Source organism: Lutra lutra, chromosome 16 (genome assembly GCF_902655055.1).
Source record: "Lutra lutra chromosome 16, mLutLut1.2, whole genome shotgun sequence".
Classification (NCBI taxonomy): domain Eukaryota; kingdom Metazoa; phylum Chordata; class Mammalia; order Carnivora; family Mustelidae; genus Lutra; species Lutra lutra.
Window position 1 is genome coordinate 11,391,294 of NC_062293.1, and position 121,896 is coordinate 11,513,189.

General features: G+C 44.7%; 2 protein-coding genes across 3 annotated transcripts; one reads left to right on the forward strand and one right to left on the reverse strand.

Annotated features, from left to right (window-relative positions):
• The first annotated feature begins 41,388 nt into the window (after positions 1 to 41,388).
• FAM20A (FAM20A golgi associated secretory pathway pseudokinase) lies at positions 41,389 to 94,881 on the forward strand. The gene is made up of 11 exons (XM_047706838.1): positions 41,389 to 42,501; positions 85,044 to 85,228; positions 85,952 to 86,002; positions 87,482 to 87,560; positions 89,509 to 89,601; positions 90,371 to 90,486; positions 91,027 to 91,207; positions 91,713 to 91,822; positions 92,210 to 92,291; positions 92,707 to 92,766; positions 94,174 to 94,881. The coding sequence occupies exons 1-11, from the start codon at positions 42,110 to 42,112 to the stop codon at positions 94,436 to 94,438; spliced, it is 1,614 nt and encodes a 537-aa protein (XP_047562794.1). The 5' UTR covers positions 41,389 to 42,109; the 3' UTR covers positions 94,439 to 94,881.
• A 4,218-nt stretch (positions 94,882 to 99,099) lies between these two features.
• Positions 99,100 to 121,228, reverse strand: PRKAR1A (protein kinase cAMP-dependent type I regulatory subunit alpha). 2 transcript variants are annotated; one of them, XM_047706841.1, is made up of 11 exons: positions 121,090 to 121,228; positions 117,657 to 117,839; positions 111,974 to 112,144; positions 111,071 to 111,162; positions 110,807 to 110,868; positions 107,082 to 107,128; positions 106,009 to 106,167; positions 104,698 to 104,758; positions 103,426 to 103,547; positions 101,951 to 102,032; positions 99,100 to 101,613 (listed from the first exon to the last, which is right to left on the reverse strand). In XM_047706841.1, the coding sequence occupies exons 2-11, from the start codon at positions 117,831 to 117,833 to the stop codon at positions 101,441 to 101,443; spliced, it is 1,146 nt and encodes a 381-aa protein (XP_047562797.1). In that variant the 5' UTR covers positions 117,834 to 117,839; positions 121,090 to 121,228; the 3' UTR covers positions 99,100 to 101,440. The 2 variants fall into 2 exon arrangements, with proteins under 2 accessions (XP_047562797.1, XP_047562796.1); XM_047706840.1 differs by lacking the exon at positions 121,090 to 121,228 and adding an exon at positions 120,725 to 120,873.
• Between the last annotated feature and the right edge of the window lie 668 nt (positions 121,229 to 121,896).

The following is a 121,896-nucleotide window of genomic DNA, read 5'->3' on the forward strand; positions in this document are numbered from 1 at the left end:
TTTGCCAATTCTTTGTTTCCGTGCATCACCCTGATCTCAGCCTTCATCTTCACGTGGCCTTCTCCGTGTGTGTGGGCCCCACTTCAGTCTAACCTCATCCTAAGTAACAATATCTGCAATGACCCTACTTCTAAATAAGGTCACGTTCTGAAGTTCTGGAGGTTAGGACTTCAACATTTGAATTTTGTGGATGGGGAGGACACAATTCAACCTACAGCAGGCACCTCTCTTTAAAAGAGCCAAAGGGAAAAACTTGAGATCACTTTTGGTATCACTTATCACTAGCCCGGGACAAGATCAAAATTCAAAATTTGAAGTACAGTTTCTACTGAATGTATTCCTCTTTTACACTATTGTAAAGTCCCAAAAAATGGTCATTAAGTTGAACGATCGTTAAGTAGGGGACTGTCTATACATTGGCACTGAGAAATGGAATCCTTTATAAATGAACTAATTTGTGGAGTCTGGACTTGAATTATCAGAAGTAAAAGATCTAGACGTCTCCTCTCCTCTTGAAAAACAGAGCACTCATTTGTCTTTTTTTTTTTTTTTTTTTTAGGCAAGACCCAATTAAGCCTTGATGCAGAGATGACAGGATAAAATATTATCATTCCATCCATCGTGTTCGTAATTCCTTTTGCACATTTGCATCTCTAAAGAACCAGATCGAGCAAACTACTGGCATTTTCTCAAATTCTTGTCTCTGGCATCTATCTCTTAATAATTTCCAGAAGAGATGGTGGTGAAAAAGGAAGCAGTGGTTCATTCTGGGTCAGCTTCCACGGCAATGGACTGATGTTAGCGTTGGAATCTTTCTTCTGATGGTTGCTTTCAGAGGAGACTCTTGAAGGTGTCATGCCTAATCCTCCTTTATTCTGAAAGGATACAAGACACTCAACAGAGAAGTTTCACAATCTAGTGCTTTGAGATTTTTCTTTTCTTTCTTTTCTTGGCTTTGCTGGTTCTGTTTTGTTAGGAGATCTCCAGTTTATTGCATTAAAGTAAATGTCCAAGGAGTCTTTGGAATAGTAAGACCCAAGAGTTTATTTGTAGCGTATCTTGTTAGAAACTAGAAACAGTGGCACTGGAGAATCATTTGCCACACCAGAGGTTTTGTTCTCACAGCTCTGGTTGTCCAATTATCATCTTATTTACAAATGAGAGACTAGCTAACAGGAAGAGCAAAGGCCTAGTGTTTAAAAAATTCAGATTCTAGGAGCACCTGGGTGGCTCGATGGGTTAAAGCCTCTGCCTTCAGCTCGGGTCATGATCCCAGGGTCCTGGGATCGAGCCCCAGATGGGGCTCTCTGCTCAGCAGGGAGCCTGCTTCCTCCTCTCTCTCGCTCTGCCTGCCTCTCTGCCAACTTGTGATCTCTATCTGTCAAATAAATAAATAAAATCTTTAAAAAAAAATTTTCAAATTCTAGGGCTAACCCTCAAACCAAAAAGTCAGAAGTGTTAGGAGTGGGAAGTTTTATGTGCTTCCGAGGACTTAAGACTCCTTCCCACTTCTAAGAACACCGGATATTGTGATTTCTCCTGGAAGCAAACAAAAACGAGGCCTAAAGAATAATCCAAAGGCAAAGTCTGTTGAAACTGGCTACGTTCAGGGCTCCACATAAAACCGAAGTGTCATGGGGAATATGTAAGAGGTAAAGCTACCAGACATGCCACCGCCTATTGGAGAAATCAGGCCTATTCATGCGATAAGATGTTTCAGGAGTAACACAGAACAGCATGCAACAGAACAAAGAAAATCAGCCATAAATGCTGAAGATCTGAGTGGCAAATGCATTAGCAGAGTTGAGATAGGACTATTCCTTTCAAGAAAAGTAGTTTGGTTTTGATATTCGGAAACTGCAAATCTGCCTAATGCTGCCTGGGTGACAGTTACATATTAGAATCCATTATTTTCGGCCCAGAAACAGAAGCACAAATATGTGAGCATAGTGTAGATGATGCAGCATTTTTTAAAGTGAGGAGAAAAAGAAATAGTATTTAATAATTGTGTCGAGATTTTCTGTTTTGAAAAAACCAGTTAGATCCCTCCCTCATGCCGTACACAAAAACAAATTCCAGATAGATTACATACCGAAACATAAACCACAAAACTACAAAAGCATTAGGGAAAAAAAAAAAACCTGAAAGATATTTTTATTGATTTGTGGCTAAGAAAGCCTGCCTAAGCAAGATATAAGACTGAGAAGGTGTAAATGAACAGATCTGATAGACTTGACAACACAACAATAGAAAATCTATACTACAAACGACACCAAAAACAAGGTTAAAAACAAACAGACCGATAGTGGCTGGAAGAAAATATTTTCGGCTGTTACAATGGATGAAGAAATAATATCAAATATAGAGTTACTGCAAATCAGTAAGAAATGGGCGAACATCTCAACAGGAAACAAACAAAACTAGGTGAAGGGTAAAAACAGACTATAGGAAAAGAAACACAAATTATGAACAAACATGAAAATACGCTACACCTCATTTAAACTCTAAAGAGATCAAAATTATTATAGCAAATATTTAACAGATGTTGATAATACGCACTGTTAGTAAGAAAGCAAGACCAAACACACTCTCATACTGCTGCTATGGTTGTAAACCCTTAAATAGTAATTAATTGGTGAATCAATTAATTAATTAGTGGTTAATTAATTAGTTAGTTAATTAATTATCCCATATACCTGGAATCCAAAATTCCATTTCTTTTTTTTTTTTAAGATTTTATTTATTTATTTGACAGAGATCACAAGTAGGCAGAGAGGCAGACAGAGAGAGAGAGGAGGAAGCAGGCTCCCTGCTGAGCAGAGAGCCGGATTCGGGGCTTGATCCCAGGACCCTGAGATCATGACTTGAGCTGAAGGCAGAGGCTTAACCCTCTCAGCCACCCAGGTGCCCCCAAATTCCATTTCTAAGAATCTATCCTCAGAAAATACCAGAAACAGTACTACAAAGATGTGTGTAGGAAGAAGAAGGGGAAAAAAAGGTTCACTGCGAAGTTGTTTATACTGGTGAAAAAATTAGAAACATCTTCAAATAAAATGCTTGGTCAAAGGGTAGGAAAGTTTTCGAGTTTCCCTTCTCTCTGATCTAATTCAAAATACTCTATACATTTTCTAAGTAGGATTTAGGATAAAATAAATTAAACAGCCCTAGAACTATTTGTTCAACAATATTATAATCCTGAAGCTGCCCCCTAAGCTTAACTCAGGGCAGGACCCATACGCCTAGCCCACACCCAACAGTCATTATGGACTGAACAAACCTTGCCAAGCTTGAACAGACACCAAGTTCTGCTGAAATAAATGTCTGGAGCTATTGATGAGTGTGAAACTCCTAAAAGGACCCTCTCTTGTCTAGCGAACATGACATTAGGCTAGGAATGCCATGACCTGAGTGAAATTGCACCCCTAATTCACGTCACCTTGGACAAGTTTCCAAGGTGACCTCCCCTGAGTGCCACTGAACATGTTTGCAATGTGGGGATTATGATGTCCCCCCTTTCCAAAGGACTACCGTGAGGATTCTCAAAATAACCTGGGCAGGTCGAGCTTCAGCTCTGTGTAAACCTGCAATAGTACCAGGAGTGAGTGTTTCTTGAATAAAATGAAAATTAAAAGATACCCCTGACAGCTAATTGCTTACTTCAACAGTTTCTTTGGGTTTTTAGAAACACGTACCATTTTACTCCCACCCCAGCACAGAGACATCAGCAGAACCAAGAGTTGGTTCCGTCATTCTGAGCTCTCAGGAAACGGGGCCATTCTTCAGGAAAGGAAACAAATGCTCATTTTGTTTCATGTCAAATATGGCACTGGGGTTTTAACGCAAATCCAATCTTCACCTCCTGAGGATGTGGGGCAGATGCTTCACAAAGGGGAGGTCCAGCCTCCCATGCCCCTGTCGCTGTGCCCCTCATCCAGAGTGGTGAACCCTTGGAAGCCATCATGCATGATGTGGCTCCAGGTGATGGGTCTAGAAAGGGGCAGCTTGCCCAAGCTGATCCAGTCAGTGTCTCTTCTTGGAACTTGGAAAAGGCCAGCCACTCTGCGGATCAAGGCTGTCGATTTTAACTATGAAACAGTAGAATGACCTTCTTTATAGTCATTAAAAGTGAGAATTTTATATTTCACGAATGCATGTCCTGACTCACGGGGTAGAATTTTTCCATAGAGGTAAAATGAAAATCAATCGGTTAGTATTTCTGGCTTTAGTCTCCCTCCCTCTCCACTCTGGCAATTTCTTTGCAATCATGCCTATGAAGAATGGGGTATATTAATTCACAAAACATTAGTCCTTGTCATGAACAATTTCCTCCACTGTTGTGCAAGTTAAAAAAAAAAAAGTGGAGGGGGCTTTCTCATCCACTCCCCTCACTCTTTACCAGCTATTGAAATTTTACAACCCAGCAAAACCAGGTTGTGGAGGACAAAATAGTGTGCGGAAGAAGGACACGGACACATCACATCCTAGGCCAACAGCCCACTTTGATGCAGTGGAAAACATGGCATGGCTGTTTCTAGGCCCTTCAGGCAGCCTTTTGTAGCAGCCAAGACAAGAAGCAGAAACTGTAGCACTTTAGTCAATACAAGAGACAATTCTGAGGACCTGTGTCACTAACACGGAAAGTCCCCAAGCAAGTATTTTTAAAATAACCACTTTCACAGCCAAGTTTATACAGCAATCCTCCCACCCAACCACCCCCATAATTAGCTCAGAAGCCGGCCTGGAGGGTGGGGTGGAAGCATGAAGACAGGAGAAAGAGAAAAGTAAGAAAGGAAAGGAGACATCATCATTTTCTGGTTTGCTGGTGGCTTTCTACTCCTCCTTCTTTCTCTTCTTCAGTTAAAGAAACTCCAGCAGCCATCAAATAAATTCTCCATTGTTGTGATGAAGTTGGCCTGAGTGAGATTCTGATGTTTAAAATATCAGGGGGAAAAAAAAAAGTCTGGATAATATTGATAGCTTTTACTACCCATCTTTTTCAAGGAGTATGCTGAGGGTCAGTGAAGGTAAGTAACTTGTCCAAGGTCAAATGGTTCTCCTCCCACGTTTATCTAAGTCTGAAGTCCAAGCTTCCTTTGGGCTGTTGTGGACAGGATGTGTCCAAGCCCATGGCAGACTGAGTTATCAGGGTGTATGGTCTTGCTGATTTCCTTCTTGGTTCTGGGCAAGAAGTTATCTCATGAGACAATCCCACTCATTCCCTGCTCCTCTGCTCCCTTAGGGTTTATGTGACTTCCCGTTTTTTCTGCTCCAGACCAGAACCCTGTTCCCGGCCACAGCCCTGAAATCTCTAGGTCATGGCGTGTCAGTGAGAGAGGGAATTTGGGAAGGAGAGCTTTTGGTACCTCTCTTCTGAGACTCAAGGCTGGAAAGGATGCCTGCTGTTTACCTTTGTATAACTTGATTATGTACTTAAAGATTGAAAAGCAAATGGTGAATTTCAGTCCTTCCTGTCTGTCAAAAGTCAACACACTCAATCTTCCCTCCCACCTTGCCTCGCAAACAGGCATTTCTGAAAGGGAGGAAGTGGGCCCTGCCATTGAACAGAATTGATGCATTCGAATTTCCTTTGTTTTGGTAAAAAAATCAAAGAACGAAAATATATTTCACCCTGAATCCTACCATCCCAGCTCTACCAGGGTTAGGAATTTGCTACATTTTTCCCATCTTTTTTTTATCCATCTGCTTTATATACAGTTGTTATGAAGGTGTCTATCAAATTTCGTAATATGCTTTTTTTTTTTTAACTTAACATTCTTTCACAGGCATTTTCTCTGTTGTTGCGTGTTTTTTAGAAACATGAATTTAAGGAGAGGCAGATTTTACGGACGTAGCATCATTAGGGCAAACCTTTGCAGGGGTTTCTTTGATACCTTGAATGTAGCTTTCTTCTCTCCAAAGGTCAGTATTGCCCGTCATTTGGAGTTGAGTCAAATATTCCCTCTCCCCACTTCCTGGAAGCCAGGGAATGGGAACAGCACACAACGTTGTACACCCCGTGAGCAAAATGCAAAGCATTATGGAGGACCTATAACGTGCCTGTTCTGATAGAGCTATAATCTCAGTGAGAGGCGTCTATAGCTTAAAACTAGGAGAGGTGATATGGGCTCTCCAGCCCAGACTACGGTTGATGCGTGGTTCAACCATTTAGAACTCTATCAGCACCTCTCTCCAATTATTTACATCACTGTAAATTTTGTCCCCCTTAACAACAACAGTGATAATTTGGAAACAATCTTATTTCCCACTAAATTTACACTAATTTACCCTAGAACTCCATGAAAAATTAGGTTCCATATGAACAGTGATTTTTTTTTTTTTAATGATTCCTACTACTCTATTTCTGTAGCTTCTTCTTCCCATGGTTTACTTAGAAGCACATTTCTGAATTTTTTTTATTGATTTTTTTTTCTTTTTAAATCAATTTTATTTAGGTATAGTTGCCTCCCATATAACGGACACATTTAATATACAGTTTAGTGAGTTTTGAAAAATGTAAACACTTACATAACCTCTACCACAATTAAGATAGAGACCATTTTCTTCACTCAAAAATATTCTCTGTCTCTACCCTCAGCCCCAGACAACTGCTAAACTGCTTTCAGTCACTACAAGACTAGTGTCATCCGCCAGAGGATTTCACATGGATAAAGTCATAAACCCTTTGACCTTCTGTCATGCATCAAAATGTTCTCAAGACACAGGCATGTTGTTACATGGATCGGTAGCTTGTTTCTTTTTATCGCTGAAAGAGTATTTTATTGAATGGACATGTCACAATCTGCCCATTCACCAATGAACATCTGGGTTGCGTCCATGTTTTTGTTCTTATAAATAAAATTACAATAAACATCTCTCCGTACAGAGGGTCCCAGACTTATGATGGCTCAACTTACGGTTTTTAGACTTTACCATGGTACAGAAGTGATATGTATTCAATAAAAACTATACTTTGGATTTTGAATGTGGGTCTTTTCCTAAGTTAGCAATATGAGGTCTGATCTACTCTATGATACTGAGCGGGGACAGTGCACTACAGCAACCTATCAACCCAGCAATCAGAAAGGCAAACAACTGATACATGGACAACCATTCTATCCCCCATGCTCATTCTGTTTTTCATTCTCGATACAGTATTCAGTAAGTTACATGAGCTAAAATAGCTTTTATGTTAGATGACTTTGCCCAGCAAGTGTTGTGAGCATGTTTAGGTAGGCTAGGCTAAGCTATGATATTCAGTAAGTTAGGTATCCTTCTCGACTTAATGATATTTTCAACTTACAATGACTTTATTGGGATAGAACTCCATCATAAGTCAGGGAAGATCTCCAGTCCAGTCTTGTTTGTGGATGTATGTTTTCATTTATTTTATGAACATACCTAGGAATGAAACTTCTGATTCATATGAAAAATGTATAAACTTTATAAGAAACTTAATATCTAAAATATATAAAGAACTTATACAACTCAACACCAAAAAAAAAAATCTGATTAAAAAATGGGCAGAGATCCTACATAGACATTTTTCCAAAGAAGACATAGAGATGGCCAACAGATACCTGTAAAGATATCAACATCACTAGTCATCAGGGAAACGCAAATCAAAACCACAATGAGATGTCACTTTATACCTGTCAGAATGGCTAACATCAAAAACACAAGAAATAAGGATTAGCAAGGATGCGGAGAAAAAGGAATCCTGTGGACTCTTTGGTAGGGACCTGAGTTAGTGTAGCCACTATGGAAGACAATATGGAGGCTCCTCGAAAAATTAAAAATAGAATTACTGTATGATCCAGTAATTCTACTACTGGATATTTATATCCAAAAAATAATAACACCAATTCAGAAAGATATATGCACCCTATGTTTATTGTAACATTGTTTATAATAGCCAAGATATGAAAGTACCCCAAGTATCCACCATAGAAGAATGAATATAGAAGATGTGATATATATAAAGAGGGTTATTACTCAACTATAAAAAAAGAATGAGATCTTGCCATTTGCAACAACATGGGTAGGCGTAGAGGGTATAATGCTAAGTAAAATCAGAGAAGGGCAAGTACCACATGATTTCACTCATATGTGGAATTTAAGGCACAAAACAAATGAACAAAGAAAAAAGAAACAATCAAACAGACCCTTTAATACAGAGAACAAATTGTTGGTTGCCGGAAGGGAGGAGGGTGGGGGGAGGAGTGAAAAAGACAAAGGGAAAAAAATTCAATTAAAAAAAGAAAAGAAAAAGAGAGAAAGGAAACTGTCCAACTTTTTTTTTTTGAAAGAGTTTCTACAAGTTTACATTCCCAGCAGTGATAAATTAGGTTCTAAATTTTCCACATCCCCACCAACATTTGCTGGTGTTAACCTTTTTAATTTTAGCCATCCTAGTGGTCTTAATTTGCATTTATCTATGACTAAGTATGTTTAACATCATTTCATTGCTTTTTTACCATTACAGTATCTTTTATAAAGTATCCATTCAAATCTTTTGCCCAATTTCATTGGGTTATTGCCCTTTTATCATTGAGCTATATAGAGTCCTTTATTTTTGACATAAATCATTTGTCATATGTAAGCATCGTCAATATCTTCTCTGAGTCTATGGTCTGTTCTTCATTTTCTTAACATTGTCTTTTGAATTAAAATTTTTAATTTTGATGAAGTCTAATATATTCGTTTATTTTATGATTAGCACACTTTTTTTATCCTAAGAAATCTTTGCTTACCCTAAGACCATGAAGATTTTCTTCCATGGATTCTTCTAGAATTTTATAGCTTTAGCTCTTACCGATAGGTCTAAGATTTACTTTGAATTAATTTTTATATATGATGTGATGTGCAGGGCGGGGTTCACTTCTTGGATATGCCTGTCTACTTATTTCAGCATCATTGGTTGTTCTTGATTTTTAACTTTTCTGCATTTTGTTTAGAAGTCAAACATTGATTTGCACTCTTAAATTTGATGAGACTTCCTCTCTGTTTCCACATATAATTTTTATCGTGCACTTGAAATAAATCTGTATTCTTTAGTTGTTGACTACATGCTATGTCCTTAGATCTATACATACATACGTTTATTAACTGTGTTTTTCAAATTTTGTGTATGGATGCTGGTTTTCTTTATTCACTTATTTTATCAGCCACTGAGACAGATATGCTAAACTCTTTTAATACAGTTGTAGTGCTGTCCATATTTGCCTTATACATATAGTTTTCAACGGCATTATATTTTATTTTTTATCATGAAAATTGTACTGCCTTATATATTTTGATGACATATTACTGACTGCATACAAACTTAGAATTCTTTTTTATTTATTTATTTATTTATTTATTTGACCACAAGTAGGCAGAGAGGCAGGCAGAGGGAGAGAGGGAAGCAGGCTCCCCACTGAACAGAGAGCCTGATGCGGGACTCAATCCCAGGACCCTGAGACCATGACCTGAACCAAAGACAGAGGCTTAACCCACTGAACCACCCAGGTGCCCCCAAACTTAGAATTCTTATATCGCCTGCTTCTCCCTCTCCCTCTGTCTCACCACCTGCTGTGCTCTCTCTCTCTTTCAAATGGATGAGTAAAATCTTAAAAAAAAATCAAGAAGTTTGGAAAGAGGTAAATTTTATTATACTACTACACAAAGATATATCTTCTGCCATACCAGATGATATTGGTCAATATCTATGATGTTTATTTTGTTTTTTTCTGAGAGTAGGCTAGAAAGAAAAAAGCAAAGGTAGAACATATAAAAAGTGGAGGAGAGTCTATACATAGGAAGAGGGCCTCCATGGACACATTGCAGGAGATTAGCTGGGTGACATAATCTGTTGGAACTTAGAGGCTGGTAAATGTTTGTCATTGTCAAGCTTAGGTTCCTGGATAAAAGGAGTCCAGAAATTCGGAGCAGAGGCCCCAAAACCATGCTAGTAACAACAGACTGAGACTCGTCCATATATAGGAACTTTGTAATGATAAGACTCAGTTTAGAGCACTAGAAATTTTACCAGTCCCTGTTCATGGACTTTTGGAAAACTGTCTATAACTTTGCAGCTTGTAAATATCCAGCCTCAATTCATGTAAATGAGCTGCATATTTCGAGTGAAAAATATCCTTTCCTTTGCCAACTACAAACCATGTGTCTTACTTTTTGGTTATGATTCCACAAGTATGGCCTAACCTAGTCTTCCCACAACAAGCATTTGGGAATTTCACAAGTTACATCAAGTCTTGTGTATTAAAACCAGGGTCTTGGGTTTTCTAAACCGTGTTCAAAATAAAGTGTGTTAGCACCACAATTTCTATGGTAGAGGGAACGATGGCAAATCTACATCAGTGGCTATGCCTACTTAAAGATCTTAAGCATAGTGTGATAGAGATCTTTGTCCCTATTAGGTTTTTTTCCCATCTTCATAAATAAGGACCACACAAAGGAGCTCCTAGAAGACAACTAAATAGAGGAAATTTTCAGAAAACCAACCCAATGTGTGTGATTCTATTATGTTACCATTAATTCTGTGCTTGCAAAAGGCCAGGCACTCATTATACCAAGCTCCAAGCATGCATTACGGTATCTCATTCAAACATTCAAACAGTCCTACCACATACTCCTATTATCCGCATTTTAAAAAGCAGCAAGGTAGAGTACCTTGTTCGAAGTCAACTTTATAAGAAGTGCCAGGGCAAGAAATCAAATGTAGGTTTTTTTCACTCCAGAGTCATTATCCTTAACCACCACCCTATAATACACAGAGAGGCAAATTTGCTACTGGTATTATCTCAATCACTGGTTAATGACCACTACTTCATCACCCTTGCTGCAAACTCCCATAGCTGGGCCAATCAGGATCAACTGCATTTTCCAAGCCATGACCCTACAAAGTTCTCAGGTGTGCTCTGCTACCTTCCTTCCTTCTCCAGCTCCGGATCTCCCTCCACTTGGGACTCCACACTTCTTTGGGCAGACACTGTGTGAACCAGAATAAAGAAGAACAATATGAAGATTCGCTTTTAGGGGAATGATGGCATCATTAAAACATGTCCAGGGTGGAAAAAGAGTCAAAAAAAAACACCTTCATCCACAGCATTCATCTAGGGCATAAGATTTTGTAGCAAGTTCATCTGTTTCAAATTGAACCCATGTTTTCTCTTTGGTGGCCCTTCTTCCATTTTTTTCTTTTTTTCCCACAGCATGCTTATTGGTTCAGGGGATGATGTAAATGAAGAAATAGGAATAAGAAATAGGAAGAAAAATGCAATTAAATGTTTTCCACTCTGGGGGCACCTGGGTGGCTCAGTGGGTTAAACCCTCTGCCTTTAGCTCAGGTCATGATCCCAGGGTCCTGGGATCGGGCCCCACATTGGGCTCTCTGCTCAGTGGGGAGCCTGCTTCCTCCTCTCTCTCTCTCTCTCTGTCTGCCTCTCTGCTTACTTGTGATCTGTCTGCCAAATATATAAATAAAATCTTTTTAAAAAATTAAAAAAAAATATTTTCCTCCTAATGACATGGGGGCTTGAAAGGGAAATGAGACTGAATTTCAAAACTAGGGGAAAAATATTTTCCTGGCTCTAATGTTTTAAAAGTCTAGCCTAGAAAGGACTCTCAGCTTAGATAAAATATTTGTTGGAAATCTTGAACGCAAGTAAAGCCACGTAGGAAGCATACGATTGGGAACAAGGAAGTCTCTATGGTGACATGCTCGGGCCAATGAGGGTGGACCAGAATGGGTGGCAGATGTCTCATCTAACACCCTTATAAAAAGAGTACACTGGTGTGTCTCGGTGGCTCAGCCGGTTAAGCGTCTGCCTTCAGCTCAGATCATGGTCCTGGGATCCTGGGACTGAGCCCCACGTCCTGGTCCCTGCTCCGAGAGGAGTCTGCTTGTCCCTCTCCTTTTGCTCCTCTCCCCCACTGTGTTCTCTCTCTCTCTCTCTCAAGTAAATAAATAAAAATCTTTAAAATATATATATATATATATATATATATATATATATATATAAAGAGTACATTAAAGAGTAGCTAAGATCATCAGACATCTAGCTCCCCCACATTTAAATCCAATCCCAGAATAGGAAGAAATAGGAAGAAAACTGCAATTAAATGTTTTCCACTCTAGTGACATGGGGGCTTGAAATGGAAATGAGACTGAATTTCAAAAATGTAAGTTGTTCTTCTCATACACTGAGGATCCTGGGCTGACAGTTACACCTACGACAATTTCCTACAGTTGAATGCAAACCAAGGGAGCATTACCGGCAGACTCCGGTCTCCAAGTGGACCCTGGGAAAAGATCAAAAAGGAAGAGGTTACAGGCCACAGGTTTAGGCGATTTCTGGACAGCAAAAGGGACAGGCCACGTTCTCCTGCCAAGTCAGCTCATATGAAAGGACAATTTGTCTCTTTATAGACATCCCAGAGCAGGGACGTCAAACAATTTCGAAACACTTCCACTTAGGAAAAGGGCCAAAGTGTTACATAAAGTTAAAAACCCAGTTTGCAGCCCGAGACCAATGCTGAACCCTCTCCAAGTGCCTTAGGAACCCTCTTTCCCTAAAAAGAGAGGGCTACGCCTTTGTGCCCTGTGCATCTGAGGCCGTTGTTGGCTCTTCTCTTGGAGATACACTAAAAATGATCCCTTTTTAGCCAACGAACGAAGGAAGGGAGAAATCCATAGACGCATATGTGCTGAATCTGGATCCCCACCGATTGCCAAATATCATTTTTCCCTGCCATGAATTTGTATCCAGCTTCGTGCACAGGCTGAGCTCAGCTGATACCACGGAGACAGTGTAAGTGAAGAAAGGACAGGAACCATGCCTCCTGCAAAAACAGAAGGTTCTTTCTATTCCAAGTGCGGTCCAAGGACAGCCAGAACAATGTCACCCAGAGCTTGTTAGAGATGCTGGATCTTGGGCCCCAACTCAAGGCAGGGCCAAAATGCCGGAGACGATCTCGAGGACCTGAGACTAGTGTGTGTGATATTATCATGAGGACTGTGTGTCATTAGACATTTGGCCAAACCCATGAACGCACACCACCAAGAATGAACCCGAAGGTAAATTATGGATTCTGGGTGACAATGATGCGTCACTATGGATATTTCAGGTGTAACGAACGGACCCCTCTAGGGAGGTGATGAGAGGGCAGGCTTTGGGGAAGTGGCGGGGTCAGGGGGAGGGGAGTTATGAGGGTTATGAGAAATCTCTGGGCCTTCCTCTCAGATTGCTTTAAACCCAAAATTTCTCTAAAAATATAAAGTCTTTAAAAAAAAAAAATGAGGTCCCAACTGCTCCAGCAGGAGGGATGTCTCATGGTGGGAGTTGTGTAGAATCATATAATGAGCATGGAGAACACGGGGTTCGTCTGCCTGAGTTCACATCCTGCCCTCTTTCCTTATTAGCTCCAGACCCTTAAGCAAAGAGCTCTCTGGGCCTCAACTTCCTCATCTGTAAAATGGGGACAATGATAATCAAAATGGAATTTAGTTCCCAAGGTGGTTTTAAGGATTCGATGAAACCACATACATAAAACATTTAGAATAGCGTTCATCCTGGTGCACCCTCAGATGGTAGCTTTTACTATTTTTAAGAAGTGTTTTTGCGTTTTGGGTTTCTAACAAGGGCGCTGAAATTCATCTTGGAAAATCCTTCCATGTTCTTTCTTTTCACCTACAGAAGACACAGTGAATGATTTTAACCGCTTCTGACAGGTGCACACTGAAGGGTGGCTAGTATAGCCAGTGGCAGAGAGAAACGGCATAAATCACTCCTCCCAAACTTTATTCATTCCAGAAGCATCTACACTCTTCAAAAAAAAAAAAAAATCACATACAACCCTTACATATTATTTTTACTTAAATCAATTTACAACAAATTTGTTTTTTAAAAGCTACATCCTAAGCAATAAATACTGTCTGTGAAATCAGTAGTTTGATGTGCTTGTATTTTTTTCCTAATCCACATTAAAGTGAAACCATAACTATGGAAATAAAAACATTCACAGATGCATAAAAACGTTCCTTACAACTCCAGGAAGCCTCCTCATTCCGACATTAGCATTTTATTAGCTCTCAGCTGCAGTTCTAAATGTTTTGACATTAAATCTCTCCACCCAAGTGATTTGAGCAAAACCTTTTGGCTCCCAGCTCCTCCAGCTCAGCTGGGGACCAGAGTCCCCAAGCATTTGCCCAAGATAACACAGCCGGTGTAGGGCAGAGAGATGAGAATACAGCTTTTCTGAAACACAGAGGCATAAGCCTCCTTTCCCTCCCTTCCCACCACCACCCCACCTACACACACACACACACACACACACACACACACACACACAGATAGCAGCTGTGTCTGTGCCCCTATTCCAAGCCTCCCTGCTAATGACTTCAGTCTTCTTCCTGTGATGGTATAAAGCCCCCCTTCCTTTCACATCGGTATGATTGTTAGGTTCACACTACAGAGCTAGGAGTAATTATTTCTAAATGTCATGGCTCTCGTGTTGCAGCTTCCCAATGTTGAAGGGCCCCGATTTCTTTCAAAGCCATCAAGGTTTTTCTCACATAACCAAAGTGAGGGCTTGGCTTTCCTGCCATCCTACTTGTGGCAAAGCGTATTTCAAAGGAGGAGCCTCCTGGGCCAGATTCCATTCTCCTTAAACATGCAAAGCTACTACAAAAGGAATGCGTGAGCAAGCTCCCAGGAGTGACAGCCTGGAGCCCAATTATTTCTTTTCCGTGTGTTTTCCCTCTATATTCTAGTGATTCTTGACAATATCAATTAGGAGAAACAAATTAAGAAGAAGGAGAAGAAGAAGGAGAACAAATTAAGTAGCGTCTCTCTGCTGTGCTTTATGGTAAAGACGATGAGATCTTAGATGTTGTGTTGTCAACATTTGGCTCAATTCGGTAAATATTTTTTAAGAGTTCCAGCAAGCCACAAGTGCTAACTGCTGCAAGAGTTTAAGACCTAAATGTGGCATCTTACAGCCCCCTCAAAAAAGAGATGTCTTCTCGATAGGTTCACCAAACCAAAAAGTTGTCCGCTTGTGTTTATCCAAATCGTGCATTCTCAGTGGGGGCAATATTGCCCTTAAGAGGGCAAAAGTGGTTCTTGGAGGCAAAAAATATCTTAGATGCTACAATGCTCAACTCTACCCCTACAAAATCTTATTCTTTGGCTCTTGATTTGTCTCATCAGGAAGAAGTTTAATTTATTTTTATTTTAATTCATCTAAGTCATTAATTTATTAATTTAGGGGTTTTTTTGGAAGATTTATTTATTTATTTGGCAGAAAGAGAGAGAGCACAAGCATGGGGAGCTGCAGAGGAAAAGGGAGAAGCAGGCTTCCCACTGAGCAAGGAACCGGATGTGGGACTGGATCCCAGAACCATGGGATCATGACCTGAGCTGAAGGCAGATGCTTAACCAACTGAACCACCCAAGCATCCTAAATTTACTAATTTTGTTTAAATTAATTTCTTCTTAGCAGAAGGTAATAATGAAAAAATGGTGGAGAAATACTGATATAAATGCAATTATATTTCAAGTATGCTTCTCCTTTGATGTAATAATTCCACTTCTATTGTCTCTCCTAGGGAAAGAGTCCCCATAAGAGACATGTATACAAAGTTGCTGACTGCGTTATCTTTTTTACTAGTGGAACAACCTAACTGTCCATCAGCTGGAAATGGTTCAATAAGATATGGTACACCCATGTTACAAGATACTCCATATCCGTTAAGAGGGATGAGGTTAAGTCTGGAAGAAGAAAGAAACTGTCAGAGGCCACCATGTCATAGTACTGGGTGGAAAAAGTACTCTGCAAAATATATATGAGGACCACATTTCTATTAAAGCCAACACACAACAGAACCATGTGTCTGTCTATGCACATGCCATATAGGTAAATACAAAAGAAAATGAACGGAAGGGTACACACCAAAGTCATAAATCCAAACACTCCTGGGGTGGAACTGATGGTAGAGAAACCATTGAAGAACATGAGTTGTTTGTTTGTTTGTTTTTTAATTTATCTCTTTCTATGTGCTTGTTTTTGCATTTATTCCAAGAATGAGTCGTGAATAACTTGTAGGAATAAGAGTAGTAAATACAGGTTTATCCAAAATAAGCCCTACCTCAACCACCTGACCCCTGAAGAAAAGATGTCACTTTATTCCTAATAAAGAAGGAAATAAAAAACCTGTGTGTTCCAGTTAAAGTTTTATCTTTTTAGTCAAATTATAGAAAAAATGACACAAAGCAATGCCAAGTCTTTGAAACAAATGGCTACTAGGTTTTAAGGTAACAGGACTCGAAAAGCAAAGAGATCGGTTTTGTTACACAAAAATAAAACAGTGATGGGCAAGACCTCTGGAAGGTGCCTTGCCAACACGTATCAAAATGTGGATGAGCATACCTTTCCATCAGCAGTCACAAGTCTAACAATTATGCGAGACTGTTTATTGCTGCCTCCTTTACAGGAGAGAAAGATTAGAAGTCACTTAAAAGTCCATTAGTAGGAGATTAGATAAGCAAAAATGGCAGGTACACACAAAGGAGTACTTTGCATTCATTCTCAATGATGGTCTCTATTTATTCACATGAAAAGTGATCCACAAGCTTATTGTATCAAAAAGTGGGTTATAGAAACACACACAAAGAGAATGATACTATTTACATAAATATTTATAACCGCTGTGGCTGTTGGCAAAAGGGCTCATTTCCTCCTCATTATACCCCCTGTTTAGGACTGCCTAATGACACCATAGCTGGTTTCTCCCAGAGTGAGTGATCTAAGCCAATGAGACAGACTCGACAATGTTTGAATGACCTAGCCTACGAAGCCATGCTCTATCATTGCTGAGACGTCCTATTAGCCACACAAGCGAGCCCTATTCTCGTGTGGAAGGGAATCACATAAGAGCATGAAAGCCAGGAGGCAGGAATCACTAGGAAACCTCTTGAATACTGGCTACCACTGATATGTATTTTTTCTGAGTTTTTGTAAATCCTATTGGGGTAAAATGGGACAAAAATACAGTAACTATGGCATGGTGCAGAGAATTCTCCATGTTTGACTATTCTTCATCAAATCTAAAATGCCATCAACCAAAGGGCATACCATTATTTTCTACACCTGTTAAAATAAATAAGACATTGGCAAATTTAGGAGATGAATTTTTACTGTCTACCTACCGAAAGAGCTGCTTTAGACTTACAATTTAGCGACTGTTTACTATATATTGCGTGTCTTAATGAGAAAAAAATATGAGAGAAATCAAACATTCGGAGTCTGAATGTTTTAAATTGGTTTTCAAATTAGAGTCATCAATGTCCACGTTTTTCCCACACAAAAATCACCCTTCACGCTATCAATGATTCTCCCTCTGGGCGATTCTTTTAACACTGACACCTGTTCTGCAAGTTTTGATGTTGATGCTGCCTTGATCTTGCTACAATCAATCACAACAGCTTCTCACGGCTTTGACATGTCTTTCATACACGTCTGTGGAATTTCACAATTTTTCCTGCTTTCAATTGCATTGCTTGGCATGGGATAAGAAAGCCTCCTGCACGTAGTTGAGGAAAACATAAATAAATAACATGCCTTTATCTACTCCTGAATATCTTTCTTAGATCTCATGAACCAGTCATTGTTTTGCAAGAAAAAATATGGCGCTGTGGTCATTTCTCCATTGATGAATAGTTGCTGAATAAAATATCAAACTTATGCTCACCTATCTGGCAGGAACGGCAAGGTGCATCCCTGGTTGCAGAAACATATGCATCCCGGAATTAATGATATATAGTGTCCCACCCAAACTTCCCAATGGCCGCATGGACTAGTTGTTATTTTTATGAATGAGGATGCTAAAATTTGGGAGAAGGTAACATGTCCAAGGTCAACCAATCAGGAAGACAGATGGATATTCAACCCCTCTGCCTTCTAGTATTTCCCAAAACAGGATAAGCATCCTCATCACTGGCATCATGGTCAACATGGTCATTGACATCATTATCAGAGTCATCACCATCACCATCATCATTGTCATCATCATCGCCACCTTCTCTGTCATCATCATCACTAGCATTTATGAGCATGTACTTACTACATGATAGGAGCTTGCTATGTGCACAGGGCTTTATGGGGTTTGCCTCACGCCTACCCTCATTCTCCAAACATTGGTAGTGAGGCTTAAGTAACTCACTCAAAATTATTCACCTGAGTCCTGAATTCAAACCCAGGCCATTGGACTCTAGAAACCGCACTCATCCCTACTATGGGATTAAGTACAGGAAACACCAAACTCTAGACACTCAATAAATGATGTGTCTACATGTGCCCAGCCCCATGATGGCACGTAGAAAAGAAACAATTAGAATAACAACAATAACAGTGGCCCATATTTATTGAGTGATGACTGTGTGTTAGGCATCATGCTAAGTGCTTCACACAATATATTTCTTTTTGTCCTCATATTAGCTGTAGGAGGTCCGCACTATTTTTATCCTCATGTTACAGGTGAAGAGATTAAGAATGGGACGAATTAAGAATGTGTCCAAGATTATACAACAAGTGAATGACTCAGCAATAATTCAGGCTCAACAAGGCTGATTCAAAATCTCTTGTTCTTATGTCCTGCACAATATTGCCTACTACAAGAGCATTATGAGTGAATCTGTTTTCAGTAATTTGCTCACAAATATTGTCTGAACACAGTACTCCATGCTCTGTGGTGTGCCCAGTGCAATGATACAATAAAGGATAAGAGAAACATGGATCCCTGCCTTCACAGAAATGATAATCTGGACAAAACACCAATAAAAGTGAGAATTATGAAGACCACCTACAAAGATGGCGAGGGAACACTCACATTTACACCCTCCCCTTCCCAAAGCTCCGCTAAGAAGGAAATGAGGTTATGATGATGAAACCATTGGTTATCACTGTGTCAGTCATGCATCTGAGCATTTTACACATATTATAATGGTCAGACCTTCTAACAAGTGTCCAAAGTCATATAGTTAGTTTGTGGCACAGTGAGAATAACAATCCAGAGCTTTTGCTTTTGTGCACCTCTTTACAAAGAAAAGGAATAAAAGTGTAACTTCTCCAGGAGAAGGAATGCCCATGAGCAACGAAGTTGTACAGAATGGAAAGCAAGCAGGAGTAACTTCTTTAACAGGGCACGGCGGCCATGAACAAGAACAAAAACAGAAGACTGGGGAGAGAACCTCAAAGAAACTCAGAAACTGGGGGTACCTGATATCACAGAGGGTGGGAGGGGGACACATGAAGTAATCCTGGAGATGAGATGGAAGGCAATATTCAAACAGTCAACACCTTCACCTGCTCTACCTTCTCCTAGGTACAGAAAGACAGAAGCCAGGCAATGATCCTCTGCTCCAAGGAGACATTAGCAGGGAAACTTACCAAGCTCTGGTGTCTCCTTCCAATTGGAAATGTGACACACGCTTGGTCTTTCCCAGTCTCTCACTTCATCCTCCTACAGAGCAGGAAGGGTAAATGGAGGAAGAAGAACTGGCCAGGCTTTGTTCAGCATCACTTCCATTTTGAAGGAGAGTCTGTCCAACAGAGACAGTGTTCTCTCCTGCTCTTCCCTGATGTAAGTCTTACCATGAGAGAAGGCCTGTCTCAGTCCAGCATTGCCCATGACTGCGTATGGAATTCTACAATTCTGGGGTTTAGTCAGGTCCACTTGGCTCTCATTTAAGCCATATCCCTACCTAAGCATCCAATAGTTTAACAAAAGTGGTATTTTGATCTCACGTCTACCTTACTTTTTTGCCTTATTTCTCAATGTGCCAAGAAGTTGGGCTAATTATGGAAAAAAAAAAACAGAGAAGGAGGACAGAGATAGAGACAAAGAGACAGAGACAGAGGGAATGGAGAAGGGATGGGAAAAGGAGAGAGAGAGGAAAGGAGGGAGGGAGGGAGGGAGGAAGGAAGAAAGGAAAACAGAGAATTCAGGATTTTTTAAATGTTAAATAACATCCTTGGAGAGCTATGAGAAGATGATGTACCCATAAAACAAGAATTTATTTATCAGAGAACAAAAAAGTAAATATAAAGTACCTCAAATAAAAATTTCCATGAATGAACTTGAAGATAAAGTTCATCATAATTTCTTTTCCAGAAAAAATAAAAACAGAAATAAGGAGTTGAAAAATATTGGGTGGAGAGGGAAGAGATGTGAAAGAAAAGATCAGTCCAGAAGGTCCAACAGCCAAGTAATGCAAACATGAGTTCTAGTTCCAAACGGAAAACAGCAAGTAGAAAAATATATATTTTCAAGAGCAAAAAGAGCCTCTCATGTGAAAGACCATACTAGGGCACGGCATCAGAAGCAAAAAGAGACCTACATCCAGGTACGTCATCACAGGATTTTACAAATCAGGGATAAAGAGCCACAGAGGGCCTCCCTGCCAACAATATCTTCCCCAAAGCATTGTGGAAATCAGGTTTTGAGGTTAAGACAGTGAGCGCTCTAAATCTTCCCAGCCTCAGACCCCTTGACTCTCTGCCACATCTCTTTTGCCAATTCCTCGCACTGAATAAAGCCAACCATTTATTTTTTCTATTCCTGTCCCCAGACTGCCAAATACAGCTGGAGGAAATTCTAAAACTACGCCAATCAGTTCTGCTACAAATCCAAGATTCACAGCCTCCACTGAACACCCTTTATGGCTCATGCCCAGTGAGCAACCTTACTTGTCCCCCACAGCAGGGAGAAAACAACTGGATATGAGTATATATTTATATGTATACTGTATTTCTATATGTGTATCTATATATTACACTACATATATTACATAATATATAAAACAAATAATGTCTATACTATTACAATATAATTATAATATATATTACAAAGAATGTGTATTTTTGTATGAAATCAGATAGGATGGGGCACCTGGGAGGCTCAGTCTTTAAGTGTCTCCCTTTGGCTCAGGTCATGATTCCAGGGTTCTGGGATTGAGTCCTGCATTAGGCTCCCTGCTCGGCAGAGAGCTTGATTCTCCCTCTCCCACTCTCACTGCTTGTGTTCCCTCTCTCATTATCAAATAAATAAATAAAATCTTTTTAAAAAATCAGATAGGATAAGTACTCTAAAATGCAGATAAGTTGCTCAAGGTCATCAGATTCTTTCATGAATGAGACTTTGTCACAAAACATCGCCCTCCTTGAGAGGTTGTCACCAGCACCACTTTGCCTGGACTATTCCTTCTCATGGTTAGTGTCTTGGTTCAAGCCTCCTTTGGTCCCAAGAGGCTTTCCTTGATCCCCCCTACACTAATGGGTCAAGGTGCCCCAGGACTCTGTAATGAACTCCCAGGGAGAACTCTGAGGTATCTTTACATTTCAAGGGAAATCCAATGATGGTTGACATGTATTGGACACCTTGAGAATTCCTGGTTAAAGATACTTTGCAGTTTCAACATTAGGTCACTACATTCCTTTCGGTGACATCATTTGAGAGAAGTTAGATTTGGGGAAGTTGATGTGATGTAAAAAGGCAAGTACCACCACAGAGAAATCAATGTGGAGAGGGCTCATGAGAATGGCGGTGTCCAATCCAATTCCAAGGTTCTAGAAGCTGTGCAGCTCAACAGGCACACATGTGTCATGAGCAAAAACAACTGACCCTTGAACAAAATGGGGGTCAGGGACACTTACCCCTGTGCAGTCAAAAATCTCCCTCTAACTTCTGATTCTCCAAAAACTTAACTAACTACCAGTAACCTACTGTTGACTAGAAGCCTTACTGAGAACATAAATGATTAGCATGTATTTTATATGTTATACATGTTATATACTGTCTTATTACAGTAAAGTAAGCTAGAGAAAAGAAAATTTAAGAAAATTGTAAGAAAGAAAACATTTACAGTCTTAAACTTATTGGGGAAAAAACTACATATAAATGGACCCATGCAGTTCAAACCCATGTTGCTCAAGGATCAATTATAATAGTTTTTAAGAATAAAGTAAAAATGTTTTCTAGGTATGTGTATTTTAAAAAAAAAAAGCTACCAAATCATTAGGACCTGAATTCTTAATGTTTTGGACCTATTAAATAAACAGAACTCCTAGGTATTTTGTTTTGTCCCATGTTGCTAGGAAAGAGTTACTAAGACACTGAGAACTTTGTGAACCCTCAAAGCTTGGGAATCTCTGTTCTAGAATCTGGTAGTGCCCCTTTCCTCCGTCTCCACAGCTCCCCTACCTCCCTGCAAACCATACTCATGCTACTTTGTTGCAATTACTTGAGTAGCCAAGTATTTTGATCTGCCTGCTGCGAGGATAGACATGAACACAGGCACACACACACATACACACACACACACACACACACACACGCGCACATATACACACATACAGATATTCACGTGCACACGCATATACATACATACATATGTATGCATATACACACTTGCACACACATAAGTGTGGACACACACATGCACATATACACACATGCACAGACACACATACATACACACCTGCACGCATGCACGTATATACACACATATGCACATACACATGTGCACACGACATACATACAAACATAGCCCATTATTGTCTTCCTTCATAGGCATGGCAACGTTCTCTATTTGTAGTAGGCATTTGAAAGAGGAAATTTTGCAAATGAACCAAAAAGAAGTGCTAAAGGAAGCCTCAAGGAGACTGGAACAAGGTCTGTGACTGCCTGCCTCCCCTGCACTGGGTTCCTTGGAACTCCATGGGGGTGTGGGTGGGGGGAAACCATGAGTTGTGAAAATCCAGGTGGAAAACGTGGAACTCAGCAAGCCCGGGAGACACAGCATACAGACAAAACCGGGGCAGAGTCTTACCCTTGCCTGTGACATGGATGCCCTCAGGAGCGCAGGGTTTGGGGCCACGGGGATAGCATGAACAAGTGGTCTGGTGCAGGGGACTGTGAGCGGGAAAGGGCATCGTGACAGTTGCAGGGCATAGGCTGGTTTCTGGGCCCCTCTGCTTAGAGAGTCCCCGATATCCTGCAAACAGTCCAGAGGAGGTTGGAGGGGTGACCACTCACAGAGGGAAATGGTGTGGACCAACCATAAGCCTAAGAGGATGAGGACAAGATGTTTACTGTTGTTTACTGCTGTGTCTCCGGTAATCAGGACAGGGCTCAACACATAGTAAACACTCACTTATTTATTGTTGTCCATGTGTGTTTCTTTATTTCTAACTCCCTTCTAAAAAAGTGCAGACCTTTCCAACCTATCCAACTCAACGTATACAAAACCAAACTCTCTGTCTTCTCCCCATTTCCCTGCGTTGCCTTGGAAGACACTTTAACTGCCCCATGTTTATAGATAACCTATATCCAACCCTCCACTATGGTTTCTATCTCCAACATTTCTCTTGATTTACACCTCATTCAAGTTCTCATTGCCTCTCACCCTGAGCCTGTCCTCCCTTCTCAACCACCGTACACTCACCTCCCACTTCTTCACTCCTCTGCTCAGAAGCTTCCCCTGCCTTCTTAGGGCCTGTCTCATAAAGACCAAACTCCTTAGTGAAATTTGTGAGGGGTTTTACCTTCTGGGTCCTTTCAACTCCCGTTTTCCCTTCTTCCCTTCCCCTACACCAAATGCCACCTCCACCTGCCCTAAGCTCCCAAGTCTCTGTGTTTCTGTCTGTCCACCAGATTATTTCTTCTCTCTCAGGCTAGATCGTAAGTTCTTGAATCCTGGGACATGTCTTACTTCTATCCCCTTGTACCCCTGTGCCAGACACAGTGCCTTGTTTGGGCAGGGATACTTAATACGCGTTCTGTGGGAAAGACATTAATTAGACTCAGGGCTCTCTCTTTCCCCCTCAATGTCTCCCCCTTCCAGGGAAGCAGAAGATGACTTCCTTGATTCATGAGTTTGGCAAAAGGATCTGAGTTGGCTCATTTTCGGTTTGAGGAAACAGCCACCTACTGTTTACCTGTATTCCTCACTGAATTCTCACGTCTTCTTGGTCATCCAGGAGGTTTACTGAGGCAGGACCACTCCAGAGAAGAAGGCCTCCAGCTTGGGAGAGGGATGCAAGTTTGATCCAGGGAAGTGTAGACAAGCCTACAGACCAGATTAACCCCTACCCTTGGTTTATGAGGAAAAAAGGTGATATTTTCATCTCTGTCCATCTGATTCTTATGTTTATTTTTTAACTCTTTCCAATTAAGGCGGGTTAAAGGGTATTATATTTTAGGTCATCTCAAAGCCTCATGTCTGGTACAGACGATGTGTACCTTAGATGTGTCCTTGATTTAGCTGACTTGAATTCTGTCCCAGAGACTTATTTTCAGCTTTGTCATCCTGAGTAAGATTGAACAAACAAAGCTTCATTTTATAAATAGTATCATGGTAACATGGCATCTTTCAGCTGAGGAAATTGAAACATTTGGGTTTTGAGAAACGTTATTTGTTGTTTCATAAACAGCAGGAGGCTGGGAAAAGCCAAAAATGGATTTTTCACATCAAATTTTTCTTCATCTATAAATCCTTCCCTTCTCAGGGAAATTTATAGGTTTCTGGCTTCCTTTTCCCTTTGGTCATCAAATTTAATTTCCCAGGAGTTTTTTTTTTCTTCCTATTTTAATTTCTGTTCTAGACTTGTAAACTGTTCCCAGTTCTTGATGTTCCAGATCTCCTCCTCTTCTCTCCTCAATCCATCACTTTTAACCCATTTCTTCCTTCTATCTACCCTCCACATTTAGTCCTCAGTAAGTTCCAGAGATGACCAAACCTCCTGCTTCTCTAAGATCCATTTTAAGCTTTTGGGTTTCTTTCATCAGCATCTCAAAATATTGACATCCTTCCCTCCACCCTCTGATTATGTCCTTCTCTTGCTCTATAAAGTGAATTTGTCACCTCTATCCTCCATAGCATCTGGGACATCACTTGCTTTCCATTTCTTCCATGCTTTCTATTTTCTTTTCCCCACTGACACCCTCCCACCCACCTACCTACGAACCCAGATCTTCCTGTTGTGAAATACCTCTCACTCTTCACTGTGTTTGCTGCCCATCGCTGGCTGCCTTGCCTTCTCACCTGCCTTCCATTCACCATCAAAAACCTGGCATCATTGTACACGTTCTACCCGTATGTTCACATCACTGGTTTCCTCCATTTACTCCATGACTTTCTGCTTCCAACCCAAGCATCCAACAGAAAGTGTTGCTCCTAAAGTTCACCAACAATTTCTGTATGTCACATTCTTCATTCTCTGTTCACTCATTCTTCTTGACATCATCACTACATTTGACACCATTGACCATTTTCTGTCCCCTCTTTTTATGTTAAGAGGGCTACCTGACCAACACCACCAGCCTATTGACCTGTCTTTTTCCAGTCTTAGGCCCATGTTCGTCCTTTCAAAACTGTGATCAAGTCCTGGGTCTTGATAGACTCTGTGGCAAGCACTTGTGGTTGCCATTCTCACTTGCTATCCCACTAACAGGGAGCTCAGTCCAATCATGGCAAACTGTTCCCATTTAACAGTGATTGGTGGAGGGTTGGGCACGTGGCCTGTTTCTCATCAGTGACAATGGAAAGACCTCTGAGGTGTTCTGGGAAATCTCATATTTCCTATAAAAGAGTCATGTAAGGAGAAAACCATTTCTTCCTGGCCATCCCTTCTTTCTTGGGATATTGCCACATAAGACCAAGAACCATTGAGCAACGTCACCTTGCCTCCATGATGGCAGGTCAAGAGAAGAGTATAGAAGCCAAAACTGTACCCTGATACCAAGGGACTGCCAAGCCAATCCAGCAAATACCCGGATGCCTGAATAACAATAGATCTAGGTGTATGTGAACAACTATTGGCTATATTTGTGTTTTTTGCAGCCAGATACATCATTTGGATGTTTGAAGAATTTGAAACATTCCTTCAGAACTCTACCTCAGCCACACTCACAGAACAAATTGTGAAGCCTTTCCTGACCTCGTCAAAATCCTTATCTCCAGATGTCTGTCCCAGTCCCAGAATCTCCTAACTCTAGATGTTTCCATTTGGGTTTCAGATAAGCAGCTTAATGCAACATGTTGAAATCCAAACTCATCATCTTTCCCCCCAAATCAGCCAGCCTTTTGTAATCTTTCTAGAGATTAAAAACCCCTTTGAACACATCATCAGAAGACTATGAGTTTTAACTTAGCGCTCCCAGGGAAGAGTGGGGCATTAGGAAAAGGAAAGACAGAACTTAAGATTTAGCTCTTAAGGGGGCTTATGGCTGTCTAGCTATCCTAGCTACTTTGCAATGGCGTATAGGTATTAAAACAACATGGATGAAACACAGGACATATAACAGGAAGTGGCCAGAGATAAAGCCAAAGTGAGAGCAGTCATCAGACATGAGATCTGCCTTCCTAAAGTGTTTGGCCTTTGTGTGTAGACAGCGTAAGGTTTTAAGCTGTAGAACAATGAGGTCAGATTTACATTTTACAAAAACAACTTCTGCAATAGCATGAAGAATGGATCAGAAAATTCAAGATGGAGATGAATAAAGCAATACAGAAGTCCTCTAGCCAAAAATTAATGAGGTCCTAAACCAAGATCCTGGCAATGGCACTGGGGAAGAAAAGACATATTTGAAAAATAACCGGGAAAGCTTTCACAAGACTGATTGAGACAGATTGAATATGGAAAGTGAGGAGAAAAGAAGAGTGTGAAATGAGAGATTTTGGATGACCAGATCGTCAGTGACATAATTATATAGGGGGGAACATAATCATTATTGTGGGTCAATATAATGGAGTTCAGTTTAACGCATGTTCAGATTGAGTTGCTTTGGGGACATCCTAGTGGAAATGTCTAGGAGACAGAAAAATACATGTTTTCAACTCAGAAGAAACTTATGATCAGGAAACACCTATTTGGGAGTGTGAAAGACTCAATGGATTTAGATCCTCAAAATCCATTTCTGTCCTCTTCTTGCATGCTTTTCTCTCCTACAGAGGCTAGAATTTTAAAAAAAACAACAAACAAACAAAAACCCTACATTTCTACCTTCCCTGGTAGCTAGATTAGACATGTGACTATGGTGTAACCAAAGATTAAATAGTAATGTTGTAAGGGACTTCCAGAAAAACCACTTAAATTTGGATGACTCAGACCGGAGGTAGGCTCTCTCTGCTCTTCCACTCTCCCATCAAGGATGTGATAGATAACTGGAGCCTCAACGGCCATTGTGACAATGACGTGATCTTGAATATGGAAGCCATACACTAGGATTTCAGGGTAGAATGATAGAAGGATCCTGGGTTTCTGGACAGGGAGCCACCATTCCACCACTGGACTGAGAATATCCAAACTCAGTTTACATTTAAACCATTGTTATTTCACTTTTCTGTTATATGCCCCCAACTGTAACTTATTATAAATATATAGGTAATCCCTGGCATGGGTGAGAATAACAAGCTTTATCAGAAGAAATCTTCTAGAAAGGGTCTATAGCATAGAGAGAGAGGAGGAACAAGCAGAGATTTCTGGGAACCTCACTGCAAAGGGCAGAGAAAGACAAATCAGCTAATGAGACTTGAAGGGAAGAGAAAGTTAAAAGTTAAAAGAATGTGTCAAACCTAGAGATGTGCCCCCTCAGACCCCCCCTTCAAGAAAGGACTCACTGCCTAGCTATATGGCTAGTTGACAGCCTCCAGCTGTTGGCTCCATCTCAGCTTCTAAAGCCATTAACTGAGTGAGGCAACAGTAGCCAAGACCACTTCCTGCCAGTGACTGAGCAATGCATGGCCCAAAATCCCCACCAACACAGAACTCCCTTAACAAGCACTTTTTGCTACAGAACTCCTCACCCAACTAGTAGAGACTGTCAGATCTGCATTGCAGTCAGATGGCTCCCTCTGGGCAGTAAATCTTTTGCACACCTATCTCTGCATTTCTGCATCAAAGAGAACCCAATGGTACAAAGGATATTAAGAGGCTACATGAGTTAATGTGCATTATTTGATTTGGTTGTATGAGCACTAAATCATCCAATTTCAAAGTGAAGATGGAGGAAGTTAGGGATTTCTCAACTAACTAATGCCACCAAATACAAGTATTTGTACTCAGAGCAATTCACTTTCCAAATAATGTGCTCAGTCTTCCCTGGGTTTTGTTTTGTTTTGTTTTTTTCTTTTTTTTTAATCACTTTTAATCCAGAATATAACCATATTCCATCAACAATCCCTCCAAAATATCACTCATTTCTATTGTCTTACTCTCCTCTTCAATTTTATCTTGCAATCAAATATTACATAGGAAACAATGAACAAGAATGAATAAATCATAGGTAAAGTGATTCCTTTTAAATCCCTTGTGTACATGATTACTGATTATTTTCCCAACTCAGCTATATTATGACATAAACCACAATCATTCAACACATAACTCTGTATGGCAAAAGCTTTATTTAATAAGATGAACTTATGGGGCACCTGGATGGCTCAATTGGTTGAGCATCCAACTCAATCTCAGCTCAGGTCTCGACCTCAGGGTTGTGAGTTCAAGCCCCACATTGGGTTCCATGCTGGGTGTGGAGCCTACTTGGAAAAAAAATTTTTTTTTATGAACTTATAAGGCAAATATTAAACGTGTTTCCAGAGTTTAATGGCCATAAGTATTGCCAATAGGATTAACTGAAAAGATTCTTGTTTCTGAGAATCAAACCATTTATTTCACAAATACAGAGGCTCATTTTCCTATTCTTCCTTTTGTGTCAATCACCACTTAACCCAAATTAATCTTCCCAAAAAGCACATAGATCTGCCAATATACTGGCCTTTCCTTCTTACAAGGAAACAACAGACCAGTTAAAAATCTGCTTTCTCCAGTTCTGGGAAAGCAACTATTATTGGTATATTACTGCAACTCTCTGAGGTCCTCTTTCAGAGGTCAGCAAGCTACTACCCATGAAGTAAATCTGGCCCACATCTTGGTTTTGTAAATAAAGTTTTATTGGAATGTTCCAATGAATGCAGCATGTGCCTTCGTTTATGTATTATCAGTGGCTGCTTCCCTACTACCATGATAGAGTTGCATCATAGCATCAGAGACCATTTGGCTTACAAAGCCTAAAATATTTACTAACTGGCCTTTAACAGAAAAACTATTCTAGTTTTTCTTTTTTTTTTTTAATTTTTTTTTTTAATTTCTTTTCAGTGTAACAGTATTCATTGTTTTTGCACCACACCCAGTGCTCCATGCAATCCGTGCCAATTCTAGTTTTTCTTAGAATCTAGTATCCTACCATCTTTTTGTCTCATCACTCCCAAGAAAGCAAGATGGGTCACCAGCAGCTCTACTGGAGTCAAGAAAATTCAGCCGAGTTTCTCATTCTTGTTGCATCTGCTCAAACCAGCACGGTCTGACCCGGAAATATGGTCCCAATGTGAGCTGCTAGTGTTTTCGCTGGTAGGCGAAGGACACAGGTTCTTAAGTAGGATTAAGTGAACTTCCTTGAGTGGGTCATCCAAGATCTATGCCTTACTGCGAATCTCCAAAATACCTACCTTCATGTTAACTCTTTGTACATAAAACAAAAATATTTCAACAATGAAAAAAAAAAAAAAAAACGATCCATTCTTACATTTTGGATATTCACGCATTCATTATTATTCACTCATAATACGTTACCTGACATCTCAACATGTTAATGTCACTACTGTTAATCTGAGCTAGACAATGACTTTAAGGGTTACAGTAAAGGCTCTCCTTTTCTTTACAGTAATAGGTGACTATTATTTTTCATTAACCTGAATTTTAAAAAGTAATCTCCTACCCAGGAGACACTTCGAATCCTGAGTTCAGCCCTTGATTTTCACCCATTTTTTAGGCTAGCTTTAAACTTTTAAGCTTAAGATTAAAAAAAAATGAGTTTTTCAAGAGAGGCTGGAAATAAAACATCTACAACTTTAAGAGAAATAAAAAGGTAATTATGCCCAAACTCGCTTGTTTTCCTTGCTTCCCTTTTGGAAAGATTGCCTCTGTCAGTAAAAGAAGATGAGAGCTTTTTTTAAAATGCCTTTTGACGTCACAGACCTTCCTATTTTAAAGGAGCAACATCTTCCTAGGAATTCGTCAATGAATCAGAGCATGAGAACAAGGAGGAAAAGGAGGAGGGGAGGTCTGCACTGAAATAGAACAATGCATGGAGACTCCAGACTTGGTCTGTGGCTAGAGAGGGTGAGTGCTGCACAGACCACAGGTTTGCTCAACTCAAATGCCCAGAAGGCGAGGTGAGGATTTCAGCTAGGAACTCTTTAGCTTTGCCTGGAGCATCAATGAACAAAGGTCTCCTGTGATGAATTTGCTCCTTCTCTAGAATTTGCTCCTCCTCCTCCTCTCCTACTGTTTCCTTCACTAAGTGGGTACAGCTGTTTGGGAGTTTGTGAACTATGGGTTCAAACATATATTTAAGATGATGAAATCAGGACTTCTCAGTTTATTTCTTCACTTTTCATATGCCAAGTGCTTTTTCACTTTCCTTTTATTTCAAAAGTAATATAAAGATCTTTGCATCAAAGTCATAAAAGTACTGATAAGCAAAAAGAAAGAGAAGGAGGGGAAGAAGAAGAAGAAGAGGAAGAAGGAGGAGGAGGAGGAGGAGAAGGAGGAGAAGAAGAAGGAAGAGAAGGAGGAGGAGAAGAAGAAGGAAGAGAAGGAGGAGGAGAAGAATAAGGAAGAAAAGGAGGAGGAGAAGGAGAAGAAGGAAGAGAAGGAGAAGAAGGAGGAGGAGGAAGGGGAAGAGGAGGAGGAGGGGGAGGAGGAGGAGAAGGAGAAGAAGGAGGAGAAGAAGAAGGAGGAGGAAGGGGAAGAGGAGGAGGAGGAGGAGAGGGAAGAGGAGAAGTAGAAAAGAAAATTCAGATTATTCATAAACCCTACCACCCAAGGAAACCACTATAAAATGCTATATATTCATTCATACATGTAATGGCTTGAATGCTGCTGGTTCACCAACCGTCCAAAAGATAAATCTGCCAAAGCATGTGAAAGTGACCTTCTGTGGAAAGGGGGGGGCGGTTCTTCACCAATGTAATTACATTAAGGATCTCAAAATGAAATCATCCCAGATTATCTGGTAGGCTCTTCCAAAGACGATTGTTCCTATAAGAGAGAAAAACCATAGACAAAGGAGAAGACCATGTGAAGGCAGAGGCAAAGAGCAGTGAGATACCACCACAGACCAAGGAGTCCTGTGAGCCTCCAGAAGCTGGAAGAGACAAGAAAGCCTTTTCTAGAGCCTTGGAAGGAGTATAGCCTTTTAATTTCAGCTATCTGGTATCCAGAATTGTGGGAATAAACTTCTGATATTTTAAGCTACCAAGCATGTGGCAATTTGTTATAGCTGTCCCAGGAAACTAAAACAATACATCTGTTCAGTAAATATTTACTAAACAACTATGAGCCAGATATCATACCAAAGAGTTGACGAAGAAGATACCAAACCTTTCCAAGATTTTTTATGAATACATGGAAATATATGTATAAATATTTTAATGGGCCACAATATAAAAGTCATTATTAATGCACTTTTTAACCTGACAATATAAACATCTTTCATGATTATGAATGAATATGTCTTCATCTTATAGATGAACCACTATTTTACTCAAGCTATTCTCAGTATTTGAAGACTGAGCTGCTTTCCCTTTTTTTTCCTATACTGCAATAATCATTCTTTAACTAAATACTTGGGCACATTTTTAATTATCCCCCTTAAATTTTAAAAAATGGAATTCAGAGGTCAAAATCTACCAGTTCTTGTCTCTCGGTTCCAAACTGACCCTTCTTTCCTCTTCTTTGTGACCCTGGAGCTGGATCCTGCAAAACTTTCTCTGCTGTGGATTGGCACATGATGGGCTTTGTCAGTGGAAGGCACTGGGCAAGACAGTAGTGGCAGGAAGACACTCCCTTTTTGGGTGCTAGTCCTCAATTTTTTAATGCAGCAAGGGAGACCCAGCTCCGACCACAACCTCAGGACACACACACACACACACACACCACCACCACCACCAGTGGTTTCTAAGCGCTTCTGGCACAGTCTTGGCACTTTCTCTTCATCCCATGGGCATGTCTCTGCATCAATATGACCTGCGATATGAAAGTTTCTTCACCACCCATGGTCAAGTTTTCCAGTGGTAGACACATGGTCTTTGAAGAGATTTTTTTTTAAAGATTTTACTTATTTATTTGAGAGAAAGAAAGAGAGAGAGCACACAAGCAGGGCGAAGGGGGAGAGGCAGAGGGAGAAGCAGACTCCCCACTGAGCCAGGAGCCCGATGCAGGGCTGGGATCATGACCTAAGCCGAAGGCAGATGGTTAATGGGCTGAGCCATCCAGGCACCCCCTTCAAAGAGATTTAAATCTCAACCTCAAGTTGTAGATGGGAGCAGCCTCCTACTCCTTCCTTAGCCTAGATGTCATGGCTCCTGCACAGGCTACTTCTGGAACCTTTAGAGGCATCTCGCCACTTTTGCTAGTTAACAACTTCTTTGGATTAAATCTTTCTGCTTAAATAACCTGCGATTTACAATCCCTTCCCCAAGCCCTAACCGACTCTAATATTTCCATTCACTTTCAGCAAAGAAAATACAATAGGAAAGAAAGTATCCTCATCAATTGTTTCCATTTGCATTTCTTTGATTACTAGTAAGGTAGAGGAAACACCATGTGAGTATATGTTGTGTTGGAAGGAGTCATATCGGAGCAACAATGGTTACCTTCCTGGGAAGGGAATAAGAGGAGAAGAGGGAGAAGGAAGGGGGACTTTCCCTTATTGCTCTAAAATCTTGCACATTGTCCACATATTTTACAAAGGGAAAGCATTCATGCATTATTTATGTGATTAAATATATATACATCATGAAACTAAGGTGCTTTTGAGCCCTCCCTCTGACTACACATGACTGCTGCTAGTCAGATTTGATGCCTTCTTTAACACAGCTGAACAACCAACTTTGGAGAGGGCTTATCTATCTGTAAGCACAGGTCCCAGTCCTGGCCACAGACTCATCTCATTAAGGTGGCACCTAGAACACCTAAAAGAAATGAGTGCTCAGCACATGTGCCCAGCCATGACCACTGTAGTTCCTGTATCTTCAAGGATAGGAGAACTGTGTCTTTCTACGCCCTGTCTCATTGTGAGAGCATGTGTAAAACCATGAGCTGGACCCTCAGTTCCAATTTTTAGTTCATAGAAGTTGGGAAGAAAGAGAGGTAGGGTGCAAAGACCATAGGGTCCATTTGCCTTTTCCTTACCATCAGGGGAACGCGGTAGAAGCTTGTGACACGTGGAACTTTGACTCAGAGAGAAGACTGCATGACCAGGTCAGCACAGAGATGGGCTATAGTCATCCACCTGCTTCCAAAGTAATTAATCATCTTTTCCACATCTTTGCTTCCACATTTTTTTTTAAAGCATGAAGAGAGTTGAGATCATGCAATGGTACTTCTCACAATTGACAATTTTATCCTTCTTTGTCTGACAGGACTACAATAATACAATATTGTGCTACAAATATTTGAAATCCTCCTTTGAGGAAGGGAGGAGTCCTTAATGACCCAGTCAGCCAGCAGACCTCTGTTGGGCTGAATTGTGTAGGAAGCGTCTAGGAAAATGACAGCCAGCAAGAACAGCCCTACCGATGGAAAGACTAGGGTGGATGGAATAAAGAGCAGAGGACGGGCATAATGGGCTTGAGTTTGCAGGGTGTGAGATGGACGGGAAGAAAGGGAGAAGATGAGACCACAAACTGTGGCCTTTGTGAAGAGAGATACATGCGTTCGGGATGTTTAGAAAGATACGCTAAGCATCATGGAGTTCAGTAACCAGATTCTCACTACTCCACTCCCTCGAAAGTTATTGAGTTAAGACCGTGTTAATTTTCAAAGCCTTTTGGAGTCATTTCTACTTGTTTCTACTGTATTGATGGTCTGAGACTAAACTTGGAGCCAGAACAAGATATTTATGTGGGTTTCATTTGTTTCATGTTTGTCTCACCCAGTGGATATGAATTCATGGTGTGGATTAGGAGTGGATTCGACAAAATTAAAATACTTTAAGACATGATTGTCTAAAAATCACTCCCCTCCTCCAAAATCCCAACATCCTGCCTTCTGAAAATAGTTGTGTTGTAAAAACTGAAACGGAGAATACACAGCTGTTGTTATTCAGTCAGGTGGATGAAACTCACAGAGCAGACACAAGGGTGCCACCTAGAAGAATGACCTCATCTGAAGGCAGCTACACACATGAGGGTACAGACTTCTTCCAATTCAAGATACACACACAACTCATTTAAGTCAAGACTGTCCTTCTACATATTCTTTGACCTCTATCATGTATCTCCCTTGAAAAGAAAACAGTGCAAATTTCTTGACTGCTGACCTTTATTAATTTGCCTAACCTCAATATCAAAGCCCAACAGTTTAGCTCAAGGGTCTCTTTAAGAAGATAGACTGACCCAGGATAGGAAGCCACAAGGCACATCACGTTTTTAATGAAATATTCTAAATATACGGAGAAGTAGAAGGAACAATATGACTAGCATCCATTACGAGCCACCCAACTTTGTCAAATTTTAAGTTTGTAAAATATCCTTCGACTCTTTTTTCTGAGAAATAAATCATTATGGATACTCTCAAAGCCTCACATATAACCGGCAATAATCCCCCCCACTTCAATCCCATATATAACCAGTAACCACGAACCTGAATTTTGTGTTCATCATTCTCATGTTGAACATGTTTTTGTCATTTTACGTATATATTTATCTGTAAGTAATATCAAGAATCACTCGACCAGTTTCGAAGCTTATCTAAATAGTATCCTACTGTTGCAGTTACACACACAGATACACTGTATACACACATATGTATATCATATGAAGGTATCCGTATCCTTTTACAACTTTAAGGTGTGTCCCTGCACAGAAAATACAGTTGTAGTTCCTTCATGTTAACTGCTGTTTCCCATTGTATAAGCATACCGCAACGTACTTGCGTATTCCTGTGGATAGACCATTAACTATTTTGCCATTCTCTGTTATCGTAAGTCAGACTATGGGGAAAATTCTTTTGAATAAATGCATACAAGCTTTGTTTTTTTTTAATTTAATTTTATTTTTAATAGAGTTAGAAGAATAAAATGACCAATAAAGTTGAACTTTTTCTAGGAAGAGGAGGATGGGGTTGTGGACTTTGGGGAGGATATGTGCTATGGTGAGTGCTGTGAAGTGTGTAAAACCTGGCAATTCACAGACATGTACCCTGGAGCTAATAATATATTATACGTTAATAAAAAAAATAAAAAATTAAATTAAAAAAAAAGTTGACCTTTTTCAAATGTGTAACTCTGAATTTTAACACAGGTACACATTGATGGGACCGCCATCACAATAGGGACACAGAACTGTTCCTTCACTGGAAGCGACACCTTCAGGCTGCTCCTTTGTTGTCGCAAAAAAGTTGCTATTCTATTTACTCAGATTTTTATCATTTCTGTTACTCTTTCTTCACTCTCGATGCTCTAAATTTCCCTCTAAATTTCCCTCTGGTAGTATTTGCCATCCATCTGAAAAAGTTGCTTTTCGTGTTTTTGTTGGAACAGGTCTGCGGGCAATGGATTCTCTCGGTTTTCATTGACATTTCATCATCATTCCTAGAGGAAATTAATTCTGGAAAGAGATTTTGAAATTGTCTAACTTAAAATATTCATTGCACATGTGAGGAAAATGAAGCCCAGAGACAGTAAATACTTTGCCCTTATGTTATTGATCCAGGACCAAAATCTAAGCTTGATTCTCAGTTCAGTGTTTCCTGCACAATGTTCTGGCTCGCTATCTCAATTATTTGGTATATAGTGAGAACAGGTTGTGGGGAAAAAAAAAAAAGCTTGATTATTATATGCTTAATACAAGAAAACGTGGTAAAATTATCATTTTTTAGAACTAAATGGGGCCTCAGAGATCATTCACTTCTGTGTTTCATGTTTCAGATGAGGAAACTGAGGCCAGAGAAGGTAATTCAGTTTCCCAAAGGAAATGTACTAATAAGCAAAGACATGACACTTATAATAAGATCACGCTACGTATCCATCATTTGGTACTGGGGTTGCTTATTTGTTTTGTCTGGCAGCAGTAGCTGAGCTAGTTCGTCTTGGGCCAAACACACTCTCTCCAGAAGCTCCCTCACGACCTCATGACCCAGGCTGGATGGTCATGTGGAATGACATCTATGATGTCCTGTTCTCATTAGCACTATCCTCTCAACCGATGATTCCCCAACTTCAGTGTCTATCAGAATTGGACCTCAGAGTACACAGAAAATTATAAGCTGTTAAGAATCAGCTTGTCGAAATTGTACATTCCTGGGCCCTCTTCCAAAGATTCTGATTCACTAGATCTAGCATGTGACCCTAGAATTTGCATTTTTGTAAACCCCCCCTCCCCCACCCAGGTGATTCTAATGCATAGGCTGCACTGGGAGAAATGTCTGGCCTACATTGAAACATTATGTCTTGGTCACGTAAAGAAAGTTCTGTTCTTTCTAGCTCAAAGAGACTGGGTATGACACCAAATCATTTCTTATTCTCACTGCATTCAGGATCCGCCATTCACAGTACTCGAGTGGCTGTCCTCCTCTCTCAGGGATAGCTGGGATAGCTAGAAGTTAACAGCAACACAGCCCTCACACATCTGTATGGTAACAATAACTCTTAGAGACACAGACAGTGGCAGTCAGCATAGTTTATTTCATGTCTCTAACCTATCATCCTTTCACTAGGTCTGTTAAGATTCCTAAAACTTAACTATTCCAATTAAATGTAACAGCCAACATTTGTCCAGGGCCAGATTTTATAAGTCCAGATTTTTACTTTAAATACATTTCACAATCATCCCCCCACACATAAACACACCTACACCCACACATACAAACGGCACGGATCCCATAGGAATGGGTTCATTCTCAGCTGGTTGCCATGCTAGGCACGAGATCCCATAGAAGCAGGAAAAAGAAGAAAGCGTGCTGGCCCTGTACTCAGAATTACAATCCGGCTTGGAAAACCAACCACACAAACAAGAAACAACTAGTTGTGTGTTCAGCAACATGCATTCATGTGCAAGATAAAAACAGAGTGTAACCTTCACAGATTGAGGAACTCTTGTGTTTAAATATTGACTCTGTTGTTCTTATGATTTAATTCCTGGAAGTAACGAGCTTGATATTTAGCTAGACTGAAAGGAAACACAAGTGCCCTTTCCATTTGCTCCCTTAATGCCTACAAAGGCACGGATTCCCTCATCAGGCCAGCGTACAGCCTCGGACTTTTTCTCAATTGTCTTGTAGGTACGGACAGATCTCTTTCCTCTAATAATCATAAAAGGTGTTTGAAGGCAGGAACCATGTTTTATTTTATTGTCACCCATAATGAAGCCCCTCCCATGTCCCAGGTTCTAGGTGACGCCTGATAGTTGCAGAGACAGCCTGAGGTCCCTGGCCTCAAAGATTTCCCTGCATTCGTTGAGCTCGAACTTCTCCTATAAGTGATAGTCCCTGTCCTCAGAGCTTCGGGCCAGAGATAAGGAAGCCCCTCTCTCTGTGCTCGAGTGAGGAAGACAGACACAGGTACTGCGTCAGTGTCTAGGGTTGCTGTCACAAAGGATCACAAACTGGGGGCTTAAAAAACAGAAGTGTAGGGGCGCTTGGGTGGCTCAGTGGGTTAAAGCCTCTGCCTTCAGCTCAGGTCATGATCCTGGGGTCCTGGGATCGAGCTGTCTGGCTCTCTGCTCAGCAGGGAGCCTGCTTCCCATCCTCTCTCTCTACCTGCCTCTCTGCCTACTTGTGATCTCTGTCTGTCAAATAAATAAATAAAAATCTTAAAAAAAAAAAAAAAGAGTGTATTGTCTCCTGGTTCTGGAGGCCACAAGTCTGAGATCAAGATGTTGACGGGGATAATCTCTACCAAGGGCTATAAGAGAACAAGCTGCTTGCCTCTTCCCTAGTTTCTGGTGGTTTGCTGGCTCTCTCCAGTGTTCCTTGGTTTGTAGAAGCTTGACTCTGACCTCTGTCCTCATCTTCTCATGGAGAATCCCTGGTGTGCCTAGCTCCATGTCCAAATTTCCCTTCTCTGCAGGGATACCAGTTATATTGGTTTAAGGGCCCGCTCCAATCTGGTATGACCTCATCTTAACTAATTATATCTGCAATGACCCTATTTCCACATAAGATCACATTCTGAGGTATTAAGGGTTAGGATTTCAACATATAAATTGGCAGGGGTGGGGTGGGAGGGTGTCATTCAACCTGTAATGCATACAAACAGCTAAACACAACCTGGTCAATGCTTTAATAGGAGTGAATGAAAGAGCTATGGGGGTCCCTGAAAGCACACGGTACTGAGCTTAACAGGCATGAGGAAAAGCATCAGAGAAATTGGGACACGTGGCCAAAGCTTGGGCAGACAACAGACCCTCCAGGTGGGGAAATGCCAAAGAACTTTTGAATAAAGGCATGTCTACTAGAGCATGAAGCACTGGAGGGAAATGCAGAAAGTATTATGGGGTGAAACCGGAAAGACGTAGGAGAGCTGAGAGATGAAGCAGGAAGGGGAGGCAGAAGCCAAACCATGAAGAACCACGTCACAGTGAGTAGCCTAACCCAGACGCGATGAGAAGCCGTGCGGGCTTTTCAACAGGACATCGTGGTTGTACCCGCGTGCTAGAAAGCTCACTCTGGCAAACGTTTTGATTCTATCGTCACACAGGTGGGCACTGTGATGGGGCCATATTGGAATCTGGGCGACCAGTTAGGAACCTACTTGCGAGAGTCTGAGCAGCAAATGAGGAGACTCTGACTGCATTGAAGTCCCGTGGGAATGGAAAGGTGGGGATGGATTTACGAGGGGAGGCTTGACACAAAATGTCAGGCTCTGGTCAACAGCAGTTGGGGATAACTTGGATGTGGACTGAAGGGATGTAGATAAGGAAGCCAGGGGCCAAGATGAGGAGAGTCAGAGCAGGAGCAGAAGGGCAAGACCCTTTTCTGAGAGACGGAAGAGGACACTGAGGCCACCCGCATCCGACTGGCCAATTCTGCCCCTAGGATTTCCCCTCTCCCGCCCCAACCTCATTCACACTTAACATCTGACTTCCACGTGCAGTTTTGCCCTTGACCTTGATAGAGCAGAGGAAAAGTGCTTAAGATAATCCCTAATCAAGTTAGAAATACTGTTTCCTGAGCTAAGGCCAGACAACAGAGTCTAGTAAGGGAGCATGACCCCATGAGTAGGGGAGGACTGGAGTCGTGGGATGGGGATGGCTTCCTACCCACGTCCTTTGTCAGCCCAGAAAAATGCATACCAGCTTGCCACAGAGCCAGTGCAGCTGTGACCCTGGTCGGTGCCTGACTTCTTCATCCTCGGGCCATGATACCTAATTAGACCATCAGGAGTTGCAAAGTTTCTCAGAAACTGGGAAGCAGTTGAAATTTCATTCCAGATAAAACAAAGGGGATCATGCAACAAGACGGACAAATGCCCATTTGTCTTTCCTGATGTAGGAAAGAACATTAGGGTTCAAAGCCAACGGCCAAGAAAGGATTCTCGAGAAATCTTTGGTGCAAAAAGGTGATTTTATTAAAGCAGGGGGACAGGACCTATAGGCAGAAAGAGCTGCACTGGGGTCACAAGGAGTGGCCCATTATATACTTTCAAGTTGGGAGGGAGTCTGGGGTAGTGTGAGTCTCTAAGGAATTTTGGAAGCAAGGTTTGCAGGACCTTAAGGGGGTTAGCTATTGTTGCAAAAAGGTCATTTATTACCATCTAATAAAACTTTAGTCATGATGTATATCAGTCTGTCCTATGCTTGGGGAATGATTGCCAACATGTATCTTGGGGGGTTTAGAAATTTCTAAAGGAAATTTGATATGTTAAAGTAGACTTGCAGGATCCTGGGAGCCAGGCTAAGATTGCCTTTTGCCCTTAGCAAAGTGTTAACTTCGAGGCAGTTGAGTCCCTAGAGGAAGGTCACTCTGCCTGTTTCAAGAACTTGTCAACGGGCTGTAGGTAGTGAGGAAATTTAATAATTTTTCTTCTGCCTTTGTTTCCCACATCAATACCCAGGAGAGGAAAGTAAGTGGCAAGAGGATCAATGTGGGGTTTCTCACTTGGACTGAGTTTTTAGGCCATGATATGCTCCTAAAAGAGGTCCCTGTCCAACATCCTCCTTTCTCACGATTTATCACTTTTGTCCCACTCATAAATAGTCTCTAACTTAACCCAGTGTGCTACAGGAACCGAGAAGTCATAATATTTCTAGCAAACACATATCACATACTTATTTACCACGTGCTCGGGGGTGTTCCAAGCACACAATAACCCTACTGGGTCAGTCCTATTATTACATTCAGTTACAGATGAGGGTATGGCAAACAGCAAAGACTCTTCCCCTGAACCACAGGGGAAGGAACTCTGCTCTGAAGCGCAAGCCAAAGTGTGTCTGAGGATTCCTGACTCCAGCCAAAGGAAGGAGGCGGTTAAACAGTAGGATCGGCATACACGGGCAGCTTCACTCTCTGGGCAGGCGCTGGTGGCAAACATGAGTTTTCCGGAACATTCAGCTCAGTGGGGTTGCCTCCCCCAACAGACTTGCCCTTCAATTCCTCCCAACTCCGCCCTCCCCCATTAAATAGAGGAGTCAGGAGTCCAGGCCTGGCCTGCCCCCTCCCCCTCCCTCTTCCTCAAAAGGGAAATGAGGTGGGGGAGTATAAATTACTTCTCGAACTATCAGGGGAAAGTCTAACATGTGTCGTCCAGTGATTCATTTGGGTGGACTACTTTCACACCAAGCTAAATGCAAAAGTTCAGAGTGGGGTCATCGGGAGGCCCCTCCCTCCTTGAGTGCCGGAGAAATTTCCTCTTTGTAAAGAGCAGGCACAGTTGGAATCAAACTCCTTCCAAACAGGAAATCACCAAGATTCTAGGTAAAATCGGTGCCTTATTTTTAAAGGACAAACTTTTTTATTCCTTAAGTGGGTGTTTCCCGAGTGCCTACTAGGTGCCAGGCACGGGACACGTAGGTGTTGTGGACCTAGTGTGTGCCCGGGGGGGTGGGGGGTGGGGAGATAGGAAGAGGGAACAGACAACACACACACACGCACATACATATATGACAAATCTTACTAAAGAAACACTTTGGGAGAATTGTTTTTTTTTTCTAAAAAAGGAAAATGAAAATAAAAGGTTGCGCGCGCGCGCGCACACACACACACACACACACACACACATCCTGAGTCCCCGAAAGTGCCGGGACTGAGCCCCGAGCAGGGAAAGTGGGAGGCCTGGGGCGAGGGGGATGGGCGCGAGGTGCCGGCTGGGTGACAAGGTGCAAGGGCAGAGCCGGCAGAGGCCCCGGGAGTTGGCTGGCGAGCTTGCGCCAGAGGCAGGTGCCAGCTGCGAGTGGGCGGAGGGGCGGGCGCGGGGCCAGGCGGGGTAGGCCCGGCGTCACCTCTGCCTCGAGGACTCGGGCGCGCAGACGAGCTCGCCCCGAGCAGCCGGGGGCACGGGCGTCCCCGCCATCCGCGGAAGGAGCCGCGGGAACGGTCGCCGCAGCCGCCCAGCGACAGCATCCTCTGGAGAGACGCCCCAGGCTCCGCAGCCGCCTTCCTCCGCCGGGAGGCGAGCGCCGCCGCCCGCTCCCCGAGCTCCCGCTCGAAGCCGCCCCCGGCCCCGCCGCCCGTGCGCCCGCGGGGGGCAGCAGGCACCCGCTCCCCCCAGCCCTTCCCTGCAGCGGGCTCCCGGGCGGGCGGCGCGGGGAGAGAAGGTGCCAGAGACAGGGGCCCAGAGGCACCATCCTCTGGTCTCCACTCCGCGCGTAGCAGGGACGCCCGCCAGCACCGCGAGCCCCCACGCCGCGGGTCCCCAAGTTCAGGGGCGACACCCCTCCAAGGGGGAGGGGGCGATCCTCCGCGGTGAGCACGCCGGCCCCGTCAACCCCGGCCGGCCCTCGGCGCCCAGCGCCCGCCCGGGTCCCCGGAGACGCCCGCGCGCCCCGGCCGGGCCATGCCCGGGCTGCGCCGGGACCGCCTGCTGACCCTGCTGCTGCTGGGCGCGCTGCTCTCCGCCGACCTCTACTTCCACCTCTGGCCCCAGGTGCGGCGCCAGCTTCGGCCCCGGGAGGACCCGCGGGGCTGCCCGTGCGCCCGGCGCACCTCGTCCCCGGCCCCGGACTCCGCCGCCGCCTCCCCGAACCCCCGCGCGGCCGCTCGCAACTTTTCCCGAGCCCGGCCGGGCGCTGAGCGGCGCAGCGGCCGCGGCTCCAAGCTGCAGGCCCTCTTCGCCCACCCGCTCTACCGCGTCCCGGAGGAGCCGCCGCTCCTTGGGCCCGAGGACTCGCTCCTGGCCAGCCAGGAGGCGCTGCGGTACTACCGGAGGAAGGTGGCCCGCTGGAACAGGTGAGGACCCCGGGCGCCCCCCGCGCGAGCTGCGCCGCCCCACCGCCCCCACCCGGAGCTTCGGCTGGGCGCCCGGCGCGGCTAGTGTTCCCCGCCCGGACCCCACCAGCTGTTGGCGGAAGGCAGAGTCCAGCCCCGAGTGCATCTCAGGGGGAGAAAGTTTCAATGCAGCCCCACAGCGGAGAAATGCTCTCAGCCTCTCCCCTCCTGCTCCCTGCTCACCCCTTAGCCCCGCTGCACTGTCCTGGGCCGTTGTCCCCCTCTTTCTCCTTGTCCTCATGTTGAGAAGCCGCTGCTGGACTCGGGTGTTCCGGAAAAGGTTCCCAAATAGAGCAACTCCAGAGCTGGTTCGAATTCCGCACTCCGCTTTGGACCTGGGTGCCTTCCAGAAAGCAATGCTACTCCCTGAAAACCCAGCTCTTTCTCTTAACTTACTCCTCTGCCGGGGTCAGAGATTACAAGAGGTCAGCTGGGGCGGAAAGTAAACGGTTAGTTCCCCGACCTGATCACCAACCTGTTCTATTTAAAACCCGGCTTGTCCCTCTGGCCAGTGCTCTAACTTGAAGGTGGTTTTAGCATTGGGTTAATTTGGGCTGACACGGATCTGAGACTTGATGCTTTCACAGAGGAGGTAGAAAGCTACCTGGGAATTTCTAAAAATCCAAAGAAAAATGTAGCTGGGGGTTGATGGTGGGGGGAGCCCAAACCTATTTAGGATTCACTTAAGAAGATGTATTTGTAAAAGGTCAGGAAGGGGGGTGGTTTGGAGTGGGAGGAATAGTCAATACTGAGATGGGGGTTAATGACAGAGATCTTCACATGAGCTAGAACTCTGTTTCGAAGTACAGACTTGTCTAAATATCACTGGCATCCAGAGTTCATTTTGAACCACACCCATTACTTTTCTTACTACAAGAGATTTCAAAATGAGATGTCATCAGAGGGTTTTATAGTCCCTCAGGAGAATGGGTAGACCATAAATCTCGGTGTTTGCCCAGGGCTAGCCCAGTTTAACTGTTTGCTCGTTATTCTGTAGTGCTAAGGCCGGCTGGGGCTTGAGGCAGGGGAGGACTTTCAGAAAGCAAAAAGGGATGAAATGGAGAGCCCTTGGCTGAAATCGCTGTGGTGAATTTTGCAGCTCCGTGGCTGATGACTTTAGATTAGAAAAAAGGTGGTTCTCCATTTCATTGCTAATTGGGTGTAAGAAAAAGGCAATTTGAGAGTGTTTCTCAGACACTGTCCTGTTCAACATTACCTTAATTTCATCAATAATGTGGGCATCGGGATCAATGGACTAGGAAATTTTGCCCCTAGAAAATCATCTACCTATCTGTGGAAGGTTCCAGAACGAGGGGACTGTGGGTGAAGTCGTTTGCTTTAGTAATCAGAATTCATGTATTCTCATTTCTGTGGCCCTGCACTTCCTTATGTTCCTCCGGGTCTTGAAGGAAAGTCCAGGAGAATATTTTTGGCAGAAACACAAAAATCTTTCTCACCGACGTTTCCCACCATCGATTTTTGAGCTTGATTTCTACGCCATCGTGTGTCACAAACACACATTTCCTGGACAGAAATGATTTTGGTCATTTAACAGAGGGTCGGCCCATGGGGGCTGCTGACCTTGCTGTCTTCAGAGCTAACAGGGTAGTTTTGCATGTTGGTTGAAATGCGACAGCTGGGATATTTCTTTTCCTCTTCCTTTTCCTACTTCCAGACCTCAAGCGAGGTTTGTGGGCTGAAGCAGGAGAGGAAGCTGCATTCTCGAGGGTTGAAACTTGACCTAGGATTGCAAAGAACACCTGCCTTCACCAGACCTGTATGGCAAACGTCAGCGGGAGGATTCTAATAAGCCTATGCCCTATTACGTACATCAAGGTTAAGAACAAACGTGGAGGACTCAGTGGCCAGTGTGAATTTGAAGCACGCCCAGAGTTCTGCTGTCAGAGAGAGTAACTCATTACCTGAAGCCAGAGAGTGGGCTGATGACTAGAAAGCGCATGGAAGTTTCGATGAAGCCTGCACCCATGCTGCTGTGTGCTTCTCTGGCTACCCCGGGCCAAGGAAGGCTCTAGAGTTCTGTGCAAGCAAATACTTAGACAGCAAAGGAAGAAACAGCGAATGACCTTACTAGTTGTGTCTCTCTTGCACGGACAAGCCCTCCTTGTTTACAGCCGCAACCCAGCCAGTATTTAAAAACTAGAGTTATAGAGCTCTACGGATGCCACCGTGCCAATAATTACCTACCATTAACTGCTATCCAAAATAATTGTAGCAGCAAGCCATCTGCCACACCAGGAGGGTTTCAGGTAGTGAGAGAAGCCAAATCAGCATTCTTCACCCCTTGCCCAGAAGCGACCGTTAGTCTGAGTAATATAGTTTTTTCTTAACCACCACGCTAACAAGTCATGGTATGAAGTTGGAAGGTATCTTTCTAACAACGTGAGCTCATTACCAACAGAAGGTAGGGAATGACCTGGTTGTTGTTTGTCTGGTGTTTTTGTTTTTGTTTTTGTTTTTTCTCCCAGCACATTCCTTTTTGATTTCGGTGGAAGGTGGAGCTTAGACATCATTTTGAATGTTTCAGGTTTTCCATCAGTCTTTGTCAATTGCACGTCAAGATCAGGTGAAGTTCAAATGCAAAAGATATGCTGTGTGTTCCGTAGAGTCTCCTGGGCTGACATTCAGGGTGTTCTGCAAACTTCCCCTACCCATTGTTCCTCCCTCCCGTCCTCTCCTTCCTCCCTCAAAACGGAACTAAATGTGGCACAATCCAAGCTAAAAATGCAATCAGGGAAAGTGTTTCTGTCAGGTCGTTGGTCGCTGATCACAACGAGGGAGGCAACCCCAGGCTCTCTCAGGCACGATGACCCCTTTGGCACCTGTCTTGAGTAGCGAAAAGCCAAGAGTGCTCGAGGAGCGAGGGGAGTGTAGTCTGCAGGACTTCAGGCCAGATATCAACCAGCCAGACGAGGCTGGAAGGCAGGGCTTACCTGGGGCACAGGTAACCGCTCACCTTGTTGCTCTCCTCTACCTCCTAGAAATGCGGCTTCCTGGGCCGGTGGACTCGGTTTCTTCTCTTCCGAAAGGCTGCCCAAGCCAGACAACATCTGTCCTTTGACATGTCACAAGTGGCCAGCTTGGCCTGGCCCTTTGCCCACGGATCTTTGGTTGGTCCCTCCGTAACCCTCTGGTCTTGACAGTCAAGGTCAAACAGGGTCATCCCCCTCTAACCCCACCAGTGTTGAAACTCCATCAGCCAGCACACAAATACAAATTCCCTACTCTCTGCTTTTCTTCCTTGACGTTCCCTCAGGTATGGGGAAGCCTGTCTTTTCCTACAATTACAGCGTCAGCATTTCTCAGAAGCCTGGATGTGTGTATCTGTGTTTTTCCCACCAGCCCAGGGACAGGAAGCACCTGTCTTTCCCTCTCCTCCTACCTACTTGCTATCACTGAAAGCAAGCCTAGCCCTGAGTTTCCCTTTGAAAATCACAGCAAAGAGACTGGGCAGCTTGTCAAAGATGACAGTTGTTTAAGGGGAGTAAATTGGCTCAAGTCTTTCCGGGGAAGCTTTGAGAAGATCCAGAAGGCAGGGCAGATAGAGGAGGGGCAGCAGGGTGGTGGAGGGGAGGGGAGGGGAGAAGGAGCCAGGGGTGATGAAAAAGAAGTCAGCTGGAAATGAGAACTGGTTGGTCTAGGGGGATTTGAAGGCCAGGCTTCTTCCCACCATGGCATCTGTGGAATGAAAAATACAATCATTTTATTTTCACCCCCTCGGTCTCTCTCCTCACCTGCCCCTTTGTCTCCTTCCTGCTGGTCTCAAGCCAGCCCCAGACCATAAGGAACATAGATTGGGGGCGGGCAACTCAACTTGCAAAGCAGCTACATGTCCAGCTTTTTCCTTCTGGATGGTGGCCACTTGCCTTTCTCCCAGAATCACCAGGATCTTGGGCCTTTGTCCGATTCTTCCATCAGTGATGCCAGGCTAAGAAAGGAAACAGCCTTCTTTGGTCTGCACACAGACCTCGACCAGACCTGTGTGTGGTTAGCAGAGGGAGTGGGGACCCTGACTTCCATCTCTCTTTTCCAATTAGGGCTTTGCTTGACTGATTTGGGAAAACCTATTATTTTAGCGGTTTCTGCATCCCTGGACTTGTAGCTGGAGGAAACCTCTCCACTCTCCTCAGAGCCACAAACTCCAAACAGATGGTTTCTGAGAGGGCTAATCCAGAGGCCGTTTTCGGGTCCCTTCTTCCTCCTTCCAGAGCTCGGTCTTTACCGCCATGACCGCAGCAAAGACTTACGTGGTGTTCGTCCGAGGAGTACGGGTACTTCCTGTGTCCCGAGTGTATCAAAATGAAACCCTCGGCCAAGCACGGGAGGACGTTTGTCAGCTGTTCTCTTGTTCCCAGCCCTTAACACTCTCTTTTCACCGTGGGAAGTTCTCATCAGTCCTGGGAACTCAACTGCCTAACTATTTACCCAAAACCCCTTACCTGAAACGTTCTTGATCTGGCCCCAGTACTTCTCAGAAACTTGCTAACTTGGGCTTTACAGTTTCCTTAGAAGCAAGTGCATACAGTGGACAGAATTGCAAGATGGCCCCGTTAGGTCCCCAGCCCTGGTGTACACACACTTGTCTTCATTATTCAACCAGGTGCTAACCTGGGAACTGCTCTAAAGAATTTCACAGATGTAATAAAGGTCCCTGATGAGTTGACCTTGAGATAGAGAGATTATCCAAGTATGCCTGACCTGATCACAGCAGCCCTTTAAAAGGGGGGAGCTTTGGAGCACCTGAGTGGCTCAGTCAGTTGAGGGTTCAGCTCAGGTCATGATCTCAGGGTCCTGGGATCAAGCCCCACATCGGGGCTCTCTGCTCGGCATGGAGTCTACTTAAGGATTCTCTCTCCCTCTGCCCCTCCCCAAGCTGGTTCACACACACATACTCTCTTTCTCTCAAATAAATGAATTAATTAAAAAAGATAAAAAAGGAGGGAGTTTTCTCCAGCTGATGGAAGAAAAGAAAGTCAGAGATTCAGAGTATAATATGGGTCTGATGCCGACTTGACGATGGAGGGGACCGCATGGCTGGTGACACTTAGGAGTTAAGATTGGTCCTCAGGAGATGGCCTGCAGGGAAACAGGGCCATCAGTCCCCAAACCACAAGGAAATGAATTCTGCCAACAACAAGAATGAGCTCAGAAGCAGATTTTGCTGAACACCAACTCCGTGAGCTAACAGATGGGCACAACTTTAAGCCAGTAGGGTTCATGATAGTTTGTTACACAGCTGTAGCAAACGAATATACAGTAGGGCTGCTTGTTCCATTTCATAGAAGAAACTGGGGACAAGAAGATTGCTTACCTTGCCTTCCAAAGTCACGTCGCCAGCAAACCTCAGGTGGGCTTTGGACCCAGAGGTCTAGATCCAGAATGTGGTCCCAGCCATCAGCTCCTCTGCTGTGCATCCTTTGAAGTCCACAGGGCCTCACTTTCCCTCTTCTGGAAAGGCTTTTCCGACTACCTCCAGCCACTCTGGTCCCTCCCTGACTGTACTCCCCCTCCCCCTAGAGCACCACATTATTTTTTACGTCTGTAGCTGTGTGTGAGAGTGAACAGCATGCTTCTGTTGCTCCTGGCATGAAAAGCCCCCAGTTTGCGTGTGGTCTTCTGGTTTCCCATGGGGTCCCCCCCCCAGGAGGGGCGGCGGAATCAGAAGAAATACTGCGGAGCAAATAATTGGGAACAGACAACATCAGTATTGGGGGGCTGTTAGGAAATGGCCTGTTGCATCCCATAAAGAAAAGGCCTCGAACCAAAACAACACCAACTGCAAAATCACTCCACCTGTAACTTCCTACCCCTCCCTATAGTCTAAGACAAAACCACCCTACTTAGAGATCCTAAAATTTGGATCTGGGCTGGGTGTTCTCTTCATTGCAATACCTTAAATAAAGTCAATTTTAAAAGTGGGGGGGGGCACCTGGGTGGCTCAGTGGGTTAAAGCCTCTGCCTTCAGCTCGGGTCATGATCTCAGGGTCCTGGGTCCGAACCCCACATCAGGTTCTCTGCTCAGCGGGGAGCCTGCTTCCCCCTCTCTCTCTGCCTGCCTCTCTGCCTACTTGTGATCTCTCTCTCTGTGTGTCAAATAAATAAATAAAATCTTAAAAAAAAAAAAAGCCCTGAAGGAAAGTTGAGAAGGTGTCAGGTGCCAGGAAGAGGAAATTTCCTTAGCTTCCTGTTCTCTGAGGAAGCACAGCCAAGAAGTCTTGCCTGAAAGCACGTGGGAAGCACCGAGACCCTGACTTCGCCAACTCATTCCTGGCGCTGCCCCTTGGCAGATGCCGACGTGTGTTTTCCTTGTGATTATTCGTTAAGCACGAGGCTGACAAGAGCCCGTGGGTTCCACTGAAGGAGGCTTGCACGCGGCAGAAAGCCGAGTGGAGGTACCGTTCTCAACGGGTGCCACTTGAGTGGGACAGAATTTTCGAGGCAGTGGAGCAACTGTGAGCCTGTTGTTAGAGGCGCACACATAGACACGCGTCATGGAAGCCACGGTGAGGAGAAAATAACAAGAAAGGTGTCCCTCTTCTTGCGTGCTGTCCCTTGGTAGAATGTCCTGGGGTTGAAATGTGAAATCAGGACAGACTGAGTTTGAGAACTGGGGAGATGCTGGCATCCAGGACTTTGGAAGCCAAGCCCTGGGGGCGGCCAGTAGAATTTGGTTTGGGCAAGAAGCTAAGTTAAGAGTCAGAAAAATGTCTAATTTATTGGATCCCCTAGTAACAGACCGGTTCCATTTGGGAAGCCACAGGGAATCGAGAAGAGCAGAGAATCAGCCAAGAACCTGTAATAAAACTCAGCAAAATACGGAGAGTAAAAGAGAAGCTTAAGGAGTGTCGGCACAGGGGCCCGTGGACCGAGAAGCGGGGCTGTTAAAAAAGGCTGGCCCGGGAAGAGGTGGAATTTTAGAAAACTTGGAAGACGTTGGTAGGTTAGAGAAGATCTCTGCTGGCAGAACATCCGTGCTGTCTGGCCCCCGGAAGCCATGCACAGAACTCAGGGAGCAAACGTGCTGTCGGTACCTGGGCAAGCTTCGTGGGTCAAAGGGAGATACGTCTGATGATGCTGAGGGCAGCGAAGAGTGTAAACGCAGGGACAAGTGGTCTCTCCTGGCCGATCCAAGTGGCTCACAGCGTCTCTGTTTCATCAGTTCAAATAGGAGTTTTCTCTTTCTGACTCATTTTCTTCCGTGGCTGAACAGTTGCAAATTCTGTAGCAATAGTGTATTTATCTGCATGTAACAGCTCAGCTCGTGGTTTTCGCTCTAAGATGATGTACAACCTGTAGCTGCTTTTTACACATCCCGCGCCCCTCGGAGCCATCAGAGACGCTAGAGAAGGACCAACGGCAGCTCCACCATCAAATCAAGCCCCTTTATTAACCGCTGTTCTGCTGCAGGGGACTTTTAACTGGGTCACTGGACCCCACTGAGTTCAAGTGATGAAGTCTATGTTTCCCTTAAATTTGACACCGAATTTGCATTCTGTGCAAATGCTTATTATCATTTTTGGAAACTACACTTTGGTTTCAAGTGACAGAGACCCAACTCAAAGTAATGCGAGCTGGAAAAGAAAATGAGACTCCAGTAACCAAAACTCAGCAAGGGCAGCTGTCCTTTCTGTCTCCCCAGTTTGGATCCCCTCCTGCAGCTTCGCCTCCCGACAGTCCACAGTCTGTCCTAGGACCAGACAGAAAAGGGTTTCTCCAATTTCCAAAAAGAAAGAGTCTGAACAGAGATGCCGATTGGCCCATTCTGAGAAAACACCCGGCTGTAGAAGGCTGTGATGGGCCCACCTTTGAGGGGGCTGCCCACGCCTCAACCAATCACTGATGTCAGGGAGGCGGAGCTATTGGAAACACCTGTCCGCCAGGTAGCTCAGTGTGGCAAGGGCAGTCCCCCAGAATGACGCTGGGTGGACAGGCGGTAGGGGTCCTGGAGGAACTGCCCTGACCAGTGATGCTGAAAAGGGTCTCAGCTTAAGCGTAGGGCCCTTTTTGACTCCTGTAGACACTGTTCTGGAGTTTTAATTAACGCTTTTTAAAATCAAATTTGGGGCTCCTTGGTGGCTCAGTTGGTCAGGCATCTGTCTGCCTTTGGCTCAGGTCATGATCCCAGGGTCCTGGGATGGAGTCCTGCATGGGGGCTCCCTGTTCAGCGGGGAGTCTGCTTCCCCCTCACCCTCTCCCTCTCCTTCTGTTCTTCAACTCCCCTCCACCCCAGCTGGTGTTTGCTCTCTCATGCTCTGCTGTCTCTCTCTCTCTCAAATAAATAAATAAATCTTTTAAAAATCATAATAAAAAATAAAACCAAATTCATTCATAACAAATTCCTAACACATGCAGACTTTTTATACCAACCATTAAAATCCTCCCAAGAAGTGAGGCATCTTTGTATGTGGGCTTAAATCAACCTTACTCCCTTCACGGGAGCCCGAGGAAGAAACTGATGTGGGCCCCGTTCATTCATGGGCTCATTCTCTGTTTCCCGACAAGATATTCCGCTTAGAGCCACGACACCAGTGTGTCGATCCTACCTTCTTTCAGAAACGAAGAGGGTTGAGTTGTGGTCCCTGAAGGCTCCTTGCTGCTCTGTTTTCCAAGTATGGTGCATCTTTGACCAAGATTTCTTCTTCGAAGTCTGTCAGAGAGAAAATACGGGGTATTTTCCAAGTGTGCTCCATGAACTTCTAGGGTTTTGAGAGGCGTTTCTCAGGTTCTGCAAATGATTGATTAATTTTCATCTTGAAAGAGTGTAATTTAAGATGATTTTAAGATGAGAAAACTCACACCGATTGTGTTTTGCACATGGCAGCCCACTGAGTCTGTGGTAGGTGGTTCGTGGGGACAGATGGCTTCTTCTATCTTTGTTTAATTGAGGAGTATTCTGAGATTGCAAGGTGCGCTGCTAAAATCTGTGTATATATCAGGATTTTTTTGTACTGTTACCAAAACAAGGTGTTAGAAATTAATCAGGTTCTGAAATAAGACGATGTCTGTCTTCCATTGCCCCCAAGTTTGAATGCTTGAGTTCATAATCCTGTTATCCCTCTCATTTTTATTGGTTGGCTTTTTAAAAATGAGTTTACATATTTTACCCTATTAGATTTATAATGATAAATTATTAATATTGTTTCTTTTTTGGCAATACTGGGTAAGATTTCTTTTGTAAGGAAGGTTCCACTTCTAGAAGAATTTTGAAAACCACTGATCTGGAATGTGTGGAAATAGAGTAAATGTCTTTTCCTCTTTTCTCTCAAATTGATGTGCCTAGAACCCAAGCCCCCTACCCCTGCCCTCACCGCCCCCCAGCTGTTGTCCATAACGAGAGCATGGCACTTGATAATGACCACGCCTCCCACCACAGCTTTGCCAGTGCTTCCGGCTACTTGAGCATAAGAGAGCATCTTTTAGGGCTTGTACACTGCTTACTTTGCTGCACAACAAATCATTCCAAAATGGAGTGACTTAAAACAAGAACCATTAAAAAAAAGAAAAAAAGAACAATGACAAAAACCATTTATTAGCTCATGATTCTGCAAGTTAGCAGTTTGGGCTGGGCTCAGCTAAGCCTTCTTCTGGCCTCTGCTGGGCTCCCTGAGACATCCGTGGTCTGCTGCTGTGTATGTTCTACTGATCCTGGATGTGTCCTCTTCCTTGGGGTTCCCTGTCTGGGACCTTGGCTGAGATGATTGTGGCTGTCCACGGCCTGTCATTCCCCAGTCAGCTAGTCCAGGATTCGTCACATGGTGGTAGCAGGTTATCAAGAGAGAGGAGATGTGTGCACAGCCCCTGGAAGTCCTGGCTAGAGCTTCCTAAGTATCACTTCTGCTTAGATACATCAAAGGCCATCTGGGGAGATTCAGGTCTCCTGGCCATCGGAGAAGAGGCAGTCTAATAACTTAGTACTGTTCCCCTGAGCAAGGCTCAGAGCAGGTCCCCTTTGCTGATGAGTTGTCAGGCAGTGCGCCAGTGGCTCCAAGTGGCAAGAGCCTGCCCCATATGTCAGTGAGAAAGACGTCTAACGTAACCCTCCAAAATCGAATGATGCGGCTATGGACTGAATCATGTTCCCGCAAAAGTCATACGTTCAAGTTCTAACCTGCAGTACACCTCAGGACGTGACTGTTTTTGGGAGATGGATAATTAAGATTAAGATTAAATGAGGTCACAAGGGTGGGGCCTTAAGCCACTATGCCCCATGTCCTTGAAGGAAGACAGAGAGACAGGAGGTATACCTATGCACAGAGGAAGGCCCTGTGAGGACACAGGGAGAAGGTGGCCACCTTCAAGCCATGGAGACAGGCCTTGGGAGAAACCACGTCCGCTGACACCTTGATCTTGGACTTCTAGCCTCCAGAACTGTGAGAAATAAATGTCTGTTGTTTAAACCACACCAGCCTGAGGTGTTTTGTTACAGCAGCCTGAGCAGACGAATACAGAGGCCAGCTGATGGGGAGGTGTTGTGGCTGATCTGCTGGCGTGGGCCTGCCTCCACCTCAGCTCCTGGGGCACTGGCAGTCATCGCTGAAATGGTCCCTACCTCCCGGCGTAGTTCTTCCAGCTTCATAAAGCCTCTGGGCCTCCCTTTCTAAGCCCTTGAAAACTCCCTCAGTCCCAGACGACTCAGCCTCCATCCCTGCTTACATTCAAGGGTTTGTTTGGCTCTTCGTTCAGACCTGTTTACGGACAGACTTGAAGCTTCCCTTGTTCTGGAGACCATTTTTGAGGTCCAAAGAGGATACTGGTCTCTCTGTCCCCCTGCAACCCTCCCACGATGGTCCTAATCGTCCCCAAGACCATGGACACTCTGACTGAATGGGTTGAGGACACAGCATCCTCTCACCAAGTGTTTAAAACTTGTTTTGTAAATTTTTTTTAAGATTTTATTTATTTGTCAGAAAGAGAGAGAGATAGCACAAGCAGGGGGAGGGGCAGAGGGAGAGGGAGAAACAGTCTCCTCACCGAACAAGGAGCCCGATAAGGGGTTCCATCCCAGGACCCTGGGATCATGACCTGAGCTGAAGGCAGATGCTTCATCGACTGAGCCACCCAGGTGTTCCTTGCTTTGAAAATTTTTAAACACTTCCTTTTCTATGAACCAATGTAATATTTAGAACAATGATGAAAATTTGTCTTCACTTCCCAGGTGTATTAAGGGCCTGTATTTTATAAGGAAATTTCCAAAGACCTTTATCCGTTCACTTATCTCTAGGGCATTTCTGATAATAACTGTTAATATGATTAGAGGCATGAATGTGTAGAATCCTTTCTAATCTTGAAGCTCTTTTATTTATTTATTTTTTAAGATTTTATTTATTTATTCAACAGAGGGAGAGCAGGAGCAGATAAGCAGGGGGAGCGGCAGAGGGAGAGGGACAAGAGGATCCAAACTGAGCAGAGAGCCCGATGCAGGACTCGATCCCAGGACCCTGGGGTCAAGACCTGAGCCGAAGGCAGACGCTTAACCAAATGACCCACCCAGGCACCCCTTCTTGAAGCTCTTTCAACAGTCTGTAATTAGTTCACTGTAGAAAAAGATGGGTCTTTACAGCCAGTAAGAGACTGACCGAGTGTCCCCATGGAAAGACACCCAATCAGTCTGTCTTTGGATATAAAGCAGTATCCTTGGCACCAGCCTCAGGCAGCAGACTCCGTGTACGACCCCTGGGAAGAAAAGTGCTGTCTTATACCCGGGACCCTCAGAGCCCACGCCTTCTGGAAAACCCTCTGCTGAAATTTGCAAAAACTCCCTCAGTGCAATGGCATCAAAGCAACACAGGGAAAAATGTATGTGCTGTGTTTATCATCATCACAATCATTGTGTCATTATAATGTCAGAGTGAGAAAGGAGGTCATCTAGGATAATTTGCTGTCAGGAAATGAAACAGACCATCAAGGACGGATTTTCATGCCACACACCGCGTCGCTCAGTGGCCCAGGACCCTTGGCAGAGAACACTTGGGGAGATCGATCTCCCACTTCTCGGGAAGTCACGTCGCTAAGCCACGGGAAGTTAGCGTTTCCTGAGCAAGTTCTGAGAAGGGAATTCAGTCACTGGCATTCGTGTCCTGTAACAAATGTGTTCTTTCACAATTCTGGAGGCTGACTCTGAAACGCAGGGGTCACTTGGCAGAGGGCGCAGTGCTCTGTCCAGAGGCTCTGGGGAAGAACCAGTTCTTTGTCTTTTTCAACTCGTCGTGGCTGCCAGCATTCTCTGATTTGTGGCCACATCACTCTCAACCCTGCCTCCCTGGTCCCGTCACCTCCTCTTCTGTCTCTGTGCTCATGGGTCTTCTCTGCTTCCTGTGTCTCTCCTGGAAGGACACGTGCCATTGGATGTGGGGCGCCCATGGATGATGAAAGACCATCTCATCTCAAAATCCTTAACTTTATTACATCTGCACAGACTCTATTTCCAAATAAGGTACCGTTCACAGGTCCCAGGGATTAGGTCGTGGACATGAGGTCTTTTGGGAGACCACCCTGCAGGCCACTGCAGTCCCGTTCTATTATGAATACAAAGGCCGTGAGTGACCATGGTTTTATTGTAAAAAAAAAATTTTTTTAAGATTTTATTTGACAGACAGAGGTCACAAGTAAGCAGAGAGGCAGGCAGAGAGAGAGGAGGGAAGCAGGCTCCTCGCTGAGCATAGAACCCGATACGGGGCTTTATCCCAGGACCCCAGGATCATGACCTGAGCCGAAGGCAGAGGCTTTAACCCACAGAGCCACCCAGGCACCCCTGTAAAAAAATGTTTAAAAATAAAACATCATCTAGTAGATAATCTTTTAAATATATCATAAAGACAATTATGATATGCCTCATGGTAAAATAAATATAAAATAGTTGAGCAAAACAAGTCAAAGGGAAAATAAGACCCATGGGGCCTAGAGGGAGGAACGTCTCAGAACACCTCTGTGAAAACCTGCCCGCCCCCGAGTTAGCTGCACTCAGGAGAACCACTAGTCATGTCTTTAGGGCAAGAGCTAGCCTATGGCCCAGTGAGGACACAGGGATTCCTGGAAATTCCCTGTTCTCCTCCTCCCTCACATCCTGCACCTCAGAGGACACCATGTGGTAGAAGGACCAGAGCCTCCACCTTCCCCAGCACAAGCGGCGCCGTGTCCCCGCAGCAAGTCCATACGGCCATGACCCCAAGGGCCCTGTGCAGCCCAGGCCCGGCTCGCAGGCCTGCTGGCCTGTCTTAATGAAGGAGAAAATTGACAGCATTGAGGTTCCAGAGAAACAAGTAAAAGGCATCTCCTTTGGGCAGCCTTCCAACAAGCCCACTGTTTTAGCAGAGCTGCTTTTTTAAAGATTTTATTTATTTGACAGAGAGAGATCACAAGTAGGCAGAGAGGCAGGCAGAGAGAGAGAGGAGGAAGCAGGCTCCCTGCTGAGCAGAGAGCCCAATGTGGGGCTCGATCCCAGGACCCTGGGACCCGAAGGCAGAGGCTTTAACCCACTGAGCCACCCAGGTGCCCCAAGAGCTGCTTTTTTAAAAAAATATTTATTTGAAAGAGTGAGCAAGAGAGAGAGCACCAGTGGGGTGGGGAGGGTGGGGGCAGAGGGAGAGGGAGAAGCAGGCTCCCCACTGAGCAGGGAGCCCGAAGTGGGACTCAATCCCATGACCCAGGATCATGACCTGAGCGGAAGGCGGACGCTTCACCGGCCGAGCCACCCAGCAGAGCCCCACAGCAGAGCTTCTGATCGATGTCGAGGGGCATTATATTTATGATAAATTGCCCAGGAGCTCAGGGAGGGAGCTTCTCAGGGTTAGCATTCAGCGCAGAGAGGGAGACTAGGCAGTTGGCTAAACCTGGAAGTAGGAACAGAAGGCTCTGTGGCAAGGTCTCGTGGTCCAACAGGATGAGTGAGTGGATTCAAAGCCACTGACCTCCGTCCAGCGAGGAGCCAAAGGTCCAAGGGCAGGCTGGATCCTCCTCACACAATACTTCTGGAGCTGGGTCAAAGGGTAATCAATGCCACCCAGCCATATGCCGTGGCATGTAACTGCAAAATTGGGGGCTGGAAAAATATTAAAAGACATTATAACCGAATGCCCACCTTTGATATTAAAAAACCATCAACAAAGCCACCACAGAATGCCTAATCTGAGCAGTAGAATTTAGTCGTGGCCCCTGTGGGTTAAACTCATTGCAAAATGTAACCGAACGAGGTGGCCTTCTGTTCTGTTATGAGCTGTAAATCCATTAAAAGGTCTCAGGAGGTCAGCCAGAAATGATGAGCTTGGATTTATGACAATCGTGCTGCCGCCTTTCTTTCTGGCAATGATGGAGCTAGTGATCTGTTAAGGTTACTTGTAATCTGTGATTAGGAAAACTATTTTATCTGCATCTATGAAAATGCTTCTTCCTGACTTCCCTGGCAGGATCCACTCAGCCAAAAACATCAGTTTTTCATTATGTATTTTAAAAAAAAAAAAATCAAGCAGATGGGCCAGAACGATTAGGACCCAGAAAACCAGCTGGCTTCTTCTTGCCCTTCGGGTCTCCTTTCAGAGCTCCCCACCCACAGGGGGTTTTCCTGTCCCAGTGACCTAAAGGGGTCCCAGGGCCTCATTTGCTGGCTCCTGCCTCGTTTTCATCAGGCCTCTTAACAGGACTTAACACCTTCTTGCTTATTGATAAGCTCAGCATTTAACCTCACTAGATCACAAGGTTTTTAAGCGTTGTACTGAATTGAATGGATACATTCACGTCCTCTCCCCTGAATCTGTCACGGGTATCTTACTTGGGAAAGGAAAAAAGTCTTTGTAGATGCCATTATGTGAAGGATCTGGAGATGAGGAAATCATCCTGGGTAATCTGGGTGTATCCTAATCCTAAAACAAGTGTCCTTTTTTTTTTTATTCTCACACTTTTTTACTTCATCCAAGTGATAACAATCTGTTAGAACTTGTATATGTTCTTACATTTTCCTTTTTTTATATATATAATTTTTTTTATTTTTTTTTATAAACATACAATGTATTATTAGCCCCAGGAGTACAGGTCTGTGAATCACCAGGTTTACACACCTCACAGCACTCACCATACCACATACCCTCCCCAATGTCCATAACCCCACCACCCTCTCCTGACGCCCCTCCCCCTGGCCACCCTCACTTTGTTTTGTGAGATTAAGAGTCTCTTATGGTTTGTCTCCCTCCCAATCCCATCTTGTTTCATTTATTCTTTTCCTACCCTCCAACCCCCCCCACGCTGCATCTCTACTTCCTCATATCAGGGAGATCATATGATAGTTGTCTTTCTCCGATTGACTTATTTCGCTAAGCATAATACCCTCTAGTTCCATCCACGTCGTCACAAATGGCAAGATTTCATTTCTTTTGATGACTGCATAGTATTCCTTTGTATATATATATATACCACATCTAGAGCTACACTATGACCCAGCAATCGCACTACTGGATATTTACCCCAAAGATACAATGTAGTGATCCGAAGGGGCACGTGCACCCGCATGTTTACAGCAGCAATGTCCACAATAGCCAAACTATAGAAAGAACCTAGATGTCCATCCACAGATGAATGGATAAAACAAGTGTCGTTTTAAGGAAAAACAGGGAGAGTAGACACAGAAGAGGAGACAGCGTGAGCAAGAAAGCAGAGAGCATGGTGCAGCTCCCAGGCAGGGAACGCCAACAACCACGAGAAGCTGGAAGAAGTAAAGAATTGATTCTCCCCCTGCAGCACCCCCTGCCCCCTGAAGGAGCAGAGACTTACTGACACCTCGCTGTCAAACTCCCAGACTCCAGAACGGCGAGAACAATCAATTTCTGGAAAGCCCCCAAACTTGTGGTCATCTGTTATGGTCGTCCCAGAGCCTAATGGGAGGATGGAGGCTTGCTTGCATCTTTGGCGATGTAAGCCAGTATCTAAAAGGCTGGTTTGTACACAGTAGGTGCTTAATAAGTGTCTGGTGCATGAATGAGAAAAAGAGTACTTCAGAGGCTCTGTGAGCAGGCAGTTCTGGGTTGAAATCCTGGCTCTGTCACGAGTCGCCAGAGGCCCGAGGCCTGTCTTCTGGACACCTGGTGTCCTTGTTAGCAGTGTGGCCCGGAATACCCACCCTGAGGGCACTGGAGGGCAGAGTGAGGTCACATACGTAACGCCTTGAGTGTGGTGCCTGGTGCATATGGCACTGAGTCTCCAACAGGGGAAGGACCACTCATTGGTTATTCTTCTATGTTCGATGTGGGTGACTTGCCACGTGTCCGTCGCCAGCCTTATCCAGTTACGTGGGAGTCTCAGTTGATGAAGCAGCAGCAGCCTTGACAGGTCCCACAGCCATGGGAAGAGCACCAGGGCCTCCAGCCCAGCCAGCTCCCTGGCTTGCCTTGGCCACATCTGGTGCTTCTGGAGACAGAAAATGCATGGATGGATTTCTCCACGGTCACTCGGACGTCGGACACCTAGTGCTTGTGGACAGACAGAACACGGAACTGGGTCCCGGTGCCATTAGCCTACGTCTTTCAGAGATCACATCGCTTCCCGCCCCACACACACGCTTCGGAGTAAAAACGGGTCAGCTAATGTTTGCCCAATGACATGACTTGAAATGATGGGAATCCTGCAGCTTCCAGAAATGACTTTATTTTTCCTCCTCTTTTCTCTTTCCACAAGCATTTCTTAAGCCAGTTAAACAGGCTGCTCTCTGCTCACTGCAGACCTTTCCCTTGCAACAAAGCCTCCCGCGGGTCGGTGACAGTGGTCCTAGCTGACACCCGAGAAATCCTTACTCCGGCGGTGGGGGGAGGGTAGCCGCGCTGCCTCCTTCCCAAACTATCTCACTTAATCCTCACAACCACCCCGTAAGAGAGGTACTATTATTGTACGCATCTTCGGTGGAGGAGAAAGGCTGGGGGGGGAGGGGGGAGGTTACACCAGAAACTGGATTTCCAAGGCCGAAATTCAACACTGACTTGAACTTCGCCTCCTACCTGAGATCGGGTCCTGGAAACATAGCTGAAACTGGATCGAGAGCAGGAGGCCTGGGGGCTGTGTTCTCAGAGTGACCCCTTGCGTCGCACTCTGGGGGTGGGCCAGGCCGAAATGCTCCCAGCCCTAGGCCATGGACACGTAGATCGTGTGGGCTTCCCGGAGGGCGAGTTGGTGGTAAGCACCAAAAGCTGTAAAAATAGCTCAACTCATCCGTTGTGATGCCCTCTAGACCTGTCTGTGTTATCTTTACGCCACCAAAAAAATGTTTGCTTTTATAATAGGGGGGGAAATCAGTGATGGTCGAATCCCTCACCCATGTTCTGATTCCAGGCTTGGGTTTAATCGCAGCAGCAACGGGGATGGTCGCCGATCTACCTCTTGGGATTCAGGTCTCCTCTGCTTCCGGTCCCCTCCAGCTCAGAAGCCCCTGTCATGCTGGGTAGGTCTTACTCAACCGCTGAGCCAGAGCAGTGACCCCAGGAGGTCAGGATGGGGTGGGGGACCAGTCAGCCCCGAGTGAAAACAAGCGGTCTGTTGCAACATAGCATGAACCCAGCTCAGAGAGGGGGAAGTGATTGTGTTTCAGCCAGAGAGAAATGAGTTTGTGTTGAGAAATCAGCCCATTCGGCAAAGTCTCACTGAAATCTTGATACTATCGTTGCTTTCCCAACAGCGGACAGATAAGCCCGTGTGGCTGGCGTTCTCGCCACCCTCTCCCTGATCTTTATGGGGACCCCATCGGTTGGCTAAGTAAGTCCTTGACAAAGCATCACTTTCCCTGCCAACTCTGGGGAAGAGCAGAAAAGGCTCGGGTCAGACACCCAGGCTGTTCCTTCGTCTTTTCCGTTTACCACGTTGTTATGCCCCTTTGTGGACCTTCATTTCCCCATCCAGAGACTGGAGGGATGATCGATTCATAGGTCTTGGGGGAAATAGAAGAAGAGAATCCACGCAAAGGACCCCCACAATACATGTCTAATAAGCTCTTCACAAACGCAAGTTAGTGACACTCGATAAAGACACATCCTATGTGAGCTAATACCATGAGAGCGAGGCACCAGCATCCACGTGCTCCCCTTGTGTCCCAGCTCCCCGGCAGCCAGGCGGGGCCATAGGACCAGTTCTAGCCACTGGCAGGAGAGTAGACGTGAGCTACGACACTTCCTGGCCAGTAGTGAAGGCTCCAGGGCCTCTCTTTCCTGACCCTGATGGCCTCGGAAAGCCACCCGCTGGGATCTTGGCGTATCCCCAAGGCCAGGTCACTGAAGCATGCTGTGACCTTCATGAAACAAGTAGCATGAGTAAGAAAGGAGCCTCTGTTGTGGGAAGCCACGGAGATCCCGGGATTACCCTGTGATTCTAGCAGAACCTGCCTCTAGTCCACCAACATAAGGGTGAAAGAAATGGGAGATGGGTTTCTTTTTCTGAGGAATCCAATCTAAGATGAAACTCTAAGCCCCCTTTCCTGTTAGGTTGGTTGGACATTTATTACTCCAAGTCATCACAGGAGCCCTTTTTCCCAAACCCCTTCATGCTGGGCAGACGTACTTAAGGTCACAGGTGACAGAACAGGTGAGGAGGGCCCCTAGTCCATGTTTGTCACCTGGGCTTGTGCAGGTGGCTGGGCGGGTCGGGGGGTGCTCTGTTGGGTCTATGCCAAGCTCAAACATAAGCACAGGACTATTTGCTGGGGTGGGTTTCTAGACCTGAAACACACCTTCCTAGGCACATCATGCAGTCACTTTCTGTCACCCCCAGGAAACAGACCAGACATACCCCCCACCCCAGCCAACTTCCCTTTCCTAAGCAGCTTTCGGAATCTGTCTACTTCCCTCAATAGTTTGTGCTTCGGTAGGCACATCCCACAGTCTGTCAAACTCCCCTGTCCAGCGGATCCCTTCATGGAGTTCAGGCTTTCCAAAAACCAAAAATGAAAAAAGCCAGAGAAGGAGTGGGGTAGCCTGTCTCAAGTTTGCCTGCTTGGTCCTCGGTCATAGACAGCCTCGGGGATAGGGAAACTCCAAAGCCCAGCTACCTCCTCGGAACAGAGTTGGGAAAAATTCCACAAGAACAAAAAAAACACAAAAATATCTCAATAAATTATCCCACACATGGGTCATTGCTCGTGCAGAGGAGGAAAACAGGCCAAGGTCGGCGATCACTCTCTCAGTTTGTAAATCGGATGGAAAAAAGAATGCCATGCAAATGAGCCCTAACTCAAGCTAGGTCTCCAGGCCAAGCACTAGAAAGAATTCCATCCGTGGCTGAGCCAGAAAGAAACTGGCCCACAAACCATGAAATCATGTACCCCCCCTGCCCGCCTAACCCCCAATTACAACCCCCTGCATTTCGATCTCCCTGCATTCGGACCTCTCTGTCCTTCACATGCTCTTGCCTTGTGTGCCAGACATTCAGACAAAGCTCAAACATTTTTTGAAAGTATGTATGTTCTGATTTACCTTTGATTATCAGAGGACCCCGGGTGTGGATTTTTAAGGTTCCTCTTTTTCTGGGTCCGCTCCAAGGACAGCCGCTAGACCCCATTTCTGTCTTCTGCAGTCAGGGAAACAGTCCAGGAGAGAGAAGACCGTCGTCCAGCCAACGTCAGTATCATTTGTTAACAGCGTGTGTGTGTGTGTGTGTGTGTGTGTGTGTGTGTGTGTGTGTGTGTAACGCTTACGCATGCGTCCTGTGTGTGTGTGTACATGAGGCATCTCTCTGTTTATCTGGGGACCGCAAAATGGGAGGATGGGAAGAACCAAAATGATGACATTTCAACAGACCCATACCGCATCTCTTGTGGGGGACAGGTGTGTTAGCATTTTAGCCACGGGCTTGCGAAGCTGGAATAACTCTGACAGCTCCGTACGTGCTGACTCCCATTCGGCGTTTCTTTTTTTAAACCATTAAGAAACATTTTTAATTTTTGCTGCGCAGAAGATACTGGAGGAGTGTGGGAGGCCCGGAGGAAGACTTGTAGGCTGTCTATGGAAAATATCCAATTGCACAGAGTCCAGAGCCCATCCTGGCGATTTTCAGGTCATGGTCAGAGGATTAAGTGTCTTGTCCGCTCATGATTCTATGGCTGCAGCCCGGGTCGCTCCGCGTCAGCACTCCTGACATTTCGGGCCGATTTTCCATTGTGCTCGGCTTTTCTATGTACCAAAGGGAGTTTAAGCACTTCCCTGAGCACCTCCCCTGCCACCTCTATTGCAAAAAGTTCTCCGAGTATCAACACCCTCAGGGAGTGAAATGGCCTCTTGTTGGGAAGCTCTGGTCTTCTCCAGAGGCAGTGGTCCGGTGGAAAAAATGGACAAACAGCTGTGGGACCCCAGCTCTATGAATCATCACGTCATGTTTGGTGGAAGCGTTCCTTGGTCCGGTATGGATCTTTAATGTTTCCCAAATGTGTAGTGTGCACCATGGAGTCCACAGGGTGCCAACACCTGCCGTGAACAGGAAGGGCTCTTGGGACGGGAGGGCTGGCTGCAGGACTTCCCAGAGCCTTTCCTGTCCTCCCACCAGTGTGTCTTGCCCAGAGAGGTTTCAGCGTGTGGCTCTTTCCAAATTTCTTTGTGTGCTACCAGTGATGTCTGGGAGTCATGCCAGTGTTTAGCGCTGCACCCAGGCTTAGAATCTGGGAAATGTAGCCCACCTGGAAGGGATCTGTGCATTCCTGGACTTGAGTCTGGGGATCCCAGAGACCGGGGATGGCTCTTGCTTTCCTTTCCAGAGTGTCCAGTCTACTCACATCTTGGGCGATCAGTCTTAAGGTTGTTAAGAAGATTGAGAAGCAGGTTTCCCACTGAGGTCACTGTCTCAGCTCCTGGAATGTTCCTCCTCATTGCCATGGGTGTCTAGCCCATTCTTCAAAGCCAAGCAAAATCAACAAGGTCTGAGCGAAATGGATAAGTCTAGCCACTTTGATAAGATCTTTATTTTTTTCACACTGGGAGCATGAGGACCAAGTTTCTTATTTTAGCTTAGATGTCCACCTCAGTTAAGCAAGTCATTTCGTGCCTATGTGCCCAGCTGCATGTAGCTAATGTCTTTCGTGGTTACCCGCCCCTGAGTGTGAAGGCTGTGCACAGTGATGCCCTCCCTACTTGGATGGGCTCCTGGTTGCACGCGTGGGGCTATGGATTCCTCTCCCTGGGGAGGAGCCTGGGGAGTCATCAGCGATCCTTGCTCAGAGCCTTAGTACAAGGAGCGAGAGGGTGGTCAATGGCCAGGAAGATGACAGACAACCAGAGTGGTGGTAAGGAGGTGTCTCAGAAGGCAGTCGCTGAGATTTCTGTCCCTGTTCTGCAGCCAACGCTCACCAGGCTGGTGACCTTGAGGCAACTCCACACAGGTCCCTAACTCAGGTGGGTCTCCTCCCCTGTGAAATGGGGCCAACGGTGGACCTGCCTCATTGATAATCGGGTAGTCGTGACAAGAAATGGGACAAGCCAGGGCTTGGGGAGTGCCTGGCCCAGAACAAGAGCCTCCTTGTGCTCACTGTGGACCACCGTATTCGAGAGCACCCGTGGGAGCGAAGGGCACTGGCGACAGGTGTGAGGGGCTGGCTCTCGGGAGCCACAGGGCAAGGGCGCAGTAGCCCGAGATTGGATCAGGCTGAACACCTCCTTGTTGCCTGTCACTGGGCTTTCACGTCTTTGTAGGAGCTTCTTTCCTTGTGCGGCCGGATCTGTAGAAGGAGTTTAGTGTGCAGCCGGGTTTCAGAATCGGGGATGGAATGGAGAAGAATTACCTTTCTCCAGCCTATTAGCAGTCCCCTCCTCCAGTGCCAGCTCCCGAGCGTGGGAAAGGGGCTTCCTTAGGGGAACGCCTTTTGGACTTGCTCTCAGGAACCATGGAGCCAGGAATCACTCCGTGGCTGGTGGTTTTCTGTCTGCTCCGTTAGCTGTACCTGCCTGTGGCCGCTTCTATTAGAGCTGCCAAAACAGATGACCGCAAACTGGGTGACTTAAAACACCAGAAATTTATTTTCTTCCTTTCCGGGAGGCCAGATGTGCAAAGTCAAAGTGTAGGCAAGGTTATATTCTCTCTTAAGGCTCTAGGGGAGCAGTCATTTGCTGCCACTTCCAGCTTCTGGTAATTCCAGGTCCCTTCACTCTGATCACTGCCCCTGTGGTCACATTGCCGCCGCAATCACATCTGCAAGTCCCTTTGGTCATAAAGGGAAAAATACACAGGTTCCAGCATTAGGATCTGGGTATCCTTGGGGGAGCCATTGCTCAGCCTACCGCAGGAGCCATCCTAGAGAATGTAGAATAAGCTCTTGCTTTCACCCTCGCGAGCGGAACTCAGGTAACTGGGAAATTAAGCGGCTGTTGTGCAGAATTCTTCACCGCCCTCCTTCCCCACCAGCATGAGGCATACAGAGGCCTGTGATAATGGAGTCCCAGAAATCACAGTAATAATAACTCACATAAATAACAATGAATTTATTTAATCTTCACTAAAATCACATAAAGTGGGTACATCTGCCATCCCTGCTTTTCAGATGGAGGGAGGCACAGAGAGGTCAGGTAACTTGCCACAGGTCACACAGCTATGAGTGGTAGAGCCAGGACTCAGGACCCGGGACCTGCCTCTCCAGTCCCCTCTGTCTGGATTTGCAAACTCCTTCTTAATGAACAGACACAGCAGCAGCATCACCCGTCACCTACCCCTAAAAATCAAGCTCTGATCCACGAGCTAATGGAAGCAGATACTTTTTCCAAGCTGGAGGACAGACTCCGGGGGTGAGTGCTTGTCTGTCTTGGGAAGTGAAACGAGAAAATGAGGAGCAATTGGGGACGTCACCTTGGGGTCTGAGGCTCCCGACCATTACTATTGTATCACAGTTCCCGTAGGCTTCCCTTGGCCTTGAGGGCACAGAGATGAACAGATCAGGAGGAGGATGAGTAGAAAGGGAAGAAATGGGAAATGTCCTCTTTGAACCCAGGGGACCCAGTGGTGGGGAGACATCAGTCAGCAGCCCATGACCTGTGTATGATGAACCACAGGCTTTGGACGGTGAGTCAAGCAGTCTGCTGAAGGCTGGTCATTCTACATAATTCTATGGTGAGCACGGGCCGCCAGCAGGAGCTCAAGCTTGGGTCTCAGGAATAAAGTCCATTCGAATGGTGAACAGAAAAGGCCATTTCCAAAAGCCCACGCCCTTCTTGGCCTCAGCCACTTCTGCTCGATGCCATTGTTCTGACGTTCTCACACTCAGCTCCTGGCCAAGGGGATCCAGAAGGTCCAGTTAGATAAAGCCCCCTAAAGACTGCCCTAAGATAATGTGCTTGAAAGTGACATGCTAGGTGCTAAGTAATTATTTCTGGGTTGTGATTTGCATACCAGCCTGTCCAGGGCAGATATACCAGGATGCTGACAAAGCGTCAGCCCAGGCTCCCCGACTTCCCCTGTGCATGCTGGCAGCCATAGGGTGTGGAGGAAATCCAGTTAGGGAGGGAGCCTGGTCCCAGTCAAGACGTATTTCGAGGTAAATATGGCATCTCAGAAGAAAGGGCTCTAAATCCTCAAGACACTCTTAATTCGTTGATATCTCTTCTCATTTTAAACAAATAGCCACTCTTCGTGCCTAATGTTGTATTCGTAATTTTGTACTCTTTTTCTTAAAAAATGGTCCTCCAAATATGTAAATGTCAGGCCCCACTAAACCTGGATCCTTCTTGGTCACTGGAAATACAGAACAATCCAAAAAAGTGTTTTCCAAACTCATTACCACCACAATAAACAACTCTGAATAAATGTTCTTTCTAAGGCCAGTGTCAAGGATAAGAATACTGAAACAGACATATGGACCAAGCAGGTGCACCGATTTAAATGGAAAGCCACGCCCCATCGAGGCTCACTCTAATGCTTTTTAAATTTTCTTCCTCACGGAGTGCGTTTGGAAATTCACAAAACGAGGAGAACCAGCCTCCTGAGTTCCGTTCTAACTGAGAGCAAAATCCAGCGCAATTCCCGTGTTCAAGAAATCCCCCTACCAAGTTTTGATCCTAGTGTTCTGGAGCCTGACGGCGTCTTTGCAGCAGGAAACTTGTTCAGACGTCTTGGAATCATTATTTATAGAGCATTTACTGTGTGCACAGCACTTTGCCAAATACTGAGGCGGAAGCAAAAGAAATCCAAGGCGGATCTTTCCCCTTGAGAAACGTAGAGCTTCTTAGTTGGGAAGAAAATAATATGACTCTGAAATGTGACTCCTGCTCGGTCTCTCTTCTGAGGCTGGAGCAAAGGGACCACTACCCTGAGTTTCCAACAGAGAGGGTTTTTCCTGGAGGCCTGACACCCATTCCCACCTCCCTCCCTCTGTTCAGGATCTGGGTGCAGATGGCCAGGGCTCCACAATACCATCCACCGCTGGAATACCATCCACCCTAGCATAGGTGATGGGACAGGGAGGGAACCTCGTTACACCTCTGCACCTGGTATAGCACCTTCTAGAATTGCTCAGGAAGGAACAGCTCCAGGAAATGAACAGGGATTCAAGTCGTTAGAAAATAATTAATGGACTATCACCAAATTCCTCTGCAGGGGACCTCAGTGTGAGCTTTCACGGCGGAGGGAGTGTCATTTTCTCATAACAGCTTCATAACCACCGAATTTAGCCCAAATATAAATTCGGTGGTGCACAAATGAAATAGCTACGCTTGAGAGGGCTTGGCATCGTTGTACTGCTTCTGGAAGGGATTCTGTGTCCAGATGCCAAAGGGAGACTTATTTCAGCAGAAAGAACGGAGGTTATTTCCCAAGATCAGCTCAGTCTGTCCTGATGCAGAAGCAGGAAATTCAAAAGATGACACAGTGATTAAGAAGGAAGGAGGGCAGGTAGAATGGCTGGAGATTTTAATGTTCTGGCAAACATGTGATATCCAAAAAGAAGCATACAGATCAGCTTCCCTCGAATAAGCTTGTGATTTCTGTTAACTGCCTTTCCAGAAAAATACAATAAGTCGTTCCTTTTAGAGCTGTGCACCCACTCCGTGTGAGCTATGGAGTACTTCCACTCACTCCACAAAGATCTCTTAAGCCCCTCTTACATGCCCAATGCTCAGGATCCAATGTCAAGAAGAAAACAGAAAAAGACTCTACCGCTGTAGGGCTTGGGTCTGATAAACAGAAACAAGTGTGAAATTGTAAGAGTGACATGAACGAAGGAGAAGATATTATGCAATGGAACACAGAGGTAGTGACGTGGGACCTGACGTGGGTCAATGCTGACCTTCAAGGAAGGGAAGGCTTGAGCTGGGGGCCAGATGAGAAGGATTTAGGAAAAGAGGGAATGAACGAGTGCCCCAGATAGAGGAGATAGCATGTTCCAAATCCCTGTGGCGGGACGGATTAGTACCCTCGTGGCTGGAGTAGAGAAGCATGGCTGTAGACCAATGTCATCCGACAAAACTTCCCATGGTGTTGAAAATGTTCTATGATCTGTGCTGTCCACAGAAGTAGCCACTAGTCACGTGTAGCTACCGAGCAGTTGAAATGTGGCCAAGGAACCACGTTTAATTTTATTTCATTTTAGTTAATTTAAGTTAAAATAGCTTCCTGTGGCTCGTAGCTATCCCATGCTCCAACACAGGCTTGTAGCAATGGTAAAGAAGCTGATCAAACAGCAGTAGGGAAACACGGAATGCTTCTGGGCAGGAGGCTGACGGCATGAGCTTGCATTCTGAAAAACAATCATTTTGATTTCAAGAGCTATTGACTTTTTTTTTAAATTATTAAGAATTCAGGATTCTTTGCTAACTACAACCATGAAAAAGGAAGCCATGAGGCCCCTGAGTGGCTCAGTTGGTTAAGTGTCTGACTCTTGATTTCAGCTCAGGTCATGCATGGTCTCAGGGTCGTGAGATCGAGCCCCGCATTGGGCTCCATGCCGGCTGCAGAATCTGCTTGGGATTCTCTCTCTCTCTCCCTCTCCCCTGCCCCTCCCCTGTTCTCTCGTTCTCTCTCAATAAATAAATAAAATCTATAAAAAGAAAAAGTAAGCCATGATATTCAGGAACGACAGAAATGCCCCATTCTAGGTAATGGGTTTTATGAGCACATTTATTATAGTGAGACCATAAGAAATGCTTACCTTCCACATTTAAAAAACACATGTCAGCATTTTGCCCCAAGTCTGTATGACTTAGTGATGGAGTGGACATTGTGGAGAGGGGGAGGGAAATTTCTAGAATGTTTCCAAGGATTCTGGCTCATCCAGATGGACAGCAGTGTAATCCACTGGACTGGGACCCCTCCAGCTTTGCATCCAGCCTCTAGCTTCTGCACACTTTGCTACCAGCCTCACCCTTAGGAGGGGCCAGAAGTCTCTGAGAGTTTTACTCTTTGCATTAAGTAGAAAAAAAATAGCTCCCGAAAGATATCCACACCAAATCCCTAGAATCTTTGAACGCTACCTTATTTGGAAAACAGATCTTTGCAAAGATGTGATTAAGTTAAGGATTCTGAGATGAGGAGCTAATCCTGGATTATCTGAATTGAGCCCAACATGCTGTCACAAGTGTCCTTGGAAGAGAGAAGAGGAGGAGGCCACGTGACCACAGAGACTGGTGCGCTGTAACCACAGGCCAAGGAGCGCCTGGAGCCACCAACAGCTGGAAGAGACAGGAAGGCTTCATCTCTTGAGCCTTCAGAAGAAGTGCAACCCTGCCAAATTTTTTTTTTTTTTTTTAAGATTTACTTTAGAGAGAAAGAGAGAGAGGGCAGGGGACGGTCAAGGGAGAGGGAAAAAGAGAACCTCGAGCAAACCTTCCCCGCCGCCCCCCACGGAGATTGGAGCCCGATGCAGTGCTCGATCTCAGGACCCTGAGATCATGACCTGAGCCAACATCAAGAGTTGGCCACTCCCAGGCACCCGCTGTGCCGATATTTTGATTTTGGACTTCTGGCCTCCAGAATATGGAAGAATACATTTCTGTTGTTTTCAGCGACCCAGTTTGTGGTGCTTTGTTCTGGCTGCCTCACTACCCCACAAGCTCTTGCCCTGGGAATAGCGGAGCCAGTGACTGACCCAGATAAAAGCACAAAAGCCTGGCTCCCTCGCCTCTCACTGTAGGACGAACTTCCAGAATATAACAAGCTGCAGAGCTCACACCAGCCTCCCAAAGGATCAGACGGATGGAGGGGACTTCCCCTAAAGTCACCCCTTTGTCTGGCTTCTTCCTCCCCTGTCCTGCTTCCCACACACCTTCCCCTGCTTCTCCAGGGAGCGTCTCCTTAGCCCATTGTCCTCTCGGAAACCCAAAGCCCGAGGTCAGCTTCTCCCTGACAGGCAGCCCTTGGGAGTAGAAACCACAGCTGAGGCCCCGGGCTGGAGGGAAGAGCACGAGTTTGGTTTGAACTTGTTGACTGCAGATGCTTTTAAAAGCAGCCTTGGCAAGCGATACCCCGCAGACCCGAACTGGCCCGTGGCCACCTGTTTTCACCGATAGACTAAGTACTGGAATGCAGCTTCCCCCATTCATCTCTGGCTTGTCCGAGGCTCCTTTCACGCTACAGTGGCAGAGCCGTATAGTCGAGACAGAGACGGCATGGCCCTGCCAAGCCCATGATATCTGCTGTCTGGTCCTTTATAGAAATACGCAGCTGGATGTAGAGGCCAGCAGCTCAAAGGGCTGGAGGTAAGAATTTGGGAGCCCTCGGCATATGAGTGGCAAGTAAACCTATGGGTGTGGGTACAAGGATATCAAAGGTGGGGCTAGAGGGAGAGAACCAGAACAGAGCCTTCTGGAATTCTAGCACTTCATGATGGATCGAGGAAGCCTGAGTGGGAACCAGACCAAGAGACCAGAAAGGTCGGAGAAAACCCAGAGAGCTCCCTAAAATTCCAAACACCAGGAAAACATCATTTGTGCTACCCACTCATTTTTATGTCTTGGGATATCGAATTTCTTCTGGAGAATCAGCCTTTTGAAGCATCCGTCAAAAGACATGTGCTCTCTCCAGGACTTTCAAAATGATTTTGCATTAAATTTGCATTAAATTCTTCGGAAGGGGCGCCTGAGTGGCTCTGTTGGTTAAGCATCCGACTCTTGATTTCAGCTCAGGTTATGATCTTGGGGTCCTGGGATTGAGCTCTGTGCTCAGCATGATGTTGGCTTGAGATTTTCTCTGTCTCCTTCTGCCCTTTTCCCTGCTCTCTCTCTCTCTCTCACAAATAAATAAATTTTAAAACATTGTTTGGACGTTAGTTCGGCCCAATGCAGCTAAAAACAGAGAGAGATCCCATACAGAGAACTATGCCTCATCTTAGTTATGAATGATGCTGTGATGTTTAAACTCAGGAAGAGATGTCCCATCCTCACTCAACTTTCTTTTCTTTTTTTCTCCTCACTCACCCTTCTGCTAGTTACCCTCTCTAACTCCTGGATGTCAATGCCCCACTCCTATGGGGTTCCCTTAGTTAGAAAGTTTTCTTTGTGGACAGTTGGGGTAAAATAATCTAGGAAAGACCAGATTCATTTCAAATTAGAGACCATCGAATCACTGGAATATTTTGCAGTATGTTAATACCAGAAATATACTCAAGTCATAGCACGTGTTGGTGGTAGCTAAGAGCTTCTGACTTCTTCCAATAATAAACGTGAAGTGTCCTCCATGGGCAAGGGGTTACGTTGGGTTTTGGAAGGGACACAAAGACGAACAAGACATTGCCCCTGTCTGCGATGTGCTAGAAGGAATGAGAAATGTGTCTAAATCACCATTACCCAGAAAATGGCAAAAGCAGCCGAAGAAATGGGAGTTGAGTGGAAATTTGTGGGCACGAGAAAGAGAGATCATATCCGGTGGTTGGACTGGAAAAGCTTCAAAGAGGAAGTTCCATGGGGGGTTTGGCCCAAAAGGCTGGGAAGGATTCAGTAAAGACCTAGAGGAGGATCTTGTAGGGAGACACACACTTGGAGCTGTGTTTTACTGTCCGTCTGACTGTCAGGGCGCCACAGAGGGCAGAGGGGGAGACAGAGTGACAAGTATCAGGGAGAGGATTTCCCAGCGTCTAGGTAAGAGGTTCGAGGGCTGCGCCGGCATGGGCAGCAGGAAGGAAAGGGAAATTTTAGAGGCTGTGGAGGTAACATTATAGGTTTTGGGAATGAATTGGAGGGGAAAGGAGTCAGAAGCCTGGGCTTTGCCACTGGTAAATTTGAGGACGAATAGCTTGCTCTTTGCTTTTGGAGAATAAACAAGGGCCTCCAATTTCCCTTCTGGTGTCACCTTGCCTTCTCCACTGCAAGGGCCAAAAGAAAGTATTATTTGCATTTGCATGGCCTGGGGCCAAAATTATCCCAGAAGCACTTGACCCCAACCCACGGGGTCTCTGTAAACATAATCGAGGCATCTATGCCTTTTGGTGGGGCCAAGGTGGTGAATTCTATTTCTTCTATTTCCTACAGACGAGGAACTTTAGGCGCCAGGAAGGTTTTTCAGATCTAAAGCCATGGGGTCAGTGACTGGGAGCGTGGGGAGTTCACCCAAGCCTCCGAGAACCTTCCAGATCCTCCTTGAGCCCTCTGAGTCACAGCTGTCTCCCTTCCTTGCCTGACGCACCCTCAGCACCTGGCTAGTGAATGCCATGCCCACACCGTCCCCCGCCCCGGGTGGCTGTGCCCTCAGGATCTCAGAACGAACAGGGGAGGTTGGCACCCTCCACATGCTGTCATCTCCCCACCTGCCAGCAAGCAAAGGCGGATCCAGGCTCCCAATGAGCTCGATGTTCCAAGGCCAGACCTGCCTGAACTCTCAGAAGGCAGAACACAGTGTATCGCCTTAATGCCTCCAAGGTGCATTGGCTGGGGCTCCGTTTGTACCCCGAGACTGCAAACTACAAAGGAATTCTGAGGTCCTGTGGATGGTCCCTGACCTCAAAGATGGGTGAGAGCGTGCCCCTGGTGGTATCTAATATAATAGATAACCTAGAGGTCCTTCCATTGCCCAAAGGACATTCCAAGGACTTCACTCTGGCTTGCAAAGCCACTGTTTCTGCTTACCCACTACAGCTGTATTTTTGAAAACCTACTCTCCTGATCTCCAGTCTTTATAAACAGTAATAATAATAATTTAGAAAAGCAACCATTCTTTGATGCCTTCTCTGTGGCTGGATGGTACTACACTTCATTCTTACAATACAGTGAGGCTCAATGTCAGCATGCCCATTTTCCACAATAGGTAAACTGAGGCCCAGAGGGCTTAAACTACTTTTCTTTTTTTGAAGGCCATGCCCTGTTCTCAGTCTTCTCATTTGTGAATTGGGGATGAGACTAGGTATCTCATGCACTAGACATAGGCTCACAGGAGGTCCTGTGGGTATAGGCCCGTCCTCAAGGTCACTCACTCTGCAGGTAAGAGGCAGGACCAGGTCCTCGTGACACAAAAGTCTGTGTCCTTTTCTGTTGTCACGCTGCAGATTAGCTGCTGGTCTGCTTCACTGTGCTGATGTCTGAGTGACCCACTCATCTTACTCCAGCAGGGAGAGAACTTTCCCATTGTCAGTATTACCCGGCAGAACAGGCCTCGTGTTTTGCTCTTATGTTTAGTGTTTATTTGGGAAAGTCAAGGAAATGTTCACTCTGGAGATGGGGGCATTGGAGATGATGCTTGAAGGAGTTCTGTGGCTGAAGGTTTCTGTCCCAGCAGGCTGGAAGTCTGGGAAGCATCATTAGAAAGAGATTTAAGGTTATCGAGAAAACAACCAACCAAGCAAGCCAAGGATGGAGTCTGGAAATGAAGCAAGGGTTTAACCAGGCATTGAGTAATAAAGGTTCTGAGAAAGGCACTTATCAGATCATCCACATATAAGATGGAATTGGGGAAGCAGTTTTGTTTACAGTTTAAAAAAAAAAATGTCCCTAATAACTATGGCCATGGGGAATGAATTCCAGAGTCCTGACTGGAACCTGGAGGTGAGGTGACCAGGCTTGATCCCTCTGTAGTGTGTGCAGGTGACATACAGGGGACCTGACCCCATCTCCCAAAGCCAGAGCAAGCACGCAATACATAGGAGCGGGATCTGCGGCTTTCAAAGAGCAAGTGGTGGAAACCCAACCCACCCCTCGAGAGGAAGGGGACTTGTCCCGATGAGATGATCCAAACATGGTGGCTGTACCCAGGCCCTCAAACACACATACACATAGCTTTTTAACAACATTGTGGTATTTTTCTTAAGATTTTACTTATTTATTTGAGAGAGAGCGCAAACACAGGCAGGGGGTAGTGGCAGAAGGAGTGGGAGAAGCAGACTCCCCATTGAGCAAGGAGCCCGATGCGGGACTTGATCCCAGGACCCCGGGATCATGACCTGAGCTGAAGGTAGATGCTTCAGCAAATGAGCCACCCAGGTGCCCCCAACATAGTGGTATCTACCTTTGCCCTATTGAACTGCTCTTTTAGAAAACTACTTTTTTTTTTTTTTTTTTAAGTATCGCAAACAGGAAAGAAAGCAGGTAAATTCTGTGTTCAGCACTTTTATACTTTTAAACCCTGGTAGGTCATATCTGCCAATTGCCATGGTGTTAAAGCTCCCACTAGTGCCAATCCTGAGCTCCCCGTCCAAGCCAGCTCCAGCACGCCCTGCTGGTTGTCCCCAAGGAACCAAAGGCACACAAAGTTTCTAACCAGAAATAAATTAGTCTTGACAGCTCTATCGTAACCATTAAAAAAAAAAAAAAAGCCAGTAAAGGGTACCTGATACCCTTCTCTCCTCTCCCCACCCTTTCCCCAAGGTTGTCATGCTGGCTCCGGCAAAGCCAGAACAGCTAGCCAGAGAGCCATGTGTCCCCCGCCTCACAGTAAACGCGAATGCCTTGAAGAGCAATTTGCCCTCATCCAGAAGCGACACTCAATTTGCCACATGTGTCTTTTTCCTTTGGATGCTGTATCCCAGACTGCCGCTGTGGCTGGAATTCATCAGCTCAGAGCGCCACTTAAGAGAACCTCCCCCTCCCCCAACCCCTTCTGCCAAAAGCCAGCTCCGCCCCAATGTCTCTTTCTCTTCGTAACTTGCTTTGGGCGCTGCTCTAGTGCAGGGTGACTGGCTTAGCTCGGGACTGTGCAATCTTTCCAGCAGACTCCCAAGAGAGGTTAGCCGTCACTTAGCTTTAACCTCAAAGTACGCTTGGGAACGAGAGCCTAGCCCAACTCGCTGTTAAAATAAAAATAAATGTTAATAACATAAGGAGAAGTTGGCAAGAGCCCTACAGACCTGGTCAAAAGTTGTCCTTTCCCCTGATTTTCATAAAAGCAGTTCAACAGTGTGTCATTTTAAAGAACGATACCGAGAGCTCAAATCCTCCCCCACCCCTAGCTGGATGGCTGCCGTGGGCTCGCTGATTTGGGAAAGGGAAGTCTCCGCCATCTGTCTCTCTTCTGCTCTTGGAGACCAAAGACTTAAGAGAGAGTTCCCTTGCCTTGCCTTGTCGCCTCTGTGCGCGGACTTCCTCAGAGCCATGTGTGTCTTAATATGTCCCTGCATTGAGTCAGATCACATCCGAGTGTGCCTTAACAGCACAGGGAACGGAACACGAATGGGTGGCTATTTTGTTGTTGTTCCAGATTACAGGGGTACAGTTGACAACAGCTGTCTGTTTGCAAGGTGTACAACTCAATATCTTGATACACTTAACATTTTGATTGATTGCGAAATAATTTACCACCGTCAAGCTAACTAACAATTAACAAGCTAATTAACATATCCATCACTTTACGTAGTTACCGTGAGTGTACGGAGAACACTAAAAATCTACTCTCTTGAGGAGGAGTCAAGATGGCGGAGAAGTAGCAGCTGAGACTACTTCGGGTAGCGGAGATCAGCTAAATAGCTTATCTAAAGATTGCAAACACCTACAAATCCAATGGGAGATTAAAGAGAAGAAGAACAGCAATTCTAGAAACAGAAAATCAACCACTATCTGAAAGGTAGGACTGGCGGAGAGGTGAATCCAAAGCGACGGAAAGATAGACCGCGGGGGGAGGGGCCGACTCCCGGCGAGCTGCAGAGCAACGGAGCAAAATCAGGACTTTTAAAAGTCTGTTCCGCTGAGGGACATCGCTCCAGAGGCTTAACTGGGGTGAAGCCCAGGCGGGGTCAGCGCGGCCTCAGGTCCCGCAGGGTCGCAGAAGGATCGGGGGTGTCTGAGTGTTGCAGAGCTTACCGGTATTAGAACGGGGAAGCCGGCTGCAGAGACAGAGCCGAGGAGTGACTCTCAGCTCGGGGTTGCCCTGAACCGGTCGCAGGCTCGGTCAGCTCGGAGCGCGGCCGGAGGCCAGGGTGACGGGAGTCATTGGGCGCTGTTCTCTGAGGGCGCACTGAGGAGTGGGGCCCCGGGCTCTCGGCTCCTCCGGGCCGGACACCGGGAGGCCGCCATCTTCATTCCCATCCTCCGGAACTCTACGGAAAGCGCTCAGGGAACAAAAGCTCCCGAAAGCGAACCCGAGCGGATGACTCAGCGCGGCCCCGGGTAAGGGCGGTGCAACTCCGCCTGGGGCAAAGACGCTTGAGAATCACTACAACAGGCCCCTCCCCCAGAAGATCAACGGGAAACCCAGCCAGGACCAAGTTCACCTACCAAGGAGTGCAGTTTCAATACCAAGGAGAGAGGCGGAATTCCAGAGGAGAAGAAAGCAAAGCACGGAACTCATGGCTTTCTCCCCATGATTTTTTAGCCTTGCAGTTAATTAAATTTTTTTTTTCTTTTTCAATTTTTTTTTCTTTTTCACTTCTTCTGCTAAATTTTTTTAACTTTTACCGTTTTCTTTTTTAACGTTTTTTAAATAGTTTATCTAATATATATATATTTTTTTCCTCTTTTTATATTTTTTCTTTATCGGCTTTCTTTTTTTAAATAGTTTCTTTTTTTTTTTTCTTTTTTAACCCCTTTTTATCCCCTTTCTCCCCCCTCACGATTTGGGATCTCTTCTGATTTGGCTAAAGCATATTTTCCTGGGGTTGTTGCCACCCTTTTAGTATTTTACTTGCTCCTTCATAAACTCTTATCTGGACAAAATGACAAGGCGGAAAAATACACAACAAAAAAAAGAACTAGAGGTAGTACCAAAGGCTAGGGACCTAATCAATACAGACATTGGTAATATGTCAGATATAGAGTTCAGAATGACGATTCTCAAGGTTCTAGCCGGGCTTGAAAAAGGCATGGAAGATATTAAAGCAACCCTCTCGGGAGATATAAAAGCCCTTTCTGGAGAAATAAAAGAACTAAAATCGAACCAAGTTGAAATAAAAAAAAGCTATTAATGAGGTGCAATCAAAAATGGAGGCTCTCACTGCTAGGATAAATGAGGCAGAAGAAAGAATTAGCGATATAGAAGACCAAATGACAGAGAATAAAGAAGCTGAGCAAAAGAGGGACAAACAGCTACTGGACCACGAGGGGAGAATTCGAGAGATAAGTGACACCATAAGACGAAACAACATTAGAATAATTGGGATTCCAGAAGAAGAGGAAACAGAGAGGGGAGCAGAAGGTATGTTGGAGAGAATTATTGGAGAGAATTTCCCCAATATGGCAAAGGAAACAAGCATCAAAATTCAAGAGGTTCAGAGAACCCCCCTCAAAATCAATAAGAATAGGTCCACACCCCGTCACCTAATAGTAAAATTTACAAGTCTTAGTGACAAAGAAAAGATCCTGAAAGCAGCCCGGGAAAAGAAGTCTGTAACGTACAATGGTAAAAATAGTAGATTGGCAGCAGACTTATCCACAGAGACCTGGCAGGCCAGAAAGAGCTGGCATGATATATTCAGAGTACTAAATGAGAAAAACATGCACCTAAGAATACTATATCCAGCTAGGCTATCATTGAAAATAGAAGGAGAGATTAAAAGCTTCCAGGACAAACAAAAACTGAAAGAATTTGCAAATACCAAACCAGCTCTACAGGAAATATTGAAAGGGGTCCTCTAAGCAAAGAGAGACCCTAAAAGTAGGAGATCAGAAAGAAACAGAGACAATATACAATAACAGTCACCTTACAGGCAATACAATGGCACTAAATTCATATCTCTCAATACTTACCCTGAATGTTAATGGGCTAAATGCCCCAATCAAAAGACACAGGGTATCAGAATGGATCAAAAAACAAAACCCATCTATATGTTGCCTACAAGAAACTCATCTTAAACCCGAAGACACCTCCAGGTTTAAAGTGAGGGGGTGGAAAAGAATTTACCATGCTAATGGACATCAGAAGAAAGCAGGAGTGGCAATCCTTATATCAGATCAATTAGATTTTAAGCCAAAGACTATAATAAGAGATGAGGAAGGACACTATATCATACTCAAAGGAACTGTCCAACAAGAAGATGTAACAATTTTAAATATCTATGCCCCTAACGTGGGAGCAGCCAACTATATAAACCAATTAATAACAAAATCAAAGAAACACATCGACAAGAATACAATAATAGTAGGGGATTTTAACACTCCCCTCACTGAAATGGACAGATCATCCAAGCAAAAGATCAACAAGGAAATCAAGGTCTTAAATGACACACTGGACCAGATGGACATCACAGATATATTCAGAACATTTCATCCCAAAGCAACAGAATACACATTCTTCTCTAGTGCACATGGAACATTCTCCAGAATAGATCACATTCTTGGTCCTAAATCAAGTCTCAACCAGTATCAAAAGATTGGGATCATTCCCTGCATATTTTCAGACCACAATGCTCTAAAGCTAGAACTCAATCACAAGAGGAAATTTGGAAAGAACCCAAATACATGGAGACTAAACAGCATCCTTCTAAAGAATGAATGGGTCAACCAGGAAATTAAAGAAGAATTGAAAAAAATTCATGGAAACAAATGATAATGAAAACACAACTGTTCAGAATCTGTGGGACACAACAAAGGCAGTCCTGAGAGGAAAATATATAGCGGTACAAGCCTTTCTCAAAAAACAAGAAAGGTCTCAGATACACAACCTAACCCTACACCTAAAAGAGCTGGAGAAAGAACAAGAAAGAAAGCCTAAACCCAGCAGGAGAAGAGAAATCATAAAGATCAGAGCAGAAATCAATGAAATAGAAACCAAAAAAACAATAGAACAAATCAACGAAACTAGGAGCTGGTTCTTTGAAAGAATTAATAAGATTGATAAACCCCTGGCCAGACTTATCAAAAAGAAAAGAGAAAGGACCCAAATAAATAAAATCATGAATGAAAGAGGAGAGATCACAACGAACACCAAAGAAATACAGACAATTATAAGAACATACTATGAGCAACTCTACGCCAACAAATTTGACAATCTGGAAAAAATGGATGCATTCCTAGAGACATATAAACTACCACAACTGAACCAAGAAGAAATAGAAAGCCTGAACAGACCCATAACCAGTAAGGAGATTGAAACAGTCATCAAAAATCTCCAAACAAACAAAAGCCCAGGGCCAGACGGCTTCCCGGGGGAATTCTACCAAACATTTAAAGAAGAACTAATTCCTATTCTCTTGAAACTGTTCCAAAAAATAGAAATAGAAGGAAAACTTCCAAACTCATTTTATGAGGCCAGCATCACCTTGATCCCAAAACCAGACAAGGATCCCAACAAAAAAGAGAACTACAGACCAATATCCTTGATGAACACAGATGCAAAAATTCTCGCCAAAATACTAGCCAATAGGATTCAACAGTACATTAAAAGGATTATTCACCACGACCAAGTGGGATTTATTCCAGGGCTGCAAGGTTGGTTCAACATCCGCAAATCAATCAATGTGATACAACACATTAATAAAGGAAAGAACAAGAACCATATGATACTCTCCATAGATGCTGAAAAAGCATTTGACAAAGTACAGCATCCCTTCCTGATCAAAACTCTTCAAAGTGTAGGGATAGACGGCACATACCTCAATATTATCAAAGCCATCTATGAAAAACCCACCGCAAATATCATTCTCAATGGAGAAAAACTGAAAGCTTTTCCGCTAAGGTCAGGAACACGACAGGGATGTCCGTTATCACCACTGCTATTCAACATAGTACTAGAAGTCCTAGCCTCAGCAATCAGACAACAAAAGGAAATTAAAGGCATCCAAATCGGCAAAGAAGAAGTCAAACTATCACTCTTTGCAGATGATATGATACTATATGTGGAAAACCCAAAAGACTCCACTCCAAAACTGTTAGAACTTGTACAGGAATTCAGTAAAGTGTCAGGATATAAAATCAATGCACAGAAATCAGTTGCATTTCTCTACACCAACAACAAGACAGAAGAAAGAGAAATTAAGGAGTCCATCCCATTTACAATTGCACCCAAAACTATAAGATACCTAGGAATAAACCTAACCAAAGAGACTAAGAATCTATACTCAGAAAACTATAAAGTACTCATGAAGGAAATTGAGGAAGACACAAAGAAATGGAAAAATGTTCCATGCTCCTGGATTGGAAGAATAAATATTGTGAAAATGTATATGCTACCTAAAGCAATCTACACATTTAATGCAATTCCTATCAAAGTACCATCCATTTTTTTCAAAGAAATGGAACAAATCATCCTAAAATTTATATGGAACCAGAAAAGACCTCGAATAGCCAAAGGAATATTGAAAAAGAAAGCCAAAGTTGGTAGCATCACAATTCCGGACTTCAAGCTCTATTACAAAGCTGTCATCATCAAGACAGCATGGTACTGGCACAAAAACAGACACATAGATCAATGGAACAGAATAGAGAGCCCAGAAATGGACCCTCAACTCTATGGTCAACTCATCTTCGACAAAGCAGGAAAGAATGTCCAATGGAACAAAGACAGCCTCTTCAATAAATGGTGTTGGGAAAATTGGACAGCCACATGCAGAAAAATGAAATTGGATCATTTCCTTACACCACACACGAAAATAGACTCAAAATGGATGAAGGATCTCAATGTGAGAAAGGAATCCATCAAAATCCTCGAGGAGAACACAGGCAGCAACCTCTTCGACCTCAGCCGCAGCAACATCTTCCTAGGAACATCACCAAAGGCAAGGGAAGCAAGGGCAAAAATGAACTATTGGGATTTTATCAAGATCAAAAGCTTTTGCACAGCAAAGGAAACAGTGAACAAAACCAAAAGACAACTGACAGAATGGGAGAAGATATTTGCAAATGACATATCAGATAAAGGGCTAGTGTCCAAAATCTATAAAGAACTTAGCAAACTCAACACCCAAAGAACAAATAATCCAATCAAGAAATGGGCAGAGGACATGAACAGACATTTCTGCAAAGAAGACATCCAGATGGCCAACAGACACATGAAAAAGTGCTCCAGATCACTCGGTATCAGGGAAATACAAATCAAAACCACCATGAGATATCACCTCACACCAGTCAGAATGGCTAAAATGAACAAGTCAGGAAATGACAGATGCTGGCGAGGATGCGGAGAAAGGGGAACCCTCCTACACTGTTGGTGGGAATGCAAGCTGGTGCAACCACTCTGGAAAACAGCATGGAGGTTCCTCAAAATGTTGAAAATAGAACTACCCTATGACCCTGCAATTGCACTGCTGGGTATTTACCCTAAAGATACAAACTTAGTGATCCGAAGGGGCACGTGCACCCGAATGTTTATAGCAGCAATGTCTACAATAGCCAAACTATGGAAAGAACCTAGATGTCCATCTACAGATGAATGGATAAAGAAGATGTGGTATATATACACAATGGATTACTATGCAGCCATCAAAAGAAATGAAATCTTGCCATTTGCGACGACGTGGATGGAACTAGAGGGTATCATGCTTAGCGAAATAAGTCAATCGGAGAAAGACAACTATCATATGATCTCCCTGATATGAGGGAGAGGAGATGCAACATGGGGGGTTGAGGGGGTAGGAGAAGAGTAAATGAAACAGGATGGGATTGGGAGGGAGACAAACCATAAGTGACTCTTAATCTCACAAAACAAACCGAGGGTTGATGGGGGGAGGGGGTTGGGAGAGGGGGGTGGGGTTATGGATATTGGGGAGGGTATGTGCTATGGTGAGTGCTGTGAAGTGTGTAAACCTGGCGATTCACAGACCTGTACCCCTGGGGATAAAAATATATGTTTATAAAGCTGTAAAAAAAAAAAAATCTACTCTCTTACATCTTTCAAGCATATAATACCGTATTGTTAATTATAGTGACACTACTCTATGTTAGATCTCCAGAAGGCATTCATGCTGTGTAATGGAAACTTTGTAAGCTTTGACCAATGAGTGGCTCTCCATCTCCCCTTCCTCTCAGCCCCCACCCTGGCAACCACCATCCTACTCTCTGCTGCTGTGACCTGGACTGTTTTAGATTCCATAAGTGAGTGAGATCATACTGTGTCTGTCTTTCTGTGTCTGGCTTATTTCACTTAGCATAATGTCCTCCAGGTTCATTCACAATGTTGCAAATGGCAGGATTCTCTTCTTTGTTAAGGCTGAATAATATTCCTTTGTATATATACCGTGTTTCCTTTATCTACTCATCCATTGGGAGACACCTAAGTAAGTCCCTTCCGTGTCTGTTGGAAATAATAGTGCAATGAAGGTGGGAGTGTAGGAATCTTGTCACGATACTGGTTTATACTGGTTTCATTTCCTTTGTGTGCATACGCAGCTGATACAGGATGTTTTTAGATTTAAGTCAACGTGCTTTAAAAAGGAAGATTCTACATTCTGACCAAGATCTGGATTTCCAGCTTCTCTTGAACACTCAGAATAAATGATTTCCCAGGAGACGTAAGTTTCATGACAACACAGAGTCTGTTTTGTACACAGCCCTAGCTCCAGGATGGAGATCAGTGTCTAGCAGTCAACAAATATTTGACGAATGAATAAATGAATGAGCACTGACAAGGCATGACTACTGTTAGCTGAAACTTAATAGCAGCTGTCCCCTTTAGAATGGGGCGTCTGTTCTCCCTCGCATGTTAAGTAAGTGTTCTCTACAGATGAGTTAAGGGTGGAAAAACAGGCTCATCTTTTTATGGCCTGAGTCCTCCTTTCCTCCCTGCTCCCACCACCAAATTCATATGTCAAAAGCCTAACCTCAGAATGTGGTGGTATTTAGAGGTATTTAGAGGGGAAAATAATTGGAAAATAATTAGGTTTAGATGAGGTCAGGAGGGTAGGGATCCATGATGGGATTAGTATCCTTATCAGAAAAGCAAGAGAGCTGCTTCTCTCTCCCTGTAAGGACCCTGTGAGAAGGTGGCCATCCACAAGCCAGGAAGTAAACCCTCATCTAGAACCAAATCACACCTTGATCTTGGACCTCCCAGTCCACACGACTGCAAGAAATCAATGTCTGTTGTTCAAGCCACCGGATCTATAGTATTTTGTTATGGCAGCCTGAACAGACTACTACCAAGTACTTCTCTTAACCCCCAGAGAAGCTGATTAAAGAGAGAATGGGGGGAGCCTGGGTGGCTCAGTGGGTTACAGCCTCTGCCTTCAGCTCAGGTCATGATCCCAGAGTCCTGGGATGGAGCCCCACATCGGGCTCTCTGCTCAGCAGGGAGCCTGCTTCCCCCTCTCTCTGCCTGCCTCTGCCTACTTGCGATCTCTGTCTGTCAAATAAAAAAAGAGAGAGAGAGAGAATGGAAGTACGCCGCCCCGCCTGACAGCAATGAATCTCATCAAATTCCATACATGGGCAGAAATGTGTTCAGGTCGGAAACCTCAGCGATGGACAGTTGCCTTGCCATACCAGCCCTTCTCTCTCCTGACCCCCTGGACTGAGTTGAAGAAAGTCTTCTGGAGTGGACCTTCCTGGTGATTGCCAGCAAAGCTTGTGGGTGAGCAAGTGTTCCCCCAAGATTCCTATGCAGAGTGGGCCTGAAACCAATAAGACTAGCATCCTTATAAGAAGAGGGAGAGACACCCCAGAAAAGGCCACATGAGGAGACAAGAAAGAAGACAACTGTCTGTCAGCCCGAGAAGGAGGTCCCAGAAGAAACCGAACCCGGCCACACCCTGATCTTGGACCTCAGTCTCCAGTAGGGTGAGAAAATCAATGGCTGGTGTTGAAGCTCCCCGGGGAAGTGGTGTTTGGTTTGGGCATCCTGAGCCGACGGAGACAATAGATCGGGGGTCTTTATCCGTTAGCAATGTGGACACAGTGCCGAAAATACACAAGAGCTTTTAAAGGGCTCCAAGACCTGAACAAAAAAAAACGTATTAGCTCGTAAACGAAAACTCCAAAATCAGAACGAATTCATATCTAATTAAACGTTTACAAAACAATGAGTCAACATTGACTCGGTGGTATTATGAGATACTTTATGCTTAGCAGAATTCAAAATGATAGATTCAGAATTCAAAAATTATAGCAAAAAAACAAAAAACAAAAACCTCAATCCCATCACAGACCTCAGAGGTACGGTACCAGTTTGAGAAACACAGACGGGTAGGAACACCCACCCATTCCCTCCCCCAACAAGTCCACCTGCCCTACAGTCAGCTTTACCTCACCAGATGACATCACGCTCGCTTGCTCTGCCTTCCAGCTGGAGGCCTCCACGTTTCTATTCAATCACCTACTTACCCCACCTGCCTCTCTGATCCTCACGTACATCGGTCCCCTGACAGCCTCTCCCAGCACTTGTACCATCCTCCGTAACACCCTCATAACACCCCATTCAGTTGAAACACCACCCATTCTTTAGGATCCAGCTGAAGCCCACTTTCCTCTATGGTTGTCTTCATCTGACCACTTCATTGTGTAGGCATCATTGCTGTCTCCAAAATGTTGGGGTGTTTTAGTCTGAATGACCTAAATAGCCGTCAACTATAACCGCCTTGTATTTTCCTCTGATGATTTCAGAGACCTACAACTTGTCTCCCAAACTAGACTCTGAGCCTCTATACAGCCCTGGTGTTGTTTTCTTACTTTTTTCTTTGTACCCTGGCAGAAAAGGCTCTTGAGCAGGACACACAGTAAATGGCTAATGGATTCTTCTTTTCCTATGTGACTTACTGTTTAATCTACTTGGCTTCCAGCGCTACTGAAGGGATCCTCACCCTCCAACCACTTCCTTCTCACCAGGTACCTTTCTGTCCCCCATCTCCTCACTCCGTAGGTCAGAAAAGAGTGGGAAGTATAAGCATACAGACATTTTCATGGAAAAGTGCACAAAGAGACCCAGATGCCAGATTATATGAGGTCACTAATTTTACTCTTAACCATCTGCCCTTTTCTTCTGATGAATTGGTCATGGTTTGTAGTTAGGTATTTATGTATTTGTGGATGGCATTGTGCATCTATGTGCCTGTTGTACTCACTAGATTATAAGCCCTTTGAGGGCAAGGAAGACATGTGCCTATTTTGCCCCCCATGGTATCCTAAGCTCAGCATAAAGCCAGGTGCAAAGTAGGTGCCGACTACTGTTATTGAATGAACAAAAGAATGAAGAGAGAGTCCAGACAAGGGGCTTTGGCAAGCCTTTGCATTTCTTATAGCCCCAGTGGAAACAAAACAAAACTCTCCCTGCTCTTTCAGACGACACAAGATGTACAAAGAGCAGCTCAACCTCACCTCCAATGACGCTCCCCTGCAGCTCCGACTCGAGGCCAGCTGGGTCCAGTTCCACCTGGGGATCAGCCGCCACGGGCTGTACTCCCGGTCCAGTCCTGTCGTCAGCCAACTCCTCAAGGACATGATGCACTTTCCCACCATCAGTGCTGGTGAGATGCACTGGGTTAGGCGGGATGCACTAACTTTCTCCCGGAGAGGCTGCATAAACCATCTCAGACTGAGCTCTAGAGTGAAATATTAAAGGGTTGGCTCTGACGTGTGGTAGGACTGTAAGAAGAAAAACAGACCCTGATCTTTTTCCCTTTGAATGAGATCTTATCACTCTAATCTCATCACCACCGCATCAGAGAACCAGAAGAAAGCATTTCTGTACACATTAAGAATGGTGGTTGCTACCATTTATTGTGAGCTTCTCAGAAACCTGGCAACCTTCTTTTATACAATCACAATATGACATAGATATTATCATGGCCATTTTATAGGTGGGGAAACTGAGGCTCAGAGAGGTTAAGCAACCTGGCCAGAGACCCAGTGGTGGTACTGGGATTCAAACACAGTCCTACCATCCCACGTCTGTGTTCTCAAGCACTCCAACAGCCTAGTCACTAACAAGGACCAGACTAGCCTTGATCACACCCCAGGAGCTGCTGGAGCATCTACTCAAGGGCTAGAGGGCATGGGGCCTGGGATGGAGTAGGGTGGAGGCTGTAGCCAGCTGGGGCCCCCAGCCATCCCCTGTTGAATGGATAAGGGCCCCAGGTTGCCTCACCATCTCCCCTTCTGTGGTCTGAACCAGGAGGTTAAGGGTGCTGTGTGGTGAGCTCTCCTAGGAGCAAGGCTGGACGTTCTCACTCCATTCTCTTCCTTTACAGATTACAGTCAGGACGAGAAGGCCTTGCTTGGGGCATGTGACTGCACCCAGAGTAAGTGGCCCAACCCTGCCTCTGTCCAGCCCCCTCACCACCACAGCCCCGTGAACCCCGGGACCTGGCGGCAACATGAGGAACCCGCAGAGTGGGTTCACAGAGGAACTCACTCTGTGGTGGTCCTGGTCGGAAGCCGAAGGAGCATGAGTCTCTCTGCTCAGTCTCTAAGAACTCGACATTTCTCTCCACCAATCCACCCACATAGCCACCCACACAGAAGAAAAGGCCTTCAGGAGGAGCTATTCCTAGGGTCCTGCTGGAGAGCATGTGGTCCCCTTTGTCATCAGAATCATCGGAGAGCCTATTAGGAATGAAAAATCTCAATCCCCAATCTGATGTTCCAAATCAGAACCTGGATTTTAACCAAATCCTCAAGGGGTTGGAGGACATTTGTAGGTCTCAGAAGCAGTTGCCCTGGGCAGCAGTTCCCAAGCTGGCCACATTCTAGAATTACCTGGAGATCTTTAGGAAGTACTGAGGACTGTCCTCCACCTCAGGAAGTCTTGGCTCAATGGGTCCAGGCATCAGAATTTTAAAGCCCTCCAGGTGAGTCCAATGCAGCCGAAGTTGAGACCCACTGGGGTAAACAATGACTAGAATAGAATCAGAAAGACAGGCAGGAGATAGAGCAGCTCCCAGGGTGCCACGAGTTGGGTACAGTTGTGCCTGGACACGGAGCTCCCCAGCCCCCAGAGTGGCCAGGCCACCCACTGGCAAGTCACCGCCTGTGATGAGTAACCTCATCCATTTACTTCAACACACTGATCACACATAGAAATTCTGGTATGTGCCATGATGGTAAGGCTTCGGAAGAGCATTTGTAGGACCCGGGGCTTCCCTTTGCTTTGGCCTAGTACCTGCCCACCATTTGCCATGTTATAGAACACAAAGGTGAGTAAGGTATTGTCCCAACCCACGAGGGGCTCACAGCAAGGCCAGGATGGGGCAAAGCGAGTGAAGTTGCCAGAACGCAAAGTGTCAGGAGGCAGGGCCGAGTGCAAGGTAAGGAAGGGGCGCCACAGGTGTGTCAGTCCCCAAACCCTGTGCCGGCCCAGGTGTGCGTTCGGAACTAGAGAGAGATGCAGATAAACGAGTCCAATGCCATGTAACAGGTGGCAGAATCAGAACACACAGGGGTCCCTGGGAAGCACAGAGGGGACGATATCAGTTCTTCTTAGGAAAACATCGTTTAAGGTTTTCAGTGAGGGTTTATCTCAGGAAACCTGCAGCATTTACCCTCTTCCCGTAAGAACAGACTTCAGGATTGTCTTGAGCCCCACCCTGGACATGCTCTCCATGTCCTCACACACTAGAATTTACCCTGCAGTTTTCGAAAGCAAATGCTGGTCTTTAGGATCTTACCACATAAGAACAAAAAGAAATCAACTGGGTTTTGTTTTTTTGAAGGACCAAAAGGTCACAGCCCTGAGGTTAGGCTCAGAGACAGTGTTCACTCTCCCTTCTCCCCCCTCACAGTTGTGAAACCCAGCGGGGTCCATCTCAAGCTGGTTCTCAGGTTCTCAGACTTCGGGAAGGCCATGTTCAAACCCATGAGGTAAGTGACCGCCTTCCTCACCTCCGCGTCCAGCTGCAGCAGCCGTGAGGGAATCGGACCAAAAATCAGTGAATGTGGGCAGGCTGGGGAGGGGATCTCCTCTTATATTCGGGTATAAAAACAATAATAAATCTGCACATTCACCCAGTCACCACCCCTCACCAGATCCGGGGGCTGTATTCTCTGAGGAACATCTTATCTGGCCCCTTGGGATGGCAATGATTTTTATTAAAACTTAGAACTAATTATACGGCAGGAGCTTTACTGTCATTTTTCATATGTGGGCAGGAAAACCACTCACACTGGCCATGTTTTATGTGCGGGAGAGGACCGGAAGTCCCGGCCCCTCCTCCTTCTCTACCTCGTCACTTACAAACGACCTGCAGAGACTGTCCAAACCAACTGGTTTTCTCTCTGGGTAGAATACAAGAATTTCCAACATTGGGTCACAGAAGCCCTTGTCTATCCTGAGGCCATAACACAAAGTTTAATCTGCATTTGTATAAAATTTCATCCAAAGCCAAACAGCATCATTTTAAAACGTCTTTCTTGAAAAAGCATGCATTTTTTTTTCTATACGTCATTTAAAGTAAAAACAAAAACAAAAAACAAACGTGTCTCTTATTAAAAAGGGAAAGTACAAGTTTATCTTGGGATAATATAAACTATGGCCATAATTAAAGATAGTATTTTTCATGTAATCTATGGACTAGAGACACTGAGAAATGCATCAGCCCTTGTCAAAGCCTGAGAAGCCCTGATGTAAAAAGGATTTTCAAATTTGAAGTCCCGTCTAGGAGGGCCATACAGAAACGGGGAAATGATGTTTTAGAAAATTCTAAAAGGTGCTGGAGAGACGGTGGATCCTGATGGATGGAATTCAGGAGTTCAAATGTGCGGACGGGGCCCCGTGGACATGCTCCTTGCTGCCTCGGCGCCTGGCGGCGACGCTGGTGAGGAGAAGAGGGGCACGCCGGCACACGGAGGCCTGTCCTTCCAAGGTGGCTGCACCTTTTAAAAACAGGACACCTGATTTGGCAACGGCTCGCCGTGGTTTCCAGGACGTGTGTTTTTTGGCAAAGTGCACATCACTGTTTCAACCGCTGGAGCTGTTTACAGCTTTGGGCAACATTAGGTGTGTTTACATTTGAGTTGCTTCTGCAGCCCTCACGCTGTCCCCCAGGGCCGATCTCTCTTGCACGGGTGTTCACAGCAAGGCAAGTCAAGCTTGGGGTCAGAGGCCACACTGCCCTGAAGAACTGGGAGGCACCTTTCTGAACATTCATACCCAGCAGCCCCGTCGCCCTCGGGCAGGCGTGGTGCTTTTCAGGAATCCATTCGCGATTTTAAAATGTGTATAAATCAATATCCTCTGAACCAGCCTCCCTCGAGCCTCCGGCTGGGCTCACTCTTGGGACCCAGCTGAGGCTTCTCTGAAGGGACGGGCTCATTTTTTCACCCTGTCACCCTAAGACCTGGACCATTTCTGGTCTTCAAATGTCAGCTGTATTAAACTGCATCCCTAGGACGCTTTTCCTTCTAGAAAAGGCCCGCCTCCTCCCCCACCTCTAACTCTGGACGTCTGGGTCTCTGCCCCTTTGGTTGGCCAGAAGGTGCCTCTCTCCTGTCTACACCTGCCCAAGAACGTCTGTGTATTTTCCCAACTAACCTACCTTTTAAAAGGATCAGCCGCGGTCCCTGAAAGTGGCTCAGAGAGGAGATGTGGTCCGGGGAGCGTCTGCAGGACCGGGTCTTACAGGAACCCCGAGAATCTTCTCCCAGCCGTGGGAGCCACGGGCTGTCCCTGGCGGGTCGTTCCATCAGGCACACGTGGACACTGAAAGCATGAAAGGCTGTTTTCCTCTCCCTCTAGTCATGCTTCTCAGCCCTCTCTGCTCAGGCTCCCACGAAGTCTGGGTCCAGGGCGTGAGTCCTCCCTTCCTTCCAGACAGCAGCGAGATGAAGAGACACCCGCTGACTTCTTCTACTTCATCGACTTTCAGAGACACAATGCCGAGATTGCAGCTTTCCACCTGGACAGGTAGGGTGGGGCCCCAGGGACATGGCAGGGACGGGCGCTGGGCAGGACCTCAGGCGGGACCTCCCTGGTGTTTCTTCCTTCCCGCATCCTGTCTTCCTCACGAACCTCAGTGATGCCTTTGAACTCAACACATCTCCCGTTCAACCCCATGTCTGAAAAACACAAGGCCTCTCACGTGGTGAAAAGAATGACCCAGAAGAAAGCTAACCACCCTGTCAGGCTGCTCAGGCTGCCACCTTGGACCTGACCTTGCCCTTCGCTCTGGTTTCCTGATTGGAAACAGGGAGAATACTTCCACTCCCATAGATCCCCTTTCCCCCAAAGGTGAAAGCACATTCCTCAACTTCCTCCCCTCCCATTTGCCCGTCGTGGCTCCTCACGGTGTGTTCTAAGGACCGGCAGCCGGGGCCCCACCCCAGAAACTTTTCAGAAATCCAGAAGCTCGGGCTCACCCTGGCCGGTCTGAATCAAAGCCTGCATGTGAAGGAGAGCCCAGCTCACTCGTACGCCCAGTGATGAATGAAGAGCTCTGACCTAGAACATAGCGTGGACTGTAGGAAGGCTTGTCCAGGAGGCTTGCTGGAATCGGGATTCCTTTTCCACCCCTTCTCCCAGCCCCTTAGACACAGGTTTGCCCTGGGCACCGTCAGCTCGGTACTGCAGGGCGCCCTGGGCTGGGGGTGGTCAGGAACGCCCATCCATTTCTAAGGGGACAACCATCCAACCCCACAATGATCCCCCAATGTGAACAGGGCTCTCTCTCCTTCAGGATTCTGGACTTCCGACGGGTGCCACCCACCGTGGGGAGGCTAGTCAATGTCACCAAGGAAATCCTAGAGGTCACCAAGAATGAAATCCTCCAGAGTGTTTTCTTCGTGTCTCCAGGTAGAGTACTGGCCCGAGCGATGTTCTGGGTGTAGGAGGGTCGGCCCCTGTGGCCACCGATGCGTTCCCAGTGGTCTGAGCACCTGCCAGCCCTCATTGGGGTGGGTTATGCTGCCATCAGACTCTCCCACCCTGGCCCACCCAAGCGTCACACCCGATGAACTGGGGATGGGAAAGGGTCGTGGGTGAGATGCCACGTAGCCTGTGTGGGCATGGACAAGGCCAGCCCCCCTGGACTCAGATGTCACCCACATGAGCACAGCATTCTCATCATCTGGATGGGAGGCTGGGGCCCACACTTTCTCTGCTCTGAGACATTTGAAAAATTGGTACCCAGGATGCTCAGTTTAAAAGCACTAGCAAGCCCCGACATCTGGGAGGGCAATACTGTCTTCTCCTTGCTGCTTGTGCCCAAGCTGTGAGTTGAGGCCTTCCCCTCCCTCCTGGAGGACTTTCCCGGGGTGTGGGGTGGGGACAGGAACACGGCATTGCCGCCTCCTTCTCTTATTCCTTCTCTCTCTCTCCTCCCGTGCCCTCCAGCCAGCAACGTGTGTTTCTTTGCCAAGTGCCCGTACATGTGCAAGACCGAATACGCCGTGTGCGGCAACCCCCACCTGCTGGAGGGCTCCCTCTCCGCGTTCCTGCCGTCCCTCAACCTGGCCCCCAGGCTGTCTGTGCCCAACCCCTGGATCCGATCCTACTCGCTGGCAGGGAAAGAGGAGTGAGTTGGCCTCCTGGGCACGATGCCCATGCCCACGGCCTGGCCGTCTGGTCCCAGAGAGGAGCTGCACCCCTGCAACGAGGCCTTGCCGCCAGCCTGGCTCACGGACCCCCAAGCCTCAATCATTTCCTGATCTCACACCGATCCTAGGGTCAGCGGTGTCTGTTCTCCCCCTTCGGTTCACGCATTCAGTTACAAACAGCCTCCTACGTGCTGGGGGTACGGAGACAAGTGACAGAGGCTTTCCCCAGCCTAGGGGGACGGTCAGATGAGCAGGCCAATCACGAAAACACGGTGTCACACTTGCTGTCATACAGGGAAGCAGTGGGGGGCCCGCAGGAGGGACACCTGCTTCTCCTGAGTAAACCCTGGGAAGCCCAGGCCCCCGAGTCGGGATCAGGGAGGCAGGGTTTTGGGGGGGCAGGGGTACAGGGAGGCGTGAGGAGGGCCCCCAACACCTTGCCATCTTGGCTTTTCCAGCCCCAGGACTTCTTCTCCCCCTCAGGTGGGAGGTCAATCCACTCTACTGTGACACCGTGAAGCAGATATACCCGTACAACAGCAGCAACCGTCTCCTCAACATCATCGACATGGCCATCTTCGACTTCCTGATAGGTAGGTCCCCACGCTCGGGCGCTTGGTGACAGGGGTCTCAGCTGTGGGGCTGGGATTCGCCATGACCCTGGGCCATGAGCTTGAGCCTGGACCATGAGGCCTGTACAACCTTGCACAGCCCACAGCCTCGGAAGCAGTGGGGGTCCCAGGGGACAGAGGTTAACACACTCCCTTCTTTAGAGAGGACCTCAGAAGGCGGGCACGTGGTGGGAAACCCGTCCACATGAGGGACTGTCTGCTCGCCTAGCTCCCCTCTCCCGCTGCACCGTCACTAATAACCGTGGGAAACGGCGTGGGGTCCTGGGTTCAGACTCCCAACTCAACTGCGGACCGGCCTCTGGGCCCGGGGAGGATGGAGAAGTCAGACGCACCTGCCCTCCTTTGCAGGAAATATGGACCGGCACCATTACGAGATGTTCACCAAATTCGGGGATGATGGGTTCCTCATTCACCTTGACAATGCCAGAGGGTAAGTGTCCCAACACCGCTATCCCCCGCCGTGGCCCAGGTGTAGCTGCTCGGGGCCAACCGGAAGCCCACGAGGATGAGGCCCTTCCATGGTCACGTTCCCAGTCGCTCTGCCCTCCTCGTCCCATTCCCTTTTTCCCAGATCTCTGCCAAGTAACGGTGGATTCTCCTGAGACTGCTGCTAGTCAGTTTTCCACATTTTCACTCTGTGGCTCAGTCCCGAACGAATGATGCTTGGTAGTAGCCTCTTTGCACAGAGGCCTTGGGGAGCTGATTGAGGACAAGGGGGCTGGCCCCTGGCATTTTACCCCCGGCTGTGAGTCAGAACAAGGCTGAGGTAGAGGAGAGAGGAAACCATTCAGAGTAAGGTGTGTAGGGGCGAGGGGATTACCCTGAAAGCTCGTCTCCCCTTCCAGGTTTGGACGACACTCCCAGGACGAACTCTCCATCCTGTCGCCGCTGTCCCAGTGCTGCAGGTGAGCTCCCAGTGCCAGGGCAGGTGGTAACTGTGCCCTTCATCCCACTTGCAACTAGGCTCTGGAGGTCCTCACGTTCATTGGTCTAGGACCCCAGGGGGTAGGGGCACAGGCATGACCTCATTCCTTGTCCACCTACAGAAGTTTCCCCAGCAACACCTCCCTCTTCCATCTGGCCACACAGGATGAATGAGGACCTCATCTTTTAAACCCTTTAGCCGCTAACTTTTATCTCGAACCCACCCAGAGAAGGGCTCACCCTTGCAGAGGCTGATCGTCTACAACACGACTCATCAGAGCTCTGCTTCACTCAGCACTCGGAGCAGCTCGTAAATACCACTTGTTCACCATCCGAGTAAACTCCTGATTAGAGTCCCATAAACCGGGGGCGTGTGGCAGGCTCAGTCAGTATAGCAGGCGACTCTTGACCACGGGTCATGGGTTCAAGCCCCATGTTGGGTACAGAGATCCCTGAAAAATAAAATCCTTAGGGGCGCCCAGGTGGCAGAGCCAGTTGAACGTCTGACTCTTGGTTTTGGCTCAGATTGTGATCCCGGATTTGAGGGATCGAGTCCCACATTGGGCTCAGTGCATAGTCTGCTTAAGACTCTCTCCCCCTGCCCCTCCCCCCTCTAAAATAAACAAATCTTTAATAAAATAAAAATAAAATCTTTAAAAAGCCCTATAAACTCATGTCAGATTGAAAGGAAGTATGTGGACTTAGCGTGGCCTCCCTGCTCTAGAGAATGTCTAACTAACCCACTTCCACAACCTGTGTCAGGAGTCAGGCTGGTGAATGGGTCTGCTGGCTCAGCTGCGGTTTCCAGAGCTAACTGGAAATACGGGAGGCACGCCTAGCAAAACCACCTCATTCATTTCCAGCTGGAAAAGTCTGAGCAAAGCATGTTCTTTATCCGCTTCTTTGGTTCATTTAAACGTGCCTCCCTCCAGCGGCACCCCCTACAAGCAGGCTAGGCAGTGGTTGCTGATGACAAGTCGGACACTTAAGCTGCTTACAGATTGGAGTGAAAGTCAGATTCTCAAAAAAGAAATCAAGATCCTAAAGTCGAGATTGGCTCCACCCCATCTCTATCCCTCTAAGAGTCTGACACAGGGAAATCTAAAACTCGCAAGAAACAACTTAGGCTGAGGGTACCTATGGCTTTTGAGATGGCAAACCTCGTCATCATTTCGCCTACGAGAAACTTCTATGGCTTTAAATCTCCTTCAAATGTCGTTAACTGTCACTTATTTCCTTTCCCTGGTTTTCAATAACATGTGCTTGAGAAGACACTGGGGGAGAAGGCTCCCAGAACATAAGCTACAGCAGCTGTTTGTGGGGTAAGAAGTTCAGGCGCTTTTCTGTTCACATTTACTCATTTGTCTCCTATGGCTCTGTCCTTCCAGGATAAAAAAGAAAACACTTTCGCACCTGCAGCTGCTGGCGCAGGCCGAATACAGACTCAGTGACGTGATGCGGGAGTCTTTGCTAGAAGACCAGCTCAGCCCCGTCCTCACAGAGCCCCACCTCCTGGCCCTGGACCGGAGACTCCAAATCATCCTGCAGACAGTGGAGGGGTGCGTGGAGGCCCACGGAGAGCAGAATGTCATAGCCACTGACCCAGCACAACAGTCCGCCCCAGACTCTAGCCAGGCTAACTTGACAAGCTAAGGGCGGGATGAAGCCAGACCTCAGGAACTACCCCGGAACCAACCATGTACTCGGGTGCGGACCACTGCTTCCTCGCAGCCCCAGGAGGAGCTGGGTCAAGAGCTCTGGAAGAGGTAGGGCACTGGGATGATTTCACAAGAGCAAGAGGGATCTGCTGAACTTTCTTCCTTGGTGCATGGCTTCTCTAGTGGACCTCCTTGGCTCCCTGTTTCCCAGAAAGTACTGTTTCATCAACGCTACAGAACATGTCCTGAGTAAACTGGGAAATCTGGATAAGAGTCAGGCTTGGAAGGTTTGGAAGCCTTGTCCCAGGAAAGAATAGAACAAATAAAATTAAAGGACACCATGGACACCTAGCTGACCTCCAGATCCTTATTGTATCTACAAGGATAATTTCTTTTTTCTTTTCTTTTTATTTTTTACAAGGATAATTTCTGACCCAGATAAAACATTTGGCATCTCAGGAGCAGACCAAAAAAAAAAAAAAAAAAAAAATCTAAATATGGTAGCTCTCAAACTGGTCCAAAGTAGACTTCACCCTTTCTATTTCTGCCCCCATCACTGTGGCCCAGCTGAATACAGTAATCCCTTGACCAGTCCAAAAGTAATTTCTTGGAAACATTGTTACAAGGGGTAAAAATAACAGAGGAATTTGCTCAGAATATCTGAAAAGGGATGTTTTCAATCTGAAGAATATTTAAATACCAACCAAAACAACAACTATGTCAGATTTAGCCTCCGGCAACAAGAGAAGGAATTGTACCGGAGGAAAAACCAGTAGTCTTGAAGGGGAACAGCAGAATGGGCCCAGCAGGTGCATGAGCCTGGACTTGGGCAGGAGAAAAGCCAGGGCCTCCCACTGCCCACCCACCACAATCCTCTTTCCCGTAAGGTCCTGGAACGGTCACCCACCTGCCCCCAAAAGCAGCAGGAGGCTCTCTGAAGAGGCCTGACACTCTAGATGTCCCTCCCCTCAGCTGCTTTATTGAAAAAGGACTCGTTGACTTTTTTTTAAATATTTTATTTATTTGAGAGTGAGCAAAAGAAAGAGAGCACGAGTTGGGCCAGAGGGAGAGAGAGCAGCCTCCCCACTGAGCAGGGGGCCCAATGGGGGGCTCGATCCCAGGACCCCGGGATCATGACCTGAGCCGAAGGCAGATGCTTCACCAACTTAGCCAGCCAAGTGCCCTTCAAGTTGACTTTTGAAGCCTCCCTTAAAAACGGACACATCAGGGATCCCATCCCCTCCGCCTTCTCCCTGCTGACCTGCCAACAACAGAGAGAACTGTCATAGGAGGCTTTGTTTCTTATCCCGTAATTCATGTCCAAAAACCCACTCATACTATGGAGTGACTCGTCAGTCAACCAGTAAAAACAGTTGCTTTCAGCACATCCACTTCCCCATTAAAAGCCAGCGGCTCAAATTCTAGACGTGTGAGGCGGGGGGCTGCCAGGTCAGGGAGCAGAGAGGTCATCTAAACCCTGACAAGTTACACGAGTCTTTCTGACCCAGCCGGTACCCCACATCCCTGGTGCATTACCCCAACCCTACGTCTCCAGGACAGTAACGCCAGTGCCCTCTGCGGAGCTCTTCCCAAGTGTCAGCAGACAGCTCTCCCAGCCTCCCCAACACACACACTGAATCCCGGACATCCGAGGTTCACAGAAAAAACGGTCTCACGAAATTGCACAACTTAATGATTTAAGTGTACACTCAAGTTTTCTTTCCACTGTCCTATAAAAACCCAGCAGCACTTCAATCGGTCTGTGAAGTTATGTCGGTTTATGTAAAAAACAAACAAACAAACAAAACTCAACCCTTTGGTAGAACCTTCCCCCTGAGAGACTCCCATCACCTGCAGGCTCTGCCGCCAATCAGGGCTTCCCACTCCGGGAACGGTCTCCTACTTCCAGACGCTACTGTCTTCCGGGCGGAGAGACCAGGTAATTGCACACAGAGGGACAGCAGAAAAAGATTCAGGCAGAGATGTTCAAAGAACAGCACAGAGCGGCCTGGGGTGTCAACCGCTGAGCCTAATGACAGGAAGGTAAGCCACAGCTCTGTCTCAAATCCGGCCACTTGGAGGACAAGGCACTGGCTTTTATATGGCCTAGATTAAACGCTGTGATGTATTTTGCAAAGAGTAACAGAATGGAGTTTGACCACAATATGTAAGGTACCAAGTTACCTAATTTTTTACTTAAATACTCCATTATTTTTTCAATAATGCACAGATTAAGACTCTATCATTTGTTAAAAATGCCAGCGGACAAAAGACTACTTTCTTAGAACTGTCAGGTTCTTCCAACATGTCCATTCTGGACCGCCGTTCAACTTCCCATCACATAAAAACTCTCCTCTTTATAAAACTTTTTACATTACTACTGACAATGAAATGCAAAATGAAAGGGAATGGTCAGTACAAAAACTGGTAGGGAAAGGGGTATGAAGGAACTCAGCTTTGCCTGCCCATAAGCCAAGAGGACAATCTGAATTTGAAGACTGTAAAAAGTGCAGGCAGGTTCTCTTACTCGTGGTGGTTTTGTAAAGTCACCACCGACACCAGATTAGTGGAGACAGAACCGTCTGCCTAGAGGAAATACAGGGTTGAGGTTCCGGAGAGACTCTAGTTAAATTTTGTCCATCAATCAGTACATAACCTTGTCTGAGGTGTTAGGGTGTGTTCAAGACACCACACTACATACCGCTGATTTAGACACTGACCTTGAAGCCGACATAACTCAGGCCTTAAAAGAAGCTACTTACTACACTTACTTTCTCTACAAGACACAGATCACGGCCTCCTCGACCTTAGGAACACTAGCCAGCACTTTCGCACGACACTTGGGGGCCATTTCAAGTACTGACATCACCAACAGAAAGTGCAAAAATGCTGGCGTAGCACTGGACAGACCGTGAGGCGGACACGTGATGGCAGCAGCAGCGCCGGAAGCACAGGGCAGAGTGGCGCTGTTTGGGGCACAGATGGACACGCGCATGTCATGTCAAGAGAATCAAAGTCTCTGCCACTCTGCCCACATCTGGGAAACAGGGAAAGTGCTCCGAGTACTGATTTGGGGGTTACTAATAAATAGTAGCAGGTAGACAAATTCACAGAATTCGCAAAGACAACACCATGAATGAGGAAGATGAACTGTAACTCCTTTGACATTCACCAAGATGATAAAAACAAACACTCCCCATCTAGTGGTGACTTCAAAAAGCTACTTGAGCTAAATTGGCAGAAATTGTCAAAAAAAAAAAAAATTGGCAGAAATTGTCACAAAACGAAAAAATTAAACTCATTAGGGGTTTGAGATTTAGGTTGACTCAAGATGAAGTCACAGCTCTGAACTTAATGTTAACAAATTCTAACATTAAATGTATACAACAATATTGATTTCTATGTGAAAGCTCCACAGGGTTAGAAGGGAGATTTAAGACTCCCTTTCAGAGTCTCCTAGCTGCAGCCTTCACTGGCAGCGGTACGACATGACTTTGGGGGACAGGTTAAATGTGTTCTGGCCACCGCCTCTCGATGGTGTCCTAGCCCATTTAGAAATACGCTGCCTGGGCGGGACAAAATTACAAAAAGGTTCAGTTATTAATTTGTGGTTATGGAGATAAAGCAGTACTAAGGAAATGAACATCATGCTACTTCAATTTTAAAATGTCAATATTTAAAAATAAATAAATGTCAATATTTAAGTCACTGAAAAACAAAAAACAACACCACGTGAGCCAGAGTTCTAGGAGAATGAAATTAGAACCAGTACAGTCAATCTGAAGAAGTTCTCCTCAGTTACATTCTGTGGTGACTCTGAATGTCCCCCCCTCCAGTGGGCTAAGGGAAGGGGCTACTGAATCCGGACAAAAGTACATCTGTTACAAAGCAGCACAGATTAAAGAATGTTCTAGAATTCGACACACCTCCAACTTCACTGGATATGAAGGAATGAATACCAACTAACTAATGAGTACAACTTAATCATCTCAGAAAAATGAGGACTATCAGAAGTAAGACTTCATGGGCGCCTGGGTGGCTCAGTGGTTTAAGCCGCTGCCTTCGGCTCGGGTCATGATCTCAGGGTCCTGGGATCGAGTCCCGCATCGGGCTCTCTGCTCAGCGGGGAGCCTGCTTCCCTCTCTCTCTCTCTCTGCCTGCCTCTCCGTCTACTTGTGATCTCTCTCTGTCAAATAAATAAATAAAATCTTTAAAAAAAAAAAAAAAAGTAAGACTTCATGAATGTAAAATATACGTAAGTAAGCAGACCTAAATACCCAAAGGCATGTACTAAATTTAAACCACAGTATGCTGATCCAGAAATGACATCTCCCATGAAGTCTGGCAAAGTTCTGAGACCAGAGAACCAGTCCATCTGGAATAAAAAGGCACTCTTTTGGCTTTTGATTTAATCTTTTCCTTCCGTTACTCAGTAAACAGATCTGCTACAACTCAATCACACTTCAGGTAAGGATCTGAGGTTCATTCTTTGGAATGGGGTGGAAAACACTGAAAACAAACATTCTTTCAAAACACTAACCCCATAATTCACTCTTGATTTTCATTCTTGCCCACCAGATTCAAAGTTTCTGGGGGTGAAGGGGAAGAAGACAAGAAAGAAAGGAAGAGGGGAAGAAAAACTGATTCATTTAAGGATTTAAATTATTTAATCTTTTTTTATTACTTCACCTACCGTTAAGACAATCTATAACAAAAAGAATAGAGTATATTAGCACACACAGTATAATCAGACTAGTAACCAGGAAACGATACAAAATGGTCCTTTGGCCATCTATACTTTCTAGAGCAGTAGATCTCTTAAATTCACTCACCACGCCCAGAAATAATGACTTCTAAAGCCCTGAATATCAACTAAGACAAACTACACCAATTGTCATTTCTCACATTTTCTTAGATTGCACAAAGAGAAAGCTTTAAATGTGATTAATTTTTAAATTTAGACTTAAAATTCCTTAGATTAAAAACTACAAAAGGGAGTAAGTAAACAGCAAGCCAAATGATTTAAGAGCAAAACTCATTTAGAAAGCACTAAATGTATCTAAATATACATGAATATGATTATATACACATATGAGAACTGTGCAAATTTATGGCATTCTAAATAATTCATTTAAGTACAGTTTTGGCATTTAAACAAAGATCAAATCAAGCTTTAAGCTAATAAGAACATAACTTTTATTTTTAATTTTTTAAATAGAAAAAGGTAGCTAAACACAAAGTTCAAGTCAGAAAACCCTCATTTAATATAGATTATTTTGAAACAAAAGAATTTGTAATAAGGTGGCTTTCTATCTCACGCTGAAATGTAAATAAAACCTCTTTCCCAGATCTATACTCCAAACTTATTAACAACCTAAAACTGTTCAAATCTATGAAACAAATCTATCATGACCAATTTAAATGACCCAGGACAGGGTAGGAGAGAGGATTAATAATCAGAGCCAGTTGCACACAAATGGAAAAAAAATGCTTGCAGTCACTCCCAAATATAACCCCTACATTATATATAAATCATAATGAAAATAAAAGTGCCTAACGTTACAGAATGGTGAAATTTTGTTTAAAAAAAAACCAACAATAATAAAAATAAACTGCTGGGTATCATTGGTGCACATGGAATAATGTAACATATAAGGATGACAAGGTTGGAAAATACTGGAAAACAAGACTCAAAACACAAGTTTTTTACAAAAGAAGTGTGCCATAGAAAATAAACGCTAAATAGAAAAGCAGACCTTTTCAGCAGGATGGCCTTGTAGACCACTCAGAAACAACACAGACACACCCACCCCCACCCCCAACCACCACAAATTCTAGCTGACATAAAAAGGGAAAAAGGGAAAACCAAAATAAAACACTTCTTCCCAAATCTCGTGTCCCAATGAAGTTAGTGGGACAGAGTCCCCAACACTGAACTTTGTCCCCCTGGCATTTCTCCTTTACCAACATCACCTCCATTCTTCTATTGGGACGTCTGTTTCATCTGTCCTGTCTACTCCCAGCCAACTCTGTCTCCAGCAGCCAGCGTTCAGGGAGCACAGGAGAGAATCCTGGAGCCAACTGAAGGACGTCATACATTCAGCCAAGGCTCTAAATTAACCTAGACTGTAGACCTCAAATTCTTACTCCCGATTGAGCATCTGGTGATCAATATTTGGCACTAGCTGGATAAATAAAGTTCTAATCGCAGTATTTGAGCTGAGGCAGACACAATTAAATCAAAACTCAGTATTTGCAGTCTACGATTTGGTTTCAAACTCCAAAGGCAGGCACAGATAGCCACACCCACACGTTTCAGAATTGGAGGAAACACTAACAGGAGACAAACAAAACCAGGCGGATGAGCTTGACAAAAATTCTGTTTAAGAGAAAAAAAAAAACAACAAAAAACAAAACTCAACAGACCATTATCCATCCATAACTAGCAAAAATGGGCACTTTTCCACCCTTAAACTAGTTTAAACACAGGCAGATGTCTTTCTACTATACTAAAATTTTTCTAGATCTGTTTTTCCTAATCCTCAGAGCTTAATGAGAAATCATTTATTCTATAAAGAAACACAGCATATATGGCCACAGTCTAAAATATGCTTATGATAACTGGAAAATCATGTCACTGAAAAAAACAGATCTCGCACTGGGACACCATTACTCTACTCTGCGCGGCGCAGGGACACACCCTCACCGGAAAGCAGGGCACGCACTGCCTAGGTCGAACACTAACACTGCACACAGAGAAGCAGTAACAGCGAGGTCTCCACAGAACTCTTTCTATTTATTTAACTGTGCCTGAGCATTCGATCAATGCTCCAAATTAAAAACGGTGCAATAAAAGCAACTTTGAATAGAAACAGACGAGAAGCTGCGGTACCAGCGGCCACGTGGCGCTGCGAAGAGGAAGAGAAAGCAGTCTGCAGGGGTGAAGCCCAGAAGGGGTGGGGGGGGAGGAAGGAAAGGGAGGCAGAGGAGGCCGATCTCAGACAGACAGAGACACAAAACTGTTGTACTGCTGGATGTTTCGTTTGAGGATATCTGAGCACGGGCCGAGAACACGCTCGAATCTGGGTCGGTCCAGCTTCACGCACTTCAGAGGGCCGCGAGCCACCACCGTAGCGGCGCGAGGGCGGTTCATCAGGAGCGCAATCTCACCTGGCGCGGGGAGAAGACACGGGGGCCGGTGAGCATCGACAGGAAACGACGGCAGTGAGAAAGCAAGGCTTATCTGTCTTAATAACTCAGTAAATTAGGACAAACCACACATCTGCACTTAAAAAACAACAACAACAACAACAACAACTTGGTAGACAGGAGACAATCAGTAACTTGAGTATTAACAGGTTAAAGGCAGGCACTCCAAAATCTCTGAGAGACTGCCATTAAAAAATAAACTTCGGGAGAAAGAGAAAACTAAGACAGACTATGGAGACTATGCTATCTCACTGAAAGGTGACTTAACTACATATTTAGTTCAAGGAAATCCACATACCAAAATAATCAGAAGGCCCCAGTCTTCCCACTTCAACAAACTCTTCATTTTCTGACCGACGCTGCAGCACAGCAGCTGAACCCTACAATACAATCACCAAACAGCAAAACAAATACTTTACAACCAGGGTGACAATGTCCAACACAATTTTGGCTGCTTTGTTAAAAAAATTTAAAAATCCAAAAAAAGGATTCAGCAGCGATTTCAATCTTCCCATCCATATAAAAGACGACTGTGAAGAGTCACACCAGGAGCTGTCAGGCCCCGTCCACCCAGCAGCCCCCATTGGGAGAGTCTCCTCATCATACAGAGAACCCAGAAGGCTCAGACTCAGGTTAGCAAACTGCAGCCAGAGGGCCAGACCCAAGCTCAGTTTTTATAAATAAGATGTTACAAGAAACAGCATACCCATTCATTTACACACTGTCACTTTTGCACTCTAACAAGAGCTGAGTCTTTGCAATACAAACCCGAAGGTTCACAAAAGCCTCGATGACTTCCCAACTGGCCCTTCAGAGAAAGAGTGTGACTCCTGAATTATCCAGTTAGCACCTACTGAGCCACTTTCTTTTTTTTTTTTTTTTAAGATTTTATTTATTTATTTGAGAGAGAGACAGTGAGAGAGAGCATGAGTGAGGAGAAGGTCAGAGGGAGAAGCAGACTCCCCATGGAGCTGGGAGCCTGATGCGGGGCTCGATCCCGGGACTCCGGGATCATGACCTGAGCCGAAGGCAGTCGTCCAACCAACTGAGCCACCCAGGCGTCCCTGAGCCACTTTCACAGAAAATCTGCTCTTTGGCTCTGCTTGGCAGGCAAAAGCAACTGTTACACATTTCCATGAATTGTGAAGATATAAAACATAGTAACTATTACAATTGAAATACCTGCCTTTAATCCTTGTTTGCCAAACAGTCCAAACATAGGATTTTAACAAGGATGGTACAGATCTGTAAGAGTTAAGCTACATGGTTGAGTTTCATTTGGCTTGCATAAGGACTGAGTAGGTCAGAATTTGGCTATTACCTCACGAATAGCCCTTCCAGAATTCTGACTCAAACTCATTTAAAACGTGGTGACTTAGGCGCCTAGGTGGCTCAGTCCATTAGGTGTCTGCCTTCAGCTCAGGTCATGGTCCCAGGGTCCTGGGACGGAGCCCCACATCAGGCTCCCTGCTCAGGAGGGAGTCAGCTTCTCCCTCCCCCACTCCCCTCTCTCTCCCTCTCAAAAAAAATTTTTTAAAATCTTTTTAAAAATAAATAAATGAAATAAAATGTGGTGACCTGGGAGAAAACCAAACAGCAAAACTTCAAAGTGAAAGATAATTTTTAAATAAAACTGTCAGGTATTCTTTTAAAAAAATCAAACTATAAATCAGAATTGGGCCCTTTTTTTCTCTCTTATAATTTTATAATTTTACAAAATCTCTTACAATTTTTCTTTTTTTTTTTTTAAGCATCAAACACAGATACCTTTACCTCTAAAATAATGAAGAACTCATCCCCTGGCTCTCCCTGCACCACAATCTTCTGCCCATCTTCAAACTGAACAGGTTCCAGTGCGTCAGCTACTGTGAGACGTTCCCACTTGTCCAGAGATTCTGAAAGGCAAGATCAAAAGAATTTCTCCATGCTGTCACTGCTAAAAATGTCAAAAAATAAACTACAAAGAGAATCAATAGAACAGCCATGCCCATTCGATATCCCGTGTTACAGATTAAACACGGCACCTCTCTTCAATTACCTCAAATCTCAGCCAGATCCTCCTCTTACTTACAAACGACCCTCAGACCCTTACTTCAGTAGTCCAGTGGCCGTTTTAATTTGTACCAACTGCACTCAATGGTAAAGGAGTTAAAAAAATGTAATCAGTAAGTTTTCCTAATGAACACCATCAATGCAAATCTAACCTACAAGACCCAGAAGTGAGAGTATCATCAACTGTACTCTTCCAAAGGTTCACAGAAATAACTTATCTATTTAAATCCCAAGTTGAATTTACTTATGAAGCCAACAAGGAGAACTGACAGTGATATTAGCTCTCAAAGGCCAAACTGAAACCCAAGTCACAAACTAAATGTAATCCTTTCAGAGAAAGGAAAAATAAGGGAAAAAGTCCATTTGCTCTAACAAAACAATGGCAGAAGACTATTACCTAAGAATCAGCACACACCCCCTCCCAGGGAAGAACAAGTTGTCACCACATCCTAAGGCCACAAAAGAAAATATACACAATTATCTCGAGTTAACCTGCTTTACTCTAAACTTCACAATTCTAGCACTTTTTCAAAGAAAAGTCCAAAAATGGCACCTAATCTTTCTACAGGGAAAAGGCATTCTTAGCAATACTCACTGTCCTGAACCTATTGATAAACTCACCAATGGAGCAAAAGAGACAGACATCACAGGGGGAACAACTACTAGTGTCCACTGTCAAAGGAGGACACTTTTAGCCTCTCTGCCTCTCCTAGAGGAATGTGGAGCACACAAATCCAAGAATCTGCCATTTCTAATTAAGAGGTTTGTCATATACTATCAAATTAAATATGCCATAAAATTACTTCTAACTTAGTCAAACTTCAACTTTGTATCCCACGTGTTTTTCATTACTATTAGCAAAAAAAAAAAAAAAAAAAGAAAGAAAAAGGTGACTTGATAACCAGAGCAGTTTTTATGAAATGCAATAGGTTCTTCTTAACTATCACCAACACTTCAATTTACTGATTCTCTGTGCAATCTTCCAAAACTCACCTAAAATAGATACTTTACTAAGAAACTCCTCATACATCTTCCGCTTTCTCAGAGTGCTTCCCTATAAATGAAAAAAATAAAAGTCATCTCAAAAATGTGTTATCACATAACGCTGTGAGCTAATAAATATTGAGTGTTAAGTAAACTTAAAAAAAAATAGTCAACGCTTGCTGTTGCTTCTTGATACATGATTATTTTTCTTCTGGTTGGTGATGGTAAACCCTCTGTTCAGCTCAATATAAAGCTTAGTAACTCATTCTTCAAAGTAACACCAAGCTGGGGGACCTGAGTGGCTCAGTTGAGTCCGACTCCTGATTTTAGTTCAGGTCATAATGTTGGGGTTGTGAGACTGAGCCCCAGGTCAGGCTCTGTGTGCTGGGCATGGAGCCTGCTTGGGATTCCCTACCTGTTCCTTACCCCTCATCACTCCTCAAAAAAAGGTATAACATCAGGCATATGGCCAAAGAAGGTGCCTAAAATCACCAATTAGTGAAATGCCAAATAAATAATCAGTTCTTAAAAAAAAAAAAAAAAAGTTATATGTGTGACTATAGCTGAACATATTTCCAACCCACGGTTCTTCCCCACAACCCCAACCCTCCACAGAAGTGAGGAAATAAAATTGCTGCCACTTCTAGACCTCCCACCAAAAACAGTGCCATCACCCAAACCTAACCCAGCTGTCTTATCTATGAGGTTAAATACACCTGGGGGAAGGTGAGAGGGAAACATTGTCCTCTGTAATGTTGTCACACGCATGTATATATTTAACTGTCCACACATATTCCCGAAATACACAAAATATTCAGAATACATCCAAGTGCATATTGTCAAACAGCCAGACAGGCACTGCGCAAATTTACGGAAATCACTCAAGAGGACTCATGCCATTAGCTGGCACTTAAATCTACAGCTACTCTATAAATCCACCAAGAAGTTCTCAAAAAGTCTGCCTACATACATCAGCAGAATGTTCCAGTGGCTTTATTATTTTGTTTACTCCTTCAGTGAAAGGGGACATCTGCACTACAGATAAGCCACCCGCAGTTTAGGGAAGCAGATTACTTCTGACTGGCTTTAAGTCACTTTATGCACTTAGAAGTAACACCTATCAAGCTATCTCAGTGCAAAGATAAAGTAAGTAAAGATCGGCAAATGGACAGATTTCCAAACGGGACCTGGCCATTACACAATTGTTTCCTATGCTTTTTCTGGCCAGACATTCATTCTACAAGATCTGGTGATATTACTCAAACACCAGTTACATAGACTGAAATCCTAAATTGTACTCGAAAATCCACGCTGTCTCACCATGAGGATTCTTCTGTAGCTGTCTCGGTCAATTCCCCACAATTTCACATTCGTCTTTGCTTTGACAGTGGCGGCTCTAGGTGTTCCATAGATCAAAGCAAGTTCCCCAAAGCTCCCTCCTTCCCCAACACTGGTTGCCCATTCATTGTTGACATAGACCTAAAACACAAATGACAAAGAATGAGTTTTTTCCAATACACAGCAAACAGAGGACTATTAAAAATCCACAAAACTTTCTAAGGGCGCAGAATCTTGAACTTTGTTTCAAAGAACAGAATATATGTTTTTGAGAAAGCATAGCAAAGCAGTTGCTGTTTGATGGTGAATTAAATAAACCCAGAGTGTCTGTGAATTACCTGGTTTAATTACCAGATAAGAAAAAGGTTCCCATAGGGATGACCAGGACAAAAAGGTAAACAGCATTAACCATCACGTACACTCAGAGTGCTGTGTCACGTAACTGTGCTGAGCATCTCACCTGCAGGAGACACTGAACTGTCTAATAATCCTTGACAGCAGTGCTATTATCCGCATTTCACTTGTAAATAAGACTCACAGAATCGAGAAACCTATACCAAGTCTCAGAGCTAATGACCACGTAAGACTGAGACTCTCCCATCTGTCTTACCACAGAGCACACACAAACACCTCAACCATGACTCCAGCAAGATTTAAACCAAGAGGCACCTGGGTGGCTGCTGGTTCAACGTCTGACTCTTGAGTTCTGGTCGGGTCATGATCTCAGGGTTGTGAGACAGAGCTCCGCATCGGTGCTGGGCATGTAATCTGCTTAAGATTCTCTCTCTCCCTCTTCCCTTCCTCCTCCCCCGACTCTCAAGCATGCGTGCATGCTTTCTCTCTCCAAAAAAAAAACAAAAAAACTAATGTCTAGCTAAAGAAATTATCTTCAGTAGTTTAAAATTTCTCTGTATCATTAAAATATTTAGCAAAAGATGTTGATGGAATCTGACATGTAAGAGTTATACAGGCCCTTCAGAAACTCTTAATAGTAATAAATATCAGCACATTAACTTCTATAATAATCAATATTTTTTGCTATTATTAAATCTTACATCCATCTCTCCTTGATCAATCACATAGAAGTTATCACCTTCGTCACCTAAAAGAGAGTAAAAATGTCAGATGTGCGATATAAATTAAAGAAACATATATCAGAACTACCAAATTAATGTAAAATAACAAATAAACTTATTTTATACAGGTGATGAGAGAAAGTGTGTTATAAATTAACATAACCTTTCAGGGGAAAAAAAGTCCAGTAATATGTTTTTAAAGCCATAAAACTGATCAATTTTTTTAGTCATCTCCTAGTGAAGAATATCTCTGGGGAAAAAAAAAGCTACATGTGTACAAATATTTTAATTGCTACGTCATTTGTAACAACAAAACAAGAAACAACTCAGAAAGTAACAAAACATCAGACTGTCACTAACCTGGAAAAGACATGGATTATGGAGACCCATAATGAAAATATTCAAGAATAAATTTTAAAAGGCTAGGGCAGGGAGGGGGACAGGCAGATACCCATAAGGTTAGACCCATGTCCATATACAGGGCAAAATAGTTGAGAATCAGTAGAAGCCCCAGAACCTTATAAATAGATGGGCTGTATGATTAAGAATGCAAATGCTCTGCTACTTCCTACTTTATTTTACTCTGTAAGTGTTTAATAACGAATATAAAGGATATATGGAAGACAAATGGTTCTGAAATCCCACACGACATTCAAAATTAAAATGTAAGAATATTTTTTAAGAGTTAGTATAAACAAAACTGTATCAGATATTAGAAAACTGGTAGTCCTTTAGGGAAACTGTACCTTTTAGTTCAAAGGATTTTAACTTAAAAAAAAATAGGATCACTTAGTTTGATCATATGACTTTTGTCATTTTTCTGATGTGGTGTATGATATTGATTGATTTGTGAATACTGACCCATCCTCACATTCACAGAATAAATCCACCTGATTGTGGTGAACAGTCTTTTTAATGTACTGCTTCAAGCTATTACTTTGTTTAGGATTTCTGCAACTACGTTCTCAGTGAGATTGGACTATAGTTCTCTCTTTTGGTGGTGTCTGTCTGGTTCTGGTATCAGGGTAATGCTGGCCTTATAGCATGTATTTGGAAGCTTTTCTTCCTCTTCTACTTTTTGGAATAGTTTGAGGAGGTATGAACTCTACAGGGAACATACCTCAATATATTCAAGGCCATATATGAAAACCCACAGCTAAGCTAACATCATACTCAATGGTGAAAAACTGAGAGCTTTCCCTCTGAGGTCAGGAACATGACAAGGATGTCCACTCTCACCACTTTTTCTAACACAGTACTGGAAGTCCTAGCCACAGCAATCAGACAAGAGAAACAAATGAGGCATCCATATGGGTAAAGAAATTTAAACAGTCACTATTTGCAGATGACACAATATTATACACAGAAAATCCTAAAGACGCCAACAAAAAACTATCAGAAATAATAAATGAATTCAGTAAAGTGGCAGGATACAAAATTAAAAGCCAGAAATAAATAGCCTTTCTTTACAGTAATAACAAAGAGGGAAGAGAAATTTTAAAAACACCATTTACAACTGCACCAAAAAAGAATAAAATACCAAGGAATAAACCAAAGAGGTGAAAGAGCTATACTCCAAAAACTATAAAACACTAATGAATGAAATTGAAGATGACAAAAACGAAGATATTTCATCATAGACTGGAAGAGTTATGTTGCTAAACTGTCCCTCCTACCCAAAGCAATCTAGAGCCTATCAAAATACCAACACAGTACTCTTCACAAAACTAGAACAAGTAATACTAAAATCTGTATGGAACCAGAGATAATCCCAAATAACCAAAGCAATCCTGAGGAAAAAAACAACAAAGCTGGAGGTATCACAATACCAGATAGATTCCAAGATACACTACAAAGCTGCAGTGATCCGAATAGTATGGTACAGCAAAAAAAGGGACACATCTATCAATGGAACAGAAGTGAGAGCCCAGAAATAAACCCAAAAGTATATGACCAACTAATCTAGGACAAAAGAAGCGAGAATATATGCTGCGGGAAGGACAGGTTCTTCAAAAAATGATGCTGGGAAAACTGGACAGCTACATGGAAAAGAACGGAAGTGGACCATTTTCTTACACCATACACAAAAATAAACACAAAATGGATTAAAGACCTAAATGTGAGACTTGAAACCATAAAAATCCTGTAAGAGAGTGTAATATAGGCAATAATTTCTCTAACATTGGCTATAACAACATTTTTCTAGATATGTCTCCTAAAGCAAGGGACTACATCGAAATAAAAAGCTTTTGCACAGCAAAGGAAACCACTAACAAAAAAAACAATCTACCGAACAGGAGAAGATATGTGCAAATCATATATCCAATAAGGGGTTAATATCTGAAATACATTAAGAACTTATAAACTCTACACCAAAAAAGATACAATCTGATTAAAAAATGGGGTAGGGGATCTGAACAAACATTTTCCCAAAGACATATACAGGCTCATGAAAAGATGTTCAACATCACTAATCATCAGGGAAATACAAATCAAAACCACAATGAAGTTTCATTTAATACCAGTTATAATAGCTAAAATCAAAATGACAAGAAATAAGAAGTGCTGGGGAGGATGCAGAGAGAAAGGACCCCTCATTGCACTGTTGGGGGGAATATAAATTGGTACAGCCACTATGGAAAAGATATGGAAGTTTCTCAAAAAATTAGGGACGCCTGGGTGGCTCAGTCGGTTAAGCTGCTGCCTTTGGCTCAGGTCATGATCCCAGGGTCCTGGGATCGAGTCCTGCATCGGGCTCCTTGCTCAGCAGGGAGCCTGCTTCTCTCTCTGCTCTGCCCGCTTGTGTACTTGCTCGCACCGCGTGCGGGCGCTCTCTCTCTCTGACAAATAAATAAATAAGTAAAATCTTAAAAAAAAAAAAAAAAACTAAAAATAGAAATACTATGTAATCCAATAATCCCACTACTGGGTATTAACCAGAAAAAAATGAAAACACTAATTTGAAAAGATATATGGACCCCTATTATTTACTGTAGCATTGTTTACAATAACCAAGATATGGAAGTAACCGAAGCGGCCATCAGTAGATGAATGGACAAGGAAAACTTGGTGTATATACACAATGAAATATTATACAACCATAAAAATGGATGAGATGGTGCCATTTTAAACAGCATGGATGGACCCAAAGGGTACTATGCTAAGCAAAATAAGTCAGACTGAGAAAGATAAATACCGTATGATTCCACTCCTAAGTGGAATCTTAAAAAAAGAAAAAACCAAAAGCAAACACACACACCTACAAATGAATAAACAATCAAAAAGCAGAATCAGGTCTATAAATACAGAGAACAAACTGATGGTTGCCAGAAGAGAAAGGTGGTGGGGAGTTGGGCAAATGGGTGAAGGGGAGTGGGAGGTACAGGCTTCCAGTTATGGAATGAATAAATCATAGGAATAAAAGAGACAGCATAAAGAATACAATCAACAATACTGTAATACTGATAAAGGAACAGATGATACCATAAATGCGGTGAACACAGCATCATGTATAAACTCGTCAAACCACTAAGTTGCACACCTGAAACTAAAATAACACTGTGTGTCAACTACACTCACAGAAAAAAAAAAAAGGAAAGAAAGAAAAAGAAATAGGAAAATCCAGAAGACAGAAGAAAATGGTAGACTGAAGGAGGAACACCAACTTCCCGCAGCACTACAGGACACAGGGGAGCAGCCCTTACCTTGCTGAATAACAGTCTCTCCAGCAATAAAGGAAACCGGAAACATGGCATCAAAAATATCACTGCAAGAGAGAGAAGGCCTTAAGTTACACCCCATCTGCATCTTCTACGGATTGCAAACATTAACTTAAGACTTAAGGCTCCCAGATTTTCAGCCTGGACTGTCCTCAGGAAAACAATTATTAAGAGTCTTAAAACTTGCAACAATGATGCGACTAGTGTGGGGACACAACTGTACTGAAATAATAAAGAACATGCACGTACCTTCTCTCATTATCATCAAGATGAGAAAAGAGCACATTCTTCTCAATGGCTTTGGCCAAAGCAGCCATCGTCTTATAATCTTTTGGTATAACCTAGAAAAGCACAGAAGGTCCAGTAACAATTCCATAAATCAAAAGCAGAGCATGTTTGAACACGCATTTCAACTGAATGTCAAGATACATTACAGTATTTAAACAAGACCGCTTTGTGTTAAGTATTTAACACAACACACTTGTAATATCTTTGATCTATAAAGTACTCAATACTTTATTCAATATTAAAGTACTCAATAAATACTAATTAATCCCCTTGCCTACAACCAAGCCTGTATTTAAAGGCTGGTGTTTGGGTTCCAGTCAACAAATAAACCATCAGCACCTTAACCAAGGTCACTATTCTGAGGCAGCACTAAGCATTTTATGACACAGCCATTTCTTAACCGTGATCACGTACTACTAGCTGGTAAGCCTCTTGCCAGCACAATTCTCTTCCCCACTTGATTTAACACCATAACTCGAAATGGATGGCTAACTCTAAAGAAAAGTCAAAAGGATGAAACTTAGAGGATAAAAGGTTAAAAATCACAATATGAATTATAAGATGTCAAAAAACCAACCAGGACCCAAGAGAAAAAAAGAGTACTGCCTGCTTCTTCTCCTGCAACCTCACGCGGGAAGGAAACCCCCCCCTCCCAACGCCATGACTCACCGTCTGACCATCACGGTTAGTTACTTGCTCGTTATTACAGCAAGCCTGTTCGCCAGTACCCAAGAAATGTGAAGGGTGAAGCACAGCCCATCCTGTCCGCGCATTACTCTTCAAAACAGCACTAGCATTCGCCCACGGAGCTGACTACCGCGGGGTCCTGGACAAGCCTCCCCAGGGCGTGGGCGGCAAGCCTACCTTTCTAACGTAGGACGCAGCATCTTCCTCCGTGTACACTTCCGCGCTGATAGCACCGCGGCGCCTCCGGCCCTTAACCACTGGGTTGGGTGGAGGAGGAGAGATTTCATCCTCCCTCGAATCTGCACGGGAGCTTGCTTTCTGCAGATTCTGAATCTGTTTTGCCTCCTCCTGGAAAAAAAAAAAAAAAAAAAAATTTGCCGGTTTATAAAATGAGCTCGTTCAGGATGTAAATCTGGTATTCTCCTATCCCAGTAAGAAACAATCTCCGTCACTTCAAATCTCTTCCTCTATTACCGATGTGAAAGGGGGAAATGCCAATTCCAAATGCAAAAACAGTGAGTCAAGTTTGAAAAGAGATACTCTGAAAGGACATACTTTTTCCTCAGACAGTAACAGATACTATACTTTATAATGAAAAGCCATTAATATAGACACAACCCACAAATATAAAATGAGACACTTGTTATAGTAACAGATTGACAACAAAGCTTTATAATGTACACAATAGTAACAAAACTGAAAACAAAATCTTGGGGATTTGTATGCTGCTACAGACAGCACGAAGCATGAACCCCGCCCCCAAACATACACACACACACACTAGAAGCATATTACCTAGAAATAACCACTAAGCTACAGCAAAGTGATACAAGAATGTTGGGGTTACTGGATTATTTCATTAACTCAGGAAGGAGTCTCTAGATCTGCCATGTCAAGTCTATGCTAGGAAAAGTGTGTCAAAACTAACAGGAAAGAGTCCCAAGCCTGTGGAATTTATATTCTTGCTGGAGTCTCAAAGAGAAACAATGAAATGATGTGATGGTAACTAAGAATTTAAATAAGATTAGATCTACCAATACTTCTCCTAGAGAACTGGAAGCCTTCTTTATTATCAGAGTTTATAACAAAATTAAAACCAAGAGAAGTTTGTCTTCAAACTCATTAAACCAATTCATATAAAAACTGAAATAAACTCTAACATTCTTATTTTTCAGATCTAGGGCTTAGAAATTCCTCTTAACTCTGCAGTAAAGAATGAGTTGTTATGCCTCATATAAATAAGATTATGTTCTCTACTATACTCTCATTCATTTAACTCATTCTCCAGTATTTCTAAACCATCTTTCAAATTGTAAATGAACTTATTAGCATTCACTGATAATTTCAAAAAACGTTTTGATAAAAAAATTTATTTTTAATTTCTTTTAAATTAAAAGAAGGGTGCCTGGGTTCTCAGTTAAGCGTCAGACTCTTGGTTTTGGTTCAGGTCATAATCTCCAGGGTGTTGGGCCGAGCCCCTCATGTGGGCTCCCTGCTCAGCCACAAATTTGGTTCCCCTTTCTCTGTGCCCCTCCCCTGGTTTGTGCACAAGCACTCTCTCTAATAGTCTTTTTAAAAAAAACTTATAATAATAATAAAAGAAATTAAGATGCTTACTTTTTCTCCTACATGGTATTTAGCCCTGCTTTAGGCATCAAGACAAAGGAAAGAACTTATACATGCAGCAACAAAGTCTAGGATGATAACCATTAAGGTATTAATGATGTTAGTTTCTATTAGTAAAATCATGCCTGATTTTTATTCTTTTCTGGAAGGAAGATTTGGATTTATTTTTTTCTCTTTTCTCTGGATTTTCTAATTTTCAAATTAAGAAAAAGAAACCACCGTTAAGAAAAACATATAATAAAACACTTAATATATTTGTCTACTTAATTACAAATGCATTCACTTCTTTTTTTAAAGGATATTTATTTATTTTTATTTATAGAGAGTGAGCGTGCGCGTGGGCACACAAGCAGAGGGGAAAGGCTGAGGGACAGGGAGAGGGAGGCTCCCCACTGATCAGGAAGCCCAATGCAGGGCTCAATCCCAGGCTCCTGGAATCGTGACCTGAGCTGAAGGCAGACACTTAAGCAATTAAAGCTACCCAGGCATGCCTGAGTTTACTTTTTGACCAAATAATCCATTAATTCTACTTCTGGAAATTTATTTCAAGATATGGATAGATACACACAAAGTTATTCATCGTATCGTTGTTTATAATAGCAAAACAGTGGAAACAAAAAGATCTTCAGTGGAGTGATTAAATAAACTATAGTCTACCCATACAATGGAATGCCATGCACCTGTTGGGAAAGTAAGCCGCTCTTTTATAACTGAATTTGTAGGTAAATGCCTTTATATAATCTATGGAAAACTGGCTACATTCAAGGAAGACAATGGAGTGGGAAGGAGACTTTTTAAAATATTTTATATATTATTATATAATAATGTATAATTTGTACATATATAAAACATACCTTACATATTATATGCTATGTTAACACATAAATAGAAAATGCAGTATATTGCATATATTCCATCCTATTTTATTGTCATACCCTCTGTACCTGTAAAATTCTGAACCATGTGCAAATATGTAACCAATATTTTAAAATACATTTTTCAGAAAACTCACTTCACTTTCCAATGTTGGTGATGCCAACACCAGTAAGATTCTCCCATTTCATACTCTAAAACTGTAGCTATAGCTGTAAAAGTCCAGTTTCCCCAAATTTAGTTGAAGACCATAAGTAAAACACATTCTACCCCTCAAAACCAGGCACTGGCATTTCATAAAAATTTCATGAAAAATTACACAAATAACATCTCATTTGGAACTACACCTAAATGAATTTTTAAAATAACTTTCAAGTACTGAAAGCATGGTGATTTTTAACTGTTTCATGGATTATCTTTAAACGGCAATCAGATACAACCTCATCTTGACCACTCAGAGCCATTAACTGAGATCACATTCTAGTACAGATTAGGATACATTTTTATATCCTTTTTCTTGCCGTTGTCATTCGGCTGTCAGTCTCTTCCCTCTTTAGTTGTCCCACTTATTAAAACAAAAGCAATAAAAAAAAAACCCAAAAAACAAAACAAACTAGATACCGGCACTTCTGAAGTTCTAGAGATCTAAGTTCACACTCCCCTCAACACTCACTTAACATGTTCCCAACAATTACTTGTTCCCTCTCCGCCACTGCCATCCCACTCGACCCTGCAGATGAAATGAATGTCCAAATGGACTTGGGGCTTGGCCATATGACTTGCCTTGGCCATGGAATATAAGCAGACGTGCCACACTGTGTCCCCTTCTATGGTCTGCCCCCTCAAGCTTCTGGTCCCTCCCTGCCTTGACAATAGCGTGCTCTATAGAGCGACTGCTCCTTCCACTCAGCCCCAGAACAAGACCTGTGGAGTCAAGAGGGCAAGATGGGCTGAGCCCAGAAGGGCTACACATGACACAGAAATAAGGTCTTTTGTAGTGAGCCACTGAAACTGGGGGGGCGGGCTGTATGCTGCCACAATAAGGTCTAACTCTACACTGCAAGACCACAGCCACATTACTTCATGTCTTAGTTGTACCTTCTACCTCTCAAAATGGTGGTGATCACCTACCTCACACATTTGAAATAATGAGTATGTGTGTATGCAAAGCACTTCAGACAGTACCTGGCCCATAGGAGACACTCAGTGGACACAGCTATTAAAATTCCTCTGATCTATCAGACAGGCAAGGTGCCAATATATGAGGAAATGAGAATTTAAATTCCAGGAGAAAGCCTGAAGCAAAATGCAGACACTTTCAATGGACCAAGTGTGACTTTTTTGGCACATTTCTTATTGAGTAGCTGAGGGTACATGACCCATGGCTAACACAGGAAAGGAGGTGACAAGAACGTGATTGTATATTTTCAGACATATAAACCTAACACCTAATGTACAGAACAATGATCTGCTGAAAAGCCGAAAATCTGGTTGCTTGAAAGTCCAGATAGCAACATTCAAGCCCTGCTAAAGGAATATGTGCGAGTGAATCAAGACCCTTGAGTTACAGGAAAGAGTATGTTCAGCTCTGACTTTTGTTAAAAGGTAGAGGAGCCAAACAAAACACGTTAAATCTAAAAATCCCATGTGCAAAAAAACTATTTAATAATGATTTCTTGCTTTCCCTGCTGGTTAGTGCTTAAACAGCGCTACAGTAAGTCCAGGCTTTGAAACTAGCACCACACATTCAACACTCCCTATAAAAAGACACACACTTAATGTCTCACCAACTTCATTCCCTCATTTAATGGTTTCTATTGATGTCCGAAGCGAAGAGGGATCACCTTACAGTGACCCATTTCAGGACCAGATCTCCAGGAACACACTTTATTTCAAAACAGGGAACGCCCACTGAAGCCTGGCTCTACAGTATTTCACCAACTCTTTGGAAATTGCTTAAAAAGGAGAAAACCAGACTTTCTACCACAATTCTAAGACAGCAAGGCTACATTTATGGGGGCTGAATAGTTGTTTTTTGTTGTTAATTATTTTAATCATGGGACTAAACACCAATTTTAACAAACAGCCTTTCAAGAAAACAGTAGCAAATGTCTGATCAGGGAGCTACCAAACATTTTTTAAATCCTAGTATAAACAGATTCTTTCCATAATAAAGTATGCTACTTAAAAGATTCTCCAGGGGCGCCTGGGTGGCTCAGTGGGTTAAGCCGCTGCCTTCGGCTCAGGTCATGATCTCAGGGTCCTGGGATCGAGTCCCACATCGGGCTCTCTGCTCAGCAAGAAGCCTGCTTCCCTCTCTCTCTCTCTCTCTGCCTTCCTCTCCGTCTACTTGTGATCTCTCTCTGTCAAATAAATAAATAAAATCTTTAAAAAAAAAAAAAAAAAAGATTCTCCAAACAGAGCGGATGTATTACAAACATTTCTATTATACAATTAGATAATTAATGATCATATACCTAAGAAATGCATCCCAATTGGTTCATAATTATTATGAACCACATCAAAACTTCAATATGTATAAGAAAACCTGTGAACTCACCTCGTTGATTCACAAAAAAACAAATGAAACTACTCAAAATATTTAACGTTCCAGACTTTCTCATTCATCATTTCTTAAGGGAAGTGAACTGAAGCATTGCTCTTGATTATCATTTTGCTTAGAAAAGCATAGACTATATGCTTAGATCACAGTGACATACACACAATGAGGATGAACAAAGAATAAAAACTGAATTAATTTTTTTTCAAGAGGAATCACGTCCTGACCGAAACTGTAAATAAAGTAAAATTCTGACAACCATCAATCTTAACATCTCTGCCTTAGAGTGGACTCATCTGAGATAAATTGGTATCTGTACTAATATGGACATCTCTAATTCAGAATTTCTGATGTGTCAATCAGAAACTGGACTCAAATGCTTCATTACATTGGTTTTAAAAGGTGAGATAAGGTTTACCTGGTTTACTTGTTTTGCTGAAGCATTCACTGCTTTCAAGTACTGTGGAATTTCTTGTCATACAACTGCTACTTCTGATCAACTGTATCTAATTAGTTATTTTAATCAATTTTAGGGATTAAAATAGTTACAAGGAACTACGTGCAGAAGCCCTCTGTTACCCAACTAAACTTAGCATATGGGTTTGTTTTCTGATAAATTCTACTGATCACAAAGTTAAAAGTCACTACAAATGCCTTAACTGCATTTCTTTTTGGAAATTCTGTTTTAGATTTCTTATTTGGTCAGAATTCCTTTTCTGCCAAATGGTACAGATTAACGACATTCTACAGCATCACCTTTAACAATTGCCAGGGTCATCTTCTCCCCCCATTTATTTTTACCTTCTCCAGCCTCTCAAAGTATTCCCTGAGGAATGCCATGGGTCTCTCGGGTCGGGCAGTGCACAACTGCACAATAGAATCCTTGAGCAGCGCCTGAATGTTGTGCTTCTGGACATAGAGCTCGCATTCCCGGAGGCTGCGCTCCTCCTCGCTGGCGGCGGTGCTGCCAGACGCCATGGTTCTCTACGAGGAAAAAACACACACATGCTTGTGTGAACTATTTATAAAGAGCAAATGCCAATTTGGCTTTTGGCTTAATAAATTCATCAGCCAACTGATTCACAAGGACTTTTTTTTTTTTCTAAGAAGATTTTTTTTTTTCAAACACGGAAGTGGGGGCTCAGGGATAAAATACGTCGGAAAGCAGCATTCTCCCAAAGAAGGGTTTCACTTCTTCTTTGCCGCAGGCAGCAACAGTAAAAGGCAAGAACTTGAGCTCCTGGGAGGAAGTATGAGCCACTATCCCCTACAGAGGTGAACTGCTGAGGAGTGAGGCCCTTAAGGGAATTTCATTCAGTTCTCCCCCTGCAAAAGAAATCATGATGACGTAGGAAGTGTGTAAACGGTAAACAGGACAGAGAATTACAAGGGCACACAAGCCGGCTCCAAGTGAAAGCAAGTAAGCACAATGAAGAGCATCTGACATTCCCTGTATGTACCTCCTATCGGGGGGGGGGGGGGAGTGTCCTACTGTCACCCAGCAAACCACTGGAGCAAAGGATCTGATTAGCCAACTACAAGCGTAATCAAAAATTTTAAAAACAAAAAAGGAACCCCCAGTGAGTTTTAAAAGCAGTCTTTTATTCCAGACTCTTCTATAAAATTCCAGCCCTAAATAACAGCACACTAACACACTGGTAAGAGAAAAAAAATCCTTAACAGGAAAAAAATAAATAAATAATCAAAACAAAGCAAACAAACAAAAAAAAACCTTACCAAGTAAATCATAAAAGATTTGGACAGGTAAATGTCAAAACATTTTTTCAGCTGGACAGAAAAATGCTAGAATAGGTTAAATTTTAAACTTACATGAAGATTCAACAGATAAACTGCATTTAATGAATTTTAGAGGATTCAAACTACCTTGATATAAGGTAAAATAAGTTGAAATAGAAGAGTGAGCAGCAGACTTTACCCTGGAATTAAAAACATAATAATTTAACAGTCATAAATTATCTTCCTTCCAACTTCTAATTATTAAGCAACTGAGATTAGAAAATAAAAGTGAGGTCCTCTCCCCCTAACTGAATTCAATACACATCAGTCTTTTTGAAATACAATGCACTCAAAATCAGAGATGAAACCGTAAATTTGAAAGAAAAAAGATATAAAATACCAGAGTCAAAAGCCGGAGTGCTACACTGTTACTAATTTTGTTTTGACAACTTTCATGATAAAGGTGATAACAGACTAAAAGACCATGAGAAAGTCTGTAGCTCCCTGACAAGCATCTAAACTAAAAGCCACAAAAAAAGAATCATGCTACTTCAAAAATATACAATCAAAAAAAAAAAAAAAAAAAAGAAAAGAAAAAAAAAAAGCTTCATTTACTTTAGATTTATACCACTTTTCCAGGTCAGACAATCCTATGAACTGATAATCCACTTCAGTAGAATTTTCTGCATTTCAAATACCAAAGCCCACCAAGAACAATGATAAATCAGATCTTTCATGCTTCAAAATACTCAGACGTATTTCAGGAATACCAATACATTTATTCAACTGATCAGAGAAACCGTTCAGGTTTTGGGCTGGTAGAAATGAGAGAACCGTGTCTAAGAAGTGAAACTGGCTTTTTGTTTGAAACAAAATTATGTGTTAAAAAAGAACACATTGGTTTCTTAAGGCAGCACCTTAACAAAAAATGCCCCAAGATTAACGCAGTCATCATGTGAACCCCTTAATCCAAACTTAACAGATTTAATACTTTTAATCGAATATACCTAGATGAACTCCGTACTTGTTCATAAAACTAAAGAGCCCAACATTTTAGCTTCTCCCCAACCCAAAAAATTATTTAACTACTTTCAAACTTCACTGCATTGCATCTACTCATAAGAAAACAACTCAGATCTTTTCTTTTGTAAATTCAATTGCGATACAAATCAGTTGCAGAGGGATTTCACGCGAGGAAATATCTAGCACACTTTCGAGAAACGTGCTGATTCAGACGGCAGCCCCTCAGACCTGCCAGGAACACCTCCTCCGGTCAGAAAGACCAGTCTCTTGAGAACCTTTCAGAGTAGCGGTTTGGTATCTCACCTGCACTGCGCTGCAGGGGTTAAGAGGTACCACGTACTTATTTTCGAGAGGAAGGACAGCAGAGTGCCCTTCACTTCACACCTGCCACAGTCATGGCTACAAAACGAAGAAGGGAGGCCTATCCTTCCTTCATCCTCCTCTAGTCGGAAGGCCACAATGGTGGCGAAAAGACGGGGTAACGGGGGGAGGGGGAGCAGATCGGGAAAAGGGAGGTGAACAGGGACAAAAAGAAATTTAGGAGGCAGGCTGAAATCACGGGGATGGGGGTGGGATGGGGGTGGAATCCCACGAAGGAGAGGCGAAGCCCCTGCTGGAGATGACAAGGAGACACTCTAGAAAGAAAAACGACAACAGCCGAGTCTCAACACCAGCCAGCAGGGCTGGGGAAAACGATGGCGGATTCCAGTAAAATCGGACTGATGTCCTTCAGGAAATGGGGGAGGGCGAGCGAAGAGGCCGCTGCGCGCGGGGGCAGAGGCGGCAGGGGCGCGATGGCCGCAGAGGGCCGGGGGCCCGAGCGCCGCGGAGCGCGGGGAGGGCGCACGGCCCGGGCAGCCGGTGAGCCCGGCACCGGAGCAGCCCCGGCGGCCTGGGGGCCTCGGGGCCGCGGACTCGGGGCGGGGGGCGCGGGCCGGGGCGTGAGGCCTGCGGGGAGGCGCCCGCCGGGGCCGGGGAGGGGCAGGGGGTGCGGCCGTCCCCCTGCAGGTCGCTCCCCGTGACGCCATCTTGGATCGGTCCAACGCCCCCGAACGGGTGGCGGGGCGACGAAGCGGGGCGCGTCGGGGCTCCCCACCGACCCCACTCACCTGGGGACGGGCGGCGGCGGACACGGGGCAGCAGGCGCGAGGCTACGGCTAGCTGAGCTGTCCCGGCGCTTCCCTCCCAGCCCAGGTCTACTCTGCGATAGCGGCTCGGCGGCGGCTCCACCGGAAACGACCCTGCCGCAGCCAATCAGCGCTCGGCTGCTGACGTCAATGCGCCTCGCTCTGGCCAGAGCCGTCGCCTTGGCAACCTTAAAGGCGCGGCGGCCCGAGCTCCCCTTCCGCCCCTCCACGCCCTAGAATCGTTCTTCTGCTCTTCTTTCCCTCTAACCTCGTCCCTATTCTCAGCCCTTTCCTCTCGGCCGCCTCTCATCCTTTGCACTCTCTCCGGCCCGGCGTTGCCCCCTTACCAGTTCCGCCCTGGACGCCGCAGGTCCCCTTTATTCTTCCTTCCGCTCTTCGCCCCTTGTCGGTGCGGCTGTCGGGAGCCCCCGGCTCTCCGCGGCCCCTCGCCTCCCGGCCTCACTCCGCCCCGCTCTCGCTCCGGCCTTTCTCCCTCGCAGCCTCAGCCTTCTTCTCTCCCTCCCTTTTCAACCCCCACCCCCTCCTCCCCCCAGCCGGGCCGACCCACGTGGGGCGTCTCGGATGACAGGTGGGCGACTCCGCCCGGCGGCCCCCGCAGGGGGAGGACGCGGAGCCGGGGTGGGAAGATTCCTGCCGTTTCCAGGCCCAGGAGGAGGCGGCGGCCCCGGCGGATCTGCGGCAGCTGCGCCGCGGGCCGAGCGCGGGCGGGTGCCCAGGATGCGCACGCCCGGCCGCGCATCCTGTGCCCGGCCTTCTCCTCGCCCGCCTCCGGGCTCGGGCCCGCCATCCGGTCCAGGAAATCCGAGCCCTGCCAAGTGTCTGCTTGGCCGATCGGGCCGCTCTCCCCTCCCGGGGTGCTGTGGCCAACGGAGGCCTCAACGTCCCTGTGGGCCCCAGACACTGCAAAGGACTTGTCAGGGTACTTGTAGAACCCGAACTGCCCCCCATCAGGACGCCTGACCCGGCATGGTGACCAGTACAAAGGGAGCAGATAGGTGCATCCCCCTCCGTGAACCCACGAGAAATCCCAGCTGCCTGCAAAAACCACTCATCAAGGATGATTCGGATTCGAGGGGGCTGAAAAGGCGGCTCCTTTACCGCTTCAGCCATGTTTTCCTTCGGGGTATCTGCCC

Bases quoted from the DNA above. Each gene is read 5' to 3' on its own strand.
- PRKAR1A (XM_047706841.1), bottom strand. From the start codon at position 117,833: ATGGCGTCTGGCAGCACCGCCGCCAGCGAGGAGGAGCGCAGCCTCCGG. The intron at 111,163-111,973 runs GTAGGCTTGCCG...GTGCTTTTCTAG, and splicing joins CTGCGTCCTACGTTAGAAAG to GTTATACCAAAAGATTATAA. The intron at 101,614-101,950 runs GTATGTGGATTT...TCCCCGCGCCAG, and splicing joins GGGGCCTTCTGATTATTTTG to GTGAGATTGCGCTCCTGATG.
- FAM20A (XM_047706838.1), top strand. From the start codon at position 42,110: ATGCCCGGGCTGCGCCGGGACCGCCTGCTGACCCTGCTGCTGCTGGGC. The intron at 42,502-85,043 runs GTGAGGACCCCG...CTGCTCTTTCAG, and splicing joins AAGGTGGCCCGCTGGAACAG to ACGACACAAGATGTACAAAG. The intron at 91,208-91,712 runs GTGAGTTGGCCT...TCTCCCCCTCAG, and splicing joins TCGCTGGCAGGGAAAGAGGA to GTGGGAGGTCAATCCACTCT.